This window comes from Natrix helvetica (genome assembly GCF_964273705.1).
Source record: "Natrix helvetica genome assembly, chromosome: 5".
In the NCBI taxonomy this organism is placed as follows: domain Eukaryota; kingdom Metazoa; phylum Chordata; class Lepidosauria; order Squamata; family Natricidae; genus Natrix; species Natrix helvetica.
This window is the reverse complement of record NC_138551.1, coordinates 77,101,800-77,245,978: the sequence shown is the minus strand read 5'-3', so window position 1 is coordinate 77,245,978 and position 144,179 is coordinate 77,101,800. Positions and strand designations below refer to the sequence as shown.

Sequence of the window (144,179 nt, the reverse complement as noted above, 5' to 3'; positions counted from 1 at the left end):
AGAAACCGGCTCCTTCCCCTTGACCAAACCCAGGCCACCGGCTCTTTCCAAGGAGGAGATGCGACGGATCTGAGCTTTAGCAATGCGAAATATCTGTGCGTACATCCCAATCATGACGGAGACGGGAATGTAGAAGCTGACCAGGGAGGAGGCGATGGCATAAGTACGGTTGAGACGAGTGTCACAGTGATAGGGAAGCAAGTCAGGGGTCACCTGGGCGCTGTGCCAATGGAGGTAGACAGGGATGAAAGAAATGAGAACGGAGAGGGTCCACGCCAACATGATCATCGTGAAGGCCAGGGACTGTGTCATCCGCCGCTCATAGCAGAAGGGATTGGCAATGGCCCAGTAGCGATCCAGGCTGATGATGCAGAGGTGGAGGATGGAAGCCGTGGAGCACATGATGTCAAAGGCCACCCAGGTGTCACAGAAGTGGCTGCCAAAGAGCCATGCCCCACCTGCCACTTCTGTGACCGCTTTCCAGGGCATGACCAGCAGTCCTACGCAAAGGTCAGACAAGGCCAGTGAGAGCACAAACCAGTTGGTGGCTCTGGTCCGCAAGTGGGGGAACCGGAGGACGGCCAGGCACACCACACTGTTACCCACCAGGGTGCTTAGCACCAACAGCGACAGCAAGCATCCTGCCAACACCCTCAAGCCACTGAGTGGGTTCCGGGGCTCCCAGGCCTCCCAGCTGTGGTTGGAGGCGTTCTCCATCAGGGAAGGTCTTTTTCTTTCTCCTTTTCTTGGTTTCTTCTTTGGAAAAAAAACTTTGCCTCCACGAGCCAAATCTGGTGGGGACTTGTAGGGAACCTGGGCAGTGTGGGCTCACTAGCAGCTCTACAACGCCAGCATCTTCTAATCAGAATCAGGATCAGGATCAATCAGAATCACAGAATTGGAAGGGACTTGGATATCTTGGATATCTTCTAAGAGCTGTGATGGCGCAGTGGTCAGAGTGCAGTACTGCAGCCTACTTCTGCTGACTGCTGGCTGCCTGCAATTTTGGCAGTTGGAATCTCAACAGCCTCAAGATTGACTTAGCCTTCCATCCTTCCGAGGTGGGTAAAATGAGGACCCAGATTGTTGGGGGCAATAGGCTGACTCTGTAAAACCGCTTAGAGAGGGCTGTAAAAGCACTGTAAAGCGGTATATAAATCTAAGTGCTATTGCTATTCTAGTCCAATCCCCGGCTCAAGTAGGAGACCCTATATATATACACCGTTCCAGACAAATGCTTGTCCAGCCGCTTCTTAAAAACCTCCAGGGAGGTTTTGACTTCTGAGGGCAAGCGGTTGGTTAGGAAGCTTCTCCTCAAGTCCAGCTTGCTTCTGTCCTTGATCAGTTTCAATCTTGTTTTGCCTTCTGATGCTTTGGAAAATAAGTTGCTCTTCTTTGTGCCTCTTCTTTGTGGCAGCAGCTACCTCAAATCCTGGGATAACACTGCTCTCCTACCCCCCTTGATAATGACCACCAGCCAATGAAGACTTCTATGAGCGTCTGCCTTCATCCTTGAGAGTGGTCCAAAGGCAATGCAGACTGGAACAAAGACGGGGAGAGAAGCAAAGTGGACCTCGCGTCTTCTCGCGTTGCCTTTCCTTCCCTTGCCAAACTTTCCTGCCTTCAGTCGGCGAGCGCGGATCCGGCTCCGAGTCGGAAGGTCTGGGAGGAAACGGCCGGCTCCTTCCCCGGCTGGAGCGGTCGGGGCTGCCGGAGCCGCTGGGGATGCTACGAAAGCCAGGCAGCTCTGCCGCTCCCTTGAGGCGGAGGCAAGCCGAGGAGATCAGGTGAAAGAAGGAGCCAGTCCCGGATGCCATCGATGCGCCCACGAACCAGGTTAGCTGTTTGCCGGCGGCGTCTCGTTTGGAGGTGCTCCCCCTAGGCAGCTTTTTTCGCGGTGGAAAGAACGGGGAGATGGCTTCCCTTCGCTGGGTCTAAGAAGCCAACAATAATAAGAATAACATTCTCAGCTCTTTTCTATCCCGAGGCAGCTTTAGACTGAGCTGTTCAGAGTATGGTGGGAAACAGGCAGAGATTCTACAGGTGTAGCGTTCCGCTCTGATGAGTAGGAAGGGGAGGGGGGCGACAAGGTCGCTGCCTAATGCAGGGGTCTCCAACCTTGGCCACTTTAAGCCTGGCGGACTTCAACTCCCAGAATTCCCCACCCAGCTTTGCTTTCCGGGAGTTGAAGTCCTCTAGCTTAAAGTGGCCAAGGTTGGAGACCCCTGTTGTAGAGGGCTGAACCAACAGGACTCTGAAGGTGCATAGGCATGTATCAGTGGTATCAGTATAAAGTCAGCTGGGGAATTCTGGGAGTTGAAGTCCTCCGGGCTTAAAATTGGCTGGGGAGTTCTGTTAGTTGAAGTCCTCCAGGCTTAAAGTTAGCTGGGGAATTCTGGGAGCTGAAGTCTGCCAGGCTTAAAATTGGCTGGGGAATTCTGGGAGTTGAAGTCCTCCAGGATTAAAATTGGCTAGGGAATGCTGGGAGTTGAAGTCCTCCAGAATTAAAATTGGCTGGGGAATTCTGGGAGCTGAAGTCCTCCAGGCTTAAAATTGGCTGGGGAATTATGGGAGTTGAAGTCCTCCAGGATTAAAATTGTCCAGGTTGGAGACCCCTGGAATGCACAATTGTAATACCTTACATTTATTTATTTATTTTAAAAAACCCTACTGGATTGAAATGTCAACTGATGCCAAATGCCAAATGGGTCAACGGAACTTTAAGCCTGTGAGAAAAGGGCAAAACCAGTTTAGAGGACCTTATCCAGTCCAAGCCAGTAATTCCCTTCAACAGGATAATAATGACAGAATTAAAACAGAAGAACAAAGTTGGAAGGGACCTCGGAGGTCTTCTAGTCCAACCCTCTGCTCAAGCAAGGAGACCCTGTGCTATTTTCGAACAAACAGTTGTCCAGTCCGTTGGTGAAATTCAATTTTTTTTTACTACCGGTTCTGTGGGTGTGGCTTGGTGGGTGTGGCAGGAGGACACAACAAAAGCTCCATTCCCTCCCCACTCTGGGGTCAGCCAGAGGTGGTATTTGCCGGTTCTCTGAACCAGTGGCGTAGCGTGGGTTGTCAGCACCCGGGGCAAGTAATTTGCGCCCCCTAACCCGAGGGCGGCCCAACTGCAGCTGCCCCTGGGTCGGCATCAATCAAGTGAGGCTCTCCATGCTGGCCTCCTGCCTTCCTCCCGAGGAGGAGCTCAACAGGGCAGCGGGAAAAGGCTCGACTGAAGGGAAGCAGGTGCCGCGGGGGTGGGAGGCGCACCGGGGGCTTTGGGAAGGCACCGGCTCCCCGGGGCACTCCAGGCGGAGCGGGAGGACACGGTGGCGTTGCAGCGGCGGGCAGACGGAGCGCAGCGCCGCTCTCCTTCGGCTCCCGCGGGGGCGGCGCGGCGGGTCTTGGCGGCTCCGCTGGGAGGTAGGCAGTGCGCAGGAGGGGCCTGGGCGGGCCGGGGCCAGGGAGCTTAGTTCGCGGGCCGAGCCAGGCGCGGAAAGAGGCGGCCACAGTCTGGCAAAGGGCGGCGCGGGGCGAGTCAGGGCGCCCCCCCAGATGTTGCGCCCGGTGCGGCCGCCCCCCCCCTGCACCCCCCACGCTACGCCACTGCTCTGAACTACTCAAAATGTCTGCTAACAGTTCTCCAGAACCTGTTAGAACCTGCTGGATTTCACCCCTGGTCCAGTCCCTTCTTAAGTGACAGGAGTTCAATGTGCAGTTATCTGTCTTGATTGTCAAGAAGGGAGATAAACCACCAACCTCGGGGAAAGAACAAAAAGCAAATCAATCTGTCCCTCCCTCCTTCGCACAAAGCACCCAGTTTATCCGTGGATCTTATCGCAGCCCTGAAATCACCCTGAGGGTTTTTTAATCTGTGCTATTGTGGCTTTTGAAAGGAGAGACATCAGTTAATCTGATTAGAAAAATGGTTTCCTGAATGGTGGTTAGCCATATTCCACTCAGTGGTTCGTTTGTCTTGTGATTCGGAGACTTTATTGCTTCCATCCTTTAGAAGAAAATTATACCAGCCTGACATTTGCCTTCCTGATTGGCCGTCTCTATCCTGATTTTGTTACTCCCGGTCACTGCAAGTTAATAGGTGACAGAGCTAAACACATTTTACATCCCTTCTGGTTGCCCTGAAATGGGGCTGACATGAGAAAATGCTCCTTTAAAACCAAAATAGTCAAGAGTCTCACTTCTGGATTGGACATGAAATGAAGGCAATACAATTCATGTTTAGCATCATTTGCATCTTTTAAAAATTGTGTGTGTGTGTGTGTGTGTGTGTATGTATGTATGTATGTATGTATGTATGTATGTATGTATGTATGTATGTATTTGTGTTAAAAAGGTTCAAATCCCAGTAAGGGTATGGCTAGCTGATGAGAGCTAAATAGCTTGAAATAGACCTATACTAGTCTCCCTTTATTTATTTATCAGCACAAATACAACACACACACACACACACACACACATACATCTACATCTACATCTACATCTACATATAAATACATCTACATCTACATCTACATCTACATCTACATCATATACATCATATACATATACATATACATATACATATACATATACATATACATACATACATACATACATACATACATACATACATATATATATATATATATATATGTTTTCGTAGATATGCTGGTTTTGTTGTATTCGGGTCTTTTCCCATGTAAGGTTGAGATTGTCTTTGCAACGTTTCGGCAGGATCTCACCTGCCATCTTCAAGCTGTGGGCTTAAAATTTTAAGCCCACAGCTTGAAGATGGCAGGTGTGATCCTGCCGAAACGTTGCAAAGACAATCTCAACCTTACACGGGAAAAGACCCGAATACAACAAAACCAGCATATATATATATATATATATATATATATATATATATATGTATGTATGTATGTATGTATGTATGTATGTATGTATGTACCTACACCCGTGAAAATCTACGTATATATATATACACACACACATATATATATATATATATATGATGGCAGGTGTGATCCTGCCGAAACATTGCAAAGACAATCTCAACCTTACACGGGAAAAGACCCGAATACAACAAAACCAGCATATATATGCTGGTTTTGTTGTATTCGGGTCTTTTCCCGTGTAAGGTTGAGATTGTCTTTGCAATGTTTCGGCAGGATCTCACCTGCCATCTTCAAGCTGTGGGCTTAAAATGTGATCGGAGCTGCCGTCTTTCTGTAAGTCTTGGTGGGAGGGGATGGGGTGCTGGCTTTGTTTCAGTAAGTGGAGACCACCTGAAAACTGAATTACACAAACTCACAAATGTATTAATCTCCAATGGATTCCAAAGAAAAACAATCACCAACCTAATCCAAAAGGAGACTCCCCCAAAAAACCAAGACACAGAACAGGACAATGGCATCGCCCTCCTCCCTTATATCAAAGGCACCACAGATAAAATCAGCAAAATTCTCCACAAGCACAATATCAGGACCGCCTTCACCACTGACCAAAAAATAGCCAACATCTTAAGAAACCCCAAAGACAAAATCCAGTTAGAAAACCAAGGAGTCTACAAAATACCATGCTAAATCTGCCCAGCAATATACATAGGACAAACAAACAGAAGAATAAATGCACGCATCACAGAACACAAGAACGCAGTAGAAAAAAAGAAAAAACTTCCTCCCTTTTCCAGCACCTTATTTATTTTTATTTATTTATTATTAGCGTTTATATACCGCCCCCTCTCCCGAAAGGGACTGTACCTTAAAGCTACAGGACATGAAATCAACTTTGAAGGAGCCAGGTTAATCTCCAAAACAGAACACCTCCACAAGAGAATAATCATGGAAGCCATCGAAATAGAGAAACACCCCCACAGCATGAACAAACGTGATGATACCTCTCGCCTACCAAACATCTGGAAACCAGCCCTAGCCAATAAACGAACACCACCCACCACCCAAGCCGTTAAAATAGAAAACAACAATGCACACACAGCCTGCACCAATCAGCACCAATCTACCAATCATGATACAACCACACAACCAATCATTCCACTTACTGAAACAAAGCCAGCACCCCATCCCCTCCCACCAAGACTTACAGAAAGACGGCAGCTCCGATCACATTTTAAGCCCACAGCTTGAAGATGGCAGGTGAGATCCTGCCGAAACGTTGCAAAGACAATCTCCACCTTACACGGGAAAAGACCCGAATACAACAAAACCAGCATACCTACACCCGTGAAAATCTACGAAAACATTATATATATACATACATACATACATACATACATACATACATACATACATACATACATACATACATATATATATATAATATAGCAGAAAATACATAAATATATAAATAGATATTTATATATTTGAAGCATAGTTGCAGGAATTAGATATGTCTACTGAAAAGAAGAAAGGGACGCAGTGGCTCAGTGGCTAAGACACTGAGCTTGTCAATCATAAAGGTTGGCAGTTCAGCAGTTCGAATCCCTAGCGCCGGGTAACGGAGTGAGCTCCCGTTATTTGTCCCAACTTCTGCCAGTTCAAAAGCACTTAAAAAATGGAGGTAAAAACACAGGGACCACTTTGGTGGGAAGGTAACAGTGCTCTGTGTGCCTTCGGCATTTAGTCATGCCGGCCACATGACCACGGAGAACGTCTTTAGACAGCACTGGCTCTTTGGCTTTAGAAATGGAGATGAGCACTGCCCCCTAGAGCCAGAAATGACTAGCACTCATGCGCAGGGGAACTTTTACTTTTACTGAAAAGAAAGACTGACATTATAGCAGTAGTTCAATATTTGAGAGGGTGCCACAAAAAAGAGAAGGTCAAGTTATTCTCCAAAGCACCTGAAGACAAGACAAGAAGCAATGGGTGGAAACTAATCAAGGACTCTAGCAACCTAGAACTAAGGAGAATTTTCCTAACAGTGAACACAATTAACCAGTGGAATGTCTTGCCTTCAGAAGTTGTGGGTGCTGCCTCATTGGAGGCTTTTAAGAAGAGACTGCACAGAATGGAATATATAGGGTCTCCAGCTTGAGCAAACTAGAAGATCTCCAAGGTCCCTTTTATTCTGTTATTCTATTAAATGTTTCTAATATTATATTTGTACACCTTGCAGAGTCCCTCTATAAGAGAGATGGGCGGTTTTAAAAATTTGATAAATAAAGAATTAGCAAATAAATAAATAAATATATTAGGAGGCATGACAGAAAAAAGTAGACTCCCAGGGGATCTTGGTTAGTGGAACAATCAACAAATCATATGCAGAAACTTAGAAACTTGGCCATATGTCTTGTTCACAGCTTAAAATCATGGGCACCTTCTTTATCAGGGCTTGATTTCTGTGGCTCACTTAAACCTTGGTTTACTGAGTGAACCATTGTTGGCTGTGCTAAGCCACAAATCTCAGCATAAAATGATAATTATTGGCTGACAAATTCCAAGTCAAGTCCAAGCCAACCATGTCACAAGAGTGCATGATAGGTGAATGAGGCAACATGTTAAAGCAATTCAAGGAGTTTGGTTTTTCCGTTAAAGCTTGTTTGTTCATTATCTAGTTTCATATTAGATTTATAGAAAGAGACTATCATACTCCACAATCACTCAGGGAACTTCTGTGATTGAGGCCGGTCTCAAACATCCCATCCCCATGTTCCTACCACTATGTGTGTGCGGTGTTAATTACCTTTCGTTTATTGTGACATATATAGGTAGTCCTTGGCTTATAACCACAATTGAGACCAACATTTATGTTGGTGAGTGAGAATTTGTTAAGCGAGCTTTGCTCCATTTTACGACATCTCTTGCCACAGTTGTTAAATGAATCACTGCAGTTGATAAGTTAGTAACATGGTTGTGAAGTGAATCTGGAATCCCCGTTGACTTTGCTGATCAAGATGTCTTAAAAGGGGATCACTGCAACAGTCATAAATATGAGTCCGTTCCAAGAGTCTGAATTTTGATCACATGGCCATGGGGATGCTGCAACGGTTGTAAGTATGAAAAACAGTCATAAGAAGTGGTATGCTGCTGCTGGTTCGGACCGCTTCAGGCGAACCAGTAGTTCCAACCAGCGGGTGGTCCCACCCACCCGCCTTGACGCTATCCCATCCTACCTCACCATGTCTTTGAAGCTGCACGCAAGTGCGGAAGGCACACACATGCTCACATTTTCGGTGCTGGATGAACCGGTTGTTATGTTATGTCAGTGGTGGGTTCCGTACCGGTTGGAACGGGCCCGGTGACGTCCACATGGATGCGCACAGCACGCGCATGCATCTTAGTGTCTCTGCGAGCCTCCACGATGCTCCAGCTGCTCAGCGGAGTGTCACGCAGGCGCTGTATGTCCCATGCGCGGAAGCGGCGAAGACTTAAAAGACCAGTGAGGAGCTCATGTGGGTGGTTAGACCCTCCAGAGCACCATACTGGAACGGTATCCGGTGCTCCGGGCAGGCTCCGGTACGCCTGTACTGGTGCGTACTGCGTGCAACCCACCACTGCGTTATGTGACGGCCACCTCTGGTCATAAGTTATTTTTTTCAGTGCCATTGTAACTTTGAAAGGTCACTAGTGAACCGCTGTAAGTCGAGGACTACCTGTACTGAATATGATAGTGTAATCTTTTCCAAATCTTCTTGAATAACATATTCAGAAAGCCTGTATTAAAGTTTTCTTCCATGAAATATTGTTTTATGTGATATAGGGAGGCTTTCCTTTGCTGGAGATGATTGAGAGAATCAGGTCTTAGAGATTCTTTTGCAATTATCTTTGCTGAATAGAACCTCTCTAATTAAGATGTTTTATACAGATGCTGTTTTTATTCCAGACACTACCAGTATTAACAACTGATGTTCCATTTAAACAATGACAAAAGCATATTTCTAAACTTATCTGGCAAGGGAAAAAAAGTGAGAAGATTAAATATAAATTGTTGCAATATGCTAAAAGAAAGAGGTGGTTTTGAGTTATCAGATTTAACACTGTAAAGGTAGTCCTCGACTTAAAGCAGTTCATTTACCATGTTTCCCCGAAAATAAGACAGGGTCTTTTTCTCTTTTGACCCCCAAAATAAGTGCTTGGCCTTATTTTCAGGGAGGTCTTATTATTTTTGAAGTGCAGGAGGGGGCAAGCGTGGTCGCCTCATGGCTGCTGTTGTGTTGCAATATTTTCGGGGAGGGCTTATTTTCGAGGGAGGGCTTATTTTAGCGCATGCGCTTAAAAGCCCGGTTGGGCTTATTATTTGGGGAGGTCTTATTTTCAGGGAAACTCAGGGTAGTGACCGTTCAGAGTTACAATGGCGCTGAAAAAAGTGACTTGTGACTGCTTTTCACAGTTACAACCTTTGCAGCAAAACTCCACATGTGATCAAAATTGGCAACTGGTTCATACTTATGACTGTTGCAGCATCCCTGGGTCATTTTTTGCAATCTTCTGACAAGCAAAGCCAATGGGAAAGCCAGCTTCACTTAATAGCCAGGTTACTAACTTATCAGCTGCAGTGATTCACTTCACAACTGTGCCAAGAAATGTCATAGAATGGGGCAAAACCCAACTTAACAAATTCTCACTTAACAATAGAAATGTTGGGCTCCATGACCCTTAAAAATAAGTGGTTATTAGATTTGGAGGGCCAAGAATTAAGCTGTGGGCACCAGTGGCGTAGCGTGGGGGGTGCAGGGGGTGCCGGCCGCACCGGGCGCAACATCGGGGGGGGCGCCCTGACTCGGCCTGCGCCGCCCTTTGCCGGACTGTGGCCGCCTCTTTCCGCACCCGGCTTGGCCCGCGAACTAAGCTCCCCGGCCCGCCCAGGCCCCTCCTGCGCACCGCCTACCTCCCAGCGGAGCCACCAAGACCCGCCGCGCCGCCCCCGTGGGAGCCGAAGGAGAGCAGCGCTGCACTCCGTCTGCCCGCGGCTGCAACGCCACCGCGTCCTCCCGCTCCGCCTGGAGCGCCCCGGGGAGCCGGCGCCTTCCCGAAGCCCCCGGTGCGCCTCCCACCCCCGCGACACCTGCTTCCCTTCAGTCGAGCCTTTTCCCGCTGCCCTGTCAAGCTCCTCCTCGGGAGGAAGGCAGGAGGCCAGCATGGAGAGCCTCACTTGACTGATGTTGACCAAGGGGCAGCTGCAGTCGGGCCGCCCTCGGGTTAGGGGGCGCAAATTACTTGCCCCGGGTGCTGACAACCCACGCTACGCCACTGGTGGGCACACCTAGCTACGGTTTGACAAACTTACAATAAAGGCTGATTTCAAGAATTGCTTTCTTAGTCCTAAGAGTTTGGGATTAATATAAAATAAGGCTCTTATACAAGGTACATCTGTGGGTGTTACCTTCTTCTTCTTGTGCCATATCTGTCATTGGATGTTGGCAATCAAGCCGGCGATCCTATTTTTATCAACAGCCTCACGAAAAAGTGCTGCCAAGTTTTGTCCAAACCACTTCCTTAGATTTTTGAAGCCATGATGTTCTTCATCTGCCTGGGCCTCGTTTGCCTTCAATCTTTCCTTGGAGGATTAAGTGAAATATGCTGTATTTTTCCGGGTGTCACATCACATGTCCAAAATATTCTAACTTTTGCTTTTGATGGCTTCCCTTGGCTTTCCCAAGCGGCCTATCACTTATCACTATCTTTAGGGTATCTCAAACAACAATTTGGCTTTGGATTTCTCCATTAGTAATGCAGTAAACATTACAGGCTACAGCTGTTGGGGTTTTTTTTGTTTTAGAGCACTCCCCTTTTTGCTGAACTCACAGATGCTTGCCATCTTCACCCTTTTTAATGTTAGAGCTGTGAAAATTATATGTTGTTCTGTGAAAGCTCTTGGCTCTAAATGAAGAAACCAGCTGGCATTCAGGTTGGTAATAACATGTTTATTTAAAAAAAAAAAGTACTCCACGTTGAAGTTTTAACGTTGCAAATCTAAGCAATCATTTAAAATGCTAAATAAGATTTGCAAAGGACAACCTCCTTTTGGGCTTCTAAGGACACCAAACATTTGCCTATTTAAAAAACGAACCCCATTTTGTTCAATAATTGGAAAAAACCCTTCAAGGCAATCCTTTCTTTTCTTTCTTCGTGTGATTTATATATTCCTTTATTGTATCCAGGCAAGGTAGACGGTGAGTAAGCAGAATCCCAAAAATGATAATATAAGCTAACTTTAATGCTTAAACCAATGAACAATGAAATGCAGGCAAACAGATGTATTTCATCTTTACATGTTTTTCTTAAGAATTGGGTTTGATGGACTCAAATGCCTTCAGATCAGTGGTGAAATCTAATTTTTTTTACTACCGGTTCTGTGGGCGTGGCTTGGTGGCATGGCTTGGTGGGGGGGTCATGTGACTGGGTGGGTGTGGTTATGTAGTCACGTAATTGGGGGATCAAAAGACAGAAACTCACTTTAACAATGTCCTGCTGGAGCAGGGTTGGACTAGTGCCAGGTTTGTAGTCCTTCCTTCCTCTCCTTTTTCTCTCCCTCCCTATTTTCCTCCCTTTCTTTCTTTCTCCCTTCTCTCTCTCTCTCTTTTCTTTCTTTCTTTCTTTCTTTCTTTCTTTCTTTCTTTCTTTCTTTCTTTCTTTCTTTCTTTCTCAGCACCCCCACCCCCCGTTTTTGGTCTAGCAGGCCTCAGGGATGGCTGCTGGGAGCAAAAACAGACCCCCACCCCACGCTCACGCTTCCGGAGAACCTGTAGTAAAAAAATGCTTAAAAAGTTTTTTTTTTAAGTTCCAAAGATCAGCTGTGCGATGTGCGATCATCAGAACTTTTTTAAAAAACTTTTTTTTTGTATTTTTTACTACTGGTTCTGTGAACCAGTAGCATTTTTTACTACCGGTTTGGGCGAACCGGCCCAAACCGGTAGCATTTCCTGTTTCAGGAAGTTCTTTGGAAGTAACTGTTTTGTGGTCTCAGAGATGAAATTACAGATAGTCCTCGACTTACAATAGTTCATTTAGTGACCATTTGAAGTTAAAACGGCACTGGAAAAAGTGTCTTACGATCATTTTGCACACTTACAAACTGTTGCAGCGTCCCCAGGGTTACGTGATCAAAATTCAGATGCTTCGCGGCCGACTCATATTTATGACAGTTGCAGTGTCCTGGGGTCATGAGATCACCTTCTGTGAACTTTTGACAAGCAAAGTCCATGGGGAATCCAGATCCACTTAACAACGGTGTTACTAATTTAAGAACCGCAGGGATTCGCTTAACAACTGTGACAAGAGAGGTTGTAAAATGTGGCAAAGTAACTTTATGATCTCTCCGCACATTTACGACCCTAACAAGTCTGTAGAGTAAAAGAAAGCTGAAGTAAGATCATAAGTTCATATGTTGCTTCACTTAGTGAAGACTTCAATTAATCACTGGGTTGCCTAATCTCAGTTAATCTATTTTGTTCTGTTTTGTTCTGTTCTATTCTAAATTTCCATTCCATTCCATTCCATTCTATTCTATTCTATTCTTGTTATGGGGAAAATGTAGTCTTCTGAAGGTTTTAAAGAAACAACTCCATTCTGTATTTAAGAATATATCTTGGCAAAAATAATTATTCTACATACACGTAAAAAAATTAACACTGCAGATGTTAAGAAATGGCTTTAAAAGATGTGTTCCTTATGGTTTATTAAATAGTTTTATTTTGTACGAATAAGAAAATAGAACACCTACCTTTCTTACAGTCTAGATTTCACAGGACTGGCTTAATTTGATATTAATAGTATGTGGATTTTGTTAGTTTTGGTACATTATGCATTAATTTCACTTTTGATCTTCAGCGCTAGATTATTATTACTGTCTTTATTGTTTATTATATTTGGTTCTCAACATGTTGCCATCAAAATAATTTTAAAAAATTTAAAAAGCAGCAGCTCTTTTATCCTATATGCCTGCCATTAGAAAACCACACATACAGTTCATCCCCACTGTAAATGAGATACTAGATTAGTTGGTAATTGAAATATTAGAGCAGTATGGCTGAACAATATAGCTATATATTGTATGTTCATGTTGCTGACTCAATGACATTTAAATATATATAACCCCAAAAGGAGGGAATTGTGGGAAGCCTCTGCTCCTTTCTAGAGAATGAAACATCTTGGGAAATATTAAGAGAGGTAGAATATTTTATTATCCCAACAGGGGGAAATGGAGAAAAATCTCAACAAAGGCAGCAAGCAACTCTGGTCTTAATAGCCTAATGCAGAAGCCTTAAGTCTTTAGAGATGGATATTTTTGCCTATTAAGAAAGATTGGGCCAACCTATTCATAAGCAAAACACCTTCAGCCACAGGAGGTTGGAGTTGATGGGATTAAGAATTTGCATTCCCCCACCCAAATTCTAAGGACAGGACAGGACCTTTACAGGACATAATAGGAATAACCTACCATCATTAGACATTACACAACCCCCTGGAGCATCTCAATCAGAACCCTATAAAGATCCATCCACTCATCAAGCTAATTTGTCAGCTGTCCGAGAACAACATGTTGCTGTTGGTTTTGCTCATCAATAAACAAGAGTCCTTCTTTCCAATCAGCTTCCATTTTATTTCCAGCACCTTTCTCCTGACTTGGAACCGGACCGGATTTTCTTCCTACATATGTACTATGTATGTTCCATGTCATTCTTTAGAGTTGGGAACCTTCCAGATATTACTGGGCTACAAATTCCAGCATCCAAGGCCAGTATGAGAGATGTTGGAAATTGTAGTACAACCACCAGTGGAAGGACTGAGTGCTTCAGATGCCTTTCTGTGATAACTGGCCAAAACTACAGACATGTCAGTGTAATAAAGAGACCATCGTTAAATGAGGTGTCCTGATATTTTTAATTGGGCCCTCAAGCAGTGTGCTTATTCTATGAAGTTCAGATGTTCTCCTCCTTTTCCTCCTCCTCTCTTTCTTGCCATCAGAATCAAACATGATATCAAAGAATCAAACATGATATCAAAGAAGGAGGAGAAATCACCAAACATTTTTATTATTGCTCAAGGAACTAAGACGTCGAAAGGAAGTGATAAGGCGTATGATGTGTTGGAAGAAATGTCCTTCTGGGTTCGGCTCCAAGTGGGGAAAAGGACACTGGAGACATGGAGGCTGCTTGGAAAGATGGTTTTTAATGGTGGACAGGACCACATGGCCTGAGCCCTGAACAGCAAAGGTGATCACATGCTTCAATGTTGGTGGAGAAGAGAAGAGAAGGGAAGAGAAGGACTGAAGAAGGGCTTGCAGGGATTTTTATAATCTGTTCGGCCCCACCTATCTGTTTCCTGTTCCTGTGTAAGAAATGTATTCTGATTGGTTGCCAGACTCCCATGGGCCCGTGCAAGGGCAACCCTCTATAGGCTGTTTTGAATTCAGGTTTGATTGAGTTCAGATGCCATGTGGTCAGTTGAGTAAAGGCTTATTATCCTGCCTTAATCCCATCACAGCTGAAGAGGAGAACTCTTTATTATGTAAAGTGGACTAGCTTGGCCTTCTTAATGGCCCATTGACAAAGTGGGGATGGGCAGGAAGCTTAATCCCATCACAGCTGAAGAGGAGAACTCTTTATTATGTAAAGTGGACTAGCTTGGCCTTCTTAATGGCCCATTGACAAAAGTGGGGATGGGCAGGAAGCTGTAGGAATTTAGTGTTTAAAATGTGTTTCTCCCTTTTTCACATCCAGGAAAATATAATATTCTGCCTTATCAATATTTCCTAGGATATTTCATTTTTCTGGGAGAGGGCTAGGTGATAATTAAATTTTAGAGAATTAAAATTTAGAGGTACTCACCTTCTTTCCAGGCAGCCTTTGAGCTCAAACTCAAAACCCCTTTAAAGCCTAGATCCAAATGGCTAAGGCCAAGATAAAGTCCACCCACAGACTCAATGGGGTCTGTGCCGGCATGGGAGGCTTACCTGGGCCATATCCATTTGTTAGGCTAGCTTGGAGTCCCATCTGGGGGGTGCCAATTGTTGGGAGAAATGTCCTTCTGGGTTCGGCTCCAAGTGGGGAAAAAGACACTGGAGACATGGAGGCTGCTTGGAAAGATGGTTTTTAATGGTGGACAGGACCACATGGCCTGAGCCCTGAACAGCAAAGGTGATCACATGCTTCAATGTTGGTGGAGAAGAGAAGAGAAGGGAAGAGAAGGACTGAAGAAGGGCTTGCAGGGATTTTTATAATCTGTTCTGCCCCACCTATCTGTTTCCTGTTCCTGTGTAAGAAATGTATTCTGATTGGTTGCCAGACTCACATGGGCCCATGCAGGGGCAACCTTCTAGGCTGTTTTGAATTCAGGTTTGATTGAGTTCAGATGCCATGTGGTCAGTTGAGTAAAGGCTTATTATCCTGCCTTAATCCCATCACAGTTGAAGAGGAGAACTCTTTATTATGTAAAGTGGACTAGCTTGGCCTTCTTAATGGCCCATTGACAAAGTGGGGATGGGCAGGAAGCTGTAGGAATTTAGTGTTTAAAATGTGTTTCTCCCTTTTTCACATCCAGGAAAATATAATATTCTGCCTTATCAATATTTCCTAGGATATTTCATTTTTCTGGGAGAGGGCTGGGTGATAACTTCCTACAGATGTTTAGACATATATGCTGTGCCTAAAGATTTCATTTCCATTCCTTCTTCTTTAGTATCTCACTGCTGGCTGTTGTTGAAATTTTAATTTCCAAAGATTGAGAAAAGGATGTTGAGAACATGTTTGAGTAAGGCCAGCATATTTACTGTGACTTAAAATCATGTTTATTGTTAGACTTCGTTAGGCTGTAGGTATATTGTGCCATCTTAAAAATGTGTAACATAAAATCTATGAAATATACCGGTAGGAAAAGGTTTTGCAAATAATATTGTAATATATACATATAGCTTGCTGCTGGGAAAATGTAATCTCCGAGGATTTGCTTTGCAAAGTAATATTTTTTAATGTGGTCCAATTAAACCTGTGTTCAGGGTTGGTGTTTTTTAAAAAAAGCTTTGCTATTTTACTGATCATAAAGGCAGGACGTTTGCAAAAGTCCTGAACAATCTTCTAAGTCTTTTTGAGAATAAGAAATTGCCTCATTAAAACTAAACAAATGAATCTAGGCCACAGGGGTGACTAAACCTAAACACCCCAGTGTGGTCATTGCTTGCTAATGACAAGACATTTGGTGTGACTTATGACCCCTGTCTCTATTTTCTCTGTGAGGGACTAGGGGAATGGAGCGGGCATCAATGGAATAGGAGCCAGTAAAAGTAGTTTATTTCTTTAATAGTTAAACCTTGAGCTTCAGATGGAAAACAGAGATGATTAAGAACAGAATACCTTTGAGCACATGGCCTCTCAGGGGAAAAAAAACAAGTTATAGATTTGCCAATCAAACCTTTTTCATTACAGTAATCTGTAACGGATGGAAATATATGTAAAGGATGTGTTCTTCTCCACCCCCACCCCCCCACACACATGTTGGCTGGAAAGATTTTTAGGTACAGATAATTCAATGATAAAATGTCCCTTGCGTTCTGAAGTAGTTTAGTTAGTTTAGTTAGTTTATTAGACTTCTAGACCGCCCCCTCTCCCCGAAGGGACTCGGGGCGGTGTACAGGTACAAAATTAAAACCATACAATCGATAATAAATATAATTAACATAGTATAAGTAACATAGGTAGTATAAAATAAATAAATAAATATAATTATAAATAAATATAATTAACATAACATAAGTAACATAGGTAGTCCTCAATTTATGACTATAACTGAGTCCAGAACTATGGTTGTAGGTTGAGGCGATTGTGGGGGATTATGCCCACATAATTGTCTCGCCTAATGGCCACAATCCCTGTTCTGCCCGTTGGGTGATCATTAAGTGATCTCACAGGTTGTTAAGTGGAACAGGGATAGCTCATGGAATCACCTTTGGGAAAAAGACGCAACGAATCTGCTGTGTGACTTTCCTCTACAGAGACTGAGTGGCGCCGTCCCAGAAGCAGGTGCCATTTGGGGAGATTCAGACGTGCTTCGTGCAGTCCCAGAGCAGGCGCCACCCCGCACATCGCAGAGGTGGCTGCCATACAGACAGTGTCATGGTCCCCTCAGAACCTAGTTCGGAGGAGATGGAACTAGGACCATGTGACTGAGAAGACATGCCAGGGGATGAGGACGATGCTGTCCCAGGCCCCTCAGGCATTGGGGAGGTGGCCCACCAGAAAGAGAGCTGGCTGCCTTCACAGACACAGGGAAGGATCAGCTGCTGATCGGCAGTGGTGCTGATAGGCAGCCGATCTCTGATGAGGAAGAGTTGTCTACTCCACTCGATCTAAGGGCAAGGAGAGTGGAACATAGGCAAGGCCAGAGAAAGGCTGCAAGGTACTCAGGAGGAGGTCACCCTCTCTCTTCACAAGGAATGCCTGAAGGGAAGTAACTTAAGGAGAAGCAATGGGGAGTTAGTCTTTGCCAGAAACAATTGTTTGCTTTGGCTTACACTCCCCCAGCGTCGACTCATGCCTGTTGCTGTTTGCCTTGCCTCACTTGGAAAATTGTTCTTCATCTTTTGTTTGGACTATCTGTTATGACCCACCAGCGGCCAGCAGAGCTGGCAGCGGATTCAGAGCGGATTCCATGAGGATTCCATGAGGAGGTTGGGGAGGAACCTGGGCCAGTCCTGGAGTCTGGGGAAGGCTCTGATGAGGGCTCTGTGTTGGAGGCAGAGAGGGGGCCAGGGCTGTCTGCCAGTTATCAGCTGCCTTCAGAGTCAGACATCAGTGAGGTAGATGAACAGCTGGAGCCTGTTCCCAGTTTGCACATGCGCAGAGTTGCCAGATGAAGGGAAGCTAAAGAACAGGGGTTGACTTGGAGTAAGGCCACAGGTGGATGATGAATGGCCCCTTTCAGAGGAAATAAAAGAGGAGCGAAAGGAGAGTGGAGTTTGCAGGAGACAATTAGTTTGCTTAATTAGTTTGTGACTCTCCAAGACTCCTTGCCACATTTTGCAGTGTCAGCTCTCCAAGCCAGAGAAGGTCTGTGACTGGAAATCCTCCCTTGAAAGACTTTGCTGGATGTGAATGAGCAGAATTCACAGTAAATTAATAAAAGGGGGTTTTGTCAGGACAAGGAGTTTGCTTCATGCTCTTGGGAAGCCTCGATCAGAACACTAGCCCGTCTCTTTTTTTTTTTTTTATAAACAAAGTTTTATTGGTTTTTTTTAAATTTGCAAGGAAAAAGGTAGTGGAAAAAGTATACAAATTTTGGCAGTTGCAAAGTGTGGTAGGCGCCCCCTCCCTCCAAACTCATAGTATACATCTGGGTAAAAGTCATTAATACATAGTCATATATAGTCAGCATATTAATTCTGTTGGTACTTTCAATCAATTTAATACATAGTAGTATATAATCCACATATTAATTCCATTGGTACTTTCGATCAGTTTATGTCAAAAAGATTTTCTTATTCATTTTTGTGATCTGAGCTTTCTTGGTATTGCCCCATCTCCCTCCGCCGGCAGAGCTCCAGCCCCTCCCGTGTCCTGCATATCTGTTGTAGGATCTTCTGTTTTTTCTAGGTGTGTTTTGTTTTTTTCCATAAAGGCCTGTGCCTCTATGGGTGTGTTAATTCTAATTCTTGTCTCCTCCCAGAATATTAACATACCTTCAGGCATCAACCATCTGAACCACACCCCCTTCTGGTATAATTTATTCGCTAATTGCGAATAATTTTTTCTTTTTCCCCTCACTTTCTTGGGGATCTGCTTCAGAATGGTTATCATGGTATGTCAGGGCTTGTCCCCTTTGTGCACCCAGAATTTCGTCTCTTGTGCTTTTTCTGAGGAATTTAATATGTACCTCCCTGGGTACGTTGTGTGTTCTAGCATAGGCTGAGTTCACTCTATAAACCAGATCTATCTCCCATTCCATCTGTTGTTTTTCTTTATGGATATATTCGGCCAATATATTTATCATGATGTCCCTTATGTTTTCATCATCTGCTTCCATCACATTTTGAAATCTAAGATAAAAGGACATTCTCTCAAATTCTGTTTTCATTTGTTGGGTATCAAGTTCTTTCTTTCCCTTCTGCACTGCTTCCACCCCCTTCCTCATCTCAGCCGCCCCACCCTCCAAAAGGTCCAGTCTCTGTGAGTTCTTATAAACTTATATACAGCTTGCCTCCAGAAGTTGTGAATGCTCCAACACTGGAAGTCTTTAAGAAGATGTTAGATAGCTATTTGTCTGAAACGGTATAGGGTTTCCTGCCTAGGCAGGGGGTTGGACTAGAAGACCTCCAAGGTCCCTTCCAACTCTACTATTGTATTATATTGTATTATATTGTATTGTATTATATTGTATTAAATTTGGGCTTGATTCTCTTTAATTTCTTCTTTCATTTCCTTTAATTGTTTCTTAATTTCCTCTTGTCCCTGTAAAAGTTGCTGAAGCATTTGTTGCAAATCCATCTCTGTACTTTTAGGTTGCATCAGGTCTGTTATCTTTGATTGTGTAGCAGGACTGGAAGTTGCTGATGTTGGGGCAGAGGTGGCAAAGCCAGGCTTTCCAGGAGGTGGTCTTTTAGGAGACATTGTTTATAGAATAAAGAGCTCAGTCAGTATAGAGAATGGACAGTTAGAGCAGCAGAGCAGCCAGATGAGTCCAGGAGGCAGAAGGTCCAGGCAGAAGAGAGTTTCTCTAATCACCCTGGCAGTAGAGCAAAGTTTTTCACCCCAGGGGGTTCAAAGAGTAGGAATCCACAAGAGATTTATCTGAGTAGCACGGAGACAAAGACCGGAAGCCTGAATTTTTAAAGGTGGAGTCAGGTTTCACAGTTCATGAAGACAACGGAAGTGTGCCATCTTGCCCTGCCAGCTTCGGGTTTAGAGGCATAACAAAGTTTTCAAAGTTCCCAAAGTTTTCAGATCATCAGTATATTATGGGGTTAAGTTCAAAGAAAGTCACTTTAAGCAGGAATGTGGCGTCATTGGTTGGCTCTCCCCCCTCCTCCTTCCCCTGGGGCTGAGAGCAGAATTGTTCCAAGTCGCCTGTCCGAGGGGGGGGGGAAATCCCCCTCCCTCCAGCCACGCCTCCCAAGTTAGCCGAAAGAAAAAGTTTTAAACTGCTGAAAAGTTCTTCAATTCAATAAAGGGATTGGAGGGGGGTATGCGCCTCACCGCACCACCGCTGCTTCCTTCTGCTTTTTCATTCTCCGCACAGCATTCAGCGAAGACGCCCACACGTCCTCCGATCTGCTCCCCGGTGCCTTGGACGAAGCGGGGGACCTCCCGCCGGCCGTCGCCGATCCAGGGATCCCCTGCGGTGCCGCCCCTCCGGCAGGACGCCTCTGCGGGGCGTCCTGTGCCCCCCAAGGAGTGGGGAAGCCCACCGAGGAGCCGGAGCGAGCAAACACTTGCTCGTCGCTGGTGGCCGCCGGAACCGGAAGCCCCTCACTAACCCTTCTCTTGTGGTCTGCTTTTGGCCCTTTCCTTCACGGGGCCTTTGGAACTGCTTCTTGCCTGGGACCTGTTCCTTCTCCTGAGGACTGCCCTTGTCTTGTGTCTGGAGCCTGCCTTGTGGATTGAACTTGGAACCCTGGACCTTGCCCTGTGAGTTCTCCTATTCTGTGGGTTTTCTTTTTACTACTGGATGTCAGGGTTCCAATTAATGCATCCAAGGAAATTGAAACTCCAAGGCAGGAACATTTCTCAGAGAACATGTTTATTGAACACAACATATTGGCACAGCTAGTGAAAACCAACTGTAAAAGTTTCCCGCGGTTACTATGTAATTAAAAGAGCAAACATTTGGGAGGAGCCAACGTCGCAACAATACGGACGTGTGGTCTCGATGCTCCGAGACCACAGCTGAATGAAATTGTAACATCCCACTAAGGTGCTTCTATTAAGAATCCACCGGCTGTGACTTTTCCCCCCAGATTATACCATTCGGTTTCAGTGTAGAGGTTAGACAAAGGTTACGTACAGGCATAGATCCAACAGGTTCCTAACAAACCTAGCAGACAACTTTGTTTTCCAAAAAGTAGAGAAGGAAACAAGGGGATCAGCCATACTGGACTTAATTCTCACTAACAGAGAGGAAATGGTAGAAGGTGTTGAAGCCATAGGAACCCTGGGGGCAAGTGACCATGCAATATTGGAATTCAACATTATCCAAACACAAGTAGTAGAACAAAGTCAAACTAGAGTCTTGGACTTTAAGAAAGCTAATTTCAATAAACTTAGAGAGAGCTTGGGAAAAATTCCATGGATGAGAATCCTCGAGGGGAAAACAACTCAAGAAGCTTGGGAAATTTTGAAAAATGAGATTAGAAAAGCCCAGTCTAACACAATACCAATGAAGAAGAAAAACAACAGCTCCCAAAAGAAACCAGCATGGCTGCATAAACAACTATCTGACAAACTGAAAGACAAAAAAAGTAAGTATAAAAAGTGGAAGGAGGGGGACATAACTAAGGCAGAATATCAGCAAATAGCCCGAGCCTGTAAAGATGAAGTGAGGAAAGCTAAGGCTCACAATGAAGAAAGGCTTGCCACAAAAGTAAAAATTAACAAAAAAAGCTTCTTCCAACATGTTAAAAACAAGAAAAAAGTTAAGGAAACAATTGGTCCATTGCTAGGAGAAAGTGGCAAGAAGGTGACAAGCAACAGGGAGAAAGCAGAACTATTTAACTCATGTTTTGCATCTGTCTTTACACAAAGGGATAAAACAGTCCAACCTATCAAAAGCAGCACCACAAAATTAGGAACACAAATTGAAATAGGGAAGAAAATGGTAAGTGAGCACCTGTCTACCCTAGATGAGTTCAAATCACCAGGACCGGATGGATTACACCCCAGAGTTCTGAAGGAACTAGCAGACGAGATCTCAGAACCACTGAATTATATCTTTCAGAGATCCTGGAACACTGGGGAACTACCAGAGGACTGGAAAAGAGCTGATGTGGTTCCCATCTTCAAAAAAGGGAAAAAATTAGATCCAGGAAACTACAGACCTATCAGCCTAACCTCAATACCAGGAAAGATTCTGGAAAAAATAATCAAGCAACGAATTTGCGAACACCTAGAAGCAAACAAAGTAATAGCCAAAAGCCAACATGGATTTGTCAAAAACAGATCATGCCAGACTAATCTTATTGCATTCTTTGATAATGTGACAAAATTAGTGGACCAGAGGAATGCCGTTGATATAGTTTACTTGGACTTCAGTAAGGCTTTTGATAAGGTAGACCATAACCTACTACTAGATAAAGTAGAAGAATGTGGGTTAGACAGCATCACCACCAGATGGATTGGTAACTGGCTGACCAACCGCACTCAACGTGTAGTTCTCAATGGAACTGCATCTACATGGAGGGAAGTATGCAGTGGAGTACCCCAAGGCTCTGTTTTAGGCCCAGTACTCTTCAACATCTTCATCAATGATTTGGATGAGGGAATAAATGGGGAACTCATCAAATTTGCAGATGATACCAAGCTGGCAGGAATAGCCAACACTCCAGAAGATAGGCTTAAGATACAGAAGGATCTTGACAAACTTGAACATTGGGCACTATCTAATAAAATGAAATTCAATGGTGAAAAGAGTAAGGTTCTACATTTAGGCAACAAAAACGGAATGCACAGGTACAGTATAGGTGATACCATACTCAGTAGTAGTAACTGTGAAAGGGATCTTGGAGTCCTAGTGGACAACCATTTAAATATGAGCCAGCAGTGTGCAGCAGCTGCCAAAAAAGCCAACACAGTTCTAGGCTGCATCAACAGAGGGATAGAATCAAGATCACGTGAAGTGTTAATACCACTTTATAATGCCTTGGTAAGGCCACACTTGGAATACTGCATTCAGTTCTGGTCGCCACGATGTAAAAAAGATGTGGAGACTCTAGAAAGAGTGCAGAGAAGAGCAACAAAGATGATTAGGGGACTGGAGACTAAAACATATGAAGAACGGTTGCAGGAACTGGGTATGTTTAGCTTAAGAGAAAGAAGGACTAGGGGAGACATGATAGCATTATTCCAATATCTCAGAGGTTGCCACAAAGAAGAGGGAGTCAAACTATTCTCCAAAGCACCTGAGGGTAGAACAAGAAGCAATGGGTGGAAACTAATCAAGGAGAGAAGCAATTTAGAACTGAGGAGGAATTTCCTGACAGTGAGAACAATTAATCAGTGGAACAGCTTGCCTCCAGAAGTTGTGAATGCCCCAACACTGGAAGTCTTTAAGAAGATGTTGGATAGCTATTTGTCTGAAACGGTATAGGGTTTCCTGCCTAGGCAGGGGGTTGGACTAGAAGACCTCCAAGGTCCCTTCCAACTCTACTATTGTATTGTATTAAACCAGCAGTGGTAATTCCAGTGGTAATCGGCACACTGGGTGCTATTCCAAAAGCACTGGAATTACATTTAAAACAGTTAAAACTTGACAAAATCACCATCAGTCAAATGCAAAAAGCTGCACTGCTTGGATCTGCACGTATATTACGAAAATACGTTACGACGTCCTAGGCCCCTGGGTGGGGCCCGACTAGTAATCAATGCCAAATCCGGCGAATCAACTGGCCGCTGTGATACAATCGTATAATAATAATAATAATAACTTTTATTTCTAGACCGCACCCTTTCCTAGGCAGGACTCGGGGCGGTGTACAGTCATGTTTTAAAAAAACCATATACAAATACATAGACATGAACATAGACATAGACATAGACATAGACATAGACATAGACGTGGACATAGACGGAGGAGGTAAAAAATATACTGTACAATTCTTAGTTAAAATACAAATATTAAAATACCCTTAAAAATTCCCCAATAAAATGTTTGCCAGGAGGTGGAAGATGGAACTGTCAATCAGCTAAGCCAGCTAGTCGGAACAGGTGAGTCTTGAGCTTCTGTCGGAAGGAGCGGAGGTCATTGGTAATTCTAATATCGGGAGGGAGGTCATTCCAGAGGGTTGGGCCCATCACAGAGAAGGCTCTACTCCTAGGCGTCACCCGCTGGCACTGCTTGACGGATGGCACCTGGAGGAGTCCCTCCCTGTGAGAGCGGATAGGTCGTAGGGATGTATGAGGTGAGATGCGGTCCCGCAGGTAACTAGGTCCCATGCCATGGAGCGCTTTGAAGATAGTAACCAACACCTTGAAACGCACCCGAAAAACCACAGGCAGCCTCGTTGGGGTGGTTTGGGGTGGAAATGTACAGCTGTGTATCATCAGCGTACAGATGGTATCCAACCCCAAAACCACGGATGATCTCACCCAGCAGCTTCATATATGTGTTGAACAGGAGGGGTGAGAGGACCGAACCCTGAGGCACCCCACAAGTGAGTGGCCTCAGGGTCGACCTCTGCTCCCCTGCCAACACACACTGCATCCGGTCGGAGAGATAGGAGCGGAACCACTGCAAAACGGTGCCCCCCACGCCCATCTCTTCCAGCCAGCGCAATAAGATACCATGGTCGATGGTATCGAAAGCCGCTGATAGATCTAATAGGACCAGGATAGAGGAACAACCCCTATCTCTGGCCCTCCATAGATCATCTACCAACGCGACCAAGGCCGTCTCCGTGCTGTGACCGGGTCGAAAGCCGGACTGGCGCGGGTCAAGATAGACTGCTTCCTCTAGGTGACGTGGGTACTGTTGCGCCACCACACTCTCTACAACCTTCGCTAAAAAGGGAAGGTTGGAGACAGGACGGTAATTAGCTAGTTCCTCCGGATCCAGGGAAGGCCTCTTGAGCAGGGGCCTCACCACCGCCTCTTTCAAGGCGGTCGGCAAGGACCCCTCCTCCAGTGAAGCGTTCACCAGACCCAGGAGCCAGCCTCGTGTAACTTCCCAGGATGCCAGTACAAGCCAGGAGGGACACGGGTCCAGTAAACATGAGGTGGCTCGCAGTCGCCCACGTAACCTGTCCAAGTCCTCGGGGGCAACAGAGTCAAACTCCTCCCAGCATGGTGTCTCAAGATTTGCTTCCGACGTCTCTCCTGGTCCACTGAAGGGGGCCCATCCACTCTGGATCTGATCGATTTTGTCCTGCAGATATTCCCCAAACTCCTCTGCTCTACCCTGCAAAGGGACTTCCCACGACCTCTGAAATAAGAGAGAGCGGGTCACCCGAAACAGGGCGGCAGGGCGGTTATCCGCGGACGCAATAAGAGCGGCACAGTGTCTACGTTTGGCCGCTCTTAGAGCCACAAGGTAGGTCCGTAAATAGGCTCTTACCTGTGTTCGGTCAAATTCGGAGTGTGAGGACCTCCACCTGCTTTCTAGGCGTCTCTTGTGGCGTTTCATCACCCTCAGCTCCTCGGTAAACCAAGGAGCCAGGGTGGTTCGTTGCCGCAAGAGAGGCCGCAAAGGCGCTACCCGGTCCAAGGCCCCCGCAGCCGCCTTATTCCAAGCGGCCACTAGGTCCTCCAACCGGGAGCGGGTCAGGGCTACAGGAAATGGCCCAAGCTCCGTCTGGAACCTATCCGGTTCCATCAGTTGCTTGGGGCGGAACCATCTGGGACAATCAGGTTCCGCCTCCCCGCGGTGGGGAGTAGCGCCGGGGAAGTCGAGCTGGAGAGAAGAGTGGTCTGACCATGACAGGGGTGTGATAACTAGATCCCCTATTCCCAGATCACTCGTCCACTGTCCAGATACAAAAACAAGGTCCAGTGTGTGTCCACCCTCGTGTGTGGGGCCCTGAATTAATTGGGACAGGTCCATGGCTGTCATGGTAGCCATGAACTCCCGAGCCACTTCGGATGCTTCATCCGTCGACGGCAGATTGAAATCCCCCATAACCACAAGTTTGGGGGTATCAACTGCCGTCTCCGCGATCAGCTCGAGGAGCTCGGGCAGGGCCGCTGATGCATAGCGAGGAGCCAAGTATACAATCAGCAAGCCCAACTGCCTCCCTGGGCCCCATTTCACACCAAGGGACTCACACCCGGAGATCTGTGGCCCAGTGAACTCCCTCGGTTCAAGACTCTCCCATATAATTACCGCCACCCCACCACCCTTACCCTGGGCCCGCGGCTGATGAAATGCACAGTAGCCTGGCGGGCACATCTCCACGAGGGGTAAACCACCCTCGTGGCCCAGCCAGGTCTCCGTTATCCCTGCAAGGTCCAGCTCCCCCTCTGAGATCAACTCATTAATGAGGGGGGCCTTGTTAACAACGGACCTTGCATTGCAAAGCATCAGCCTCAGGCCCTGGCTCTGTAGGTCCTGACCACCTAGGCTGTGAGGGTTGGTACAAGCGACCGGGCGTGTCCAACAGCCACGGTCTCCCAACCGACTACGAGATTTTATTCGGTCATCGCATCCACCTCTCCCCACGACCGTTGGAATAAAACAACCCTCTGTAGGAATGTCATTTCCCCTCCCCCTCCACACTCCGCTCACTTCCTCCTTGACCTCACCTGTTCGCCTGGCTACAGTCCTCCTCCTGGCCTGATCCCTCCCACCCACCCTGGAACCCCCTAAAAAGGATAAAAAGCATTTAGTTAAAAAACCCCTGAGTCTTCGCTTCCTCCACCTCTCGGGGTTAACAAACCCGTCATTAATTGATAATGATAATGTAAACAATGTGTAGTGTTATGATAAGTAATAATTGGATATGAATATTGAATGGTACTCATGAAAGGAAGATTAGAAATCATTTTGGATTATATATAAAGGTTAATAAAAAAGAACTAAGTTAGATACAATTAAGTCTTGATTATTAGGGGGAAAATGTTATGATACAGGATACAGTCAAATAAAGGAGGGATAATGATAACAACGTATATATATGTATGGGTGCAACATAAGGAAACTGGATGTAAATTGTAAACAGTGATTTGGAAAGGAGCATTAGAAAATTTTGTTATTGAATATTATGGATGTTTAGCTAGAATAGGACATAAGGATTCAGTGTTATTGAAGGATTTTAGAAATAGTAAATGAAATGCCAGTATGTGGTTATGTATTAAATCTTGGTATATTTTATGATGGACATTTAAACAATTATAGTCAAATGAAAATGGAGGTACGATGATGGTAACATGTATAAATATCTGAGTTAAAATACTTGAGTTAATATGAATTATGCTTGATGACTGTGGAAGAGATGCACGAAAGCCTTTTGTAACCAACTGATACACTTTCTACAGTATGTAAAGAAGGAAGTTTTTATGTGTTGCGTTTGTTTTGAAAATAAAAAAAAACTATTTAAAAAAAAGAGCAAACATTTCTCTCTCAAAGTGACACAGGTCACGCTGTCCAATCAAAGCAGGTGGTGGGCTCCCTCGAACACTTTGGCTCCTCCTCCAAGTGTCACCTGTTGGGACGACCTTGGTTCCCACAGGAGAGGTCTTTATTTTGTCTAGATATTTCACCCTCATCCTCCCCCCCAGAGTGTGTTGCAACTGCGAAGCAGCATAAGATGGCTTCAGCCAGATTTAATTCAGAGTTGACACTGGGACTGCGTTTGGGAGACAGAGGGTGGCTGCCTTCAGGGTAGCATGGGGGTGAAGTCTTACCTAGGCGGCGCCTAGGAGTAGAGCCTTCTCTGTAGCGGGCCCAGCCCTGTGGAATGACCTCCCTCCGGATATTAGGACCACCTCTGACCTCCACTCCTTCCGTGTAATGCTCAAGACCCACCTATTTCAAGTAGCTGGCCTGGCTTAACTATAGTCTGAACATATCGCTCCTGATGGGTTTTTATTTTTGTAATTTTATTTAATTTATTTAGGGGATTTTAATATTGTGATTTTAACTGTTTCCATCTATTTGTCCACCTCCTCTTTGTATACGTCTTTGTATATGTCTTTGTATATGTCTATATTATATGTATGTTTGTCCATACTTGTATTTTTATGTTTTTATTGTACGCCGCCCCGAGTCCTTCGGGAGAGGGTGCGGCTAAGAAATTATTATTATTATTATTATTATTATTATTATTATTATTATTATTATTATTATTATTATTATTATTATTATTATTACCTGCTGTTGGAGGGTTGTTGGCTGGAACACTTGTTAAGAGAAAGAAAGAACTCTCTAGAGGCCTGCCTTGCCTTGATCATCTGGGTCATAACAGACTTATCCTGCCTGCCACTTTGCAGAGTATGACAAGCAACCTTATGCAAAGGTCAGACAAGGCCAGCGAGAGCACAAAGCAGTTGGTGATCTGGCTCGCAGATGGGGAAACCAGAGGAACCACCTGCTGTGTGGCCTGCAGCCACCTCAGGCTGATGCCCACCAGGGTACCTGACACTGACAGTAACAGCAAGTCCCCTGCCAACATCCTAAAGTCAGAATATAAGATCAACATAAGGAAGCAAATTGCATACCTGTTCTGACTTAGGCTTCACAAAATCGCGAAGCAGACTCCTTGTCCCGACAAAACCTCTTTTTATTAAGCTAATGCAAATTCCTCTCATTCACATCCAGCAAAGTCCCGGCAAACAGTCTTTCAAGGGTGAATTTATAACCACAGACCTTCTCAGGCTTGGAGAGCTGCTAGGCCAATATCTTCCAAACGCAATGCTGTACAAGAAAATGCTTGGCAAGGAGTCTCTGAGGGTCACGAACAAATCTTCACACTAATTAAACAAACAAATTGTCTCCTGCAAACTCCACTCGCCTTTTGCTCCTCTTTATTCCCTCTGGGAGGGGCCATTCACCATCCACCTGGGCATTTACTCCCGAGTTGGCCTTTAACTGGCAGCTCTTCGAATGCACATATCGGGAGCAGGCTCCAGATGTTCTTCTGCCCCACTGATCTCCGACTCCAAAGGCAGGTGATAACTGCTGGACGGTCTTGGCCCCATTTCTGCCTCTGAAGTAGAGCACTCATCAGAGCCTTCTCCAGACTCCAGGACTGGCCATGTTCCTCCCCAATCTCCTCACTGGCCGTTGGTGGGCCACAACAATATCTTTAATTTATTGCAAAATGAAAAACTGAGAAGCTATGGAAATTACTAAGAGACTTGGCGCTGTAGCAGATTGATGTTGAGAAGTTGTAAGCTGCTGTTTAAGAAGGGCAACCATATTAATATTTTAAAGAAGTAAAAGTTGCTAAATTGGAGGGAAGTGTGGTAGACTAAACACTTAGTAGGGCATAAGAGGGCTGAAGAAGAAAGATCCTACACCCATGGGGGTGCATTTGTGATGGGATATGAGTTGTCAAGGAGAGTGCTGTTTACAGAGATTAACAGAGTTGGAAGGGACTTTGTAGGTCATCTAGTCCAACCCCCCGCCCATGCTGATGAAGCTTACATTCTACAAATGATGTGTGGTCCTCACTGGCTCCTGGACAAGGAGAAACTGCAGATCCAGCCACTGTCAAAGCAACAAAAAACATTCCAAAATTTCAAAGGAGAAAAGATCCAAGCAACTGTCAGGACAAGCTATCATGATAGACAGAGAATGACAGGTAGTGAAAGCCTAGGGTAATAAGCAAGATGTACAACAACTGGATGCACATTTTAAAAGGAAAGAATAAGAGAAAAAGATGTCAAAAAGTAAAAAAAAAGAGAGAGAGATATTTTTAAGAACAGAAAATCACAGAATCATTTGCACCTAAGTTAAGATTACTCCAAACTAATCATGGATGATTTATAGTATAATAGAGACAAATGAGAATGTTGATATTGACATTCTGCAAAGAAGATTATAAAATGACAGAAACATTAAATCAGAAACCTAGCCCCCTAGAAAATTAGTTAGAAGACATAATAACCACCTGTCAGCAAGAAAACCATCAGAGGCAGAAGAAATACACAGTGGATTATTTAAAGGTTGAGAGGTGGTTAAAGTGTGAAATAAGACTTTCAAGCCTAGAAAAGATAATAGATTCATAATTATATCTATACCAAAGAACAGGAATGCAAATGTTGGTGTACTAAATCTTCAAACAATTATTTTTTTTTAATAAGAAGATAGCCATGCTTGGAAGGAGATCTATTAAAAAACAGAGAGCCGTATGTGGAAGTAGATACGATAACTAATTTTTTTTTAAAAAAGGCAAAGGAATGTAAAATCAGATAGCTAGCATAAAATGAATGATAGAGTGAATAAATATAAAAAGAAGGTTAACCTTTCCTGTACTGAGAGTATAACAAGATGCTTGATTATGTAGATCATATCTGATGATGGAAAAATATGAAAGCTAGTACCGTAAGCAGTGGTGGGTTCCTAGCGGTTCGGCTGAACCGGTAGTGGTTTGGCGGCCTGGGTGGCTGGAACTGGCAGCATTCCAGGCCAGCCACGCCCCTGAACCGTTTTCTTGTTCCGCGCATGCGCAGAACAATTTAAATAGTACTAAAATTGATAAAATAAAATAAAACCAAGAGGCACTATTACAGACACGCTCCGGCTGCACCAGCTGCAGCCCCCCCCCCATTTAAATAGTACAGTGCATGCATATACAGCACGCATCAAGCGCATGCATGCGCAGTGCTCACACGAGCAAACCGGCAGTAGTGCCCACCAGAACTCACCCCTGACTGTAAGTATACCAGAATAGCTGATTATTCTTTTGAAGAACATTCACAATGAACAAGAAGCTATTGTAAAAACAGAAGTAAAAGTAACCATTGTTCAAAATTGGAAAGGAAATGAGGCAAGGATGCCCATTGCCCCATATATTTATTTTAGATGTTTCTATTGCTTTAATTACACTATATTTTTTTGGATTGAATGCACACAGTCGTTGATTGAGATGGGTGGTTATCGAAAATAAATAAAATAAAATAAATAAATAAATATCTGTTTAGCTTGTATAGAAGATTTGGTAACTGGAATCAAAATACTGTAAATATGAAACCCTTAACCCCTATTGACATTGAGATGACACTTGCTGTGTTAGATGAATTAGCTGAAGGTAAAAAAAAGAAGACTTGAAACAGTTTATTAGGAAATATTTTCAAAAAGCAAAGAAAAAAAAATCAGGGTCAGGATTAAACAGTAAGAGAGGTGACGTCAACCAGCATGTTTAATGAAAGCGCAGTTGATGAAAAAAAGATTAAGTTAATTTTGTATTCTGATGCTCAAGGACAGATAAACATGAATAGACTACGAGAGAAGAAAAGTAGAGATTTATCCTGGCAAGAAGGCAGTGGAAAACTTTCACAAGAATGAAGGTATTATTACGCTATGTTGTAAAATAATCCTCATTTAGCAACTGCTTTGTTTGCAACCTTTCACAGTTACAACCATAATGAAAAAAATAATTGCAACCAATCCATGCAGATCTGAAAAGCAAAGGAAAACTGAAATAAAATCATAAGCACAGTTGCAGCTTCAATAAGCGAATATGTTGCTTAACAAGTAAACTGCCAATCCCAATTGTGGTTATTAAATGAGAGCTACTTATGTAATAACAAATATCAGAATTGTTAAAACAATGTTTCTTTTGTTGGTGGTGCACAGTTATGAATGAAAGGAAGAAACAGATTTGAAGATGTTTATTGTGGACTGCCAGAAGTAGCTACCAATTGGTTCTGGAAGAAATAAAGACTGACTCTTCCCTTGAACTGATAACTGGCAAGGAGAAATCACATACTTTGGTGATGTGAGCAGGTAACATACTAATAAAAACAATTGCCATACATTTGGTAAGACGGAGGGAAGTCGAAAGGCAAGTCGAGAGATAAATTGGATGTACAAGATCAGAGATACCTTTGGGATGTTCCAAAAAGAACAGCAGGTTGTCACCAAGAAAAAATAAAGATGGAAGATACTTGTTCATGCTCATCAGGATTAATATATATACCACAACGGTTGTAAGATCTTTTTAGAATTTGTACTTTGTTCTTCTTGGGGGGGAAAAGTAGCCAAAATGTTTCGGAAAATAAACACAAGGATCCAGTACAGGAGACTTTCCTTACTGTAACAGGGTATGATAAAGATTCCTCTCGTATATATGTGCTAGTCGTTCCCGACTCTAGAGGGTGGTGCTCATCTCTGTTTCTAAGCCGAAGAGCGAGCGCTGTCTGAAGACGGCTCCATGGTCATGTGGTTGGCATGACTAAACGCCAAAGGCGCACGGAAGAGTTACCTTCCTACCAAAGGTGGTTCCTATTTTTCTACTTGCATTTTTACTTGCTTTCGAACTATTAGGTGGCAGAAGCTAGGACAAGTAATAGGAGCTCACTCTGTTAAGTGGCGCTAGGGATTCGAACTGCCAAACTGCCGACCTTTCTGATCAACAAGCTCAGCATCTGAGCCACCGCATCCCCTTTACTGTAACAAAGTACCACCAAATAGGAAGGCCACGTGCAAGTGACTTCCTCACTGCTTAATTGACAGCAGCTGCAGATACTTGAAGGTTAACATTTTAGATTTCTCATAGTGCATTACAGCCAGGTTTATGTGGATTGTGGAGAAATTTGAAATGGCACTCCTGTAGATGTCAGATGTTGGAGCAAAGTCATAAGAGGCGGAATGGGACATTCCATTCAACCCACAGAATGCCTGGAGAAGCAGATTTTAAAAAATGGAAGATTGATTTTTATGTCCTGCTATTTAACAATGTTAATATAATCATCTACCCCAGGGGTTCCCAACCTTTTCTACCCCACACCCCTAGAATGCTTCTGATATATTCTCACACCCCTTAACAAATTAAATAATCATATGCATATAATTATACATATAAGGGACGCAGTGGCTTGGTGGCTAAGACGCTGAGCTTGTCGATCAGAAAGGTCGGCAGTTTGGCAGTTCAAATCCCTAGCACCGCTAAACGGAGTGAGCTCCCATTACGTGTGCCAGCTTCTGCCAACCTAGCAGTTTGAAAGCATGTAGAAATGCAAGTAGAAAAATAGGAACCACCTTTGCTGGGAAGGTAACAGCATTCCATGTGCCTTCAGTGTTTAGTCATGCTGGCCACTCTTCTGCTTTGAAACAGAGATGAGCACCACCCCCTAGAGTCGGGAACGACTAGCACATATGTGCGAGGGGAACCTTTACCTTAATTATACATAAACACTACATTTTTTTGAACTTCTAAAACCCAAGTTTTTGAACCTCCTGGAATATGGTCTCCCACCCCCAGCGGGCACCCCCAGTTGCGAATCCCTGCTCTATTGCTTTCGATGCAGATAACCTTGAAAACACAAACAAGCAAACAAAAAGAAAGGGACAGATTTCAAACAGTACCACTAGAGGGCAAACCTGACATTATGAAAAAGTCCTTTTTTCCTGATTGCAGTTGGCTGTCCGTTGACAGTCCCTCTTGCTCAATGATTCATACTGTCTGTTAACACATGTGAAAAATATGTCTCTTTCATTCTTTAAGTGTTAGAAGTTCTCAGTTTTAAACTGTTAGGAGACGAAGTGAGAGACCGTTTGGGACAAATACGAATTGCACGGAGAAATGTTGCTTGGGAAGTAATCAGTGCTGCTCAGAAAAGTAAAAATGCTAAAAATGATTGCATTCTGCAACAAGACAGCAAGGAAAGTCCTTGACTTACAGTGGATTATTTAATGACTGTCTGAAGTTACAATGGCACCGAAAAAAGTGATCTGTGACTATTTTTTCACACTTATGACCAGGGGTGGGTTCTTGCCAGTTCTAACCTCTTCTATAGAAGAGGTTCCACAAATCTACAGTGCCGTTTAGAACCTGTTCCAGCTCCCTCCCCCTGCCTGTCCACACCACACTTGCCCCGCCCACCGCTCACTGATTGGCTGGCTCACCAATTGCCCAGCCCGCCTCTAAGAGTGCTATCTAAATCTTAAAGTCTTAAAGCTGTCAAGTTTGAACACCCCTGGGTTTTTTTTTCTAAAGGGTTAGGGGTGCAAGGGTCTTGTAACTTGAAAGCTTTAAGACTTGTGTGCTTCAAATGCCAGAGTTTCTGAGCCAACATTTGGGTTGCTAAGCAAGAGCGTTGTTAAGTGGGTTTCACCACATTTTGCAAGTTGGCCATGTCCACCCAGTCACATGACTGCCAAGCCACTCCCACTCGGTCACATGGCCGGCAAGGCACTCCCACAAAGCAGGCCACACCTACAGAAGAGGTTCTAAAAAATTTTGAAACCCACCACTGCTTATGATCGTTGTAGCATCCCCATGATCATGTGATCAAAATTCAGACGCTTGGCAATTGAATGTATGATAGCTGCAGTGTCCTGAGGTCATGTGATCACCTCTCATGACCTTCTGACAAGCAACGTCAATGGGGAAGTCAGATTCACTTAACAACCATATTACTAACTTAAGAATTGCAGTGACTCATTTAACAATTGTGTCAAGAAAAGTCATAAAATGGGGAAAAACTCACTTAGCAAGGGCTCAATTGTGGTCGTAAGTCAAGGACTATCCATAGCTTTGCAATTACAAATATCATTGCATTCTGCAGCACTCAGCTCAGCACAGAGGGAATTGTAACCTATGCTGGGAGAGCAGTTTTGAATATTTCTTGGAATGCTCAACTGCAGAATCTTATCTAGAAAAAAAATATCTTGAAATAATTATGCTTTTCCTCCATATTACAAACCAATTAATTCCCCTGTTCTGTACTATAAACATTTTATTGAAAATAAATTCCACATTTTAGCAACTGAAAGGTTGGCATCAGGGGTGAGTTCCGGATTCTTTTATTGCCGGTTCTCTCAGGGATGCGCTTCAGATGCACGCACGTTTGATGCGCGCATGTGCAGAAGTTAAAAAATTGCTTCTGCACAGGTGCAAAAGCAAAAAACAAGATGGCAGCGCCTACAGCGCCATCGATAGAACTAGTTCAGGCGCATGCATGGCCGAGTTACTACCTACTCGGCCGAATCGGTCCAAACTGGTAGGAATCCACCTCTGGTTGGCATTGATAACAATACAATATATAAATCGGAAGGTATCTCATAAGTCATCTAGTCCAACCCCTTCTTATGATGACTTCTTATGATAAGAACAGGAATCAACTAAACTATCCACAATAAGTGGCCCTCCAACCCCAATTTGAAAGCATCCAATGAAATTCTTACTGTGTCAACATGGATTCCTCTGGTGGAAGAACATAGCATTGTTTAATCGCCTAAATATGGTCTTGATTTTTCTCCCTATTTTGTTATATCAGTTCTACAGTTCTGGGTTCGGTTGGTTGGAAGGCCACCAGAGAATTCTAGGGCTGCAGGCTAGATTTGAAAGTCAAAAAGTCCTGGAAGAAACCAGTAGAAACCACTTTGATACTGGTATCAAAGAAACTGAATGGTTATGCCCATGAAGACCCCGAGAGGTGACTTCAACTCAAAATAGTTGCCATGTTTTTAACATGCTTTTCTTCCTTCTCCTGGTGAAATTTCTAAATTCTTAGATAAATTAATAAATGGAGTATTATCTAGGGGCCTCCTGTTCAAGAAGTGGGTTGGACTAGAAGTCCTCTGAGGTCCTTCCAATTCTTTTATTATGTGTTCCATATTCTAAGTCAGTGGTAAGCAGTGGTGAAATTCAATTTTTTTTACTACCGGTTCTTTGGGCATGGCTTGGTGGGCGTGGCAGGGCAAGGATACTGCAAAATCTCCATTCCCACCCTACTCTGGGGCGAGCCAGAGGTGGTATTTACCGGTTCTCTGAACTACTCAAAATGTCCGCTACCGGTTCTCCAGAACCGGTCAGAACCTGCTGAATTTCAGCCCTGGTGGTAAGATCCTTTGGCAAATTCCTTTCTCCTTCTTTTTCATCATCTATATCCTCTGTCTCTCTCTCAAGGGTAAGCTATTCTGTTTGGCATTTATTGTTACAATTGTTTTATTACCAATAATAAAATGGTGTGTGAACTCATTCCTGATTAAAAAACCATCTCAATATTTAATACAGAGCTGGGAAATAGATGTTTTGTTTCAGAGACTCAACATAATATGGATATCACAGCCAAGTTTCTTGAAGACATTTTTAATAGCATCTTTTCTGTTCATTACGTCGGCCTTCTCCACATAAATGCTCACCAATTTTGGTTTATTTAGTTATCCATAAGTCACACAGTCCTGTGTTTTCTAACCCATACATTGCATCTCAGTAGCAAAAATGTCAAGTTTTGATGGGTGCGCTTTTTCCTTCTCTTTTTTCAGAAAGAAGGCATAAAATAGATACACTAAGCCTACTACAAATTTTGATGAATTGATTTTATGGAAAACACTCAACCCTTGAGTTTATGTTATACCCTTTCCTGGCAAGTAATTTTAAAATCAGGGGGGGAATTTCAACTCTCTCCTCCCCTCTGACGGCATAATATAGCCACTTGACCTTGGAGGTTAAAAACCTTGCAATAGGTAGAGAACAAAATTGTTATTCTCTGCAAGAGAATATGCTTCAAATAGAATAGAATAGAATAGAATAGAATTCTTTATTGGCCTAGTGATTGGACACACAAGGAATTTGTCTTTGGTGCCTATGCTCTCAGTGTACATAAGGAGAATAAAATACATTCATCAAGAATAAAAGATACAACACTTAGTGATAGACAAGGTTACTAATAAGCTATCAAATTGTACTAGGAAACAAATACAAACAATATAAATTAAAAGATACAAGCAACCTGGTTATAGTCATAAGTGGGAAGAGATAGGTACTATGAAGGAAGAGAATAATAATAGTAATACAGTCTTAGTAAATTATTTGACAATGTTGTGGGAATTAATTGCTAAGCAGAGTGATGGCATTCGGGGGGGAAACTGTCCTTGTGTCTTGTTGTTCTGTTGTGCAATGCCCTAAATAGTCATTCTGAGGGTAGAAGTTGAAACAATTTATGTCCAGGATGTGAGCCAACATCATGAAGCCAATCTCTCTCTAGGTGGCTTCTTCACATGGTTCCTCCCTCACCAAGTAGCTTGATCCATTGCCTTGTGAACTGCATAGTGTAGCTGACTCATCTGATGAGGCAGTAGGCACAGATTGTGCCCAGCATGCCCTCACTGCTGTGTGGAAATAGATGAGGGAAGCCACAACATGTTTCAGGGCTCGTGAACAAAGGAAGTTCTTCTGGTAACTCAATGAAGCCGCAAAGTTCCTCTCTGTTTGCAGATTCTTTAGACTTTCAAGCTGATTGTAGAATACAAGGTCATGTTTGCCCTTTCCTATGGGCTGTGAGTTCTGCTTCAGAGTTCTCTCTAACAAAGGAATTCGAGGTTATCCAATCATTTCATAAAGGGCAGCTGTGGCTCAGTGGCTAAGGCGCTGAGCTTGTCGATAGAAATATCGGCAGTTTGGCAGTTCGAATCCCCAGCGCCACATAACGGAGTGAGTTCCCATAACTTGTCCCAGCTTCTGCAACCTAGGAGTTTGAAAGCATGTAAAATTGCAAGTAGAAAAATAGGAACCACCTTTGGTGGGAAGGTAAAAGTGTTCCGTGCGCCTTCGGTGTTTAGTCATGCCGGCCACATGACCACGGAGACATCTTCGGACAGCGCTGGCTCTTCTGCTTTGAAACAGAGATGAGCACCACCCCCTAGAGCCGGGAACGACTAGCACATATGCATGAGGGGAATCTTTACCTTAATCATTTCAGGTGAAGGAAAAACAATGGAAGGCAAAGAAAAAATATGTTCATGAAAACCTAGATGTGCAAAAGTTCTACAATCCGGCGAATCGGTAAAGAAGGGACAATTAAATGTATTAGGCATTAATGACTTTTATAAACAGAGAATACTAATAGCAATGTGATCTCTATGTATAACTAAAATTATTACAAGCCGAACATACGAGACCATGTGGAGCTCAAAATACCTGCTTGTCAGTGCCTTCTAACTGATGTGGATTATAAGACCTATACCCCTTCTCTTGAACCTGGCCAGAATGACTTTGCAATCTAACATATAGCCGTGGTGGCATAGTAGTTAGAATGCAGTATTGCAGGTTAACTCATTACTCATTGTCATCAGTTTGATCCTGACCGGCTCAAGGTTGACTCAGCCTTTTCATCCTTCTGAGTCGGTAAAATGAGGACCCAGATTGTTGGGAGACACTATAAACTGCTTAGAGAGGGCTGTAAAGCACTGTGAAGCGGTATATAAGTCTAAGTGCTACAGCTAAGTGCTATTGCTATATTTGTAAAGCATCTGATTGGAGAAGGCTAGCCATATTTATTGTGCTCAGAGGCTTTGGACTTCAAACAGCCATCTTCATTTCTAGTTATGTAAAACAATGTTTTTATCATTCCAGGTAATTCAGTGAAAATTAGTAGAAACAATCTAACGGTCAGGTTCAACCTCTTGGATGCACCTAAAGTAGATCTTCAGATTGCTGAACCATGTATTTTATCACATGAGAAGGTTCAGTTCCTCAGTTTTTCAAGAAGTGTGCTTGATTGACTATTATTGCCTTCTTCCAACATATTTTGGCCAACTTCCCTGTCTAGCCTTCAACCGTGGTAGCATATTTTAAGTTGCATGGAGAGAAAATGGCAAAAATTTGGACAGCAATACATTTCTCTTTTCTGAGGAAAATGAGCAGCTTTTTAAATTTTATTTTATTTGTATCCCACCTTTATTATTCTTATAAATAACTCAAGGTGGTGAACCTATCCAACACACCTTCCTGTTTTCTCCACAACAACAACTCTATGAGGTTGTCTGACTAAGACAGAGTGACTGGCCCAAGGACATCTAGTTGATTTTCATGGCTAAGGTGAGATTTGAACTCATGGCCTCCTGCTTTCTAGCCTGGAGTCTTAACCACTAGACCAAACTGACTTTACTGCATTAAGAGCAAGAAGATCAAGGAATTCTTGCCGTAACCAGCTTGGAGTTTTACTTAAGAAAACTGAACAAAGGAAAGCAATACAGAATAAAAATTACATACTTAAGGGGCCTGTGCATATGTGCACACAGGTAAGCCTATACAAAAAACAGAATAACAGAGTTGCAAGGGACTTTGGAGGCCTTCTAGTCCAGGTGTCCCCAACCTGTGGGCCATGGTCCACTAGTGGGCTGTGAGGGGTTTTGCAACTGGGTCATGGAAATGACCAGGAAGCATGCATGCAATAGATCCTCACTTGCAAGAGCAGTGAGCAAGCACACACATATGCTCCATTTAAATGAGAACAGGTGTGCGTGCATGGCACTCATGCAAATGGAGCTGCTTGTTGACTGCTTGCACAGAACCATCCCCTCTCCCTCTCCCGCCAGTCCACAAAGCCGGAAACATTGGGGAACTCTGTTTTAGTCCATCCCCCTGCTTAAGCAGAAGACCCTAATATATCATTTTAGACAAATCATCTCTATTCCCTTCTTAAAAGCCCCCAATGTTGGAGCAACCACAATTTCTGAAGAAATGCTGTTCCACTGGTTGATTGTTCTTACTGTCAGGAAATGTCTCCTTAGTTTTAAGTTGCTTCTTTCTTGGTTCAGTTTCCATTCCTTGCTTCTTGTCTTGCTTTCTGGTGGAAAACAGGTTAACCCCCTCTTCTTTGTTGTAACCCCTAAAATATTGGAACTTAGTACTTAGATACAAGGGTAGAGAAAAATGGGGTGCTAACTAAATCTATCCATTTGCCAAGATTTTTATAGTCTAAACCTACCTACCTACCTACCTACCTACCTACCTACCTACCTTCCTTCCTTCCTTCCTTCCTTCCTTCCTTCCTTCCTTCCTTCCTTCCTTTCCTGATACCAGCCCAGAAAGAGCTTTATCTCTTATCATTGCTTGGATAGGCAGTGAGGTTGGTGTACAAAAAGCATCTTAAGCCTGAAGGTAAATAGGGGGAATTGGCAAAATTGGGCAGATTTTAGTCAATTTTTTTTGACTTCAGCTTGATTGACAAGACATAAATCAGAGGGTTGGATGTAACATGTTTAGGACAGTGCCATTTGATGTCTAAATCACAGGCTACAGTTTAGCATGGTGTGAACACAAAGACTGTGTTTTCTTCAGCAAATCATAGGAGATGCAAATATGGCTTAGCATACCCATCCTGGCATATGAACCCGGTTTTGGCCTGATTTAAAAGGAAATGAAAACAAAACATACTGTAATTGAGGCAATTTTGACCACTATTATAGCTTAAGAAACACATGAACAAAAATTATAGTCCATGATAGAAAACCCTGACAAAGAAATCAACTCCGCTGCAACCAAATAAAAGATTTAGACAAATTAATTTCTTTTCCTAAGTGAAGATATTTTCCCCCATTGCTGTAGCTAGCTTAAGACTACCAAGTGCATTCAGCAGGCTACAAACAGAGGCCTGGTTATTAGACATAAGGCTTTGATGTGATATAAGCTTGTTGAATAAGCAATTGTAGACAATTAGCTGCAATACTCTCAGGTTATATTAATCCGTTCACTTGAGAACAGTTACCGAGTTGACCAAATCATTGTATCTATCTAAGCATCACTTTAAAGAACGCAGTTAGCAGTAGCAACCAGAAATAGAAGGGTGTAATCTGGAATAGTTGTAGGGGCATGTACAATGGTAGGGATGAACTATATTTGTACAGCAATGTATCAGTGTTACGGAATGCAATATAAAATCATTAGTCACTGGGGGGGAAATAACAAATAAAAAAACCTCAATCTCTAGTAAGAAAAAATATAAATGTCATTCTCCTGGCTGTTTTTTCATTAGTGGAAACTCACAGTCTAAGCATTTTCTCTTCTAATAGTTAATGTGGTGGTTGCTGCTATTAACTACAATTCTTGACCATATGCTTTGCATACAGATTCAGTTCTTGGCAATTTCCAAATACAAAAAGAAAGTCTCTTGACTCTGATTCTAGAAAGCCATCATCAATCAATGTCAACCCACATTAGCAGTAGTTGATTCAATGGATCTGGTTTATGAGAAGGCAGTTTCCTATGTTTCTTTTTCAAATATGTGTTGGTGGGATGCCTTAAATTGCAAAATACTCCATTAACATAGTTGTTCAGCCCATGGGGGGAAAATCACAGATGGGCAACCTGACAGATTGTAGGGGGTGCTTTGCTATCATATCCTGTGGTCCCCTACATGCTTGTGGCACATACTTTATCCCTTTCATATTAATTTTATAAGATAAGCCATACAATCATCGCCACCCATTTTAACTTACAAAGCCAACTCTTGTCACAGTTACCATAGTTTAAGCGATAATACCTGGATTAGTTGTTAAGAGTACCACAGCACATTTGGTCATTTTTGCCAGAACTATCTTTCACAGGAATTTCTCTGGAAAGCAAAGATCCAGCTGCCAGGCAAATTATGAGGTTTCCTCTTTTTTTTCCCCAGAGGGAGCTGCCAATTTGAAAAAAAAAAACCCTCTAGAATCAACTTCAAGCAAAATGGCTAAGATACTTACCTAAACAATATTTGGTTTCCTTTTTGATTCATCATAATTTAATGGGCGTATGAGGGGAAATATTCCCATCAGACAGATCAGACCTGGTCCTTTAGCTATCCTTGCCCAGCCTGTGTGAGGTTAATCGGAAATTATAAATCAAATGGAAATAAGTGTGCCATAGGCACACAAGAAGAAGTCGAGTCAGATTTGGGTCTCTGTCCAGTTGTCACGTGTTCCATCTGTCGGCTGGAAGACGAGGGAGGGGGAGAAGAAGAATTGCTTTTTTGTACCTATGCAGTGCTCGCCCCTCACCTGGAGCAGCCTGAGAAGTTGAGGTGATAAGAGTCTAAGGACATCAAATTAGTTTGGCCTCTACAACAATCCCAGTTTCTTATGTGGCACCTTGGGAAAATTAATTGCCCACCCCTAGCGTAGGAGAACACTAGCATGAAAATATAAGTGAGTAGGGAAGTAAAATGTAATTAATATCTTTGTTTTACCAGTCTTGAAATAGGAACTGGACCTATCTTGTATTCTCATAACAGAAAAAAAAGACTAGATTAGATACAAAGGCCTTGTTGTAATTAGAACAATGAATAATGAATGGATTGAACAAGGAAGAGTAATTCAGGGGGTGCTATCTCCCTTGATTTTGCTGAAATGACATTCTGTAGACTTAAATAAGATTGATAAACGTAAGTTCCTTTCTGGTGATTTGAAAAAGAAGGCTTTGTGAAAGGAGGTTTGGTCCAGCATTAGTCACCAATGGTTCTTTGTATACAGTCATTAGCGGCCTTTAGTCCAGATGTAAATACTGTACAAAGCTCTCTTTGCATCAGTCCAGTATGATCCATATTGACTAAGTTGTACAATAGCAATTGTACAATCCAGTGTGAAAGAGGCGCCCAACAGGGACATTTGCTGCAGAGATTAACAGGACACTGTAATCCTTAGCATGTTTGTTCAGAGATTGAGATTTATTTTTTATTTTTACAACCCTATAATTCCTTGCTTCGGGGTGGGGTCAGGGTGACTGAATGGAACTGAGCGTTTACTGCCTGGATGCCCTTCCTGATGCCTACATGGAGTTGGCAGCAGATATTTTCTCTTTGCGCCCTGATAGAGAAACATATTGCTGTCTAGGATTGAACTCTCAACCTGCCCCTCCCTATTGAGATTTATTTATTAGATTTTGTATCCTTTATTTTTCTTCTTGTTGTTAGGGAGCTTGAGGCACCATATACATTTTTCTTCCTCCTATTTTTCTTCTCCGGAAGAGTCATCCTGTGAGACAAGTTGAGCTGAGAAAGTGATTCTTCCAAATTCACTCAATAAGCTTCCGCAGCTCAGACTGGAACTCCCGTCTCCCTGGCCCTAGGCCATGCTACCATTCAGTGGATAATTCTCCCAAGATAACCTATAGTCTGAATATGTGGTCTTCCCACTATTTTTTAAAAAAATAATTGCTAATTATTATATTGCACAAGCTCTAAATAATTAGGGTAGGGATGCATTTTACTGGAATTTGGGGTAAAATATGATGACCTTGGAAACTTGTATTTCACCCTCTAACTTAGATGCTGACTTCATTATATTCAACCCCAATATTTCATAGAAGAAAATGGAAACATACAGTATATGTTCTTCTCGAACCTTGTTTTCAAAGTTACAGTCTAATTCTCCTACCTACCCCTCTCAAATTTCATTTGAGGTGGGTAAACTGTCACCTTCCCAATGTGGAGGAGCTAACGTTTCCAACAGCCTCAGTCATTGTGGCTAATGTGAGACATCATAGATCTCGGAATGGTGAAGACATTAAACCCGAAAGAAACTGGTTATCTTCCATCCTCCTTTGAAGGCTGTCTTCAGAGAGTCAAAGGGGCAGAACTGGAAATCTTCTTCTGCATAAAATAAAGCTGACCTTGCTTAGACTGGAGAAGTCAACCTCCTAAATAATTCAGGCCTTTCTATGCTTGTTGTGCTAAGAGTAAAGGAAGAAGTTGTTATTGTTTTTACCTAGAATGTCTGATCCATTGGTGTTATTCAGCCAGTTCTATCCGGTTTGGACGAACTGGTAACAGTGGCAGTGGAAGGCTCCACCCATCCGCCTGGATGTCGTCACATCCTGTTTTTTACGCTCTGTGCATGTGCGGAAAGTTCTGCACATGCGCAGGGGTGGCGCGCGCACGCTCACATTTGCGAACTGGGAGCAATTTCACCCCTGGTCTGATCGATCCTAAGAATTCACAGCCCTCAGGACTCAGTACTTATATCATGTACACTTTGCTTTGTACACAAACAACTTGACCATCTCTTCCATGCCTGAAATAGTTCATAGGCAAATCATTTTGCATGTCCTTCTTTTCTCTGCAACACAAAGGTAATAGTGAGCAACATAAATGTTTTTTTCCCCTTTTCAGAAACCGTTACCTACTACAAGTTACAACAGTTCATTTAGTGACTGCTCAAAGTTACAACGGCAGTGAAAAAAAGTGACTTCTAATTATTATTCACTTATGACTGTGGCAGCATCCCCATGGTCACGTAATTTACATTTTGATGCCTGACAACTGGTTCATATTTATGACAGTTGCAGTGTCCTGGGGTCATGCGATTCACCTTTTGCGACCTTCCGACAAGCAAAGAAAATAGGGAAGCCAGATTCACTTAAAAACCATGTTATTAATTTAACAACTTCAGTCATTCATTTAACAAATGTGGCAAGAAAAACCATAAAATGGGCAAAACTCACAACTTTATCACGTATGACCTATTGCTGCTTATATGTAGACTATGCGCATATGCACTGGAAACAAATGACTTGTATGTGTGTGATCACACTTGGCCAATAAAGAACTATTTCTATTCTATTCTATTTTATTCTGTTCTATTCTATTCTATTCCAGCAAATTTCTCTCTTAACCACATAAAGTTTGGGCTCAATTGGCGTTATACATTGAGGATTACCTGTATAGCATCTCTTCAGATTAACATGGGTCAGTGGGAAAGAGTAATGATGGAGACAGTCATTAATCTCTTCTTCTATTGAGTGGGGTAAAGGAATGTTTGATTCCAAGATTTACATCAGCCCAGAGATTGGTACTAATTGAATAAACGTTGTATGCTCCATTGCAGAGATGGGTTGCTAATGTTTTTACTACTGGTTTGGGTGTGCTCCCATGTGCTCTTGCGCGCAACGTTTCTGCACATGCGCAGAAGCATCCGGGTGGGAGGGCAGAGCCTCCCAATGCTGCTACTACCGGTTCAGCCAAAGTGGGCTGAACCGGCAGCAATCCACCTCTGCTTCATTGGTCAACCATAGAGTCCAGGACTGACAGTAATTTCAGCACATTTCCCATATTTCTAGATTGGTAGCAATTTCCAACAGTTAGAGGACTTAGAGAGAGGAAACTGATGGTGTAGAAGTGTCCTTACATTAGAAGATTCACTCTTTCTTCCCCCTCAGCCTTGTTCCCTTCAACTTTGAGGCACCTTCTTCTATCAGCTGGCAATCAGCCACCAGCTGAATTCTTCCTTTTCAGTTTTTAAACTTCCAGCGTGAAATCTCTGCATAAGGTCAAGTGAAACCAAAACAGCCACCACTATCTTTTGTCTGGATTTGGCCTAGTTATATAATAACTCATGCAAGGACTTGCAAACTATAAACATCACAGAGTATACAAACAAATTGATAAAAATATAGTGTTCTTTCACACAACCTCAAATGTGGCTAAGGAAGGGAATGCACTTGTTTGAAGAATGTCCCCCCCCCCCCTCTTTGTTCTACATTAGATTAATCAGTGGCTTATGTTACTGAGGTTGTCTTGCTCTTTCGCTCTGAATACAGACTTGGAATAATCCCAAGTGTTGAACTTTGATAGCTATGTAACTAATGAGTTTGTTTAACAGAGCTGTAGAAAGTTTCTTAGGACGCTTTATAAACATGGGCCACATAATGGGTTTCTTTGAGCTCAAAATAGGAGACATCTGGAAGCCGTATGTATTTAGGAGAGCACGAATGGAAGGGTACAAAAAGGATAAAACGGCCTGCCTTAGTTAGTCATATCTGATTGTGCTAGTAGTGACCCTTTCTGCACCACTCCACATGCCTTTCCAATAACTCTCATACCAGCAACATGAGCGATCACTGTAGTTGGTTAAATATTTCTATCCACTGCAACCTCAGTGGATAGGAAGAGAGTTATTTTTGTGTTTGTCTGATTAGTGAGAGTGAAAGTTTCATAGGCAGATGACAGGCAAAACATTGAACCGTGGTTGCCATTGGTGGGGTAAGTTGAGGAGAAGAGATGAGCCAGTCAGTGGGTTCAGGCATATTCATCATTGTTTATAAGCAAATTTGTCATATTACCTACAATGCACCCATGCATCTTCTCTTCTTCCCCAGCCATGTATTTATCCTCTTCCTCTTTTCTAAGAACCATTCTCTTATGCTTCTTTTGAAGCAGAAGGGAAGTAAAAAAAATGAAAACCACTTTTGTAATCAATCTATTCCCTTCCATGATCATTCCCAGATTGTGTGATTGTGTAATTCAGACGCTGTTTTGGAAGCTAAACATAGCTACAAAGCCCTGCCTTGTTGGTTATGAACAAACATAATAGAAACGAAATAGGAAGGTATTCCTGTTGTTTAAATGAAGATCTTTCAGGAGTCATTCCTCCCGAGGTGAGTCTCATAGCTATTAGAAACATAGCTTTCTTAATGATTAAGGAAATATATGTAGTATATATTCCTTAATCTTTATATTTCATTAATCATTAAGTATATATCTGCTGCTATCAAGTGTATTTTAGTTCCATCTTTATTATTCCATTGTGTTAATTCTACTAATTTTATTTTGGTCTACTCTATTGAGTTTTCAAACACTTGAAATATTTGTTAAAAATAATTGCTTTCAAGTCAATATCAACTCTTAGTGACAATATTGATAGATTTTCACTATATATCTATCTCCAAACTTCAGCATTCCTAGTAGTGCGTCCATAGCTGCTACCATGCTGGTGGCCATCCTCTTCTTCTTTTATACCTTTTCCATTATTATGGATTTCACAGGGGAGCTAGGTCTTCACATAATGGACTAAAATGTGATCATTTAAGCCAGGTCATTTTGATCTCAAATAAGAACTCTGGATTGATAGAATAGAATAGAATAGAATTCTTTATTGGCCAAGTGTGATTGGACACACAAAGAATTTGTCTTCGGTGCATATGCTCTCAGTGTACATAAAAAGACAAGATACATTTGTCAAGAATCATAAGATACAACACTTAATGATAGTCATAGGTTACAAATAAGCAATCAAGAAACAATCAATATCAATATAAATTGTAAGGATATAAGCAACAAAGTTACAGTCCTGCAGTCATAAGTGGGAGGAGATGGGCAATAGGAACGATGAGAAGACTAATAGTAATAGTAATGTAGCCTTAGTGTATAGTTTGACAGTGGTGAGGGAATTATTTGTTTAGCAGAGTGATGGCGTTCGGGAAAAAACTGTTCCAGGGTGTTGGATTGGGCAATGAGAAGGCAGACACTGGCTTTACGCAACAACAGCTCTTTATTCAGACAGACAAGTATGTACAATCCAGCAACTGTTTGGTCTGACAGCTCTCCTTTTATAGGGAGCTGTCAGACCTCTTGGCCAATCAGATTAAAGAACCAGAGTGGAAACCATGGTAGCTAGTGTTAATATCTAACACAGGGTATTCTGCAGGATTCTTCTCGAACACCAAACTTCAAAAGAATCAACACTCTTTCTAGCCTGCTTCTTCGACATTCGGTTTTTGCTTTCTCAGGAGAAAACATTGGTTTCATGATTGTGACCTTTGTAGCTACAGACACATCATGGTGCCCGAATATTTTTTTTCCAAGTCCTGCATTTCAACCCTACCAGATGCTGGTCTGCAGTTTCTTTTTACTTGTTAAAAGTACTAGAATAATTAATTAAGAAATTCAGTATCCCTGAAGTTCCAAGCTAGGGCAGAAAATCTTAAGCAAGTCTCTACATGAGAAAAAGTTCAAGAACAACAAGAAAACTTTGGTTTTACTTTCCACATACTGATATTGGCTGCCTGAAGCCACTACCTCATTCTGCAAGTAGTGTGGAAGCTGGTAACCATCATAAATTAGACTGCACGTGCATCTTCTCACCACCACCTTGGAAATTACACTAACGGAAATGTAGACCTTTTACATGTGAACCCAGAAGCTCTATTGCTGTGTGCTGGTTCCACTTACAGATCTTTTCAGACTCCTAAAGTACCTGGTTTAATGCTACATCTTCTAACAAGGACCTCCAGAAATAAATCACAGTGAGTTATGGAAGGCACAATAGTGGAACAAAAACATAAATCTTGAAACCTCTAAGCATTATCCTGTAAGCAACCGAATGTTTCCAAATTTGCTTTGAAATATTTAACTTCCAGATGGAGATACTGTATGCCAAGTTTCTGGACTGTACTTTTATAGTTGAGTTATAAACCTGTGGAAAAAGAACTTTGTAATATTAAACCAAACAGATCCAATGACAAGGTAAATGCAGGACAAAAAGAAAATTTGACGAAGGATAAACAAAATAATAAGGGTGACATTGAGTTTGTCACACAATATTGGCTTAGGACAGGACAAACGTGTTTTGATCTCCACATTGGGATACACCCTGCAATGTAAAATATTATGAGGAAGTGTTTGGTCTCATATCTTGAATATAGTAATACATGTGCATATTCAAATAATGTGCATTCTGTAGAAAATTGCCTTAAGGAAATTCTGATAAAAGTTTGAAGCTATACTTTAACAAATTCAGCAACTCAAATTCTGTCATGTTTCTGTGAGGGAAAAGGGTAACATTTATTTTTTGCTGGATTTTAAATAAACGTAAACTTGAAACTTTGAGCTGATCTAATATCCTTTCCTCTGAAATCTTTGCCTCATATAATACTATTTTCAAATGTTTCCAAGGGTTATTTTATGAAGTAACAGGCCAGATGTCGTGCTTGTATGTACTTGAATTAGACGTTTCAATGTTTTAGTGTTTTATTTTATTTTTTACTATTTTTATTGTTTTAAAATGTTTTAAAGATTTTAATGGTAATATTTGTTTCTGAATTGTGAGTCGCCCAGAGTTGTTTGCTGAGATGGGAGGCTATAAAAAATAATTAAATAAATAAATGTCCTGCATACAGGTAGTTCATTTAGTGACCGCTCAAAGTTATAACAGCACTGAATTTTTCACAGTGAGAACTTTCTGTAGCATCTCCATAGTCTCGCGTAATGAAAATTCAGATACTGGGCAACTGGTTCATATTTATGACGGTTGGGGTGGTCATGTGATCCCCTTTTGCGACCTCTGATAAGCAAAGTCAATGGGGAAGCCAGATTCACTTAACAACCGGGTGAGTAACTGAACACCTTCAGTGATTCACTTAACAACTGTGGCACGGAATGCCGTAAAAATGAGACAAAACTCACTTTAAAAAAATGTCTCACTTAACAACAGAAATTCTCAATTGTGATTGTAAGCCGAGGGCTACCTATATTGATTTTCACTCTTGACACTTGATAATCTAACAATATCAGCACCGTTACCATGACTAAGGACAGGGTAGAAAAGAATGAACGTAATTGGCTGGAGAGCATTTTAGCACTGGTAAAGTGCCTCTTCTCGGAACAATGAAAGCAACTGCATCATTTAACATATGCTTGTTCCCATATCTGTTTCAAAGTCTAACCCTGACTGTTTCTGAGTCTGCATATGCAGCTGGATTTTTTCGAAGTCTCATTTTTAGCCAGGGGTGGGATTCAGCTGATTCGGACCGGTTTGGGTGAACTGAATGCTAATGTTCTGACCCAGGCTTCCTTAAACAGCAAGAAGCAGAGTCTTGGTCCTGGCCAAACCCCTTTTATTTACACGACTGTGAATTCCTTTCATTCATAGTCCTCAAGGCTTAGCAAGCAGTCTTTCAGAGGAATGTTTATCAAATACGAACTTTATCTTGTTTGGCGAGCTGCCAAATACAACTCGTTTCCAAATGCAGGGCAAGGCCAAACTTGGCACAGAGTCTCTTACAGAACTTTCCACTCTTGACACAACCGAATGAATGACACTCCCTGTTCACTCCTCTTTTGTTTCCTATGGGAGGGGCCAATCACCTCCAAGTTGTGGCTTTATTCTTAAGTTGACCCTTTCTTAGTTGTTGTTGTCTTCTGGCGCATGCACACACTGGGAGCAGGATCCAGCTGTTCCTCTGCCTCGCTGCTGCCTAGCTCCCTCTCTGCCTCTGATGCAGAGGGCTCATCTGAGCTTTCTTCAGCCCTCAGGACTGGCCTATGTTCCTCTCTAACCTCATCACTGTCCGACTCTACTGCCAGCTCCACTGGCCACCAGCAGGCCACAACAATTTTAATCTGGTTCACCGAACCAATCGTTGCAAGGACTGGCTCCCAGGAGTCTTCATGCAGCCTGTTTTGGATGCCAGGTAAGTGTAGGGCCCGCACAGAGGCTCTGGGAGGGCAAAAAACGGGCCTTCTGGAAGGACTGGAAGTCTGGAAATGGACCCCTTTCCGGCCTCCAAAGGGCCTCTGTAGCCTGGCGGGTGCCATTTTTGCCCTCCCAGAGGCTCAAGGAAAGCCTCTGGAGCCTGGGGAGGACCCCCCCCCCCACTCGGCCGCCTTGGTGCAGGAGGCTGAGTAGGACACACCCAGTGACGTGCAGTCAGGGGAGGCAGGGGAGGCGGAGCCTCACCACTCTCATCATGAAAATAAAAAAGAATTACTCCAGGAAGCCGTGAAAGTGGCTGGGAGAGTCGCGCGGCTTGGTTTAGCCTCCCTGGACATCTCAGCAGCAGCCCCAAGTGTGCCGATCTCGCCATTTTTTACATCGGGCGAGCCCAGGATCCTTGCAAGGGGAATGGGACGTGTGCAGGAGGCTCCTCAGCTCCAGCCTCAATCAGCGCAGCCGCGGTCCCCTTCATCTTGCCTCAGGAAGGAGGGGAATGGGACCACGTGTGCAGGGGAAGGGGATCGCGGCTCTGCTAATCTGAGGCTGTGCGCTGAGGAGCCTCCTGCACACGTGGTCCCATTCCCCTTGCAAGGATCCCGGGCTCGCCCGATGCAAAAAATGCCTAGGTACCGTGTTTCCCCCAAAATACAACCTGTCCCGCACTCACTGACCTAGCGTTATCCTGAAAGTGCCAAGTTACAGGAGCCGGGGGTGGGGGGAGCGCTCACGTTGCTTGTCGCCTTCGGTATACCGCTAGGTTGGGGAGTGCCTGTTGCCACCCCGCGCTGCCGGCGCCCGCTGCCGCCCCGTGCCACTGCCGCCCCGTGCCGCCGCCGCCCCACCCCGCGCCGCCGCCGCCCCGCGCTGCCCCGCGCCACCGCCGCCCCGCTCCGCGCCACCCTGCGCCGCCGCCGCTGCCCCGCTCCGCTCCGTGCATAACATCCAAACTCCAAAACTTCCAGCATCGGCCGCCGGACAGAGAGTTTTCCGGACAGAGTCTTCCAGCAGCCGGCCCACCATAGAGAGCACTCCTAGAGCGGCCGATGCTGGAAGTTTTGGAGTTTGGAAGTTATGCACGGAGCGGAGTGGGGCAGCGGCGGTGGCGGCGGCGCGGGGCGGCGGTGGCGGCGGGGCGGGGCGGCGGCGCGGGGCGGCGGGGCGGGGCGGCGGGGCGGGGCGGCGGTGCGGGGCGGCGGCGCGGGGCGGCAGCAGGCACTCCACAACCAAAACTTCCAGCATCGGCCGCTCTAGGAGTGCTCTCTATGGTGGGCCGGCTGCTGGAAGACTCTGTCCGGAAAACTCTCTGTCCGGCGGCCGATGCTGGAAGTTTTGGAGTTTGGATGTTATGCACGGAGCGGAGCGGGGCAGCGGCGGCGGCGCAGGGTGGCGCGGAGCGGGGCGGTGGTGGCACGGGGCAGCGCAGAGCGGCACGGAGCGGGGCGGCGGTGGCGCGGGGCAGAGCGGGGCGGGGCGGCGGTGGCGCGGGGCGGGGGCGGCGTGGCGGCGGTGCGGGGTGGAGCGGCGGCGGCACGGGGTGGCAGCGCGGGGCGGCAGCGCGGGGCGGCAGCGCGGGGTGGCAGCAGGCACTCCCCAACCTAGCGGTATACCGAAGGCGGCAAGCAACGTGAGCGCTCCCCCCACCCCCGGCTCCTGTAACTTGCCGCTTTCAGGATAACGCTACGTCAGTGAGCGCGGGACAGGTTGTATTTTTGGGGAAACACGGTACCTAGGCATTTTTTACATCGGGCGAGCCCGGGATCCTTGCAAGGGGAATGGGACTATGTGTGCAGGCGGCTCCTCAGCGCACAGCCTCAGATTAGCAGAGCCGCGATCCCCTTCCCCTGCACACATGGTCCCATTCCCCTCCTTCCTGAGGCAAGATGAAGGGGACCGCGGCTGCGCTGATTGAGGCTGGAGCTGAAGAAACGTCTCCGTTTGGGCTGCGCCACTGCGATCGGAGCAACCACGTGGTTTGATGACGTCACCAGCCTCACCAGTCATAAACGTCACCGCACGTCACTGGACACACCCACCATAGCCACGCCCACCCAGCAACCAGGCAGAGAACTGGTTACTAAAATTTTTGAATCCCACCTCTGGTTATAGCCTTTATGAGACAGGAGTGTGAACCTTCCAAATAATGTAGCCTCTTTTACACTTTAGGAAAGGCATTTTTCATGCAAACGCAGAGTGTGGAGTACAGGGTTAGTCCCCGACTTACAACAGTTCATTTAGTGACTGTTCAAACTTACAACAGCGCTGAAAAAAGTGACTTATGACCGTTTTTTACACTTACAACCTTTGTAGCAACCCCATGATCATGTGATCAACATTCAGATGCCTGGCAACTGACTCATACTTAAGACCATTGCTGTGTCCTAAGGTCATGGGATCACCTTTTGCGACCTTCTCACAAGCAAAGTCAATGGGGTAGCCAGAGTCACTTAACAACCGGGTGACTAATTTAACACCTTCAGTGATTCCTTTAACAACTGTGGCAAGAAAGGTCATAAAATGAGGCAAAACTCACTTTAAAATGTCTCACTTAACAGAGGTTGTAAGTCAAGGACCTATATCGTTTTAAAGCTTTATAGAGCCCTATTATGGGCAGGTTCATAGAGTGTTGCTAGATAAAGCAATACTGTAGTAGCTTTAAAAGTCCTTGAACAGCAAGCATGCACTCGCTAATGTGAAAGATTCGGTTTTTAATCAGATTAGCAGGGGAAACTTTTACTAGGAGAGTCCTTGACTGCACAGACAAGAAGATAAATCTTAACTCCATCACTGGCATCAAACAGTTGATAATCTCTTTTATATTGTCCCCTTTTTTATTTTCTAACACACAGACCCAAAAAAAGAATTGAAGATGATTTTCAATCAGTTGGCTCAAAAACTCTGATCATTAGCTTACCTTGACCTTGCATTACATTTCTTTGCTTGGCATCGTAACTATGCCTGGGGATGAGGGACAGGGGAAGCTGAAAGGAAATCATGATACCTTTTTCCCCTGGAAAGGTTTAACATCTTAGCTATGGGAAATGGTATACCTCCTCAAACAAAGTTTCACAGCAGTAGCAAGTACACGGTGAGAATCAGAGGGGTGTGTGGTGTAGAGTTGATCCTGAAATAAGTAAGCTATTTGTACTTAATCTTCAAGGCAATATTCTGTTCTGCTTTGGCATTACATATGTGTTAACTATTTGACTTCTGATATACAAAACCAGATTAAATTCAATTAGAGACTGAACTACTATTCGTTCAGTGCCATTGTAACGCTTTCAACAATTGCTGAACAAATGGTTGTTAAACAATGGCCTGCCACCATTTAGTTATATATGTGTGTAGTTGCTGGGGTTTGGGTGTGTGTTATTATTTTATTATTTTTCTTTTTATTATTTTGATTTCTTTTATATGGTGTTTTTTTCCTTTTGTTTTGGAAATAGAAAATTGGAATATCAGTGGAAAGGTTACTCAAGAGTTTTTCCCCCTCCAGTTTTGATATTTTTTAAAAAATATTTAGCACGGTGTTAGATACTTGTTCTAACTACAGTGGTTTCCACCAAGTTCCTCTGTTCCGGCAGGAACAGAGGTTTAATCCTATTGGTCGAAGGGTCTGACAGCTCCCTATAAAAGGGCTACTGTCAGACTCAACCTTCGCTGGATTGAATTTGAATTGAATTTAATTTGAATTTATTAGCGCTTATAGACCGCCCCCTCTCCCGAAAGGGACTCGGGGCGGTGTACAGTCCATGTCAAAGAACAAAATTAAAACAATTAAAATTACTAAATGGACAATATATATATACAAATATAAAATAGATGGATAAGAGGAGGATAAAAGATGTGCAGGACTGTATTGCTAATAAATAATTAAAATAAACAGACATTAAAATCCCAATACCCAATAAAATTAAGTCTACAGAATAATCCCCTTAAAAACCAGTAAAAATATAAATGCCAGGAGATAGGCGTTGAAATTATGCCAGGCCAGCCAGTCGGAACAGGTGAGTCTTTAGTTTCTGCCGGAAGGAGCGGAAGTCGGTGGTGGTTCTAATGTCGGGGGGGAGGTCATTCCAGAGGGTTGGGCCCATCACAGAGAAGGCCCTACTCCTTGGCGTCGCCCGCTGGCATTGCCTAGCGGACGGCACCAGGAGAAGCCCCTCCCTGTTAGAGTGAATTGGCCGCTGGGATGTATGTGGGAGGACGTGATCCCGCAGGTAACTGGGCCCTATGCCATGGAGCGCTTTAAAGATGGTGGTCAAAACCTTGAAACGCACCCGAAAGACCACAGGCAGCCAGTGCAGCTCGCGCAGGAGCGGTGTTACATGGGAGTACCTGGTACTCCCCATGACTGCCCGCGCGGCTGCGTTCTGGACTAGCTGCAGTCTTCGGGCGCGTCCCAAGGGCGCGTCCCAAGATTGTTCTCACTTGTTGCATTTAATAGAGCTGTTGTTACCGTTAAGCCTTTGTGTGCCTATCCATTACCCAGTCTAACACACATTGTGTTGTTTAATGAGAAATACTGAAATGTCATTTGCCCATGAGGATGGTCAGCAGTCTGAAGTAATAGACCCATGATACAGTGAATATTAGCATTAATATATTAATATTAGTCCTTTTTATATGTTGGAAGAAATGTATCAGTGAGCTGGAGACATGTCATACTAAATCTAAATTATATCTAAATTATATATTTTGGCTGGTGGGCTTTTGAAATCATAAGTGAAAAAAGCCCAAGGAAAGGTGTGCATCTCTGACTCAAAATCAAATCACGTTTCGTCAAAGGGTGGGATATATGCAACCTTTCAATTCAAACTAACTTAAGAGGTTTAGGTATGCCTATTCACAAGATAATGTCATGTTTAATGAAGCTTAATCTGAGGAATGCAGTGCACACAGAAACCTAAGTCGAAAATACATCGGACGACGTTCAGTGTTTTCAAACGGGACAACTTCAGAATTGGTGGACTTCAACTCCCAAAATTCCCCAGTTCAGCATGGGAAGGTTGGGAAAGAGGCAAAAAGAGGTGGTGATATCTCAAAACAAGAGCACCCCCCCACCCCGCCCCACGAGACGCTTCTTCCAAACAAGCCAAAGGAGACGCGCTGTTTCAGCCGCCGTAACGCCTTCGTAGAACTCCCGTTTCCTAGGCTGCGCTCTTAGAGAATATACTGTAAACCGAAGGCTTCCGTCAATCTCACTCGGGGCGGCCCCAGACCGCACCGGATGTTTACAAGCTGCATTTCCGCACCAACGAAATCGTCTCTATGATCGGCCGCCCCTGGGACCGCTGAGGGGGCCGGATGCGCCTGCGCGAGCCGGGCCCCTTTAGGCCGCTCCCGCCGCCACGACCATCCACAAAACTGTATGCGTTGAGCGGAGACGCGCGCGGGCTCGGCGGCAAGAGCAGCAGCAGCCGCCGCCCTCTCCCCTCCGGTGGGCGCCGTGAGGAGCCGCCTCTCCTCCCCGCGTCCTCTCGCTCTCGGCCGGGCCGCTGGCTCCCCTGGAGTCCCTCGACAGCAAATGGTGGGGCCGGAGGATGCCGGAGCTCAGGGCGGCGCAGCTTTGCTTGCCTCGGGCCGGGACAAGGAGGCGGAGGAGGCGGCGGAGGAGGAGGAGGCGGACGGGGAGGAGGCGGAAGCGGACGGCAAGCGGGATGGGAGCCGAGAGGGCTCCCGGGACCGACTGCATCGCTACCTGGCCGGCAAGAGGCCGCCCAACGGGGACGCCTGCGGCGGAGGGAGGATGACCAACGGGGACGCCGGCTTCCTGCTCCTCTCGCCGGCGGCCTCCGAGGCGCCCACGGCCCCGCAGGGCGGCGAGGAGAAGCAGCAGCAGCTCCACAACGGCGGCTGCGCCTTGTTCCTGAGCGGCGTGGCCGGGGCTGAGCCGCCCATCGGGGCTGCCGTGGCGTCGGCCCCGTCTCCCTCGCCCACCTCCTCCGCCTCGGCCTCCTCTTCCTCCTCCTCCTCCAGCTCCTCGGGGACCCCCGAGGAGCCGGAGGGCAGCCTGTCTTCCCCGGCCAGGGCTCTCCCTTGCCTCCCCGCCTTGGCCTTCATGGACATCAGCCTCAACTCCCGAAACACCTTCGAGGTCAACCGTCGCCGCAGCGCCCTGGAGCACTTGCCGCCTCCGGAGCCTCCCGACGACCCTGCCGGCGGCGGCCTTCACGCGGCAGGGCCGTGCTCGGAGCAAGGGGATCGGGCCAAACGGTTGAGTGGGATCGCCGGATCCAGTTTTGCGGAATTTTTCACAAGGTAAAACACATACGCACATTCACACACACTATGACTCATGAGGGCCCCTCCCTTGCGCGGGCAGAAGGTACGGGGAGCGCCGGTGCCGCAGACCCGAGTTGTGCAATTGCCGCAAGGAAAGCGAGTGGAACGAATAGACGGTGTCCCGGGACGATGGTGCAGGATCCGAGCTGGGAGCCATGGGCTCCAAGGGAAAAACCAAAGCCCTGGTCTCCGGTGACCGATCCAGATCGGATCCTGCGAGATTCTGGGCTTTCCCTCTTCCCCAGCCGCCCCATTCTTGCTGGCCTTCCTTCCCCTGGTTAGATAGGCTTGCAGTGGAAGGAGTGTCTTCACTTCACTTCAAAGCCTTGGCTTTGCAAGAGCTGAATAAGGCTCTGAATTATGGATGGTGTGAAGTTGCTTATTTGCACCTTTCCCTCCCTCCCCCAAGCAGGTATTGCTTTCTTGTATTGTACAGGTATTGTACCCTGATGTATTGCAAAGGATATAGATCTGGAATGAGGGGATGGCCTGCTAAAGACCTTATGCTAAGAAATTCCTTGTGAAAGGAAGAAAAAAGAAAAGAAATCTAAGCAGGCAATGTTTAGGGATGTCTTAAGCATGGCCCTTTCATTACTGATGAACCAGTTCTGAAGGCAAAGACAATTACACGTACGGGATGTGTGTGTAACCTTCAGAGAGGCGTCCTTAACTTTTATTGAGTATGCCATTCATTTAAAGCCCGCTCGACTCCAATGCATTCATTGCTTCATTTAATACTTAACATAGGGTACATTTTAAAAATATTTTAGCTCTGTTCCACTCAAAGAGATTTCTACCTGTAAATGAGGTGCAGTCATACTTTATGCTTTGGATAGCACTTTTTCTACTTCTGCACCAAATGCCATATTGATGGAGAATGGGGATAATGCTTTGTATGAGATGTCTTGTTACAATAGCTGCATCTTGCCTTACTACACCTTTGGTTACTTTTGAAAGCATAAGGTGCTTCCCTACATTCATAGGGAATTTGACCTCTACATTTCCTTAGAAGCCTATACCAGGAAATATTGGCAGACCTTTTAAGCAGAAATATCTATTATCTCTCAGTGATACATCCTTTTTGAAGCAGGGAGCTGTTTTTTGTGACATGTGGAAGAACATACCTTGATAAATCATTAGCTTCTGAAATAGCTGCACAAGCACCTTAGAATATCTGTTAGAATGAGACCTACTGTTTATAACACTAATGTTTCCTAATCATTCTCCTCTTGCATGTTTCACTGTACTACAAAATAACATTTTCATATTCTTTACTACAAGTAATTAAAGGCTTTACAATGGTTCAGCTAATAGGAAAGAAAAATAATTCTATTATAGGTTTGTGTTGCAATTGTTCTTTAGGTACGAATGACATACTCCAAATTGAGCAGTTTTCAAGAATGAAACCTTACGTCATTATTCGACTGTGTTTTCAGTTTTGTGAAGGACCAGTGCATTCTTATTTGTTCTTAGCTTCAATTATGCTAGAAGTCTTAATGAGTACTGGAAATGGTGGAGTAAAAATTTGCCTCTTTAAGTCATTTTTCTAAAGGGATTTTATTCTATAACACACTGATACAGTATTCAGTGTTCTGGACATTGAAGCCATTTATGTTATGTTACACTACATTAAGTTATGTTTGTTATGTTAGCTGTGTAGAGTAGCCCTATAGTAAATAAGTAAATAAATGTAACAAATATATAAATTTATGCTCCCAAGCTTATGGGAAAAAACAGTACAAATAGGTAGTTTTTGAGTCTCTACCTTGATGTTTACAATCTATAAGGCATGAAGACCCAGCTTTTCATCCACACCTTCAGGGAGGGAGAGTAAAACTCTTCATTATGCTTGCCATTTGTTATCATTATGTTTTATTAATTTTATTGTAATGTAATTATGAACCACCCAGAGTTATTGAGAGTGAGTTAAATAAATTATTATTATGAAGTTATGATACAAAAGAAAAACAAGATGGAGCTTGTAAAAGAAAACAAGACCATTATAGCATCAGTTCTTAATGTTACAGGGATTCTAATCTCACCTGTAATAGCTCACTGGAGAGGCTCTTAGGTCACTAGTGTGGGAGAATCAAAGAAGAAAAAAAATATTTTTTGAAGAATATAGATGGTGGCCTTGCTTTCCTTCTCTCCCTCTGACACAGTGCAGTGGAATGGCTTCTGGATTATGGCAGTTATTTAGAAGAGGAACTTTAATGCTGACTGGCCTTTTTGTGCTAAGAGGTAGGATGTTAGGGTGTTTTAAGTTTTTCCACTATGTTGTTGATATATGTTTTAGCATACCCAATAAACTTAAAATCATCTATTTCTTCAACTTTTGCCTGGTGAAGGTGGGAAGAGAAGAGGGAAAAGGGAAATAACAGTGGACAGATCCTTTTGAAATAGCCAACTGATATTTTGCTAAATATCCTGCTGAAACATCTGATGTAATTTACAATACTTGCCGGAATTGCGATTCTTGTATTGAGGAAGTATTTCATGTCTCGGTATTCATGAATAGCTGATTTGTTGCCAGTTGCTCCTTTAACAATTATCCAGAAACACTTCTCCATCTGAAATGCTCATTACCTCATAATATAGCTTAATCTAGAAAATGTATCAATAGAGAAGTATTAATCCTATTTACAGAAATGTGCCATTTATCCTGAGTGATATAAGAGACTTTTATAAGAGTCATATAAGAGAATTAGACCAGTGCTTTTTCTAGCATCCAATTTCAAAATCATCTGGGTTTTTTCTAACTGCATTTCCTAAACATCAACATATGATGAGTAGAGTAATAAAATTATTTAATTATAATATATGTAAAAGTTGAGCTCCTAAGCTTTTAAGATTGAGATAATCATGTGCAAGTTGTTTGATTTCCGATTTTCTTTCTTGTTTACCCAACAGCAACTTTGTGAAGTAGATTAGGCTGAGAGAGAATGAATGGCCAAAGTCACCCAAGGATGAAGATGGCATAGACTATGGGTCATTTAACCATGGCACCATCCTGGCTCTGTGTCTTCTGAAGTTCATAGTATGATAGCAGAGACTAAAGCCTGAATTACTTAGTGTATCCCCTATGTTCATATGAAAAGTATTTTGAAATTGTGCTTGATCATTGATCAAATATGAGTCAGTAATATGACTTGGCTTTAAAAAGACAAAATGCAAATTTGAATTGCCTCAATAGATGTATAAGTTTCAATCACAGGAAGTAAATAGTTCCATTTTCTTTTTCATTAATCAGAGTCCAGGTAGAACATGTCCAGTTACAAATGTGACATTTTAAGAAAGGTTCAGACAACTGGGCACAAGTGCACAAAATGGGGCGGGGTGGGGTGGGTAGTACGGATGATGAAGGCACTGCAAAACTAAATTCTACGACGAGATAAAGAATAAATGTATAGGTTTTGGGGAAAGAGAACTGGTAGGAAACTGTCAGCAATCTTTTTCTAAGTATCTGAAGGGGGATCACAAAAGTCAAGGTTCGTTTTCTATTGCCACAAAGAGAAAATACAGGCTAACACAGATTTTGGCTGAAATGTGAGGTTAGACTTAAAATTTAAGATGGTAGAAATGAATGCTTCAGGCAGCCATCTGTTTTGGTGCTTACATTCGTGTTCCTGCACTGTGAACGTAGTTTGCTTTAAGGGTGTAAGGAAACCTTTCCAATTTTATGATTCTATGATAATTGTCTCAATTCATCACTTCTTGCTTTGGCAAGCTGCAAGTAAAAAACAACAACAATGCCAGTGGTATCTGGTATAATACCTTCTGAGAGGAAAATTGGTTCGGTATCCCTTCTAGAGTCATTTAGGAAATTCAGAAGGTATGTGAAATTGCCCCCACAATATTGTTAAAGGGGCATGTAACCTGTGGACTTTGCTGACAGTGCATCCTAAGGATCTAATCTGATCCCATTGTTCATTCTGAGAACTGATAAAATCACATCTTGGCATGTTTGCTTGGCTTATCACTTTTCTTTTGCACAATTATACATTTTAAAGTTCTGCAAAATCTGTAATCTGTGTTTGTTGTTACTTGTTGCTGTATCTGGTAGTAACATGAACTGTCAATTTCATATTGCACAGCAAGGGCTTAACTTCTGCTAAGGCTACAGTTTAGAATTTCTTTTGAAGATTGTATCTCTGAGCAGTATTAATAAGGGGTTAGAATGTTAATCATTTCACAGTAACACTATGTCTGAAAATTGAAACTGTATTTAAGTACTTATAACACCCTGCTACATAAATACCCATTGGAAGTAATGTATTTGATGTAGCAGTGTCCGAATTATGGAGTCCTAGATGCTTTTTGAGCTTGGTTGTTTGCTTGCTGACATTTCGTTACTGGACTATGCAATTGCTTCAGTGTAAGCTGCATGTGAAATTTGGACAAAAATGACCAATGCGTAAAGGAAATCAAATAGCTGAATGCAATTTATATACATATACAGACACACATTTCATACATGGTTATCCTCTTTATTACATGTATTACTGTATATGCAATATTGTAAATTATGCTGCTAAAACTGCAAAATTAAATTCATTTACCAAGGAGAATTTATTTCTGAGTTAATGCAATTCAGTAATATAATTCAGTCTTTCAGATGTTTTATACATACAATACTTTCATTATTGGTACTATAAGAGAAAAGCGTTTTAGGAATTACTTACCTAAAAATGAATAGAGATGAAATGCTATAAGGACACACCTCCATTCTACTCTTAAGTTTATACTGAGATAAGACTTTTAAGTAACCTGCTTAAAAAGTTGATAAACCTGAATGTTGCAGGGCTGCAATGTGCTGTGGCATGTTTTATTCCAGCTGTGATGTTTCAGAAATCCAATATTTTAATAAACACAAATTGAAACTGGAACAAATATAGGCAAAGAGTGCCTGCTAGCTGTCATTTTAATTTAAGTTCTCCTAGTAACTGAGCTGAAACTGAATGTTACACTTTGATTATAAACTTGTTTTTCTGGTTGTGATTTCATTCTTTTTTCTTTTTCATATTTATGTGGGTAATATTTACCAGTGTACTGAATGACTTTCACGGGTATCAGTTTCACCTTTGTCTCAATCTACAGTGTTTACAAAACTGCTGTTAAGAGATTTAGTTTATGCATATTTAATTGAATACAGGTGCAGCCCTTGACATAAAACCATTCGTTTAGTGACTATTACAGTGGCACCGACACAAATGACTTATGGCCGTTTTTTTTATACCTATGATTGTTGCAGCATCTCTGTGGGCATGAGATCAAAATTCAGAAGCTTGGCAACCGGTATGTATTTATGAGGGTTGCAGTGTCCCGAGGTCATGTAATCACCTTTTGCAGCTTTCTGACAAACGGAGTCAACGGGGAAGCCAGATTCCCTTAACAACTGTGTTACTACCTTAACAACTGCAGTGATTCACTTAACTGTGAGAAGGTAGATTGTAAAATGGGGCAAAACTCACTTAACAACAGGCTTGCTTAGCAAACCTTTGGGCTTAATTGTGGTTTTAAGTTGAGGACTACCTATGTCTTAGATGAAAAGCATGATGAAAGATGAAAATGCTTTTCATCTAAGTCAGCTACTATTTCCTAATTTGATATTAATTACAAAAAAACTAAACTGATTTTCTGGATATATGTCAAATATATCATACAGTTCACTGATAGATAAATTGTATTGTAGAACTGTAGAATGTTGCATATTGCTGCTCATAATGCTTGTATCCCCTTTTTATTTGTTTGATGATGATTACATGACATCAAGTCATTGTTGACTTTTAGCAATCACATAGATTTACCCATGATGATCTGTCTGTAACCTGGGCCTTCAGGTCTTTCAATGGGTATGCTTATCACTACTGTAATTTAATCACCTTGCTGCTGATTGTCCTCTTTATTTTCCTTCCATTTTCCCAGCATTACAGTAGTCCTTGACTCAAGATCATAAAAGAGCCATAAAGCAGGTCATTGCATGATCAACCCGATTTTACGACCTTTATTTCCCTGGTGCTTGTTAAATGAATTGCCATAGTCGTTAAGTGGATTGCAGTCATGAGGTAAACACTGCAGTCTTTAAGCGAACTCATTTTCTTGACAGTTATAACAATTATCCCGTGGAACAACTTGCCTCCAGAAGTTGTGATTTCTCCAACACTGGAAGTTTTTAAGAAGAGATTGGACAACCATTTGTTCAAAATGGTATAGGATTTCCTGCCTGAGCAGGAAGTTCGACTAGAAGACTTCCAAGGTCCCTTCCAATTCTGCAATTCTGTTCTGTTCCGTTTTGTTCCATTGCATTCCATTCATTGTTCACTAGAGCGCGTTTTGCTGAAAACCAGAAGTAAACCTGTTTTTGGCAAAAACGTAAATCACAGTTGTGTGATCACACAATCTACTAATGCAGATTGGGTACAGCATGCCTCAAATGTGGTCATGTGACCATGGAGGGGACCCAGCCATCAGAACATCAGAACTGAGTCATAAGTACATTTTGGGGGTGGGATCCATCGTAACTTTGAATGGTTGCTAAGTAACTGGTCATCAGTCAAGGACTGCCAGTAGGTCTTTTCATAATGTGTCCTAAGTAGGATAATTTCACTTGTGCCTAAAGGAGATTTGCTTGATGTTCCATTTATTTGTTTTCTTGACTCTCCACAATATTCTCAGGACTCTTCTGCAACACCAAAGTTCAAAAGCATCAGTACTTTGCTTCCAGAGTGTCACAGGGAATACCATGTTTTGCACATTTTTTAAATCTTCGTAGGCATTTACAAACAGTAAAAAGAAAATAAAGATTGTTATAAAAAAAGAGAGAGCAATACGCTATTGATTAAACTCTTACAAATAAAATATATATGTTGTAGCTCTGTTATATATGTAGAACATGGGAAAAAACCTCTTTTGCTTTGTGAGTAAAAGCCTGTTTTATATCCCATTATATGTCATTAGAATTCTATTTTTTGTTGGTAGGATTGGGATTTTATTTCCAAAGTTAAGTGACCCAAATTTCAACTCAGAATTTCTTTTTACCTCTTTCTTCAATAATCATAAGACATTAACATTTAAGTTGAAAAATGGATTCTAAAAGGGCAAGTTCTGCATTATAGTGCCCATTTCTATATAATTTAACCACATGAGTTACATTACAGACAGTAAATGGGTATAGTCACATTCATCACCTAGAGAGATTGTATAATAATATGGTGGAATATGTATTTATTAATAGTTAAAATTGCTCAACAACCCCCCACCCCATAAATTGGATTCTTACACCTTTAAAAGTTTTTTTTTCTGGTTTATATGCTGTTCTAGCTTTAAAAAAATCACGTTTTGCACTTCTCATTCCAGTCAGAAGGTTAAAATATTTAATTATAAGAATATTTCATTTTTCTGTTAAATTACCGGTAGATATAAACAGACTTCCAAAGGAAAATATCAAATAGTTACAAGTAAAAGTTAAAATGTAATACAGGTAGTCCTCAACACACAACAGTTCATTTAGTGACTTTTCAAAGTTACAAGGGCACTGAAAAAAGTAACTTATGACCGTTTTTCATGGTTACAACCTTTGCAGCATCCCCATCATCATGACAAAAATTCAGATTCTTGGCAACCAGTTATATTTATGACCGTTGCTGTGTCCCAGGATCACGTGATCCCCTTTTGCGACCATCTGACCAGCAAAGTCAAATGGGGAAGCCAGATTCACTTAACAACCATGTTGCTGCAGTGATTTGCTTAACAACTGTGGTAGTTGTAAAATGGGGCAAAACTCGCTTAACAAATGTCTCACTTAACAGCAGAAATGTTGGGCTCAGTTGTGGTCGTAAGTCGAGGACTGCCTGTACAATTAGACCTTGGTTAATGACCATTCATTCAGCAACTGTTCAAAGTTACAACAGTACTGAACAAGGAGACTTGCAGCCAGTCCTCACAATTGCAGCTGTTGCAGCATTCCCACAGTCACATGATCACCATTCAAGCACTTGGCAACCAGTTTGTAATTATGACGGGCTAATTGAACTTACACAATTAGACTGCTAGATCAACCCATTTAAAATTGCTTTCCTACTTAAAACTTGTTAAATGTTGAAAGATTTATTCCCGCAAATCCTTCATGAGAATGCAATGTGACTGGAGGATAAAGTATCTTCTTTCAGGGGTGTGTGAGTGAACGAGGGGGGGGGGGGAGGGCTCCTGTATTCCATTTAAAATAAAGGTGTGTCAAGAGGGTTTGCAAAAGAAACACATTTGTTTCTAAAACAGAATTGTAAGGTAGTGCACAGTGTGTTCGTCAGAAAATACGATTCTGCACAATGCACCATTTTTTTTATGCCAGGGGTGTCCAAACTTGGGAACTTTTAAGACTTGTGGAATTCTGGGAGTTGAAATCCACAAGTCTTAAAAGTTCACAAATTTGGACACCCCTGTGTTATGCCTTTGCTCTGTTTAATCATGATGGCTCCTGCAAATCTGTCTTCTCACAAACCTAGGGTAAAGAAGAAGAAAAACTAAATGACTTAGTCCATTGCGCCTCAAGTACGTTCTGAAACTGGCGATCAGAATTCACATTAGAAGCTGTATTCATATGAAAGGACTTAAAGCTTTTGTCACCTTTTCTGGAGCAAGGCTTTGTTTTGATGGTATTCTGAGAGGATTCCTCCCACACGGAATCACTATTTATACTTTTTGCTTGTATCCATGTTGATAGAAGGATACAGGTATATACAGGTTCGGCTGTTTGACTATAATCCATCTTTTTGGGAGAGCGGTCACCTCCCTGGGAGGAACACCGTACTAGTTGTTACCAGTAGGTGAGATACACACTTGTGTTAGGATCCTCTGATTATTCATCTGTTACTTACAAAGTAATAAAGGTGGAATTAAAAAAAACAACCAACCTAATATTTCCAAAGTTGCTGGATGCAACATAAGCATTGACAATCCTCAGTTTTTCTGGATGCCTTGTTACTGTAAAAATGTAGTCATTTAGATGTGATGCATCTGGCTGCAGTTGGATATGCCACATGAATGACTGTATGTCCCTCCAAGCAAAACGAAAATAAGGTGTCAATAAAGATGTCCAGGCAACAACCTTTTCTCCCTTCCCCTATGAGATTAGAGTGTATTTAGGGAGTGTATACATTCATATGATATCATACTTGCAATTTGTTCTTAGTAGGAATTAAGAACTTGGGAAAAGACTCCAAAGTGCAAATACAAAATAGTTCTGTGATGTGAATTAGTGGTGGGTTGCAATTTATTTTACTACTGGTTCGCACATGTGCGCCCGCAGATGCGCGACGCTTCTGCGCATGTGCAGAAGCGACGGTGGGTGGGCGGGGCCTCCGACCACCGCCACTACCGGTTCACCCGTGGTAGTGGTGAACCGGCAGTAACCCACCTCTGATGTGAATGCTTCAACATTGGAAGGTTTTAATAAAAGATTGGACAACCATTTGTCTGAAATGGTATATAGAGTTCCTGTCTGAGTAGGATCTTGGACTAGAAGACCTCCAAGGTCCCTTCCAACTCTGTTATCCTATTACTATTGCTATTCCATTCCATTATATTCTATTTTATTCTTGTATAAAGTACAAAGAAAGTAGAATGCATGTCCCTCATATAGCACTTTCTTTTCTTTAAAAAAATACTCCATTTTCATTATTTTTTCAGCACAGGAACAGGGAGCTGGAAATGGTTACAACGATATATGAAGGTGTAGGTATTTCTACTCAGACAATAGATTTCATTGAATGTTTAAGTGAACAAAAACTAGCACAATCACCCCACAATAGTGTTCCTTGCAGAACTCTTCTAACTCAGAAATGTTCTTGGGCTTCCTTGACTACACTACATGTTTGAAATCTGCTCATAGATTTTTCAGTAATATTCAAGTCTGAGGAATGCAAAGTCTATTCCAAGATTTTTGTCTTTTTTGTTCCTGGAAGTATTTCACGGCCACTTTGGAGGGATGTTTTGGATTGTTGCCTTGCTAAAATATCAAGCTTGTGTTCAATTCCCACTTATTCACTGACTGGGACATCAGCCTCAAGGCCGAGAAAAATCTCTGTTACAACTGTCTCCAAAGCTGGTTAGATCTGTAAAACAGAACCCCTGATCATTCCAGACAAAAACTGAACCCCTGGTGACTCCAGATAACTGCTGAAAAGTTTAGCCAACACTGGAGCAGTTCTCTGCATTCTTATAGTATAGGATTGCTTATATAACAGTGATCTTCATGTGAGAGTTATCAGAACTTTTTTTTTATGGATCTCAACAACAAAAGCCAGTTGTATAGTACATGTAGTCCTCAGCTTATAACCAAAATTGAGCTTGGAATCTTCCATCATTGAACGAAGCAGTTGTTAAGCAAGGGGTCACATGACAGCTTCATTCGATGATCACAATCCTCGCTCTCCCAGTGTGGTCATTAAGTAATCATATGGGCTGTTAAGCAAAGCATGGTGGGCACTGGAGTAGAGGAGACTCTGCAGACTACAGGGCCCACCAGCATGTGGAAAGTTGTCACAGGTCAGGAGGCCCAGGCCAGCTGCTAAAGAGGCCACTAGCACACGGAGCCTTCCGAACAATTGTGAGAATGGCATCTGCTTGTTGAATGGTATGAGGCAGTCTCTGTAGGAAGGCCATGCCTCACATTGATTAGATGTGCCCGTCAGCAGCTGCAGAAAAATACAAAGATAAGTGGAGCAATTGATGTCCATTGCTAGGCCATATAGCTGTCCTGGCCCTCCCAGCCTGTGGTGGCTTTCTATATATACCAGTGGGGGCTGCAGTAGCTGGCCCAGGCTACCTAGTCCATGGCAACTTTACATGCACCGCTGAGTCCTGTAAGTGGCTGTGGCCTCCCAGGCATGGTAGGGTGGGGAGTAGGTGAGGATTAAGCAAGGATTATTTGTATACAAAAGAAAACCTTGAGTAGCCTGAGATATTTTGGATTAAGATCAAAGGGGGGGAAACTGTTTGGCTGAAACTATGCAAGATACATTCAGAGAAAAGGAGTGTAGCAGGAGTTTCAAGAAAAGAGCCCTCTGGGCAGCAGAATTAGAATTAACACAGTCGTGGAGGCGGAGGCTTTCCCTAAAAAAGATAATGCTCTCCTAGATGAAATGGGGGATGCTACACAAGAGATGAAGGAGGGAGGGGCTGAGGCTCTGCCAGTAGGCGGGGGGCGGGCAGCGGGCGGGGAGGATGCAACAACCAGAAGACTCAGGTCACAAAAGTGATTTGAAACATTATTGCAATTGTTGTTATAATGTACCTTTACGGAAGTGATATGAAAAAAAATGATTGAAATATATTGATGACCTAGTTTAAATCCAAAACTGCTCATCTCTATTCAAATGTTGATGTTTTTCTATTTTTTTCTGTAAAAGTTGCGAGATTTGGGGGGGACTGCTCTCCCCCCGTACGATGTAGCTGTCAAAATTTTCTACACCCTTTTTAACCCTTTTTCCTTGAAAAAATTGTAAAAACCAATAAAACTTGTTAATAAAAAAGAAAAGAAAAAAAGAAAAGAGCCCTCTGACAACCATTGAGCACAGGAGTGGCTCTATTATGCTCTGGGGTTGTGTGACTGCCAGCAGCACAGGAACTACTATGTGGCCAAGCCAAAGTATAGATTCAACTAAACAGCAATATATCTGAGAATATTTCTGGACTTGCAGAGTTTTGCAAGGAAGAGTGGGAAGTATTCTAAACAGACAGGAAGACTCTTTAACTGCCAATAGGAAATATTTGGAAGCTATTGTTTTTCCAAAAGAAATCTTAATTAATGAGCAAAAGGCAGTCTGAATTTCTAAAAAGACTTATTCATTCGTTTTTCATATTTTAATCTGTAAACAACTGCACATAAATATTCCCTAATGTGTCATTAAACTATATTCCAAAGATTGAATTTCTTAGTTGGATTGTATTGTAGATATATACAGGTAGTTCTTGATCAGTTAGGATCAGAAAATTTGTGGTTAAGCTGTGCAGTCGTTAAACAAGGCATCATGTATAGAGGTGGTATTCAGCTGGTTCGGACCGGTTCGCCTGAACTGGTAGTGGAAATCGTGGGTGGAGCAACCCACCCACCCACCCCAGTTCTGTGCGGTTCTGCCTCTATGCCATCCTATTTATGCATGTTTTTGAGGCTGTGAACATGCACAGAAGGCGGATGTTCGAGCAGGCACCCCCAAGGTGGGTCCCTACTGGTTCGGACCAATTCTCCCGAACCAGTAGTGCTGCCTTCAAACAGAGTGAACTGGTTCTCTGTTTTTTTTTTTAAAGTGGGCCCGCCCATCCACCCCGGTTACACTTACCTTTATTCCAACTTACGAAGCCCAGCTGATCCAGGGCAGCAGCTTGAATTGCCGCTCTTCAGCTGTTTCCCTTTTTTTTCGGAGTAATTTTCGTTCAATTGTGCACGCTCGCACAGCATGCATCTGACTCACACACGCTCAGCGAACTGGTAGTAAACCAGTTAGGAATCCACCATTGGGGCACGGGCAGGGCGAAACAATGGTAACAAAATGTGAAGCCCACCTCTGATCATGTAACTGAAATTTTCAACCTTCCCTTCTGGCTTCGCCATTGACTATGCTTGTCGGGAACTGACTGGGAAGTTACAAATGGTGACTCACACACAGTGTGAGGACTTGTCATAAGTCACTTTTTAAGGTTGGAACAGGCACTAAATGAATTGTGGTAATCCATTTGTTCTCCTGCAGTGCCATAACATATGGCTTAAGTATTAGGATGTGTGTGTTGTCTTCCCAGAGGAGAGCCATACCATGAAATGGTGTGTTTTCCATAGAATTGTGTGCATCCAGTAGTATTGCTTGCTATACTTGAATATATGTTCAATCGACAATACAAAATATTCATTTTCAGTTGGATGCAGTACATCCACAAAAATGTCTGGGTTTTTTTTGGGGGGGGGGGGTGTTAAATCTTTGCTGACTCTTCAACAACATTTGAAAGAACTTCCATTTTAAATCTTCATGCTGCAATACAGAAGACAAGAGAGATTGTTATTTCTTCCTAGAAGTAGCAAAAACTGGATAGGACAGGGACAGTGCCACTATTCAACAAAGAAGAATGGTGACTTTCACAAATGATTTCAGTGCTTGCTATATAAACCATGTAGCTAATTTCTCTGAATAACCACACCTATTGATTATGCGGGTCAAGCTTCTTGTTATTTCGAAGTCAACATGGTAATATATTGTAGGTACCAAACACTTCCCAAAATTAGATTTCTGCTTTCTCCTAAAGCCTGTTTTCCTTCCCATGTAGGAAGTCCCATGTGTCAGTCTAGTTTCTTGTCATGCATGCATATTTGAAACTGATAAAACACTATCAGTTGATTCTATCTTGTCACACACAAATAATTATATTTATAGATAACCTGTGCAAAATGTCATTTGCTTTTTCCTTACGATATTCCATGAAGATAGGGGTGGGGGAATCATTTATTTCATAGATTTCACAGAAGAAAACAATAATGCTATGTTCAACAGGGAGAATGGATCTTTGGATCAGAAGTATATAACTGATCGTTATACAACAATGTAATTATAACACAAAGCAAGTGATTTCCTCTAAACATCTAAGTTAATTTTGTTTACTGTTATAACTACCTTTTGTATTTTATATTATCTATTGTGAGTAATTTAGGACTCTATATTACAAAACAAAACATCAAGGAAAATTTTTTTACTGGGATATTAAGTGTTTCTTTTACTTGATTTCAGTGATGGTTGTACTCTGGCGCATCTGAAAGTCTTAACATTTAATGTCAGTGATACATCTGCATTCATTTAATCCTTGATCTTTTAAATATTGAGACTGGGAAAACAGGTTTATTTCATTCCATTCTAGTCCGAATAAATGAAAGATTATCCAATTGCTATAAAATTAGTAATATGTGATGCTCACGTTTAGATGAAACAGCTTTCTGTTTCAGTCTGCTAAAATAGTGAAAGCATCTACATTTAGATTTTATTTTTTTGCAGGAACTTCTTTACCAAAAGGACAAAGGAACTGAAGCCTGGCATCCATAGTGCTCCTGGCTGGAAGTTATTTGGGAAAGTTCCACCAAAAGAGAACCTGCAGAAAGACTCCAAAATCATTCAACAGGTTAGCATTCTAGAGTGTTATCATAAGCTTTTTAATCTTCATTTTTAAACTGTTCTTCCATTTCAAGTATTTCTCAAGAGTGATTAACCCTTTAAATACAACGCACATACAACACACGTTTGCTTTAACGACCTTCAGTTCAACTAAACTCCTATTGACTTCAGTGACAGGTCCAGTCCTCCATTCACTTTCCTTAGCGCTTTCCTTAGCAAGATCAGGCTGGCTGATCTTGTCTAAGCTAGGAAGCTAAGTGGGTCTGGAGCTACTTACTACCTCGGTGGGAGACTACCAGGGAAATTGAAAGATGCGCTGGAAGAAGAGATGGGCAAACTGACTTCCTACTGTAAGTGCTAAGGAACCTGGATGGTTGTGTTCATGTAGTCATCAGGAGTGAGCCCAATTCAAAGGAGATGTAACCTTTAACTTTACTATAGTGATAAAGATGATGGACCAGGAAAAGAAAGACCCAGAACTGCCATTTCCACTGTTATCCCTGCCTATCTTGCCTACCTGGTCAGTCTTCCCAGTAGCTTCCCTCCCTCCCCACTTAGCCACTGCTCTTACACATTACATGTTCATGTTTCCAATCTTTCCAACAATTTTCCAGCCTTCCTTTCTCAACTCTGTCCCAGCATATCAACCTTTCTTCTCTCACCTGGGACTCAAGCCTGATCCATGTACAGAAGAAACCTATTTTTTTAGGGGAAGCAGAAACCACTTTCCAGATTGTTTCCCCACAATAATGGACAAGTCCATTATTTCAGGGCATTATACCTGAACCCCTAATGTCCCCTATGTAGTAAACAATTAAACTGAAGGCTTATGCACAGACATAAATAGGGTAGTTAGAATTCTAAAGATCCAGTAGCTTAAAGTCATATGGAATGTTTCCAGTAACAGTATAAATTTCAACCTTCAAATTTGGAGGTGGGAAATCCCCATTGCGTCTTGTCTGCTTTGCTTATTTTAGGAGGTCTGCTAACTCTAGAACAGATTTAAGAATGCATTTGGCATTTTTTCCTATGGGAAGAGGGTAAAAAGAAACAAAAATACTTTCACAGACACTATATTAGAGATGATAGCACTGATACAGGTCTGGAATAAAATTAAAGAAAAACATTACATGAAAATACCGACATGGCTTTCCACTATGGAAGCCATGACACATCCCAATACGCTAGATCTATCGAAAATGGTTAGATATAGTGAAATTTTAGGCAGCCAAGGGAATTTGAAAACAAATCAAGAATTAAAGGAGCAAAATATAAATATAGATTGGTGGCCATATCTCCAACTACAATCAAGATACAAAAAAGATGTAAAAGAATATAGAATATACACAGAATTACAACAAATAGATAAAATTTTAATTGGCCCAAAAAATAAACTCATAACGAAAATTTACAAATATTTATTAGAAGTAACATTAGAAGAAGAAAAAGTTAAAGGTTGCATGATAGAGTGGGCCAAAAACTTTGGTTACAACATAGATCTAGTGGATTGGGAAAGAATTTGGAACACAAATTATAAACTAACACGATCAGCAGCACTTAAAGAAAATACGTACAAAATGTTTTATCATTGGCATTTACCACCACCATTTTAGATTGGCTAAAATGTATCCAAACATGAAGCCGACCTGCTGGAAGTGTAAAAAGTACAAGGGACTTTTTATCACATATGGTGGACCTGCCCGGAAACACAAAAATATTGGACAAAAATCTGGAAATGGGTGCAAGAAATTACAAGAGAACATAAAATACAAACCCGAAATCTTTCTGCTGGGAATAATCAAAGGGAAATATACAAAGAAAATTAAATACATATTAACACATCTGCTAACTACAGCTAGAATAGCATTTGCCCAATGCTGGAAACAAAATAATGCCCCCTGAGACGAATTAGTGATAAAAAAAACTTTGGATTGTGCAGAGATGGATAAATTAACACTGAAATTAAAAGATAAAGAAGAATCAGAATATTATGAAATTTGGAACAATTGGTACAAATGGCTGCAAAACAAGAAAATTAATGAAGCCGAAAAACAATATATATATAAATATATATAGAACTGTGTATAAAGATGTAGATGTAAATATAGAAGCGAAATGTTATATACATGTACAGATATGATGATATAGCAATGTTGATATAATGACTGTAATGTGTTGTAGAAGGGGGAAAAAATCTGCTAAAAAATGCATTTGGACTACAGAGAAGAAAGAATCTTGTTAGGATAAGAAGACCATTTCTGCATTTCTGAGTTTCACCCAGTTTTATGAACAGGAATAATCAAATTTTAATAACAATACGAATAAAAATACTTAATCACAAGACAGAAACAGATTATTTTAGTATTATTTACTAAACTACATTTGTTGCCAAGCTCTTCAGCATTTTTCAGTAAAAACATAAAACTACAATTAAAGGTGAAATTACGAAAAACAATTAAAAATCCATTTGAGAAGGCTAGGTTTTAGGAGCTTATAAAAAGGCCAGCAAAAGATTAAGCCCTTCAACCTAGCTGAGTACATTTCAAAGAACTGACTACTTCTCCATTTAAAATTTCAGATTAAGAACCAAATTGGCTATGTGCCTGTAACTGATTCAGATAGGCACAATATTGTTATGGCTGCCAGAAATTTCTGTTATCAGAAAAAACAAACCACAAAATAGATCATGAAGTTATTTAACACTATGAACCTGAGGGATTTCAACACCAGCTTAGTCACCGATTTCATTAAGCAGTGCACAGAGCAGCAGAATCCTCAACCTATCCCTACTTCCAAAACTAAGGTACAAACCAGTGGTGGGTTGCAGACGGTACGCCCCGGTATGAGCGTACCGGTGCCTGCCGGGAGCACTGGATACTGTTCTGGTACGGTGCTCCGGAGGGCCTGCCCACCCACCCGTCCTCCTTACCTGTATTAGAGCTCTTCGGCGCTTCTGTGCACGTGCAGGGCGCACACGACACTTGCACAATGTTCCGGTGAGCAGCTGGAGGGTTGCGGAGGCATCGCGGAGCGTTGCAGGAGGTAAGGATGCATGCGCGCGCTGCACGCGTTCATGTGGACACCGGGCCCCGTTGCACCGTACCGTTTGCAAGGGGATCCAGAAACCCCCCCACACACACACACTCAGTATAAACCCATTGGCTTTCAGCTGTTCTTGTAGATGTTAGCAATACCATTTCCCATGCTTTACCATCAGTTGGAATAAGCTGAATCCATACTGGTCCATCTGTTTCCATCAGTCATTCCTCTGTTATACAAAGCCAATTAGCTTCCTCATCTTTGATTTATGTTGAGCTCATCTGCTACTACAAAAGATCAAGTTTTTACTGGGCTCAAAGCCTAGAAGATAAAAGGAGGAAATAGCACTTCCATTTTTAATCTCTTTTCCCCTGTAACAGATTGCTAACTTGTTCAACACCAAGAATGCTGCTCCTCATTACTACTGTAATTGCTGCTCTGGATTAAATAGATACACAATACATATACTCCCCACCCCCAATGAAATGCTGAAGGAATAGTACCAATAGCTATTTAATAGGGGACACCAATTATTGAAAGAGGATACTTTTAAAAAATGGTGAATCTTTCAAATCAGAATCATATTGGGGCTATCAGTAAAATCCAGTACATTGTAACTCACCCCAAAGATTGAGTATATTCCCTACAATATCAACCAAGCTTTTATCACTCCCAGTGAGTTCCTTCTCTTAGCACCAGTTGAGCTGGTTGGACTTAATCAACCATGTTTCAGCTGATCTTGGTTATTTCCCACGGACAGCTTCAGGCTTTTTATATTTTTACACAAACACCCACACCACAAGAGTAAGATTACAGCCCTCATTTTTATGTTATTCCAAAGTGGCATTTACCAAAGGGATAACTCCCATTGCTATCCATGCTAACCAGCCTTAAATGCAACAATCCCAAAGAGATTCAGCCAGTAGCTGGTTGCTTGATTCTTCCAGGACAGGTCCTTTCTTGAGTCACAGGTGACAAGCAGTGTAGTCTCTTCCTCCATGCACGGCAGATGGTTGACCTAAGCAGTACAGAAATGCAACAATGGATCATATGTTTCCAAGAAATTTGTCTCATGTGCTCCTTGGTTGTCTTCTACTTTTGTAGTACTGCTTTACTGGCTGTTGAAAACTATGGCTGTAACATACATTTGCTATGTTTTTCTACTTACTGTTGTATAATTGGCAACCTTGCTTTAAACTTTTTACATTGGTTTTCAAGCAATACTTTTCAAGGCGAGCATTCTATCTTTAAGGTTAATCAGTTCAAACAGAGAAAAAATATTTTACATTCAACTTGCTATTTTGAGATGGGTATATAAAAATATTAGTAGTAAAATATATTAATACAACTAGAGCCATTAACATTTGTGCGCTGAACTAGATAAAGGCACATAATTCTACTTTCCATACACAGATATCAAACAAAGCTATTTATTTGAATGCTGCAGAAATTCTGTAGAACAAAGTAGACTGAAAGACATGTTTCCTGAACATGTGGGAAAACTATGATTGTCAGATTTTTTCCCTTTCATCCCACACAAGCAGTTAATTTGAAGAATATATTAGTATCGGGGGTTTTTTCTTAATTCAGAATGCTGCAATGGGGCATTTTGATAAAAGTAAATCAAAATTGGATAGGAAAAGTGTAATTCTCATCCTTCTATACTTATGCCTCTTTCCTGCCCCCAAATTTCTGACATTCCTGCAATTGGATTTAGGAAAAAAGATCCCATTTATATTAATGAGAATTTTTCTGAAAATCGTACTAGGAGGAGGGGTTGGTAAGGATTGTAAGGAGCAATAATATAAAGGGGGAAGTAGAGGTAATAGAACAGGCGTGTCTAGAGTAGATGGTTTGAATATATGAGAATTTTAATGGAGGTATGCAGGATGAATGAAGGTTAGGAGCCATGGTGATGCAGTGATTAGAATGCAGAATGCAGGCTAACTCAGCCCACTGGCAGGAGTTCGATCCTGACCAATTCAAGGTTGACTCAGAATTCTGAGGTTGGTAAAAGGAGAACCCAGATTATTGGGGCAATATGCTGATTTTGTAAACATCTCAGAGAGGGCTGTGAAGCAGTATGGAGCGGTATATAAGTCTTAAGTGCTACCGTTATTGCTAATATATAGCTAGCACCAAGATACACACAAACACTTCTTGAAATTCATAACAGCAGTTAGAAGAACTAATACAAAGTAAAATAGAATGATAAAAAGAAAAAAAGGAAAGAGAACTGAAAGGAAAAAAAGTATAAAAAGAAGAAACCATAAAGTGGCTTGCTATATATATATAGCAAGGTAGGGCAGGTTGAAGAGAGGAGGAGCTGTCAATGATCAACAGGTTAGCTTTTTTTCTAACTGGAGGGAGCTCTTGGAGACACATGCTGGAATGGGAAACAGGGATGCAGCATGGGAATATATATATCCATCCCTGTTTCCCATTCCAGCATGTGTCTCCAAGAGCTCCCTCCAGTTAGAAAAAAAGCTAACCTGTTGATCATTGACAGCTCCTCCTCTCTTCAACCTGCCCTACCTTGCTAGTAGGCATCGTAGTCACTCCCTCTTTCTTCCAAGCTGTACCCATTTGTACTTCCAGAACTATAGGATCACACTGCTGAAATTCAGAGGCAGTTTTCAGATGTGCATTTTTTTGTGCGCTTCCCCCTGCCCCAAAGGATAGTGATGCCAATCAAAGTCTTGGGGGGCCACTTCAATTTCTTAAACTTGCACACCTGAAATTTAATCATTTCATCACTAAATTTTAGTGATATAATTTGGAACTGATTTTCAAGATTTACAGAGATTTTAGTGATGAAAATAGATTGTAGGGCTGTCTTGCAACCTCTGAAATCTCAAATTATCCACCCTGGTATAAGATAAAAACTCCACTCAGTGTAGATCTAGAGCAGCTTAATTGTAAGCAAAAGGCTTACAAGGAGACAAAAGATTTCCACTAAAAAGGATGGGAAAAAACTACACACACAGTTGTATTGTACAATCCTGATTGGTTTATTGTATAGTGAAACATAAAACTTGTTTTGTACACCTCTGTACTAAAAATAAAATAAAGAATGAAGAGTGTTTTCGACTTAAATGGATTGAGGTTCTTCTTGTCGCTTTTGGACTCATAAAATTATAGTCTAATTCTGGTTTTGGTGATTAAACAAACCTGTAGTTATTTAGTAAATATGCACAATCTGATAATGCAAAGATAAAAGCTGAGGGACTGTGGTTTATCATGAAATCAACTTAGATGGGTTTTATGCATTGTTCCAGGAACCGAAATTAGTTTGCTATTTATTATGAACTTGTTAAAATATTTAGCAAACTGATTTTTTTTTTTGGGGGGGGGGGGGGAGGAGGTAGATCACCAATGTTCACTAGAGCAGGGAAGGAAAATAATTTCTGCTGATTCTATGCTGTCCTGCTTCCTTAAGCTATTGGAACAATGGGCTTGCTGCAGCATGACGTTGCTTTACTTGACTGTATTTTGAGGGACCTGTCATGATATTGTTGACTTCATGTTTATACCCAGCTTGCTGCCGAGGCAGCCTAAAGCCATCTTTAAGTTGTTTGCATTTTGAAGTAGTTTGCTTTCCCATGCCAACACTCTGGGTTTGCTCTGGAAGAGCAGTCCGTTGCACAAACAAACACCCATTTCTGACAAGTCCCAGGTCACTGCTTCCCATGGCCGTTTTGTCTTTTATTCTTTTCATTGCATTATTGATCTCCCAGGAGACTGAAGGATTTGTCAGCCAGGAATCTTTTGGTTTGATTTGTGCACGAATAACAGGTCTACATTGGAAAACACGTTTGTTTATCATTTAATTTGTACGCTGCCTGATTCCCACTGATTGGACAGTTTACAAATGATCTAAAATGTGAAAAACAAGACAAAAATAAGGAAGAGCAAAAGTGGGACACCGAAGATGGAAGCAAAGGAAGCAACTGAGATTAAAAGGAATCATCCTCACCAAAGGCCTAGGTGAAGAACTACATTTTCAGGGCCCTGCAAAATGCCAGTAGCATAGGAGCCATTCAGATCTTGGAGAAAAACTCATTCCATAGGGCAGGTATGCTTCCATGGTTCCAGTAGATAACATTGTTTAATGGAAGGAACCTGCCATGTACCTTTAAATGATATAGGAAACAGATGCTCCCTCAAACAACCAGACTCTGTGCTTTGTAGGGCTTTATAAGTAACAATTAGCACCTTGAATCACACCCAGATGCAAACCGGCAACCAGTGCAGGTTTTAAACACTGAGGTGTTATATGCGCATACTGAGGCATTCTGAACCAGTTGAAGTTTCTGGGTGGTCTTCAAGGACAGTCCCATGTGGAGCACCTTGCAAAAGTCAAGCCATGAGGTGATCAGAACATGAACGCCCCTCATCTAGGAAAGGATGCAATTGGTACATCAGATGAAGCTGCGCAAAAGCCTCCTTAGCAATAACAGCCACCTAATCATTGAACAACTCTGAGTTCAGGGAGACTTTCAGGTTGTTAAGCAAATAGGGAAGGGCATAATACATTCACAAACCCAAAATACAGAGTAAAGAAAGCCTGATCTGCCTGATCAAAACCAATTTGTGGAGGGAATTTTGGCTTTGGGCTGAGAAAGGATGAATGATGTAGATCCTAAAAAATCTGAAAATGATTTCCTTTCTTTAAGTGTTGTTAGGCCATTGTCAGACTGGCCCTAGCTTTTTTCCTAGGAAAGAATGACCCTTGAGTCCATTCGTGTTAGGGAAATGATAGTTTTACTAGAGAGGCTGAGTGCAGCGTGAGCGAGGCAAGCTCTGAAGAAAAACGGCGTGAAAATCATATATTGACATCAATCCCCAATGTCCAAAACCCTGCCCCCCTGGGAGAATAGTCCAATCAGGTCTTGTTCCAATGTTTTGGGAACCTGGAGCCTCAGGGCACAGTAAATTCTCTTCCCAGGGCCGGGGTGTCCTTGAGGGTAGGAAGATACAACGGTTTGGCTCCTCTGGTTCCTGTCAGTCTCCATACTCCCCAATTTCCCATAGCTTTCCTTTCACACTTCCAACACTCTTCCCCTCCCAAATGTGCCCTCTCCCCTGGCTATGGCAGTTGCTAGAGAGCTTCAAAGAAAGCAAAGATGGCAGCTGACAGCCATACTGACTCTTGATCGCTTTGATCACCCAGTAAGCCTGGGTCCAACCTGTTAAGAGTCTTTGATCACCCCATGTGGATGTTACCTTTGGACTCATTGATGCAGTAGTTAAAATACTGTAAAATGTAACTTTTCACAAAGTCTAGACTTGGATTTTGCATAGTTAAATGTTGTGGCACAGCAGCGGCCGGCTAGCTGTTGGTGGACCCTGACAGCGATGACCATTATGGGACTGCTCTGGAGGATGAGGAAAACTCTGGAGGGTGTTTGGAGTCAAAGCAGGAACTAGAGAGGCCTGTTGGCCACCAGGTGGCATCTGAGTCAGGGAGCAGTGAGGAGGAACAGAGGGAGGTTGTCTCTGATGTGCGTGTGCGTAAAGCTGAGAGGAGAAGGGAGCAGCTGAGGAGAAGACGTCATAGAAGGAAATAGGGACAGCTGGATATGGTTGTGGCCCCTCCCAAAGAGTTTATAGGTGGAGCGACGGGAGGGGAATCTTTGCAGGAAACCACAGTCCATTTTACTAGCCATTGAGAAAGCATTCCGTAAGTCTAATCTTGGTTTCTTGAAGATAGCGTTCTAGGCTCCTAGCCAAGGGGTGGCTTTATCTCCGTAATTAGTCGTGGCAGACAGGCAAGCCTGTGTCTGCATATTCATTAGAATCACGGGACAGAACAGTTTCCTGCCTTAAAACAAAAGCTGTAAATATCATCACCATGGAGCAGCTATGTGCCGAGAATGCGCAACTTTCGCAACAGGTGGCTATGTTGGCTGCCCAGGTGGCACAGCTCCAAGCTCACCCTGCTCCACCCCCACCTCGTAGGAAATGCCCGGTTGCAGTGCCTGATAATTCGATGGCAACCAAGCCATGTTTCCAGCTTTCTTGGTACAATGCCAGCTATTTATCAGCTTGAGAGCAGATGATTTTCCCACTGACCGAGATAAAGTGGGGTTTATGATTAGCTTACTCTTCAGCTCCGCAGCTTGTTGGGCAACACCACTGCTGGTCCAGGCTAGCCCTTTGCTGGATGACTTCAGGGGGTTCTGTGACCACCTCTAGTTAATGTATGAGGATCCCATTAAGACGGAGATGGCTACCCGACGTCTGAAGACTCGGAAGCAGGGCCGGAGTTCCTTGCAGGACTACATCAGTGAATTTAGGCTACTAAGCCAGGATTCGGCTTGGAATGAGGCAGCCCTCATGGATACATTTGAGGATGAGTTGTTGGAAGAATTGCAGGATGAGCTGGTGCATGTGGATAGGCCACCGAATTTCAATGCATTGGTCCACCTGTATCTCCGGATTGATGCTCGGTTGCAGAGGCAGGGAATTCGCCGCATGTCCCAGGAGAACAGGGTGGTTCCGGCCATGTGTGAGACTCCAACTCCATGGGAGGAGCCCATGGAACTAGGTGCAGCCAAATCCCGCTCGTCAATAACGGAGAAAGACAGATGACACTTAGGAGGGTTGTGTTTTTATTATGGGGAACCCGGGCATATGGCAGCCTTTTGCCCCAAGAAGAGATGAGAGGCGTCAGTTACGGGACCTACAACCCAGACCCAGAACAATTTGTTGGGAAAGGCCCCCAAGCCCAATCCAAAGGAGACCTTGGGTCGGGCACGCATCAATTCAGAGCCATGTTCAGAGTCAGTGACTTGCAGGCCTCCCCATCACCTGATCCTGGCATCCTGAATAGCGTTTCCTGTTGAAGCAGTCATCAATCCGGTCGCCCATCGCCTGACTTTACCATGTTTGATACGAGTCCATCCGGTCTTTCATCGATCTCTTCTTGTTCCTGAACGGCCGGCTTGTCCTCTTCGCCAACCTGATCATCCCCAGCCAGTACCCCGTGCCGATGAGGCGCCAGCCGAGTACGAAGTTGCCAGGATCCGGGATTCCCCATGGCTGAAAGGACGGTTCCAATATCTGGTGGAATGGAAAGGCCGAGAGCCGGAGGATGTTACCTGGGAGGATTCGATCTCCGTGCACGCACCTGCTTTGGTGCAGGCCTTTCATGAACAATTCCCAGCTAAGCCACACCCTGAGCGTCAGACCTGGGGGAAGGGCCCTGCGGTGAGGGATAGTGTTGTGGCCCACCAGCAGCCGGCTGAGCTGTTAGTGGACTCTGACAGTCATGACCATTATGGGACTGCTCTGGAGGATGAGGAAGACTCTGGAGGGTGTTTGGAGTCAGAGCAGGAACTAGAGAAGCCTGTTGGCCACCAGGTGGCATCTGAGTCAGGGAGCAGTGAGGAGGAACAGAAGGAGGTTGTTCCTGATGTGCGTGTGCGTAGAGCTGAGAGGAGAAGGAAGCAGCTGAGGAGAAGACGTCATAGAAGGAAATAGGGACAGCTGGTTACGGTTATGGCCCCTCCCAAAGAGTTTATAGGTGAAGCGACGGGAGGGGAATCTTTGCAGGAAACAACAGTCCATTTTACTAGCCTTTGAGAAAACATTCCGTAAGTCTAATCTTGGTTTCTTGACGATAGCGTTCTAGGCTCCTAGCCAAGGGGTGGCTTTATCTCCGTAATTAGTCGTGGCAGACAGCCAAGCCTGGGTCTGCATATTCATTAGAATCACAGGACAGAACAGTTAAACAACAACACTTTATTTATATTAGTCTTCTACATCTGTTTTGTGCTAGTTTCACGTTTATCTTTAAATCCTGTGTCTTCTAATGTGTGACCTCGTAGCATGTGGGTATTTTTTGAACTGCATTCATTCCAAGCTCACACAGTTCTGATGTTTAAAGTCAGAGAAATTGTTCTTAGCAACTTTTTTCTTTCAGTGTAGGCTTAATGAGAAGTAGAAAGGTTCAATAGACTACAGGTAGCCTCAACTGATGACCATAACTGGGACTGAAATTTCTATCGTAAGTCAGTGCACTCTAACTGCACTCTGCACTCTGACTGCGCTGACTTGCGATGGCAACCCTGGCTCTCTTTTATGCTGTCATTAATTGAGAATCATAGGTTGTTAAGTACTACCCATCCCAATCAAGCCATCCAGGTTTGGTCCTGCCCATCCCAAGCCTCAGAATGGCCAGGGACAGTCTCCAACTTCCCCCATCCCTGTCTATCTCCCTCCCCGCCTCTGTTCTTTTGGTCACCCTGCACTCTCCCTTGCAGAGCGGCAAGCTGGATCCAGCAAGCAAAGCAGCAAACATCCCTTCGATTCTCAGCAAGGCATGCATGCACCCAGCTACCTTCTCTCCCAGTTCTCTGCACCAACCTTTAGCCTTTTGCACCCAGCCATTCTTCACTGCCTTTGCTGTGTCTTTTTCAGTCCCAGCTTCTCCAGTAAGCTCCCTCCCCATTTCCAAAATGACTAAAGCTGCACCCTGTGTTTTCAAGCCTTTCCAAAGACCGTGCAGCTTTGGCTGGAACAGAAGTCTGTCCGTAAAGGAAACAGCAAAGACAACAAGGAAGGTGCTCAATGTAAAAGAGAAAGGTTGGTATGGAGACATGGGAGAGAAGACAGAATGCTTGTTGGCATTTACTGAAGCTCTTTGGGGGCATGGCCAGGCAGTTCTGGAGACTGGCCCACAAGTCAGGGTACAAGGTGGCCAAAAGGGCAGAGATGTGGGGTGTGGGGGATAGGTGGGTGAGAGGAGTTGAAGTACACACACACACACACACACACACACACACACACACACACACACCATGGTCATAAATGCAGGTGGGATGCCAAGTGCCTAAATGTTGATTACTTGACTGCAGGGATGCTGCAATGGCCATGCCTTCAGGCACAGACCATAAGTTCATTTTTTCAACACCATTATAATTTTAAACAATCACTGACCGAATGGTTGAAAGTCAAGGACTGTATACAGCCAGGATTATATTCAGTGTTGTCTGCAAATAGGGTGAAGTTTTTTTGTGCTGTTTTGGACAAATAATCAGAAAACAAGAAGTCTCTTTAAAAATACAAATTATTTCTAAATAGTGTGCTTATCAGTAGAGTAGAAAGCAGACCAGATGTATGTATATCAGTTAGAAATGAAGCGAGCAATTCGGCAGTGCTAATAGGGCAGTTTTTGATCATGTTGTGTCAGGATAATGGGCCGAATCCAAACAGTTGCAAAAATAGTTTTTGTGATCATCAGCACACTTGAGGCTTTCTTCTTTAACAGTGAAGCTTTGTTCCATATTTCTCGTCTTGCCTGTTCTGTGTTAAAAACTGGGCAAGGCTTGTCAATATGGAAGTTGCTCTGGAGGAAAAGAAAAATCCCCGGACTCAAGCTTTTTGCATGAGTCAGGAAGTATCATGTGTGTGAAAGTGGGTGGGGTAGAAGGTAAGATTATTCCTGCTGGGAAGAGGTATTTCTAACTCTCCCTCCCTTTCTGATAACTCTTGTTATTACAAAAGTTGTTTGGAAAAGTCTTTGGATAGAAACGAAGTGTTTTGGCTTGAGATTTCTGATCTGTCATCTCTTCTGTCCTACTATTAGCAAGAACATAAACAACAGAATTGTTTTCTTATAATCTTCACGAATGTTCTTTTTTTAATCTAGCAGTGAAGGTCTTGTATACCAGAACAGAGATATTTTCTTTTAATTTCTCCTATAGACAGGAAGCAAACATTCCATACGTATTAACTGCATTAAAATACAGTCACCTCTGAGCACCAAAGCATGATTGAAAAGAAACATTTTTTTAAAGGGTCCTAGAATTACAATCAATATGGTATATTTTCCAGAGCTTCTAAGTTTTTCTTGAGTGGATGAAACTGAAAATCCCTGGTATCAGCTTTTCTGCTTCCCTTTTAAATATGTCTACTTGTCTCCTTTGTCACAATTTTATTTCTCTTAATTCACTGTATACAGTTTGATATAGTTTGGTGACTTTTAAACAGGGTTTTCTCCTTAATTTTGGGAAAGTAACATTTGAACAGCTGAGAAGTGCTCTAATATGGGACAGTATAATATAATTTGGGGGCTCAAGGTTTTTGGGAGTAACTTTCTAGGTTCATGGACAATCATTTCGGAAACCAAGACATTTTCAAAACCAGTATGTTAAGGTCACTGTGGCTGTCCATGGAAAACAATGTAAAATAAAAGCTGTCTTTTGTATACCCAAGTTTTGGATTTTAAAATACCTCAGTTAAATTGGAATTAATAAGTACATTTTGGTCAGGTTATTTTTAATACCAAAAGGGATTCTGTGTAGTGATGTTACTTATAAATAAGCGAAGCTTTTTTCCTAATTTGCAAATATATTGATGCAGTACAGAAGAAATGCTTAGTCCCACATAAGGGGCTTTCAGAGCTTTGAGCAAATAATCCATAGAAGTGGGTATTTGCTATCAAGTTTCCTGGTATCTCAGTTTAACCAGCCTTCTAGGGTTTTGGGGATTATTTCTCAGTTTTTGAGAAGTAAAAAAATAATAATTGTTGACTTCTGCATGTCTTGTGATGTCTAGAAATATGCCAGCATTTTGATTGGAAGGGGCTGTACAGGAGAGGGGGAGAGTCCTTAATTAGAGTTGGTTAGAAAATGGGGAGCTAGAAAAAACGTTTTAAATGAATAAAAATTGTGTCTCATACTTCCATTGTCAGCATATCAATATATCCTGCTGCATCATATACAGGTTTGGACAGTTTGAACAGTTTGTTACGCCTATTCCATGATGAACTCTGCATAAAGTAATCATACCACTAAAGCAATTTAATAATTACTTAATAAATATTTAGTGTACATTTTATCTACTCATTAACCAAAAGAAATGTCCCAACAACACATAATAAAACCAACCAGTAACACAGGAAGTAGGAGAACAGTTTGAATTTTTCCATAAAATGCAAGTGTGCATGTATAAAACGGTTGGGAGAAGTAAGATGGCACAAACAGATAACTGGTGGTATCAGACACTTTCTTTGAGGCGATATTTTATAAATGAGGGTACTTTAGCTGAGAAGGCCTCTTTCTTCCCAACTCTCAAATTTCAATTATAAATCTTAGAGAAAACGTAATATAGATTTAACAAATGTAAATATTTTAGAGTGAACTTTTAAATTTGATAAGAGTTTTTTTTTAAAAAGACCATGAAATGGCATTTCATAATTATGTATCCCCGTTGAACCTCTCTACATAGATTAAATATTCGTGATTTACAGAAAATCATTTTGGTAGAGCCTATGATATGGGAAATAAAGGTAATTAATGATAAGAGACTTTTAAACAATGGCGAGTGGCTGTTATTTTAGACTGGAATGACTTTTTAGTTTTGGAGAATGAAAATGGGATAGCTGCATGACCAAATGCCAGATATCTTTGAGACTGCCTCTGAATGTTTTCCTATATTTTGAAGTAATTGAAATGTTCAAAATTGTAAGACATATATATATATATATATATATATATATATATATATATATATATATATATATATATATATATATATATATATATATATATATATATATATATATATATATATATATATTTTAAAAAACCATAAATCCTACTGGCTCCTAAATGTATAGTATGATTAAACAAGAAAGGTTTAACTGTGCAATAGCAAAAGCCAAATCCCTGAAAGAGTTAAAGATAATAGTTGGGTTTGGTAAATCTTCAGCATTCAAAAATAAAATTCTGTATCTAACTAGAACTTAGAATTCTAGTATAGTATGGCTCTTCCTTTGACATACATGTCTCTTTGCATAAACTCTTGAAACAGCTTGAACTTTTTATAATAACTGTTAGTGTTAAGAGTTCAATTGTTTTTTTTACTTCAGAATTTAGACTGGTGTCTGGCCTGTGTGTGTGTGTGTGTGTGTGTAACTTCATCTCTCTCTCTCTCTCTCTCTCTCTCTCTCTCTCTCTCTCTCTCTCTCATCCATCCATATCTATCTATCTATCTATCTATCTATCTATCTATCTATCTATCTATCTATCTATCTATCTGTATATCTATCTATCTGTATATCTATCTATCTGTATATCTATCTATCTATATCTATCTATCTATATGTATATCTATCTATCTATCTATCTATCTATCTATCTATCTATCTATCTATATATATATATATATATATATATATATACATATATATAAGCAGGCAACTTCAGCTAGCTAAATGTGAGCCATTAATCTGATTTACCACTACCTAGGTTATAAAGGAAAAGCTAAAATTTGCATGCGTAATGCTGTATATTAATGATTGTCAAATGTTTCTCTAAGGATCTACTTCTGTTTTTCTCATTAGGAAGAAAGTTCTGGCACTGTTGCATCAGTATCTACACTCAGTCTATTAAACACTGGGGTATGAAATTTAATATTTTTCTTTCACATTCTATACCATTTAGGATCTTCGTAGCATTCATTGAAATACAAGATATATTACATAATTGTAGTATGAGTGAACAGTACTAACACATCAAGTCATTGAATGCCATTAACAAAAAGGGGGAATTAAATTAACTGCTTTTGTTTAATATTAAATATTGATATTAACTGCCTTGTTTCTTTTAAGTTTACATAATTTTACTGTTCACTTGAAATATGCTTTAATATATAAATTTCATTTATATTCAGTTGATTCTGTTGCATAATACATTTGGCCAACTTATTTTGTTGGTGTAAATGTATAGACATTTTCAGTAGCTTTAATATCTCATTGTTTTATGAAAGTTGTTACTTTAAATACAATTGAGTGCTGAAATCTTCTGGCAACAAATTTAAATGAGTTGCTGAAAAAAAAAGAATGTTAGATTTGAACTTGTTAAAGATTTCGGTTATATTCTTGTAATTTGAAGGGAAATGCTAAAATAATAGTTGCTTCTTTGATCATCTGGGCTCATACAAAATACTCCTATATAAACTGTTTACTCCTTCCAGCTCAGCTCTATAATTGTTCTCTCCTTAAGGTTCAGAAGAAAGTGATTTATTTGTTTAAAAAAATCATATAGTAACTAATTGCAAAATAAATCTTTTAATTACAAAGAATGAATGACAAATAATAACCTGATGTGTGGTGCACACATGGCAGTTGCGGATGTGATGAGAAATGAGATGGTGAATAACTAGATTTAGCTTTTTATTTAGAAACCTGATCCTGCCCTCTTCAGAGGCAGTTAAAGCTTTCAGTGTGACTATTTTATTAGGCAGCAAATGAAGCAAATTTTTCCTACTGTCTTAATTTTTACTAGTGACCTTAACATGTTACTAACGTCTTAAACCACACACCAGTCTAGCCTATTGAAGACTTTTGTTTTGAATTCTCAGTGAATTCAATATTTAGATCTTCTCAAGTGCTGTTTAATATCTTTTGCCCCTTTCTGTTGTTGTCAGTGGTTTTAATAGAAAGTCACATCATGTAAGAGTTACTGGCACCTCATTGCGTTTGAGAAAAAAAGATTATATATTCTGTTCCATTTAATATATATCAGAATTAGAAATAAATTGGGTCGATTTCAACATATGTTTCCAAATGGAAGAGAGTCCAGGTTTCCCATGATATTTTCCTTTCCTCACTCTCTGCTTTGCCTCTGTTGAGCTGCTATTCCAATCCTGTATATATTTGAATGGCTTTTTTAATTTTGTGACTCTCCGTGAAGCCAAAATAATAATCTTGGTAACAAGCATTTAGTTGAAGCCCTAATACTTGAGTTTTTGGTTTTTAAAAAAAACATCTTTATAAGAGACCTGACTTGAATTGGAGACTATGTAGAAGTCATAGAGGGTAGATTAGATTGGAAAGTTAAAAAAAAAACCAGAAGATGACAAACCTTTTATGTACATATGCTGTGTAGCTTCCAAGAACTGAATTTGACTTGAGGGCATCTCTCTTTTATCAGATGTTTTAAAATGATGCTTCTTCTTAGGACTGTTTATTGCTTTGGATTCAAAGGAATAAAGTTATTTTGCATGCACATTGCAAAGAAAGATGTGGCTGCACGATTTGAAGACCTCAGTGCATCTGAAACATTCTGTTGTTTACCAAAAAAGAGACATGCTGATTGATTTGTTACTCCATTTAGTTACCTTCACTTCCTCTTTTTAGAAGTATGTTGCCATATCCACGCAGTCTGCTTTTGTTCTGATTATTTTTTTATGAGGCTTCCTGTTTAATATCCACCGATGTCCCTTTGCTAATGCCAGCATTTTCTCTCTGAAGTGCAAATTTTGAAATTAAGTACCTCGTTTTTTAGGAAGATCTGATTTTGGTTTTGATTATTCATTTAAGTTCAGACAGAAATTTTCTTGTGTTCTATTCTGAGAAGAATGACATATTGTGATTTGGTATATAAAACAGAATACGTAATACATTTAGAATTCCTCATTTGAACTCAAACTCAAGTTTCAATTTTTCAAGAAAGGGTCATACAGAACAGGGTCTATGGTAGAAGAAATTAGATTAGTATCCGACTCAGAATTCCTCTAGACTGGTTTTGGGTTTTTTTTGTATTTTGGCTTACATAACAAAAACTTTTGGGCTTCCATCAGTTCTCCTGAACATGTCTGTTTTCAGCAGGTAATGGATGGAAGAAAAGCTTTTGATGAAACAAGACAGAATTAGCAAACTGTCCATTCTGAGTATTAATGTAAGCCAGGGCTGTCAACCTGATTTCATTGACGGCTGCATCAGGGTTGTGTTTGACCTTGGGAGGCTCAGATAGGTGTGGCCAGCTCGACATCACTCATGTCGGGGGCACCTGTGATGGCCCAGGTGGGGCTGGAGAGATCCTTCCTTCCTTCCTTCTTTCCTTCCTTCCTCTCTTCCTTGCTATCTTCCCATCTTTTTCTTTGTCATTCCCTTTCTCCTTGCCTGTCCCTTCTTGGATGCTCAAATGTGAAAGGGGAAACATTTCTTCCCTTTTTTTTTGTTTTTGTTTTGCTAGCCCTCTGCCAGTGAAAACAGACCCCAAGGGCTCCATTTTTGCTGGCAGAGTCATTGTGGGCTGGTCCTTCGCTGTTTTTAGGATGGCCCCACAGTGCAAATCTAAGCACCCAGCCCGTGAGCCTTGAGTTTGACACCCCTGATTTAAGGAATGTAGTTGAGCGATGTGGTGGCCTAGTAGTGAAGACGCTAGCCTCCCATTTGAAAGGTTGAGAGTTCAATCGTGGCTAGCGACAGATATTTCTCCTAGGGAACAAAGAAAAGATATCTGCTGCGAACTCCATGTGGCATCAGGAAGGGCCTTCCGCCAGTAAACGCTCAGCTCCATCAAGTCGACTCTACCCCAATTAAGGGATTACAGGGTCGTAAAATAGAGGGTTTTTTTTCTAAAATCTAAGGAATCCAATATCCAGTTTAAGGACTAACAGCTTTAAGAATTCTAAGAGCGTAAAAAACATACAGAGATTAAAAACCCAAGATATTTCCTGCCTGAATACTTATAGTATAGTATAGTTTTCTGCCCAAGTAGAAAAGGCAATGGGAGAAAACACATTGCCAAGTTTCTTTGAGCAAAAACTCCAAACTAAGTAAATGTCACTTGCATTAGGAGGACTTTAGTTGCTGCTACATATCTACATCAATGGTGCTTGCTGAGGCTGTGCAGCTGTTACCCTTGGCAGTAGACACGAAGCGTATGAACTGAAATGCTTACAGTGTACAAATTAAAAACTGCAGCAAATGTTCAGCTGTGATGTGCAAACATGATTCTCTGCAGCATATCTTGCCGACTAAGTACCTTCAGGAAATGGATGGCTTCCCATCCTGGTCATAGCATCTTCATGGACAGTTGAGGAATCAACCTCATTTCAAAGATCTGACTGACACAATGCAGCAGAATTTAAGGAATATAATGTAGACTACTTTTATTATTTTAATCTAGATTTATTAGAAATGTTTAAGAGAGCTTACCAAATGTGAAATCTGAATTCAATGGGCAAAACATGATTTGGAGTATAGGTGGCAGGTGTGGGTTCCTGCCAGTTCTAACCTCTTCTATAGAAGAGGTTCCACAAATCTACCATGCCGTTTAGAACCGTTTCCTCCCTCCCGTCTGCACCACGCTTGCCCCGCCCACCGCTCACTGATTGGCTGGCTCACCAATCACCCCGCCCACCTCTAAGAGTCCTATCTAAGCCTTAAAGTCTTAAAGCTGTCAAGTTTGAACACCCCTGGGTTTTTTTTTCTAAAGGGTTAGGGGTGTAAGGGTCTTGTAACTTGACAGCTTTAAGACTTGCACACTTCAGTGCCAGAGTTCCTGAGCCAACATGACTGGAGGAGGAATTCTGGGAGTTGAAGTCCACAAGTCTTAAAGCTGTCACGTTTGAACACCCCTGGGTTTTTATTTTTCTAAAGAGTTAGGAGTGCAAGTGTCTTGTAACTTGACAGCTTTAAGACTTGCATGCTTCAAATGCCAGAGTTTCTGAGCCAACATTTTGGTTGCTAAGCAAGAGCGTTGTTAAGTGAGTCTTATCATATTTTATAAGTTGGCCACGCCCACCCAGTCACATGGCTTCCAAGCCATGCCCACCCGGTCACATGGCCGGCAAGCCACTCCCACAAAGCAGGCCACACCTACAGAAGAGGTTCTAAAAAAATTTGAAATCCATCACTGATAGGTGGGTACACCCATAACATTTTCTGGGGATTCTAGATGAGTTGAAGAGGATGGTTGTGCAAACTCAGATAAAGTTGCAACTACTTTAATGTATTCCCAGCAGGTCCTTTTATGCATCTATAGTGCTTCACCTTATATTTTGCCTTTCAGATTGGGAGTTCTTTACGGCTCTACTATGTATATCATCTTGTATTAGTCATAGACCTGATTTATATAAAGGGCCAAGTTTATTTACCTGTGGTTTCCTTGGTTTGGATTTATGTGCTATGCACCCTTAGCTACTGTGGTTTGAAAATGATGGTGTATACTTTAGTATAATCTGTATAATTCCAAGCTTCTGCAGCTTTTTATGGAAAATTATCATTTAAACCTGGATTATACAATGTATGAGTGCAACCATTGCTTTGTAACTGCTTGATTTTTCTTCTTGAAAACAAAATATCAAATAAAAAAACCAATATGTCACAGTCTGGGGCAATATTATATATTGTATATTTTTCCTCTTGGTTCATATATTCGAATACCTTGAGACTGTGCTGGGTATATAGCTGAAGTTCGTGAACATCACTTTGTCTGTTTTTAGCTGGTGTTACAGTTAAAAGAAGTCATGAGATAACAATATTAGCTTAAAGCATTATTTTATCTAAAATATACAGCACTATTTTATTGCAAAGTATATAGTGCATTGTTTTTCATTTTGTCACATGTACCAAAGTCTACATAAGGAGTTCAGGTTTTATAATTTTTTCCCTCCTTTGATCCCACAGAAAAGAGAGCCCAAACTACATTTTTTTATTTTCAGTTTTTTAATCAAGAAATTGTTATTTACCTTAACTGTCCTTAAAAATCTATTTAAACATCGATTGATTTATTTAAAGATATAAATCACCAGTAGTTTCACTGTACAGCATAGAATTTGCATTGGTACAGAATTCAGTAATTTAATAATTTCAGCATTCATATTTTTATGTTATTTCGAAGAGTAATTTTCTAATTCTTAAATTTTGAAGGCTAGTATAAAAGTACTTATAGACAACACCTGGGTAATTATTTTGTTCACTTTCTGTCTATATCCTAGATTAATAGATAGGTTTCAACAGGATAAGCAAATTAAGTATGTGCAGGAAGCTGAAGAATTACATTACATTAGCACAACAGGTTTTGAGTAATCTTTTGAGTGTGCTGCCTTCTAATAAGCCATGAAAGCCTCTGCATCCATGTGTTCACTTTTTCTGTTGCATTTTGTTGCACCATTTGCACAAGTGTGCTGATTCTGCTGATTTGTTCTTTGACGTATATTTGTGTATATTCTATGTCCGTTATCTAAGCTGCTGATTCTTCCCAGTGGACCCATGAGGTGGAAATAAATTTAAACTTAGAATTGGAGGGAGGTACAATAATTTGGACTTTTATTGACAGTTATTTAAGATGAAAAATATTAGGATATTAATAAAGATTTGAAATGTATTAGTCAAACAGTATTGTGTAAGGGTCAGTTCAAACTTGTTTAATAAAAAGAAATTGCTGATTCCACCAGATAGGTATAAGTAATGAATATATTTTCCATGGCTGATATACATAAATTATAAAACAAGTACAAGTAGTCGTCGACTTACAACCAGAGGTGGAATTAAGCCAGTTCTGACAGGTTCTGGAGAACCGGTAGCAGAAATTTTGAGTAGTTTGGAGAACCGGCAAATAGGCTAACTCCCGCAGCTGATCCCAGCTGATCTTCTTTTCTTGCCCTGAACAGGAGAACGGAGCTGGAAAGCAGGTTAGTGGGGTGGAGAGGGAATGGGGATTTTGCAGTAATCTTCCCCCAGGAGTGGGGAGGGAGTGGGGATTTAGCATTATCTTTCCCTTGCCACACCCACCAAGCCATGCCCACGGAACCAGCAGTAAGAACAATTGAATCCCACCACTGCTTAAAACCACACTTGAGCCCAAAATTTCTGTCAAGTGAGTTCTGCTCCATTTTATGACCTTTCTTGCTCTAGTTAAGTGAATCACCGCATTTGATTCTGACAAGCAGTCACCCCATTGGCTTTGCTTGTCAGAAGGTCACAAAGGGTGATCACTTGATCTTGGGACACAGCAATGGTCATAAGTATGAACCAGTTGCCAAGCTTATGAATTTTGATCGTATGATTATGGGGATGCTGCAGAGGTCGTAACAGTGAAAAATGGTCATAAATCACATTTTTCAGTACCACTGTAACTTGAACAATCAGTAAATGAACTCTTTGTAAATTGAGCACTAGCTGTGTTTATTTTAGATTGAAGTATCATGTAACATTGCATACAAAATATAGAAGAGATACAGACAGTCTTCGACTTATTACCACAATAGGACTGGAATTTTGGTCGCGAAGCAATACAGTTGTTAAGTCTGTCATTATGTGACCGGACTTGATTCTACGACCACTTTTACAATGGTTTTTAAGCGACTCCGTGGTGGTTAAGTAAATCCAGCTTCCCTGATTGTCAGAAGCCAGTTGAGAAGGTTGCAATCACATGACCACAAGGCACTGCAACTGTCATAAATGTGAGCTGGTTACCAAGTGTCCAAATTGCAATTATGTGACCACAGAGGGTAGCACAGCGGTCATAACTTCAAGGATGGGTCTTAAGTTACTTTTTCCAAGGCTATTGTAACTTGGAATTGTAGTTAAAATGGTTGTAAGTCAACAACTACCTGTAGCAATATAACCTTATTCAGAAGACCTTTTTGGTGGATCATTGTTTATGGTATAGCATTTTCTAGTAATACTGTTCTGGCATGCAACTTGATTGTTATCTTATTTAATCCAAACTTAAGATCAGATATTATATTTCAGTCCAATTGCTTTAAAATGGAAGGAAAAGATTCTTGCTCCATCCTCAGTGAAGCTGGAGGAGGACAATGGTGCAAATGTGAATCCAAGGTCCTTGTACTCTTATTTCATTTGAACTAGGAAAGTATTATTCCCCTGGCGTCTTTCCTTCTCTTTGCTTGTAACTTTCAGCTTGTATAATATTGTTGTAGGTTGTAAGTCTCAGAAACTACATTTCTCTGTGGCACTGATGCAATGTTTCTCTTTTAAACTTAAATTAGCCCTGCTTCGTGGCAACAGCTGTTTATCTAAAACGAACCTGACACAACTTTAAATCCCTTGATCTCAATAGGTAGATGGTAGAATCTGAACTGTGCAGGTTATTATATTTACAAATCTGTAAAAGTATATTATTTAATTTTGTTTAGGAATATGAAGCACGGATAGGAAAATTGTGTAAACCTGCACCCCAAGCAACAAGGCGTAGACATTTTGAATTTGAGCCACTTTCAACCACTGCTCTTATTCTGGAGGATCGACCATCGTAAGTCCCTGTGGATTCTTTTTACAAGTGTTTCACTGTCAGATCAAAAAGTAAGCTGAGGTAGATACTCAGGTATATTAGGTTTGGAATGTAGCACACAGTGCCTCCCCTTTCCAAAAATAATAACACTTATTTTTTTAATGAATATAATATAAAGGTTTATGCAATGGGAATAATTACATACATAAAATGAAATAAAATTAAGCCATTCCGTAGTTCACATTAAGAAAACCTAAAACCTATCTTAGTAGGAACTGCAAAAAAGTATCTTAACTTTAAATAAGTATCAATTGAAAAAAAAACCTTTTTAGCTAACTATCACGTTCTAATCTGTAGTCTGTTTGAGTAAAATCTAATACTGCTTTACTTTTAAACGTAAACCATTTAAAAATGTAAGTGGGTACAACTTTTCCACGTAAGAATTTCGGCTTTAATTTTAGCATATATCTGAGGAACTGTACTTTATACAATTGATCATGCTGCTGAAAATAATCCTGTTTCTAAAGCAACTGGTAATGGTTTCTTTGGAACTCTGATTTCGAAGCAAAGCTTTGAAATATAATATTAAGATTAAATAATAAAACCGGCTTTTTTATCACTATGAAATAATTAGCGTCTACTTTGCATGGAGTTGATAATTAAAACTGATTCAGTGAAGTAACTTGTTTCTTGTTTATTTTTAATTTATTTAGAAAGTTTACATGTCGAAGATCTATATGTTATGGATTCAGATATTTTGTATATATCAAGAGTCCTTTTGGCTAAAGTCAAGTGTGAAGGTTAGACTACTTGGGTTGATAAAGAAGTAAACAATGAAACGTTTATAGAATAGATGTAGTAGAAATAGACACTTTTATACCGTGCTCTTTCAACATTAATGCGGGCAACATTCTTGGAAAGATTTTTTTAGAGACCAGACCATGAAAATATGCAGCTACCTATTTGCACGACGCAAGTACTCCTTGTCCACATATATAATGCTGTCACATTCCCCCCTCCCCCTGTAGAAAGCTTTTTAAATCCTCTAATCAGTTTTTTTTCTCAAATCATTCCTATCGCTAATTAGAGTAGCAACAGAACACTTTCTAAAATCCTTGAACATTTCTTTTAAGTTTGGTCTGGGCGGATATTTTGACTTCAGGGAAGGAGTAAATTATTTGAGTGATTGAAGTAGGAGTTAGATGAAAAGCAAATTATTAGAGCTGGGTTGTCTATTATTTTATAGCAAGGAAGGAGAGAAGGATGTCAGAATGGATATATATAAAGTTTGTGTGGAAGAGGTATGGCCCTATTTTTTTTAATGCTTTGGAATAGGCACCATTCTCAAATATAGATGAACAGTTGAATAATGAAAACAGTGACGTTGCACAGTACACTGGAGACTAATTATATTATATCTTAGGGGTCTATTCCTTTGGGTTTCATGGAACCATTATATTTTTGGTCTTATATCTGCACATACTTGCATTGGTATATTTTTCCCATGTTCTCCTCAGAACCAATGATGGGATATGTTTATACTTTAAACAACTTTCAGCACCCTTATTCAGTAATTTCAGGTCTCTTTCAGATAGAGCAATAATAATCCTGTATCATTTCAGATTATCCTTCAAATACCCTTGGTCCTTGGTTTGACGTGCGTGCGCCTTGCACTGAATCTAGAAACTGAACTGTTTTAGCGTAAAACCATTTAGTTCAGATTATAATTTGTTCCATTGTTTGTAATTAGACTTGCTCCTAAAACATTAGTTATATGTTCTTGTGTAAATTATTTCCGATAACCTGGAAAATGAAGGATCCGTTGGGAAAATATACCATTCAAACATTCCTTTTTTTTTTTTACGTATGGAACATTTAGTAAGACTTTAACTTGATTAATCTATACAGTACTTAAAATTATTTTCAGGAACCTTCCTGCAAAATCTACAGAGGAGGCTTTACGTCATAGACAAGAATATGATGAAATGGTGGCAGAAGCAAAAAAGAGAGGTATGTCTGATCTAACACATTTAGTCCATTATGTAATTTATCAGATTTAACCAAATTATAAAAACTGGCTTGTTACAGAGGCACTACCATGTTTATATTCTTCAGATAAAGTTAAAACAGAATTCTTCCAAGTCTTTACTACTTCAGGACTATATGTATGCTATAAGGGAAAATTTATAAACCAGAAAATTTAATTTGCATGATTGATTGTTTCATATTTAAACTGAAACTTGAATTATAATTACTGTTAGTGAGAGTAAATATTCATAAACTATAGGTAAAGCTTTTAAAAAACATGTGTTTCCTCATATGTGCATACATGGACACAATACATCATTATTTATTTGCATCCTACCTTTATTGTTTTTACAAATAACTCAAGAGAGGGAACATATTCAGTATACCTCCTTCTTCCTGTTTTCCCCACAACAAACCTATATGGCATGGGTGTCCAAACTTGGGAACTTTAAGACTTGTGGACTTCAACTCCCAGAATTCCCTAGCCAGCTGGCTGGGGGATTCTGGGAGTTGAAGTCCACAAGTCTTAAAGTTCCCAAGTTTGGACACCCCTGCTATATGGTGAATTGGGCTGGTCCAAGATCACACAAATAACTAGATAAATCATATCTATTTGCAAATTATCTTGGGAGAATTTGTAGCATGGCTTTTAAAAATTTATACACACAAACACATACACAGGGGACGTGGTGGCTCAATGACTAAGACACCAAGCTTGTCGATCAGAAAGGTCAGCAGTTCGGCGGTTTGAATCCCTAGCGCTGTGTGAACTCCCATTACTTGTCCTTGCTTCTGCCAACCTAGCACTTCGAAAGCATGTAAAAATGCAAGTAGAAAAATAGGAACCACCTTTGGGGGAAGGTAACAGCGTTCCGTGAGCCTTCGGCGTCTAGTCATGCCGGCCACGTGACCACGGAGAACATCTTCAGACAGCTCTTTGGCTTTGAAATGGAGATGAACACCGCCCCCTAGCGTCGGGAATGACTAACACATATGTGCGAGGGGAACCTTTACCTTTTACAAACACACACTCACACACAAATACATTGAACAAGTAAATTATGCAGTGTATGAAGATGGACATGAAGAAGTCCCCTTTTTTCTATTCACAATAATCTTTCTCAGAATAGGATTCAATAGATCCTTTTTGAAGCCAAAAAATAGCCCATCTCCCCCCAAAGTTCGAACCATATTTATATCTTTTGCAGTGTTTATTGTTTGTGTATCTGAAATATTTGTTGTTTGATGTATTATAAATGTAAGTATTAAATTACTTCATGATTTGATCTTTGATTTTCTTTGTCAAGCTGATCGTCTTTGATGACAAACCAAAGGTGCTACTAAAAACACACACACACACACATACACACACACCTTTATATATATATGAAAGAGATTGTTTGTTATATATGCTTTCCAGAACCGCTCAGACTCATTTGGCTGAAATGGAAAAACTGTAGAAATTAAATGAATGAGTGAGTGAATGAATGAATGAATGAATGAATGAATGCTTTCTAGCAGCAAGATGTTTGCTACTTGAAAGAAGCATAAACTTATACAAAATATAGCACATTTGGCACATGCTATTATATTAAACACCTATAATTAGCATTTCCAGTATTTCAGTCCCAAGTATGCTACTAAACCAGATTCATTCCATCCCTTATTTTAGTGGGCTTGATCTGTAGAAAATTATACTGTATTTAATCATACAGAGAACTCTTATCTTTAATACCACAAATATTTCAACAATTGTAAAACAACATAAAACAACTACTGTATTTAATCATACAGAGAACTCTTATCTTTAATACCACAAATATTTCAACAATTGTAAAACAACATAAAACTATTGTTGTTTGCCATATATTTTCAGGTGGAAGCTTCCCAGATTGCGATTGTTCAATTTCATCTTTTTATTTAAGTACAATTGTGGTTCAGAGTATAGTAATATCCTGATGGGTCAAGAAACAAAGTTGTAAATTATTTTTTAATGTACCTTTGAGGGCATTTTTAAGATTCTGAGAGACCAAGAGGCAGTATTTTATTTTGATGTTTTTTTTGTCCGTTGCAGTCATGGCTGGGAGAATATGGGAAACTATTAAAATAATTGTTTCCATTATATTTTAACAGATTATTTTTACTAATTTGAAGAAATAATATTGATCCACTCATTTTGAAATACTAAATTAAGTTACGGATGAGCGATGGGAACCCCATCTTTGCTGGAACCTATGGCAATTGTCCCATTCTTTAAAAATCATTAGATCCTTCTATGTTTTTTTCTTTTTTTGTAACCCTATACTTACATACAATTATTTTGTTAGGACAATGCCTCATGATATGAAGTAGATTCTAATCTAATCTAAGAAAACGTATTTTAAATAAAAGCAGTATTGCTGTCCAGGGGCACCAGTGCACCCATATCAGTTTTCCTTGACATCTGCCAGACTTTGTGTCTTGATGCGTAAAAAAGTGACATCAGAATATACAATGACTATGTAGATTTTCAAAGTCGCAAAATGGTGACTGTACGATAGAGTAAAACACTTCCTCCTTAGAAATGTAGCATTCTTGGAAATGTTCTCATTTTATTCCAGATCATGCCACCTGACCATTCCAGGTGTTATGGGGCTATTCCCCCCACTCAAATCTTCCAAAATAAGGGGGGTGATTTATAGTGTTCCAAATCTACTTCTAGAAAACATCTGGACACCACTCTTGGGACTGCCCAATAGGAAAAAAACATAACATTCTAGAATTCCTCAGAATGTTCCTTTTCTGGAGATGGAAGACTTTGCACATACCTGTTGACTTTTTCTGATGTTGAAAAACAAAAACTGCAACAGTGTTAACATACATTCATTCCTGTAATCAGAATTATCTTTGCTATGAGCTGCTTTACATAGCAGATATATATTTTATAAGCATTTATATTTAAGGGACCCGTATCCTTTAATTATCTAATATTAGTTTTAAACATGGCTTTTTGATATCACATTGCAATTAAAATTCTGAATTTAATAGAAATTAAAGAAGCTCACCGAAGGAAGAAAATAATGAAAGAACGCTTCAAACAAGAGGAGAATATTGCTAGCGCTATGGTGATTTGGGTCAATGAAATTCTGCCTAATTGGGAGAGCATGTAAGTGTAGAATACTTGGTCATACAAGATTGATGCAAACTTCTGTGTGTTTTCCTTTCTGTTCTCCGCTGTACTTTTAATTCATCACAACATAGAATTACTTTCTCTTGTATCTGCTATTCTATTTTTTAAAAAATTCAGAAATCACATTTTTTTAAAAAAATTCAGAAATCACATATTAAGAGAGCAGTCTTGTAAGATCAGGCAATATAACATTCGCAGGAAGCACTACTAGTAAATTCCAACAGAAGATCTCTGGCTTCTCATACGAAGCTAGGTTTACTGCTGTATTTGATGCTAGGATATTTCTAGCAGTGCCCAAACGATTACATTTACCCTATTTTTACTTCTCTGTCTTTATAGGCGTTCTACAAGGCGAGTGCGAGAATTATGGTGGCAAGGATTACCACCAAGCGTTCGTGGAAGGGTTTGGAGTCTTGCTGTAGGAAATGAATTGAATATCACTCCTGGTATGTTTGAAGCATATAATAGTTTCAAGTGATATTCTGCAACGTAACTCAGTCTTTTGTTGTCTTGAGTGTATGATGGTGTGCATTTTGCCCAGGAATAATTGCATTATTATAGAAACACTGTGACTCAGTGGCTAAGATGCTGAGCTTGTCAATCAGAAAGGTTGGCAGTTCGGCAGTTCGAATCCCTAGCGTCGCATAATGGAGTGAGCTCTCTTTATTTGTCCCAGCTTCTGCCAACCTAGTTCAAAAGCATGTAAAAATGTAAGTAGAAAAATAGGAACCACCTTTGGTGGGAAGGTAACAGCGTTCCATACACCTTCGGTGTTTAGTCATGCCGTCCACATGACCATGGAGACATCTTCGGACAGCGCTGGCTCTTTGGCTTTGAAACGGAGATGAACACCGCCCCCTAGAGTCGGGAACGACTAACACATATGTGTGAGGAGAACCTTTACCTTCAATTGCATTATTAGGTATCACACTTCAGTAACCTAGTGCTTCCCTTATAAATGAAGAGATTATGCGCCCCTCAGATCTCTATCTTAAATTGAAGCCCTTTCTTTAAAGATAATAAAGGTGAATGGAAAAAAAACAAGAGTTTTTGAACTATTCTACAAGTTAAACTTACATGGTGCTGACTAACATATCTTATGATATATATTTAGCTAGTAATAATCTATAATATTTTAAATGTTAGCTCTAAACAACTTAGAAATAATGCAAGGTTAATAGAAGTGTGAATTCATTTATGAAGCCTTAACAAATGAATTTTCTTTTTAGTTTGGTTAATTTCTGAACAGATTATCAAGGGTTTTTCCTATATTAGCGCTCCCTCCCACCACTTCTGGTTTAGGATATTGCTGACCTAATCAATGTTATTGTAATTTAGTAAATATAGACATATTTTCCCTAGAAGGAAGAAACGACTAAAAGGACATTAAATGCTGTGTATGAGAGGGGGAGAGAAGCTTATTTTCAATAGCTGCAGTTGTGATTCCGTGACTAGAAAGGTGATGACCAGGTTGTGTGACTCAAACAATGATAATCAACAGTTTCTCATCAAACTTTAATTAGGTGTCAAATGGTGTACCATTGAATTAGATCCTGAGTTTTCTACTCTTCATTTTTATTAATGACTTAGATATATCACATTTGCAACTAATACAAAATTTGATGGTAAAGTTAATACTGTAGTTTGCAAGAGCAAAATTCAAAATGTTCTTGACTGATCAGAAAGATGAACTAGAAGTAAAAGAATAATATTTAATGGAGATATATGCAAAGTTTTCCAGTTAGGAAATAGAATCGAATGGGTAAGAAATAAGGATTATCTGACATGATAAATGAGAACAGAATATTTGAATTGTAGTTGATTGTAAAATTAATGTGAATCAGCAATGTAACAATACTTCTAAGAAGGCAAATTCAATTTTAGGGTCTACAAATCTACTTTCAAAATCATGGGAAGCAATAATTCCATTTAGTTTTGTTTGTTCAATCCTTTCTGTTGACATGAGTAGGATAGGCTTGTCCTAGGAGGACACAATGGTTCATCAGGTACCCTGGACCTAGGCCATAAGGGCTTTAACAGTCATAACCAACACCTTAAAGCAGACCAGACCAGCAGACTGGAGGGTAAAGGTGTAATATGTGTCAATTTCAAATTTCAAATTTTTATTTGATTAGCCGCACCCTCTCCAGAAGGACTCGGGGCGGCGTACAATTAAAACACATAAAAATATACAAATATAACAATACATAAACATATACATATGCATGTGCAAGGAGGAGGTAAACAAATGAATAAAATAGCATTAAAATTTCAATTTAAAATCCCTCAATTACAGTACAAAATACACAATTAAAAAACCCGTCAGGAGCGATATGATAAAACTATGGTTGAGCCAGGCCAGCTACTTGGAAGAGGTGGGTCTTAAGCTTTACGCGGAAGGAGCGGAGGTCAGAGGTGGTCCTGATATCAGGGGAGAGGTCATTCCACAGGGCTGGGCCCATCACAGAGAAGGCTCTGCTCCTAGGCGTCGCCCCCCGACATTGTCTGGTGGACGGCACCTGGAGAAGTCCCTCTCTGTGTGAGCGAATTGGTCGTAGGGATGTATGGGGCAAGATACGATCCCGCAGATAACTAGGTCCTGAGCCAGGTGCAAGAAACCAGGAATCAAGGTTGTTTAAATGAGTACAACGTTATTCCATGCTAGCTCTCTTCAAGAATCTGAAATAGTAACAATCAAGGCAAATTGGCAGATTTGAATGGAATTGACTTAGATCTTCTATGGTTGCAGAGGAACTCCAAATTGCATACTTGACCCCTTCTGCAGGCTCAGCCTGGTCATTTTCTACGTCACTGGCCATCCTAGGGGGCCTCAAAGACTGCTCTCAGTGCCGCACTTTGTACCACCTGAAGCTTCTGAATGGACGTTAAGGATATCCTCCTGTAGACTCCAATCCAGTAGTCCAGGTGAAAAATGACCAGGACTTGAGTAACTGAGCACAGGGAGTCATGATCCAGGAAACCGGAGCACTGCAAAAGCTCTCCGGGTCATGCCTGTTCTTCTGGCAGGAGATGTGAATCGAGGAGAACCCTTAGGTTGAGAACTAGGGTCTGAATGGGATAATGCAATCCCATCTCAGTATGAGGTCGTTGCCTAACAAGTGCAACTGGGACTACCAGAACTGCCATCACTAAGTGGTACAAACAGGTGACGTTTTGCTTAACCATCTTTTTGCTTAGGGATAGAAATTTCAGACCCAGTTAGGGTTGTTAAGCATGTACCACCTATACGTATATGGACATTCGTGGTAATAAAAGCATGTATTTCTCACTCTGTATTCTCTTTTTACCCTTTGGTGAGTACAGCTGGAATCTGATTACTGAGGTTAGAAGTTCCTAAGTCAATAAACTGAGATTTCCACTACTCAATTTATAACAATTCTGATTTTTTTTTAATCAGTAAACTAATACTGGAATGGAAATTACAGAGTTCAGTTTGCAAAATCATAAATTTAATTTTTGCCTACATTTTGCTGTGTTTTGCAGAACTCTATGAAATCTTCTTATCTAGAGCCAAGGAACGATGGAAGATTTTTGGAGAGACTGGCACTGAAAATGATACAGAAGGTATTTTGAAATGGCTGCTCATATCATTTCACAACACATGATATACTGTTCGTAGTGTTTATTATAATGTAAAGACACTTTCGGGGATTTTAAGAATATAATTTCCCAACAGAACCATTTAGACAATTGTGTGTTTCGTACTTATTTAAAGGGAAAGTCGGAGAGAAAAAAATCTAGAAATGTTATGTAGAAAACCACATTTCGCACTCTAGTCTCTGTAGTACTACAATTCTGAATTATCAGTGCCATGTGACACTGGATGTGCTCAACCCTGAGTTAGAAGAACTTTCTTTTACATTACAACTTCATAGCTATTGTTGTTATAAGCTTCATAATGCCCTTTTCTTCTGAAATAACAGTCTGACTAAGTAACTTAGTAGGATTCTGGTTTTACAAGTCATGCTAATTTTTTCTGCTAAGTTCACTTTTTATTTGCTCCTTTCTTCTTCTGACTATTACAAGATTGAGGGAAAAGATGATACTCTTTTGATAGAGGATCCTAACTAACCCTGTAATCCACTAAATGGCTGTATGGTATACATATTTCTAAAACACTTATGAATCCTTATTACATATAGTCCTCATTCAGCAGCTATTCAAGGTTATTACACTGCTGAATGAGGAAGTTTGTGGCAGGTCCTCATAGTTGCAGCATTCCCGCAGCTCACAATTTGGATGCTTGGCAGCTGGCTTGCAATTATAGCATAGCAGCATCCTTCAGTCACATAATCCATCATCTGCAATCTTCATTGTTGACTTCCAAAGAGCAGAGTCAATGGGAAACTAGCAGCAGTCACAAATGGCAATCACCTGATGTTACTCCTAATAGCCCTACAAGCTAAATCTAACAATAGGAACCGTAACTGCCATCGTAAGTCGGTGCAGCCATATCACATTGCACTTTCTAGTCATGTCAATCAGCAACGGTGTTCCAATTAACCGTCGTTAATCGAGGATCACCTGAAGATATTTTTCATAAACAGTGTCGGAGTAGGAAAATTAAGTGTGCTGTTATGAAAAAACTCATAATGGAACAGCATGCATATTTGGTGTAGGGAGAAGAGTCCATATTAAAAAGCAACAGAGCTGAGTCATAGCTGGTTATGCCAAAAAAAAAAAAAAAAATTAAAGGCTTAATTAATTAAAGTAAAATGCCTCCCTGGTGTCGTGCTAAAGTCTAGTCTGGAGAAGGAAGGAAGAGTGGGGAACAGTCAAGAAGGCGAAAAGACAAAAAATAAACACAGGGAAAAAAACATTGAGCCCAAAATTCAGATAGAGGAAAGCTGTTGAAAATGACAAATGTGTATAATGCAGCATTTCACAAACGCAAGAATGTGGATTCATAAGAACATGAATGAAACTAGGGGAAGTTCAGGCCTGCTCTTAGAAAATACACCTAATGCAGAGTTCCAAAATTTAATGTTAGAAAAAGTTTAAAAAGTGTCAGTTTAAAAATATACTCACAGCGGGAAAATAAGTTTTTGGTTTTTTTTAAAGGCTCCCTTCAGATGGAAAGCAAAAATGGCTGAATTTGGTTCTAGATGGGACATAAAAAATTCAAGATGTTTGGTTTTGTCAGCAGAGGAGAGGCAAGCTGTAGTCCTAACTAAATTATGTCGTGGAGAAGTTTGAATAAGCAAGTCCACGATTTATGGAGCCTCCGGGAATTCAGGTTTAGGACAGCATTCTCCATGTTAGGAAAGGGTGACTGCTGCTTATTGTAGAATGGGAAGAAGGGAGTCACACAAAATGGAGATTTAGAGGAAGCGGGGAAATGGGGGAACTCTGATAATAGCATTCCTTGTATTTTGCTGTGGAAATCATTTTCTTCTGTACGATGGTATGTCAATCATTACAAAATTTTAAAGCAGATGCAACAGAAATATTGAAAAAGTTGAAATGCTGTAAATGCTTTTACTTGAATATTTAAAGTAGCTTGTGATGAAATTGCTGCCCTGTTTCTTCTTTTGTTTTTTTAATTAGCATTCCCTTTGGAATACAGGTAGTCCTCAACTTGTGACAAGTCACTTAGCGATCAGAATTACAACAGATGTCTCCCTGGATATAGTTATGACCTGGATTTGAAGTTCTGACAATTGGGGGGGGGGGGTGGACTGCAGTCACATGACCACTTTATGGACTTGGCAACTGGCCATATTTATGACTGTTAGCAGCATCCCAGTCACATGACTGTACATTTTACAATGGATTTGCTGAAAACCAGCATCAATGTCCAGTTTTTGGCCAAACCACAACCCTATAGTGAACCATTGAGCCAAGAGCTGTGGTGGTGCAGTAGTTAGAATGCAGTATTGCAGGCTAACTCTACCAACTGCCAGCAGTTCAATCCTGACTGGCTCAAGGTTGACTCAGCCCTCCATCCTTCCGAGTTCGGTAAAATGAGGACCCAGATTGTTGGGGGCAATATGCTGACTCTGTAAACAGCTTAGAGAGCTGTAACCGTAAAGCACTGTGAAGTGGTATATAAGTCTTAAGTGCTATTGCTATTGATTTATTTTAACGACCATGGTGATTCACTTCATGACCACAGTAAAAATATTTTTAACATGGATTAAATATGTGAAAGACTCAGTTTATGACAATTACAACTTCCAACTGTATGGTGGGACCCCTTACATAGCCCAAGTATATTACCTGTATGTCTGTGATCAATTTAAGGAAACTTGCAAACTGTGTATCAAAGTAACATAATCTTGTATTATTACTGGGAATCAGTCTACAGACATGTATAAATCTGCAGGTTTACTCTCTCTAGATGCTGGAACATCACTTGCTGATCGAGAAGCTAGCTTGGAGCTAATAAAATTGGATATATCCCGCACATTTCCATCCCTTTATATTTTTCAGAAGGTAACATTTATCGATTATGCTTTGAGATTAGACTGCTTTTAAAATAATGGTTGCTAAAAGCAAGAATTCTGTCATTGGAAGACTTTTCTATTATGGTTTAATGCAGTCGATAAGTTCCATCTCCATTAAGAGGGTCTTAACTAAGATAGTTATAAAATGTGCACACTTTGTATATATTATAAACACTCTTGCAAGCTGAAGTATGGCAGAAAGGTTGATGTTTGCATTTCTGTAGAACTCTAGCTGTTATGTATTGAGTGTTTAAAAAGCCCATACAAAAAGAATAACGCAAGCAGATTACAAATTGTTTGGGAGTACAACATCTGGGTTGTATTTTTGAATCAAAATACTTAGGGAGAGGAGGAAAATTTACATTTTCATTTTCAAACTTGTGTGCAGGAAAGAATTCAACTCCAGTGTGTACATGTTATAAAGCCATTTTTCAAAAGCATATTTCTCTTTTGTTTGTACATAACTTAGTGTTCCTGGTACTGGTATTATGCTCCTCAAAATGTTGATATTAACAGTTCCACCTCTTTATTCCAGAGTAATAAATAAAATAGTAGGTTCCTCTGATTAGTGTCTCATTGTGAAATTGAAGCTGCTCAATGTCTTACAATAGTGTTTCCCAACCTCGACAACTTTAAAATGCGTGTGGGCTTCAGCTCAACAAAATCCTTAGCAATGACTGTCAACCGTCCCGTTGGCATATGCAGCAACATTATTTTACTGATAGATCCATATGGGCACAGGAGAAGTGAAGGTAATTCTGAGGTTTTGGTGCGAAAATCAGCATAGTTAATTTCCCCTCTTCCCCATTTGGGCCACCCATTGTCCAATACAGTGACGTGCGGTGAGGTTTATGGCTAATGAGACACTGACCCAGTGGTGGGTTTCACATTTTTTTAGACTTGTGGACTTCAACTCCCAGAATTCCACAGCCAGGCATGCTCAGTTCCGATTTAAAGCGACAGCATTTGTTTTTCTCCTTTGCGAAAGAATTTTCCTCCTTTCTTTTTCTTCTCCCTTCCCCTCCTTCCTCCCTCTCTCCCTCCCTCCCCCCTCTCTCAAACACACACACACACACACACACACACACACACACACACACATTGAATTGGACTACACACACGTTCCCCCAGCCCTGGAAGGATCCAGCCCAGCTTCACTGATTACAGGTTTGAAAAGGCAACGTGGCTCTGCCTGCAATCAAACCCTAACCCTTCCCTCCAGCCTTTGCCCAAAGCCCCACAACAGGAGGTTGAAGTTTGAATTCCTCCCCCTCCCTCCGACCCACACGTACCTTTTCCAGCTGTTTCAGAGAGGATTTCAACTCTGCTCTTGCCTCGGGTCCTCTGAAGAAGCCCTGCCCAAACGAGCACCCTCTACTATGAAGCAGGAGAACTGCGTGCCTCACCTACATCAGGAATTTTTAGGCTTTTAACCTTTGCTTAACTCGGCTCGAGTGATCATAAAACGCCTAAAGTCAGACTAGATGAGGCACGCAGTTCTCCTGCTTCATAGTAGAGGGCGCTTTTTTAGAGGCTTTTTTAAACAGTTAAGCAGAGTCATCCACGGTGAGGCAGCAACTAGCTCAGCCTGACCTCAGCTCTCGCCTTTTTCCTTTTACATTTTTCTTTTCTTTTCATGATGACAGTGGTGAGGCTGTGCCTCCCCTGCCTCCCCTGACTGCACGTCACTGGTCCAATATTGCCCACCAATCCAACACATTCTTTTTATTTTGGGAAAACAGGCTACGCTTTTGGAAGGTTCCCATCACACGGCCTTGAAGTATCGGTATTTTATGAGGTTACAAACGGCTCACATACATTCCTTACCTTTCTCCCAGCTCCCAATACATTCCAAGCATTCTTTCCCCACTCCCTTCATTTCTGTTGTCTAGTTGCGAGTAGAGGTGCATTATGAGTCAGCCTTGACAATGGCTGTTTTGAACGAAGAAATTTTGATAATTGAAGACCACACACTTTAAAGTTGCTGATGTTGGGAAACAGTTTTGCAGTGAAGTCCTACGACTAGGTATATCTTGCTCAGGCAGAAGACAGTTCTGATCCTCAGTATTTCCCTTCATGTTCAGTCAACCTGTACTTTGAAATGAACATTTATCAATATGAAAGCTCATTTCCCCTTCCTGTTTGGATGACAAAATGCTAAAACATAACCTTTGGATTCAAAGTCGCCTTTGTTCCATCATTACCATATGACTGCATCACTTTTATTAAATTGCAAATTATTTCAATCATGTTTATTGCTTGGAATTATCATTGCCTTGTCCCTAAATTAAGTATGTCATAAAGTGAATGGACATATTGGATTTCTTCTTTTTAATAAAACTGCTTTTTAAATGCAGTAGCTTTCCAGTGAAAATGATGAGAGGAGAACAGATTATTGAATGTATTATCCTGGACCAATAGCTCTAATGACCTAATGTGATTCATAGTATTGATTACAATTATTTTCTGTATTAATATTTGTAAAGTACCTGAAGTTTTACTAGGATTGAGGAGGTGGATAAATTGCACAAATTAATGGGTAAAGTGCCTCCATAAGGAATACATTTTGTTATCATACAAAACAATAATATAGATACTATATTGGCTTCTGGCTTCACATAGATACTAATCTGGCTTCACATAGATACTAATCTGGCTTCTGGCAGTGGATAGCTTTTTCAGACATACCTTACATATAATCTACTTTGCACTGATTAGCATCCTGACTGCCACATTTATATTAATTGAAATTTTTGAACGTTTTCATATAGAACATATTATATTCATAGATCTGCCTAGGCAGGAATACCAGCTGTACAATACAAAATTTAGAAAATGGAATGTCCTGTCACAAAAGTAGAGTATATTCCTGTCTTTGCTGAAGTTGTATCTAGTATGTATTTTTCTTGAAAAATAACAGCAAACAACATTCAAGATCATTAATTCATACACATAAAGAGTTATAATGAGGAGATTTTAGAAGTAAATTTGATGACATGATTCCTGGATGATAAAAAGTTGGTATTAACGGTTATATAATATATACTGTCTATATGTGCGTGTGTGTGCGCGCGTGTGTGTGTGTATAAATAAAATAATGTATGGTCTTGTTGTATTCGGGTATATATATATATAAACTTCAGTGTGATTATTCTATGCAGGGATTTTTTTCTTGATGTAAAATAACCTTTATCATATATCTCCATTTTGAAATTTCAATTTTTAACCTTTTCTTTTTGGATGTACTGTTTCTATTTTAGGGTGGCCCTTATCATGATCTCTTGCACAGTGTCCTGGGAGCATATACATGTTACAGACCTGATGTAGGATATGTAAGTATTTGTACAGTGTTGTCACTCTTTCAACAACAATGACAATAATAAAGTAGAATGACTGTGGAAAAGAAAGCAAAGGTACTATTAATAATCATCAAAGTTCTTGATGCAATCCCAAACTATCTGGAGCACAACTTAAGTATCAGGAGCATTGACAAAAATCACCATCAGTCAGTTGCAAAAGGCAACTATACTTGGATCACTTTACGTCTTGTGATTAAACTTTTAACACCATCAAACAACATCTTCCTATCTCAAATCCCTAGTAAGGGTTTGATAGGTGGATAAAAATGCCAAAACCAGCCTAAACATTTGGCTAACTGTGCAACCAACCATAATAATGATGATAAGGTATTAAATTTGTATGCCTTCCAACCAAGGGTGGGTTCCATCAGGCACTACTGCCATTTCCTCGTGTGCGTGCCATGCACGCACTTGGTACACGCTGTGCTCACATGCGCAATGCCATTAAAATTGTTCTGCACATGCGCAGAACTGAAAAATAAGGTGGCGGCACGTATGGCGCTGCCCGGGGAACCATTTTGGGGGCATGGCAGGCCTTAGTCACTGTCGTTTCCAGCGACCCAGGCCACCAAATCACTACCGGTTCGTCGGAACCAGTAGGAACCCACCACTGCTTCCAACTCTCAACAACCTGGGTATTTCACAACAATAAAATAGAAATTACAATAAATTCAAAGCTCCCCTAATTTATTATATTGATATATATGATCATTGATATGATTATAACCATATGCTTTATAAACGGAGTCAACTATCACAAACTTAGCCTTTTGACCCCAAAAGGGAAAACATGTTCTGCTACACTTTGTTTCCATAGTTGAAATTCAATTCTGTTGCTGTCTAGGGGATTCTGGGAGTTGAAGTCTACTCCTCTTAAAGTTGCTGAATTTGAGAAACGGGTGTAACTATTCTGCTGTAAGGTACTTCATATCAAAGGATGATCTTCCTAATACTGTAATTAGTTGTTTAGTCACTAGGAGTACAGAAGAGATATCCCTAGCAAATATAAATATCTCAAGATATCTAGAGATATCCTAGATAACTCGAGATACTTCTCGGTAAACATACACAGGATTGCATTACTTTAAAGTGACACTCTAGACCAGGGGTGTCAAACTCACGTTGTCATGGTGGCATCACATGGACGTATCGGGACTTTTCTCCCCTTCGCTAAACCGGCTGTGGCCAGTACATGACGCATCTGGCACGTGGGCCGGGAGTTTGACAGGCCTGCTCTAGACCAGGGGTGTCAAATTCGATTTCATTGAGGGCCACATCAGGGTTGTGTTTGACTTCGAGGGGGGCCTCATGGGCATGGCCATGATTTTGCAGCTCTCTGCCAGTAAAAATGCAGCCCTCATGAGCTCCATTTTTGTTGGCAGAGGCACCACAGGCCAGTCCTTCACTGTTTCCAGGGAGGCCCCGTGGGCCAGATCTAAGAACCCTGAGTTTGACAACCCTGCTCTAGACAAACGGAAATAGAAAGAAATTGCTGAGAATCATTGTATTCATTCACCCACATCTATTTTCTTTCCATCCTTCTTATATTTGCTTAGAAACATGCACCAAATTTTAGCTATCTAAAGTAAAATATTGAGCATCATTAACTCCCGATGGGCATGTTTTTTTCTATATGCATAATCACGGTTATTTTTAGACTAAAGTATAATTCAGCAAGTAAATGTATGAAAAAAGGAGCATCTGGTTCAGAATAAGCTGCCCATCTTAGTGTCATAATTTGGTTGCATCCTAATTTTCAAAAATACTAAAGCTTCAGCCGTAGCATAAAATCCAGCCTTTTACTTGGTGGACTCAAAACTTTTTTGTTTGTCTGTTTGTATGTTAAAGGTCCAGGGAATGTCTTTCATTGCTGCGGTTCTCATACTTAATCTGGAGGAGGCAGATGCTTTTATTGCCTTTGCAAACCTTTTGAACAAGCCATGCCAGCTAGCCTTTTTTCGGGTGGATCATAGCATGGTATGTGCCCATATTACGACTTTCTATTATTATTTGACTTGATTTCTTCTTACCGTAAAATGTTCCTGGACAAGTAAGTAGATGTTCCTATTGAAGTCAGTGCCATTCCTAGTTTTCGAAACATCAAAGCTTTGTATTCATCCTTACAGCTAACAGGCACCGTATTTTTCGGAGTATAAGACGCACCTTTTTCACCTCAAAAAAGAGGCTGAAAATCTGGGTACGTCTTATACACTGAATACAGCATTTTTTGCCTCTCAAAACCCCCTTACCAAAGTGGCCACGCAGAGCCTGTAGGAGGCTTTCAGAGTGCTTTTGGGGGCTGGGGAGGGAAGAAATGAGCAAAAAAAGGGCTGTTTTTTGCTCAATTTTGTGCTCCTGTCCCCAGGAACACTCCATAAGCGTCCTAAAGGCTATTCATGCCTTTTTTGTGGGGGGAAACGGGGTCATTTTCACAAAAAAATGGGCCGTTTTGGGGAGTTCTGCAGAGTGCAAAACCTTTTTTTTTTTTTATTTGCCTCTTCAAAACCTTGGTGCGTCTTATACTCCAGTGCGTCTTATACTCCGTGAAATGCGGTATTTGCACCCAAGGAACTGTGCCCGCAGCAAATGCAAGAGTAGAATATGTTTTCCCTTTACAGAAGTGTTGCCTTTTTTCAGAATGTGCACATTCTATTTTCAGTTCCTCTAGTTTTCTGTGACATAATCCCTGCAGGGTTTTTTTTGCCTTTTGGACAAAGAGATAGCAAGAAGAAAATAATACTCTGATTACTTATGCCTGGTAACACATGCCTTAGATAAACTAGGGTTGGATTACTATAACAACGTCCTCATTGGGTTACCTTTCAGAAAAAAACACTTCAGAAGCTGCAGTTCTTTGAGAATGTTGCTGCCAGGAAAATATTGGGCAAAATATTGGGCATATTCTTGCATTGTTCCACTAGTTGCCAATGTGTTTGATCCAGAATATCTAATGTTTCCTTCTATACCAAAAAGGGTGGGGGAGGTGTACTTGTGCCTTTCCAGTTGTTACTGAATTACATGCTGGTGGGGAATTCAGGGGGTTGAAGTCCACTCATTGCCAAGGGTGAGAAACACTGTCTTAGAACCTTCTCTGTTTACCTACCATATAGAATGGAAAGGGTGAGGAGATTAGAGTGTTTTTGGTGTTTGAACCTGTATTGCACCTGGTGAAACACTGGTGGCCTGGGCTCCGGTTATGTTTTGCCCTTAGTGAAGATAGTGTTGTCTGGGGAGAGGCTTCATTTGATTGGTTGTGCTAAAGCAGGGTTGTTCAAACTTGGGAACTTTAAGACTTGTGGACTTCAACTCCCAGAATTCCCCAGCTGGCTGGGGAATTCTGGGAATTGAAGTCCACAAGTCTTAAAGTTCCCAAGTTTGGACATCCTGTGCTAAAGTTTATTGCTAAGTCATCTTTGTGTATTTTTATAATGTTACTCTATTTTTAATGTAGTGCATGTTATACAGAGTTTAAATTGTTTTAAAGGGTATGCCGCCAGATTTATTGTTTATTCTTTTTCTCCCTAAAAGATTTCAGTTTGTTTTTCAATTGAATTGTACAGCTGTTACAATGTTAGATTAAAGATGGAGAAAATTCCGAAGTGATTTGTCTTGATCTGATTTCTTTACAGCTCAGAAACCTGGCAATTTTAACAGGGGTGCATAGACTTTCTATATTCACTGTATCTATGAACAGTGTTTACCAGTACAGGTAGTCCTTGATTTACAACAGTTTAGTGACCATTCAGAATTATAACGGCACTGAAAAAAAGGATTTATGACAATTTTTCACACTTATGACCGTTGCAGCATCCCCAGGGTCAGATGATTTACGTTCGGATGCCTGACAACTGGTTCATATTTAAGATGGTTGCAGCGTCCCGGGGTCATGTGATCACCTTTTGCGACCTTCTGACAAGGAAAGTCCATGGAGAAGCCAGATCTACTTAACAACTGGGTTACTAATTTAACAACCGCAGTGATTCGCTTAACAAATGTCATAAACAACAGGAAAAGTCATAAAATGGGGTAAAACTGACTTAACAAATTTCTCACCTAGCAACATAAATTCTGGACTCCGTTGTGGTCGTAAGTTGAGGACTGCCTGCATCTGTATAAGTGTTTCTCAACTTTGGCAATTTTAAGATGTGGACTTCAACTCCCAGAATTCCCCAGCGAGCAATCTTGTCAAGTTGTCAAGGATGAGAAACACTTGCCTACATTGCAAGGGTAATTAAAAGCTGGAATCATGAACTCTGAGTGTTTGAATATTAGCTAAATTATTTCTCAACTGCATAATCTGTTGTATAGCAACCGCAATCTCACTTTAAGATTTACTGTTTAAATAAGGCATACTCTATTCTGTAAGCGAATGTATAATTCGGCAGAAGTTTCAAAGTTTGTGACGTTTTGTATGTTTTCCTGAATGATATATTTTTCTCCCCTTCCTTTCTTTTCAGATGCTGAAGTACTTTGCAGCATTTGAAGTATTTTTTGAGGAAAACTTGCCTAAACTGTTTCATCATTTTAAATCCTATAATCTTACCCCCGACATATACTTGATAGATTGGTACGTTGAAAAACTTAATAGTCACATCCTGCCACAGCGATAAACTTTCAGGCGAAGTTCAATGCTAGCCAGAGTTTAACAGGCATTCTAGGGTTCCTTGTGATTGAGGGCGAAGGCTCATTCTCCAAGTTGTGAGTTGGTTTCCAAACATTTTGCTACCAGGCTAGGTAGCATCTTCAGTGGAGTTTAAGGGATGTCAGTGTTCCCCTGAAGATATCACCTATCCTGGTTATGAAACATTCGGAAACCAACCCATAAGTTTGGAGAACGAACCTTCACCCTCATCCTACACCTGAGCTACAGATATTTGCCACTATTGCAATCCTTGTGATTGGTTAAGGAAATCTGGTTAGGAGAACAGACGTAACTGTGACATGTATGCATAAGGCACAGAGGAGTAAACAAGAGAATGGGATTTAACTGGCAGATGGCTTATTGAAGGCTATCCCATGGGTTTAACCTTCAATTGCTTATTAAAACAAAATTAGTTTTCTCCCTGGCCAAATAAGGTTGGTAAAATATGAGAAAAGGAGAATAAACAGTGTTTCACTTAACTAGCTTCTGAGCTAAATTTTGCCTCTTAAAAACAAATTCCTGGATGCTTGAACTGCCATCCCAGAGAAAAATCTGCTTCTTATAATATTATATGTTCACATTCTGTTGTCCCCATGAACACTACTGTAGCACCAAACACAGCAGGCAGATTTTTTTAAATGCAATAACTGAAATGTAGTCATTGTATACAGTGGGTTATTATCTAAATATACTGTATTTTTCGGAGTATAAGATTTTGAAGAGGTAAATTTTAAAAAAGGCCTTGCACTCTGCAGACCTCCCAAGCCCTCTGCACGCCTCATTTCTTTGTGAAAAACAGGGCATGCAGAGAGTTTAAGAGGCCTGCAAAGTGCTCCTGGGGGCTGGGGGATGGCAAAAACGAGCAAAAAACAGCCCGCTTTTTTTGCCCTCCAAAAAGGGCACACATAGCCTTTAGGAGACTTGTAGAGTGCTTTTGGGGGCTGGGGGAGGGGCAAAAATGAGCAAAAAATGGCCCATTTTTTGCTAGTTTTTGCCTTCCCTAGCCCTCAGAAGTACTTTGCAGGCCTCCCAAAGCCTATGCGCATCCGTTTTTATAAAGGAGGAGGGGTTTCAGGAGGCCAAAAATGCTGTATTCTACCCTCTTTTGGGGGGGGGGTGCGTCTTATACTCTGAAAAACACGGTAACTACATATCCACTTATTAAATTAGCTTTTCTTTTTGAAATCTGAGCCATTGTTGACTTTAGGCAACTGGATAAGTCCCTGCTGTTTCCTTGACGAGATTTCAGAAGTAGTTTGTCAGTGCCTTTTTCCCAGGGCTGTGAGGGACTGACCCACAGTCACTCGGTTGGCTTTGTCCAAACGACAGGACTAGAACTATTTCCTGCTTTCTAGCCTGGTATCTTAACCGCTACACCAGGGGTGTCCAAACTTGGGAACTTTAAGACTTGTGGGCTTCAACTCCCAGAATTCCCCAGCCAGCCATGCTGGCTGGGGAATTCTGGGAGTTGAAGTCCACAAGTCTTAAAGTTCCCAAGTTTGGACACCCCTGCGCTACACCAAACTGGCTTTCGAATCTCCATATTGCAGCTCTTCGCTTGGGATGTAGGAGGTACACTTGGAAGTGGAGAGAGAGCTGTTGCAAATGAAACATTTACCGGTGTTTCGTTCCTTAAGCCAAAGCGTGATTGTTTCTCTAGATTAAATAATCACGGGTAGTGCGAGAGAAATTGGAGGGTGTGGTGTTTTGTTTGTGCCCTGACGTGCCTGATTCTTTTTAATTTCAAAATGCAGGATCTTCACCCTGTACAGCAAGTCACTCCCCCTTGATTTGGCCTGTCGAGTTTGGGATGTCTTTTGTAGAGATGGAGAAGAATTTTTGTTCAGAACTGGATTAGGAATCCTTAGGTTATATGAAGACATTCTCCTGCAGATGGACTTTATTCATATAGCACAGTTTCTAACAAAGCTACCAGAAGATATCACGTCGGAGAAGCTCTTCTCGTGCATTACATCTATTCAGATGCAGAACAGTAACAAAAAATGGGCTCAGGTAAGTACTAACTGAACGCGACGGATAAACGTTTAATTTTACCAGAGATCAACCCTCAGTTTAAGAGAGAGGGGCAGCCACGGGCAGAGATGGAGCTTAACCTTGCCTAGGAAAACAAGGCTTTACCTGTTGCTAAATGAAGGTGGTTGCCTTGGGAATAGCATTCTTGGAATGGACGCCACCACTGACAAGGCCTCGAACGCTCTGGCCATCTGCCACATACATGTAGTCCTTGATTTACAACTACAATTGGGACCGGAATTTCTGTTGCTAAGCAGGGCAATTGTTAAGGGAGTCATGGCCAATTTTATGACTTTTTTTTTTTTGCTATGGTTAACCCAGGGGTGTCCAAACTTGGCAACTTTAAGACTTGTGGACTTCAACTCTGGGGAATTCTGGGAGTTGAAGTCCACAAGTCTTCAAGTTGCCAAGTTTGGACACCCCTGGGTTAACTGAACGACAGCGGTTGTTAAGTGAATCATGCAGTCGTTAAGAGAATCCAGCTCCCCCCCACCAATTGACTTTGCTTGTCAGAAGCCAGCTGGGAAGGGCACACCCGGGGATAACCCTGGCATGCTACAACCATCCTAAGTGCCTACCACGTGCCCGAATTTTGATCACTTGTCTGTGGGAATGGTGCAGTGGTTGTAAGTGGGAGAAGTGGTTGTAAGTAAGGTTTTTTTTCAGCACCGTTGTAACTTTGAAGAGTTGCTAAATGACTGTTTGTAAATCGAGGTTTAGCTGTACTAGATTGCATCTGACATCTGACAAGCATTTATTGAAAAGATTGCCTGTAGACAGGAACATGCCAATGGCGTTTTAAGAACTGCTGAAACCATGAAGGACTTTGATTAAAACCTGCACTGTGAGTTCAATTGCTGTAGTTGAGGCAACACGATGTTATATAGTCCCAGATAGTTTCATAGTTGTCATTTGGAAAACAGTTTGTATACGTCGCATCTCCTTAATCTGAAAATGATCAGCAAATTGGTGAAAATGGGCTTTCATTATCCATGCAATTCCTTTCTCTTAGAAAGAAGTGTGTAAGAGATGACTTATGTCTTGGGTGATACAGTGAACCCTCAACAGGCTGTGTACTTCAGTTAAGGGAGCTGCAGTCCTGGATAAGAAGTGCCAATGAACCATCTCCCAAGAATCATTTCTCTAAACCTTGGGCCATGGTCTACTGCCGGGCCACGGCCTGTTCAAAACCAGGCTGCCCAAGTGGTGGGCAAGTGCATGCACACCTCCACTTCCATGAGTAGCAGGCACTCACCTGCGAAGCTCCCCTTGTGCTCATAGTAGGCACTTGGGCAGAGCCATCCCTTCTGTCAACCTGCAGCTAGGAGAGAGTCAGGGGTAGATTCCTGCTCCCTCCCCCTACCCATCCGCACATCATCAAGATGAAGAGCGAGAGGAGGAATTCTGGGAGTTGAAGTCCACAAGTCTTAAAGCTGTCAAGTTTGAACACACCTGGGGTTTTTTTTCTAAAGGGTTAGGGGTGCAAGGGTCTTGTAACTTGACAGCTTTAAGACTTGTGTGCTTCAAATGCCAGAGTTTCTGAGCCAACATTTTGGTTGCTAAGCAAGAGCTTTGTTAAGTGAGTTTCACCACATTTTACAAGTTGGCCGCTCCCACCCAGTCACATGCTGGCAAGCCACTCCCACCCGGTTACATGGCTGGGAAGCCACTCCCACCCAGTCATATGGCCAGCAAGCCACTCCCACAAAGCAGGCCACACCTACAGAAGAGGTTCTAAAAAAAATTTAAACCCACCACTGGAGAGAGTGTGTGTGCGCGGGGGGACTTTACATGTGCAAATGGCGAGCACTCATGCACAAAGCTCCATTTGTGCAAGTGTAAATAGAGCTGTGTGTGCATTGCGTGCTCTGGCCACTCACACAAAACCCATCCCTCAGGGTGCCTATACAGAAGGTTTGGGGACCACTGGTCTAGATTGATGGTTTCTCATTGTTGATTGATCTATTACCATGATGGCAAACCTATGGCAGAGGTGGCACACAGAGCCCTCTCTGTGGGCACATGCACCGTCACCAGATGCTCTTCCAGGTTCCATCATGTGCATATGCACCGGCCAGCTGCTCCCTTCTGGGCTTCCGGCACGCCAACTGGTGTTCTGGCAGGCATGCGCGCGCTGGCACCCAGATGAGAGCAGCTGGCCAGTGCGCATGCACGCACCGGAACCTGGAAGAGCAGCTGGCTGCCATGCACATGCGCACTAGCCATACTCTCCCGGGTATGAAAATTATTTCAACACAGAGATACCGAAATAAATATGTTAGAGGCAGTTCCTGCATCTCTGCTGTCTGGGATTTTCTAACTAACTTTCAGAAATTTAACAATTTACCATACTTGCATTTTTCCAAAGAATATGCTATGATGATGATACTGTTGATTATAAAGCTTCCTAGATGGCATACTGAAATTTAATTGAGATTGTGATTACTTTGGATACATTAGCATTGATTATTCTTATATTAGGGTATACGCCTTAAACCTTCTTTCTACTACTATATGTTGAAATGAGTTGGGTTTGGGTCTTCAGTTACTCATGATTAAACTGGGTGAGCGGGTTCCTTAATCCATCACATAAAGGCTTGTTATTTAGTTCTCTGTTTATAATTAATTATTATAAAACTTAATATTGAGCTGTTGAAAAATAGCGGTTAAGGGACTGATGGAATGATCCATGACAGGTGAGAAAACCTTGCAGAAATGACTAGTTTTTATAAATGTTAAAAAGGAGTGAAGTTTTGGCCCATTTTTAAGTTTTATTTTAAAAACTGGTGTGTTTCAGGTGTTTGCCTCATTAATGAAGGATAGCAAAGAAGGAGACAGGAACCATAGTCCAGCACTAAAAAGCTAACTTCCAAGTTCAATTGGAAAAACCACTTGGTTGTGAAAGAATTCTTCTAAAACATCTTCTCAGTGAAAACCACTAAAAACGGCCTCCGAGACCGAAGAAGAAACCGTATTGACTGAACGCAGTGGTGGAATTTGACGGTCCTTATCCTGCTGCCAGTATTACAAGACCTCGTCTGCTAGAAGATTCCTTTTCGCAGGAAGCAGAACAATAAAGTATGAAACTGAGAAAGTGGCTACCGCATATTTAATATTTAAAGTTGAACGCAATAACATTTGTAATAACTTTTGTTGGTACTTAAAATTTTTGAGGGATACCTTTTTTATGATTACCACAAAGGCACTTTTGGTGGGGCAGGGCTGGTGTTTTAAAGGAAGACCCCGGAAACTGCTACCTGAACCAAACGTTTTGGTACAAATACCTCCAAAATTACAGATGAAATCCTTAGGACCAAATCAGGGTTTGTTTTGGTATACAGGCTTGCCCGGAACAGGAGGCTTTTACGGGCGTCTGACGAAACTCCTTGTAAACGGCAGTTTCGCTTTCCAACTAAGGGAATGCATGTAAGCGAATAGAGAGGAAATTGCATTTAATTTTGCTACGGAGCCCTTGGCAAAAGTCTTTTGGCTGAAGGTGGCAGTAACTGGGGGCTTAGGTAAGCAGCCAAGCGGGTGTTCAGCGTTTTACATTTTGAAGTACTTTGCTTACAGGAAAATTGGTTTCTAATCCATAAAAAAATCATATGAATTTTTTTTTAATCAAAGTGACTTATACTTGATAAACACTAGTATAATTAATAAGCTAGTGATAACCCTTTTGCACATTTTACGCAATGTTAATGTTGAAAGTTTTGAGTCCCCTGTATATTGAAGTGTTTTCTCGTTTAAATTTAAAGTTGATTACTGCAGTGTGTACAATAACGAGTACCCAAAACGCATATTGTTAGTCCATATATTCTCTTTTAACGTCAGCATCGATACTGTAAAGACAACCCGTGGAAGGCTGAACTTCTTTCACACTCCAAAATGTTTTAAAATGGCTTTTGAACTGAGGGGGATGGAAAGGATACCTCTTAATCTCTCTGAGCAGCTAATGCTTGTTCTTTCTAAGTCCGTTTTGATAGTATTAATGTAAATAAAATTGCCTTTCCTTTTTTTCTTTTCTTTGTACCTGGTCCTTGTATGTGCAAATGAAGTCAAAAATTTATCATTGCATTAAAAAGTAAGTGAGACTGCTTCGGTTGTCGAGTGTTTAAAAAAGTTGCAGAGCCTATTTTAAAGATTTGGTTACAGTATATTGTAATATTTATGTTGCTATCAAATGTAAACCACACTTCAATATTACTTATTACAACATTCAACTTGAAGTTCAAATGTCTGCTTTTTTCCCCCTCTTATGTATTTACTTGCTCCGGTGTATGTCATTTACTTGGGTTCTCTTGTACAGTTTTCTTACTTTTCAAGTACAGTATACACATGTATATAAATTGTAAATAGAAGGAATTTAGCCTTCATTCACCACTACTAATAACAATTCCTGTGTAAATAAACTTGTAAGCAGAATGAATACTGTCTTCATTTCAGTTTGTTCAGCCTTCATCTATAAAGGAGAATCTTCTGTAGCTTCACCAATGATCTGCTTCAGTAGTCACTCCTAGGCCCATCCAGACATGAGCGCAAAAGTCTTTTTCAAAGTTGGGGATCCTATGCTGTTATACAGATTACTGAACTGCAGCCACTGGCTATACTGGTTGAGGCAATGGGAGTTGTGGTTTTGCAGCAACTTCACATATAATCCCCATTCCTTTGTATACGAAACAGAGCCAGATACGAAGAATTCAGAATACCAATCTTAGCTGTCCCTTAAGCGGATTATAAACCTAAGGGGGAGGTCCGCAACCCACGGCTCTGGAGTCACATGTGGTTCTTTCATCCCTCTGCTGCGGCCCCCTGTCACTGGTCAGCACCACAATTTTCATAGGAGCTTCCGGTTTGGGCGGGGGGAAGCATCATGTGCCAGGAGTAGACTCTATGGCAAGGGTTGGGTTTTCCGGTCAGCTCCACAATTGATAGGGCTTTTGGTTAGGGCAGGTAGAGAAAAAAGGATGCCGTACTAGGAGGAGACTCTATGGTGAGGGAACTGGACATCCGGTCAGCTCCAGAATTGAACTAACTGGCTTCCAGTTAGGACCTTTGTGGCTCTGAGTGTTTAAGGTTGCTGACCCCTGACCTAAGGGATGGAGAACAATTGACCGGCATACTTGCAATGCCCTTATCACAGAAAATGAACAGAAGTTCCTACATCAGTAGATGCTGTCTTCTGTTTTTACCTAATGGTAAAATCATTTTGCAGCGTCAAACAAGAGCAGAGTTTGGGTTTCTTAGATAAGGCGGCCTTAACAGAACCACTTCAGAGATGGGTACAAATTATTCAGTTCAATGCAAGGGAATAGTGCCCAAAGTGTTACCCGACCCCATTGCCACTGCACTTCAGCATAATGAAGCAAAAAGCTTTACTTCTTTTAAACACTACACTGCATTTTAAAGAGTTGCAAGTCGCAGACTACCTACATTGTCGGAGCTGTGCTGTCATTAAATGAGCTCTGGTAACTTGAGGACCATCTGTATTGTCTGAACCATGCTAAAGCTTGTATCGTTAAGCTCAGAAATTGTGCACATGTCAGCATTTTTTGCACATGTCAGATTGTGCATGAGGAAATAATTTCTTTGGAAGCTTCTGTGGTTTGGAGAAGACCAGCATCAGAATTGGTTATAAGATAGACAGCTATACAGGTAATACGCAACTTATGACCACAACAGATCCCCAAATTTCTATTGGTAAGTGAGGTAGTGGTGAGTTTTGCCTTCATTTTACAATCTTTCGTGCCACAGTTATTAAGTGAATCACCACAGTTGGTTAAGTTAGTAACATGGTTGTTAAGTGAATATTGTTTCCCCATTGATTGCTTGTCAGAAAGTCACAAAAGGTGATCACATGACCCCAGGACACTGCAACTGTCATAAATATGAATCAGTTTCCACGCATCCAAATTTTGATCACACAACCATGCAACAATCTTGCTCATAAGTCAATTTTTAAAGTGCCATAGTAATACAATACAATACAATACAATAGTAGAGTTGGAAGGGACCTTGGAGGTCTTCTAGTCCAACCCCCTGCCTCGGCAGGAAACCCTATACCGTTTCAGACAGATGGCTATCCAACATCTTCTTGAAGACTTCCAGTGTTGAGGCATTCACAACTTCTGGAGGCAAGCTGTTCCACTGATTAATTGTTCTGTCAGGAAATTTCTCCTCAGTTCTAAGTTGCTTCTCTCCTTGATTAGTTTCCACCCATTGCTTCTTGTTCTACCCTCAGGTGCCTTGGAGAATAGTTTGACTCCCTCTTCTTTGTGGCAACCGCTGAGATATTGGAGCACGGCTATCATGTCTCCCCTAGTCCTTCTTTCTCTTAGCTAAACATACCCAGTTCCTGCAACCGTTCTTCATATGTTTTAGTCTCCAGTCCCCTAATCATCTTTGTTGCTCTTCTCTGCACTCTTTCTAGAGTCTCCACATCTTTTGTACATCGTGGCGACCAAAACTGAATGCAGTATTCCAAGTGTGGCCTTACCAAGGCATTATAAAGTGGTATTAACACTTCACATGATCTTGATTCTATCCCTCTATTTATGCAGCCTAGAACTGTGTTGGCTTTTTTGGCTGCTGCTGCACAGTGCTGGCTCATATTTAAATGGTCATCCACTAGTAACTTTGAATAGTCACTAAATAAATAGTACATTGAGATCTATCCATATAAATATTTTAAATAAATCATTGCAATCATCATAAACATAAGTTTCTAAGCATCCCAATTTTGATCATGTGATCATGTGGACACCGCAACAATCATAAGTGTGAAAAACGCTCCTAAGGTTTTTTTTTTAATGCCGTTGTAACTTTGAATAGTCAATAAATAGTTGTGAGTTGAGGATTACCCATATAAACGTTTTAGGTAAATCTTGTGGTCTGTCTGGTGCACTTGATTATGATTCCCCTTTCACATCTGTTCGTCTTGAACAGCTGTGTGTTTACCTCGGTCAGCACAGGCTGGCATTTCGAGATTGGAAACTTTCAATAATTACTATTCTTCCTCTGTGATTTTTTTTGGCTTCCAGAAAAAGATGGAAAGAGATAGCATTCCAAGTCTATTCTGGTTGATTGATTGAGGGTTTTCCTCCTCCGTTTTTATATTTTAATTGTCAGAAAGGGGGGGGGGGGCGCCTGGTCTTGCCACGCCAGCATCCCCAAAGAAGGATGCGAAGAGCCAAAGGCTTCTCGGGGCCCCCAGCCTTCCACCCACCCCACGAGCTCAGCTATCGGCTGCCTGGACCCTTCGTCGGTCCCGGTTTCTTCGCAGGCTAGGGAGCTGACATCGGATCCTCCTTTCCGCCAGAGGGCGCTGTGGACATAGCATTTCCGGCCCGACTAGCGCCGAGATCCCACTTCCGCTGCTCCTCGCGTGCCTGAAATCAAGGGCTGGGGGAACCGAGTGTGAGAGAGTGTCGGTTTTCCCTGCTTGGCAGCTGCCATGAAGCCGGTAAGAGGACGAGGGAGTCGCTGCCGGGATAAATAGCGTGGCGTGAGCCCAGCCGGAAGTCGGCTGGGGAGAGGATAGGCCGTGATAGTGGGAGCGTAGCCCTGAGAGCCAGGTGCTGTGCGCGAGTTTTCAGGGCGTTTAAGTAAAGCCCCCTCTCGTCCAGGAACGCCGAACTTCCCTTCCCAGAATCCCTAGATGCAGCCGCAAAGGTTTATGGGAAGGAGAGTCCAGCGCGCTTGGAGGGCACCAGGTTGGGGAAGAAGAAAAATACAGATAGACAGATCAACAGAGTTGGAAGGGATCTTTCAGGTCATCTAGTCCAACCCCACCCCACGCCGCTCAAGCAGGAGACCCTACACCATTTCTGACAAATGGCAGCCTAATCTCTTCTTGAAAGTCTCAAGTGATGAAGCCCCCACAACTTCCGAAGGCAACTTCTGTTCCATGGGTTGATTGTTCTCACTGTCAGAAAGTTCCTCCTTGTTTCTAGGTTGAATCTCTCCTTGGTCAATTTCCATCCATTATTCCTTGTCTGGCCTTCAGGGGCTTTGGAAAAATAACTTGACCCTCTCCTCTCTGTGGCAGCCCCTCAAATATTGGAAGACTGCTATCATGTCTCCCCTGGACCTTCTCTTCACTAGACTAGCCATGCCCAGTTCCTGCAACCATTCCTTGTATGTTTTAGCCTCCAGTCCCCTAATCATCTTGGTTGCTGTCCTCTGCACTCTTTCTAGAGTCTCCACATCTTTTTAATAGTGTGGTGACCAAAACTGGATGCAGTATTCTAGGTGTGGCCTTACTAGGACTTTATAGAGTGGTATTAGTATCAGACATAGTAAAAAATCATCTGGCCCTTAGTAGTTCTTAAACGTAGGTACATACAATCCAGTGGTGGGTTCCGGATCAGTTGGAACGGGCCTGGCAGTGTCCACGGCCAGCATGTGTACATACATGTGCAGCGCGCGCATGCGTCTTAGCGCCTCAGCGAACCTCCGCAACGCCCCAGCTACTCAGCAAAGTGTCGCGCAGTGGCTGGAGAATTCTGGGAATTGAAGTCCACAAGTCCACAAACAGCCATCGCCTTCAAAAAACATGGGTAGTTCTCGACTTACGACCACCAATCAAGCGTCCAGGTCCAGGTGAGGTGAAACCTGGCTCAACCATTGTCGTAACTGCGAGAGGGAACAGATGTTGCCTTCGGAAATCGTGGGAGCTTCATCCCTGGAGGTTTTCAAGAAGAGACTGGACTGCCATCGGTCAGAAAGGGTGTAGGCTCACCTGCTTGGGCAAAGGGCTGGACTAGATGACCTCCAAGGTTCCTTCCAACTCTGTTAAATATGTAAAAACAAAAGTCTTAAAGTTGCCAAATTTGGGGATTCCTGCCATATAGTATTTGTTATACAGCCAGGGGATTTCATTTCATTGCCACAAAAGTGTCCCTACGACTGCATTCCAGCACTGAAATACTTGAGAATGCCCACAAGAGTTGGCCCCATATTTTAATTTTGAATGTAATAAAAGGGGATAATTTTTGTATGCAGGATGAATAACATTGTTAACTGCAGTTGATTAATTCAATGTAATCTTAATTAGACAAAGATATTTAGCCCAACTAGCATTTTATCCCACTAATGTATAGAGAGCCACCATTGCCACTCCAAAACCAAGGGTACATCTCAATTCAAGAGATTTTTAAAGTCAAATAACCCTGTGTCAATACTGTAAAACATTTTTGAAATAATGCTACACTCCAGCATACCGCTGTAGGAGTAAGTCTCCAAAACATACGTTGAATGGACACAACAGAAAGTTGGGAAATGGATGTATAAAATTTGCCTTTTTTTTCACTTATATTAGATAATTGCATTGTTAAAATATTTCTAGTAAGAATTTTCCATTTGTATAATCTTAACTTAATGTTGCTATTGAATTGGTTTTATTATTTCAAAAATGTGTTGCCGTGAATAAGATGTCAGCTTAGGAGCAGGTTCAGGTTCGCCCATAGCCATGGTTATTGTGGAGAAACTCAGATAAAAAGCTAAATATAAGTTCATGGAAGAAAAGCAAGATATAAATATAACAAATAATCTGTCATTATACATATTCCTTCATGTTTCGAGGCATTCATGCGTTATATATAACATTATAAGCTTATATAAGCCACAGATTGGTTTAAAAGGCATACTAATTTGTTTCTTATTGTCTCCAGAGGAGAAATAAAAAGAGAGTTCCAAGTTTTCGGAAGTTATTGAAAACAAGTAAAATAAAACTTGAAAACAAGTTAAAAAATAAGCAGTTCAAACAAGAAAGTGCTGTCAAGAAATATCGAAAAGAACAAAGGAAACTCAGACAAGCTGTGAAAGATGTTGTATCTCGGAGGCCAGTGCCTTTGGAAGATCACAGAAAACCTCCAAGTAAGCTCTGTGTGTGTGTGTGTGTGTGTGTGTGTGTGTGTGTGTGTGTGTAAATACGGGTGAAACTTGAAAAATTAGAATATCGTGCAAAAGTTCATTTATTTCAGTAATGCAACTTAAAAGGTGAAACTAACATATGAGATAAGACTCATTACATGCAAAGCAAGATAGTTCAAGCAGTGATTTATCATAATTGTGATGATTATGGCTTACAACTCATGAAAACCCCAAATCCACAATCTCAGAAAATTAGAATATTGTGGAAAGGTCCAATATTCTAAGCTCAAAGTGTCCCACTCTAATCAGCTAATTAAGCCATAACACCTGCAAAGGGTTCCTGAGCCTTTAAATGGTCTCTCATCTGGTTCAGTAGGAATCACAATCATGGGAAAGACTGCTGACCTGACAGTTGTGCAGAAAACCATCATTGACATCCTCCATAAGGAGGGAAAGCCTCAAAAGGTAATTGGAAAAGAAGTTGGATGTTCCCAAAGTGCTGTATGTAAGCACATTAACAGAAAGTTATGTGGAAGGGAAAAGTGTGGAAGAAAAAGGTGCACAAGCAGCAGGGATGGCCGCAGCCTGGAGAGGATTGTCAGGAAAACGCAATTTAAAAGTGTTGGGGACTTTCACAAGGAGTGGACTGAGGCTGGAGTCAGTGCATCAAGAGCGACCACACACAGACGGATCCTGGACATGGGCTTCAAATGTCATATTCCTCTTGTCAAGCCGCTCCTGAACAACAAACAACGTCAGAAGCGTCTTACCTGGGCTAAAGAAAAATAGACCTGGTCTGTTGCTCAGTGGTCCAAAGTCCTCTTTTCTGATGAGAGCAACGTTTGCATCTTATTTGGAAACCAAGGATCCAGAGTATGGAGGAAGAATGGAGAGGCACACACTGCAAGATGCTTGAAGTCCAGTGTGAAGTTTCCACAGTCTGTGTTGATTTGGGGATCCATGTCATCTGCTGATGTTGGTCCACTGTGCTTCATTAAGTCCAGGGTCAACACAGCTGTCTACCAGGAGATTTTGGAGCCCTTCATGCTTCCTTCCGCAGACAAGCTTTATGGGGATGCTGTCTTCATTTTCCAGCAGGACTTGGCACCTACCCACACTGCCAAAAGCACCAAAACCTGGTTCAATGACCGTGGGGTTACTGTGCTTGATTGGCCAGCAAACTCTCCTGACCTGAACCCCATAGAGAATCTATTGGGCATTGCCAAGAGAAAGATGAGAGACATGAGACCAAACAATGCAGAAGAGCTGAAGGCCGCTATTGAAGCATCCTGGTCTTCCATAACACCTCAGCAGTGCCACAGGCTGATAGCTTCCATGCCACGCCGCATTGAGGCAGGAATTGCTGCAAAAGGGGCCCAAACCAAGTACTGAGTACATACGCATGCTTATACTTTTCAGAGGTCCAATATTGTTCTATGTACAACCCATGTTTTATTGATTGCATGTAATATTCTAATTTTCTGAGATTGTGGATTTGGGGTTTTCATGAGTTGTAAGCCATAATCATCACAATTATGACAAATCACGGCTTGAACTATCTTGCTTTGCATGTAATGAGTCTATCTCATATATTAGTTTCACCTTTTAAGTTGCATTACTGGAATAAATGAACTTTTGCACGATATTCTAATTTTTTGAGTTTCACCTGTATGTAAGCTATAGAGAACTTGTTAAATGTCACTATTTTATATTATTGACTCTAAGGATTGTTTAATAATCAGATTGTTGATTAACATGGGGGTGACCTATTTGCAGGCTATTTGATCTTTTATGTCACCTACAAAGAGGCAACTTGGAGGTTGTCTCTGTAGGTGACATAAAAGCTTCTAGGGATCAAATAACTCCTGTCCCAGAGGTGTTTTTCAGTTCAAACTGAATAAGCTGCTTAGATGAGAAGCAAAACATTTTCAAGGAAAAAGACTAAGAAAGTCCAGCTGCCTTTTGGAAAAGCATCTTTGGGACAACCATGACTTGACAATTGAGAATCTTTATAGACATTTAGTCCATTCCTATCTTAATGGGATCTTAGTATAGATTATAAAAAAGAAAGCCCAGCTTCTTTAGAGCATGGGTGAAACTCAAGACCCAGACTCCGGATCTGGCCCACAGGACTGCCTTGGAAACAGCGAAGGACTGGCGCACAGGGCCTCTGCGCGTGGCCCTCCCGAGCTCCGTTTTTGCTGGCAGAGGGTTGCAGGAGGCCGTCCCAGCCAAAAACAGTTCAGGAGCCCATATTTGCTGGCAGAGCACTCAGGCCACTACAGGTGCCCCCTAACATGAATGACATCATGCTGCCCATGCCCCCCCCCCTGGCCGGCCAGCCCCTCCCGAGGTCAAACACAACCGTGATTCGGCCCTCAATGAAATCGAGTTTGACACCCCTGCTTTAGAGGATAAAAGTATCTAAATTCAAGTTTAATTTTGCATGCTCTCGTTCTGCTTTATAGATATAACAACGTGCAAACAGAGACCAAATGCAGCGTAACAAATGATGTTCATTCTATTATTGATACTAATTTCTCCTTTTGTTGTCAAATGGAGTCTTATTGTTGAATTATTTGTTCATGTTCTCAGACAGGTATACCAATGGAAAATCAATATATTTTCACTTATCTATAGCAGACATATGTACTGTACTTTTCGGAGTATAAGACACACCTTTTTCTCCCAAAAAAGAGGATGGAAATCTGGGTGCGTCTTATACACTGAATACAGCATTTTGGGCCTCCAGGAACCATGCCCCCTTCACAAAAATGGACATGCAGAGGGTTTGGGAGACTTGCAAAGTGCTCCTGGGGGCTGGGGAGTGCAAAAACGAGTGAAAAAAGGGCTGTTTTTTGTTCATTTTGCCCCCCCCCCAGCCCCCAGGAGCACTTTGTAGGCCTCTCAAACTCTGCGTGCCCCATTTATGACAAAAAATGAGGTGTGCAGAAGGTTTGGGAGGTCTTCAGAGTGCAAACACTTTTTTTTTTTTAATTTACCTTTTCAAAATCTTGGTGCATCTCATACTCCGAAAAATACGATATGTATCTTTCTGTGCCTCTGTTTTTTTTTTCACTTGTCTCAATAGAGAGGATGGAGAAAAAAGAAGAGGAAGAGGAAGAAGCACTCCCTCTAGATATGATGGATGAAGATGATCTGAAATTAATGGAAGAGTTGGCTCAAAAGGCATCTTTTATAACAAGGGACTTATCTTCCAAGTGAGTGCTGGCAAAACCAAAACTTAATAGAAAACCTTTCAACAGTTTCTTGTTTATTAAGCTTTCATTCCACATTCACTGATATATAAATATATATATATCTATATAGATCCTTTATTGTCATTGTACAAAATGCAATTGGTTACCAAGGTCTAAAATATAACTAATGTTTTATGTGTTGACCTTTCTAATTTAGGTCTCAAGGGTTAAGAGCATGACCGCATTTTGCGTCTGAAATAACGGAAACTATTAGAAAATGTCAGTGAAGCATTAATTATAATAATTGCTTGGTCCTCATGAATACATCACACAATTTGGCAAAGCTGTCACTGACAGGGGGCCCTTGGCCGTTTTAATTTTTAAGGGTAGCATGATGTCGATGGTCCTTCCTAGTCAAATTAATGACCCAAGTCGTTTGAATAGATAAAAATGATTCATATGCGAATTTCATTCCCTAGTGAACCAGTTCACGCCAGGAAACGCAAAAATGAAAGTGTGATTGACAAATATGAGAAGATGCCAAGGCGCCTGCAGTCTGAACCTGAAAAGGAACTGATTCATCTGCTTCCAATCAAAGATAAGCATGGGATTATTCCACAGACCATGGAGAAGCCAGGTTAGATACACTTAGGATTGCCTTGCAAACCGTCAATAATAAAATGTGGAATCTTAGGGTGTGTGTGTGTTTTTTAAAGGGCATGCTCTTTCTTGCAGTTATAAGTGTTGAAGAGGAAACAGAAGAGAAAGAAGAAGTAGTTGAAGAAAAGGAAGTGACAGAAGGTAATTCATGCTTGGAAAATGATAATTTGAACAATTGAAGTATTGAAAAAAAAAATCTTCAAATGCTGTGAATATTACTGGGATGGTGGTATAAGCAGTTTAATTGGCATTTCTTGGAAAGGAAGCTAAACACAAGTGGTCCTTGCTTAACAACAGTAATTACAAGCAGCAACTCTCTCCCAAACAATATGGTTATAAGGCTTTGACATCGTGTGACTGCCGACTTACGATAACACTTTACAGCAGTTCTGGTTATTTCATTAAGCAAATCCTGCTTAGCACAATCCCGTTTGCGACCCTCCTGCCAGCTTTCCCATTGACTTCAGTTGTTGGAAGCTGGCAGTGAAGTCACAAGTAGCAACCACATAGCCGTAAGATGCTGTGTTCCTAACAAGCACCTGGATTGCAATCACGTGACCAAGGGAACACTGTAATGGGTGCAATTACCAGCACCGGTTGTAAATGTCCATGTTCAGCACCGTCGTGGTCACTGAACCCATTGTCATTCAGTGAGGACTACCTGTAGCTGGATTTTAGCCAAGCAATAGACTGCTGTTCAACTGCTCTAAATGTCAGGCCAGCTCCAATCAGAAAATTGATGTTTTCAAAATGAGGCAGGTATCTGAGCCATAGTTTGAAAGTGGATATGATGCAAAAAGAGCCCAACCAAGTTATAAATTTATCTTTACTAGAGGCACTGAGCCTGGGGCACAACATTCCAGAAAACCATAAGAGGGAAGCAGAGCAATCAAAAAGGTCTAAATATGAATCCTCAGATTAACAGTTCAATAACAGTTTGAATGTTTCTTCCAAATGCTGCCTTTGCCATTTCTAAGTTAAATGTTTCCACTCTGGCTCGCTTGCGTATGTTTTTTAAACAGTTAGTTGTTTTCTTTATTACCAGCTCTTGAAGACCCCTTATCTGGTCTTACTGTTGAAGAATTATTAGTCCATAGGGAAAAAAAGCTACAGGAGAAGAAGATGCAAATAGCTTCTTTAGCATCTGCAATTTTGTCTGATCCAGAAAATGCTGTAAGTAATCCTGGTTTTGGAAATAAGTTAAAATAATGGGCATATCAAAGTTAAGGCAGAGAGAAGTTTTGGGTTTAATGCTTGGTACAATCAGGTCTCCCAATGATTTACATTCAGTTTTCCATGTTACCATCATCCTAAACTTTGTGGAAGTTACCTTTTAAATGAAAGGACCGTTTTCTTTCTCTAAACCAGGGGTGTATGACCTTGGCAATTTTAAGATATGTGGACTTCAACTCCTTTAAGAACTGTGGAATTATGGGAGTTGAAGTCCACACATCTTAAAATCCTGGGATTAGGACACCCCTGCTCAAACTGTATTCATGGATCTTATTCTTGGTCACACTTGCACTTTTTAAATTAATACTATTAATTTTGATTTAAAATTATTTAAAAATATATTTTTAAAAAATACAGTCCTCTTTTCAAAAGATGCTTAATAAAAAATGAAATATTTTTAGCTACCAATCAGAGATTTTTAAAAAGCTTTATAGCAGGGGGTATAGAACTGACGAGCAGAGTTGAAAGATTCTGGGAAATTTTAGAGAGTAGATTCTATGACAAAAGATAATTCCTGGCTACTTGTCTGAAATGCCACCTGGAATATATTCTGAACATTTGCACTTTAGCTTACATAGTGACAGATATGTACTCAAAGGTGTGTTATTCTTGAGCAGATAAAGAAACTTAAAGAGCTGCGTGCAATGTTGATGGAACAGGATCCCAATGTGGCTGTGATTGTGCGAAAATTGGTGATGATTTCTTTGATGGAGCTCTTCAAAGATATTACTCCATCCTACAAAATCAGGCCGTTGACAGAAAGAGAGAAAAACACGAAGGTGAGGTTATACAATGACAGAGGCTTACTATTAAAATTGAGAAGGTTTAAAAATACTTGGGGGAAAAAACATCTGGATTTTGTTAGAACTTTGCAATTTGTGTTTTAACAGTCATTTGAATAATTTTATCTTGATCTTGATATCATCACTCGTCCCTGCTGATTTATTGAAAGAAAGTTAACTTAAATGTTTGTCCAATACAAAATGTGAAGAGATTGCATAGTTTCCTAGTGAAGAAGAATCTGGAGTTCTACAAATAGTCCTCGACTTACAACCCCAATTGAGCCCTCAAATTTCTGTTGTTAAGTGAGGCATTCATTAAGTGAGTTTTGCCCCATTTTATGACCTTTCCAGCCACAGTTATTAAGTGAATCACTGCAGTTGTTAAATTAGTAACAAAGTTGCTAAGTGAATTTGGCTTCCGCATCGACTTTGCTTGTCAGAAGATCGCAAAAGGTGATCACATGACCTTGGGTCAGCAATGGTCATAAGTATGAACCATTGTCAAGTGCCTAATTTTGATCACATGATCATGGGGACGCTACAAATGTCATAAGTGTGAAAAAATGGTCCTAAGTCACTTTTTAGTGCTGTTGTAACTTTGAACAGTCACTAAATGAACTGTTGTCGAGGACTAGTTGTACTTATTGATGAAGATGGAATTTAAATTTAATCCTGATGTTTTAAGAATTTGCCCCATGAATTATCTTCTTGACTTAGAAATCCTATTGTATGATGCTCTTACAATAAATCGGATTTAAGCTCAGAATGTCCCAACGTTGCTTTTTCAAGAGGCAACTGGACTTTCTGTTTTCTTTGAAAACATTTTGCTTCTCATCCAAGAAGCTTTTTCAGCTCTAATTGGATGGTGGGGAAGTCAGAGCTGAAGAGAAGGAATGAGAAGCAAAAAGTCTTCAAAGAAAAATAAGAAAGTCCAGTTGCCTCTTGCAAAAAGCATGACCTGGAGGGCTGAGAATCTCCATAGACATTAAGCTCAGTTGTTGTTTTTTATTGGAACTTTTAAAGTTGTACAACATATGAAAAAAGGGAATCTAGTTGCTAAGCTTTAGAGAGCTCTTCAGCATAGAATTTAGTATTTTTAATACTAATGTTTTATATTTGATATAGTTCCAGTGAAATAAATGCTTGTCTGAAATCTTATACATTAATCCCTTCAGATATGTGCATTACACTAAGTAGAATACCTACTGCTGAGGAATGTTTTTAAAATGTAAATGATTGAGTAAAAAAGTGGATACATGGCAAAATATTTTTACAAAGTTTCCTTTTTTTTATCTGCAGGTTAAAAAAGAAACACAGAAATTGAGAGAATTTGAAGAAGGCCTTGTGAGCCAATACAAGTTTTATTTAGAAAATCTGGAACAATGTATAAAAGGTATAACCTACAGTGTGTATTTTTTTAATAGAATGTCATACCGATTCTTATAAAAGATTAGTCTCACTAAAGCCAGTGAATAAATAGTATAAAATTATATTTGAATGAGTCTTCTCCCCACTACAATACTGGGTATTCCATCACAGGGAAGGAAAAGGAATCACTCTTTCTGTAAATTATAAACCATAATACTTAATGGAATCTAATTTTAGAATTGTTGCCTATGTGCTCCTGATTCTTTTCCATTTTTAGTCTGTCACTTCTTTTTCTGCATTTCAAGTCTTGGTTTTATTCAAGATTTTACTGTTAAATATGTTAAATATGCATTTTCAGAGGACTATATGGGAAAAGAGAGATTTTTTTTCAGAAGAATATAATAATAACAACGTACAGGTCAATTTACATTCAAGATTTCGATCTGCTTTGCATTTCTGATGTCTGTGAAGAAAATTGGGGAAAAAACCCTGCATGAAATATGCACTAGCTTCAGGAATGGCCTCGCCTTTGATCTTAAGTTAATACAAATTACCGTATCTTTTGGACTATAAGACGCACCAGAGTATAAGACGCACCATGATTTTAAAGAGGTAAATTTTAAAAAAAGGTTTTTGCACTCTGCAGGCCTCATTTTTTTTTAAAGAAAAAAAAAGCATGCAGAGCTTTGGGGGGCTTGTAGAGTGCTCCTGGGGGCTGGGGGGGCAAAAACGAGCACAAACTGCCCATTTTTTTCTCATTTTTGCCTTCCCTAGCCCTCAGGAGCACTTTGCAAGCCTCCCAAACCCTCTGCACGTCCATTTTTGCAAAGGGGGCTGGGTTTCGGTAGGCCACAAATGCTGTATTCAGCGTATAAGACGTACCCGGATTTTCACCCTCTTTTTTGAGGAAAAAAGGTGCGTCTTATGCTCCAGAAAATACGGTAGATATAAGAACAAAAATATTCTTACCATTACATGAAAAGCCACAGTCCTTTTTTTGATCTTTTGCAGTATGCTGTTAGCGAGTACAATTGGGATTGGAAATTTGGTAGTTAACAAAGTGGTCACTAAGTGAAACACCACAATTGTGTATGTGGGCGAGTGCGTGCACACAGACTGAGGGGAAAGGCTTCAAAGTAGTCACGCCAACTGTTCAAGAGGATGCAGCTGCTTTAATGCTCGGAGGAGAAATTATTTGCAATCACTCTCTTCAAAATTTTTGCGCAGCCCTAATTTTTCTCAATTTCCCCCTGTGCTTGTGCAGATTTGGTAGCGTTAGAAAGTATCATTATTCACGCTTAAGGAACTTGCTCAGTTGAAAGAGCTAAAATGTTTCAAGGAAATTTTTGAAGATTAATAATTTTAGCAGAGCAAAGCTCCGTCTTTCCAATATTCCAGTTAGATCCTCTCAGGACAATTATCATCCAGGGATGCAGTTCGGTGCCTGATTTCCCCTCTACATTACAAACTCTTCCATTCAGATTTTGAAATCGTACTATTAGTAACCAAGGAATCTGGAAATATTGAAGCTTTGTGTAACGTTTCCTTTAGATTGGAAGCAAAGGAAGCTGAAGAAAAGCAACGTGATTTCAGTGAAGGCATACAAAGGCCTTGCCGAGATTGCCGTGAAGTGCCTTTGTGAGCTCCTGGTAGCCCTGCCTCACTTCAACTTCCACAATAACATCATTGCCCTGCTTGTACCACTTATGAACGATGATTCGAAAAAGGTAGGCCTTCCAGGACCTCCTGCTTGGCTTAATTTTATACTAAACATGTTGATTTCCAAAGTGAATCTTCTAAACTGGTTTTTTTTAAACCTCACAGATTTCTGAACCGTGTTGTGATGCGATAAAGAGCCTCTTCAAGCAAGATAAATTAGGTGTTGCTTCACTTGGTGTGGTGAAGGTCATTTCTGGCCTGGTGAAAAGTCGGAATTATGACGTGAGACCTGAGGTGAGTTTGTTGGTATGTCTGTTTGTTTTTGAGAAAGCATTGAAGATGGATTCTTCTGTTTCTATTGAAATGGCATAAAACCTTCAATTCAGTGCTTCTATTAAAGGTTTGATATACTTATTTCTGTCCTTCATAAACGAACGACTGGCGAGAAGGATAGCTGGGAATCTCTGTCTCACCGATGTCTAACCTTGACAGCTTTTGTCAGGGGTAAATTAAGCCCCGTAAATTAACGAGGTATGAAATCGTGGCATTTCCTTGAAGCATACTTTTTAAATAAGCAAAATAAACCCGAGGTATATTATAAGAAAAACATTTTATTGTAAAGAAAGTAAAAATACAAACTTACTAGCTAAATGATTACATCTTGGCAAAGTTTCCTGTCTGCCTTGGCAGACGGACAAAAGAAAAGGTAAAGAATGAATGTGGAATGTGTGACATGCGCAGTGAAGTTTAGAGATAAGAAGTCAATTCATTCTACCGTATAACTCAGAATGTAGGCACAGCTGGCAAACCAAAAAAACGCAGTGACAGCTTTAATACTTGTGGACTTCAACTCCCAGAATTCCCCACCCAGCCATCCATGCCAGTACTTCAAGGTTGGACACCCTTGCTCTATCTGAGGGGAGTCAAACTCACGTCACGGCGGTGTCACATCAGGACTTTTTTCTCCTTCGCTAAACCGGGCATGGGCGTGGCCAGCGCATGACGCATCCGGCCCTTGGGCTGGGAGTTTGACAGCCTTGCTCTACCGGAAAGAAATTGTTTTAATTTTTCATATATCTATATTTTTTGTAAAGTCGTGACTCATCCACAATTTGGACCAGAATTTTGGTCACCAAGTGATGCCGTCATTAAGCAAGTCATCATGTGACTAAACCCAACTTCACAGCCATTGTTTACTGTGGTCATTAATCAAATCATATGGTCATTAAGTGAATCAGACAATAGTTAAATGCATGTGGGTTTCTCCCATTCAGAAGCCAACCGAGGTCCCAAAATACATGATTGCAAGATGATGTTGTCTATCATAAATGTGATCCTAGTTGCCAAGTGCCCGAATTACAATCTTATGAACATGGGAGTGGTGCAATCATAATTTTTAATCATAATTTTTGTGGCAGCGTCATAACTTTTGAACTATTATTAAACAAGTATTTGTAAGTCCAGGACTTCCTGTACTTTTTTGATGAGAAATAAATCAATGCATGTGGATTCTACTTAGGTTTTAATGGCGCTCCTTCATCTAAGAATTAAAGAAGTGGAAGTAAAAAAAGATGCAGAAGACCTTACGCCAATGAACAAATTCATGACCTACAAAGACAAAAGGAAAAATCTCTCCAGGATGCAAAGAAAGGTATTTTGTTTTTCACAGTAAGCAAAAATGTGAAATAGAATTCTTAACGAATAATATGTCCAAAGCCAAATTCCACTGGGTACCAATGGGACAGTGGCTGATTGAGAAGACAGAGCATGTTTACATGTACTATAATTCTTTGAAACCTGTTTTGCATCTGATGATATTGTTGACCAAAATCTATAAAATGTAGAGAACTCAACCATTGGTGGGTTAGCCTTGCACATTTGTAGTAACATCACCCTGCCCTTATTTTTTTTCCCCAAAAAATATTCTTATCTATTTTCTCGTATATATTGTAAATTCTGTGTGGGGAGTCTCCAGATCAGGAGTGGGTAGAAAGTAGATCCGAATCTACTGGTGATTGGAAAAGCTCAGCAAGAGATTCTGATTCTCAGTTGTTCAAGAATATAAGCACAAAATGCATGTATACACACACACACACACACACACACACACACACACACACACACACACACACACAAACCATGAATTACCATGGGCCAATATTTACATGGAGGCCCCATTGGCATGTTTGGTACTAAAACCGCAAACAGGTCAGAGTTCTTTCATTCTGACTCAAACACGCGCATAACAATTTCACATCTAAGGGCAACGTGCAGCCTTAAGCACTTCTGCCGTTTCTACAAATCATGACAGAAGAGAAACCTGTCAGATATTTGGGGAGTAATCTGCTAACTTCTTTGTTTATATCGATAGCCATTCAGCTTTAGAAGCTCTGGCTGGGTAGCATTCAATAAAACCTTACCAGAGAATAATAATAATAATTACATGGATAAAACTATCATAATGCAACCCAAGAATTCAGGGAAAGACTCACTCAGGGTCTTTGATATAGACACTCTCATCCAGTCACCTCTGACACTATGGCTGCCTGATGATAGCCATAGCGTTCCTGCCTACCTGTGTGGGTGGGTGTTTGGGGAGGAGGGAATGAAAACCCCAACAGGCAAATTTCAAGTACAGGAGGGCCTTTATTCTCTCCCAGCCAAGCGTTGGCTGACTTGGTCATGGACAAAATCAGTGTTGTTACGAATAATTCAGGGGGGAAATGCCATTACGGATTGGAAGTTCAAGGATGCAAAATCATTTGTGTTCCAATTCCCAAATCTGGTTAGCTTCTAAATCAGGGGTGTCCAAACTTGGGAACTTTAAGACTTGTGGACTTCAACTCCCAGAATTCCCCAGCCAGCCATGGCTGGCTGGGGAATTCTGGGAGTTGAAGTCCACAAGTCTTAAAGTTCCCAAGTTTGGACACCCCTGTTCTAAATCACTTGTTCCTTTTCAGTGGAAGAAAGCAGAAGAAAAACTGGAGCGAGAACTGTTGGAAGCCGAAGCCTCTGAAAATACAGAGAAAAAACTGAAACTGGTATCTACATTCTTCGCACATTTTATATTTTCTGGGAGTCCTTTTGCGTTGCACATGACGTAGGACTGGATCATGTGACGTATTTCTTCCAAATTCTTTTTATGCTGTGGCTCATAAATAGCAGATTCAGGTAGAAGTGGGGGCCATGAACAAAGACTTAAAACCTGATATTATACAGGTAGTCCTCATTTAATGACCACAATTGGGGCCCACAACACTACTAAAGCTCATGGTCACTAAGTGGAAAATCGTGTGATCGTGACAGGTTTACCACATAACTTCCCATTCAGGCGTTAATGACCACAATTTGCTATTTTGCTTCCCTATTTTCTGATAATTCTGCTGGTTGGAAGCCAGTTGCAAAATGCTGAATGGTGATTATGTGACTATTGGGCACTGCAGTGGTGATAAATGTGAAAACTGCTCACAAAACTGTTGAATAGTCACTAAATGAAGCGGTCGGTAAGCGAGAGCTACCTATAGTCATAGGTCCATATCTCATTGTGCCATTGATGTTCTTCAGAAGTTTAGCAAATGCAAGAATACAGTAACAGACTGTCACTTATGTTTGAGCTAATAAATAGTTTTTTGTTTTCTAACATGATTACCTTAATAGAGGTTGTGTCATAGTTACAATTGCTGCTAACTCAGAATGGTATAAAGCTTTCTGGCTGCCAAAATTAGGTCGTTTATCGTAAAGGCAGAATTTTTTAAGAGTAATTTAGGATTAATAGCTTTTTAAAGCAGGGGTCGCCAACCTTTCAGACCTCAAGGACCACTAAATTCATAATTTTAAATTCTGCGGACCACTATGACACATTTTTTTAAAAGATAAATAGTATTTAGTGCAATATAAAAAATGCAAATAATTTTTCTGTGGACCACTGGTTGGTGATCACTGTTCTAAAGTGTTGCATGAAGAAAAAAATATTTGATTAAAAGGAAATTATTTAGGTTCATGTATTATTTTATGCCTCTTTTACTATAGCATACAGAAACGTTGAATATCGTATTTTTGACTTACTTCCGAATCTTGAAAAAAGCCCAGAAATCTCCTCTTGTGCCTGCTGTGCTAGAAGGTCTTGCAAAGTAAGTATTTTAGAATCATTTTGATATTTCTTTAAAAGAAAAAAAGAAATTCAGGGACTATATGCTAAGGTCTATGCTTACAATATAAACATATGAGCAGTTGTTTACAGCATTCTTCAAAATTAAATATCATGATATAAAAAGCATTTGAAATATTTTGTTGACTAGCAGTTCTGTATCTGCTTTTATACTTTATCTTTCATTATTAGTATGAATTTGGAGGTTTTCAAAATTCCTCCTAGTAAGTGAAATGGAGCCTTGTTCCTTGCTATATGCATTTATTTAAAAATGAATGCAATGCTACAAAAACAAGACTAAGCTATGACCTCTCCAAATAAAATATCAAAAGAAACAAACAACATAAGAGTTTTGTGGATGAATCCTGCGTAAAATCAAGTTTCTTTCATTTAGATTCGCCCATCTCATAAACTTGGAATTTTTTGATGATCTTCTGATGGTTCTCCATTCCCTTATTGTGTCTGGGGTAAGTTTACTGCTTTCTGATTAAACGAGGGCCCCTTATTCTGTGTCAGAAGTAATGAATCTGCAACTTGCCTCTTGTCATGGCCTGCTTGAGCCCACGTTTGATTTATAAGGCTCCATCCTCAGATTTCCTCTTTTCCCACAAAACAAATGTTCAGAGTAAGATTTTTCTCTCCTCTCCTTTTTTTTTAAATTTACTGTTTCATCAAAGGAAAGTAAAAGCAACAAACGAAAAGGAAACAAAACATTCATTCAACCCCAACAGCAACAACAAAAAAGAAAAAAAATAGTGTACAAAAAAGGAAGAAAAAGCGGTAAATCGGAGTTAACATTTAACATGTAGGATCTACCCTGGCTGATGGCGGAAAACGGAAAAAGGAAAAGCAAAAAATTATCCTCCCCTTTTAAAAGTCAAAAGCTAAACATTATACTAATCTAAGATTAGGGATTTTCTCTCCTCTTAACTCATAGGGGGAAAAAATGGATGTGTAGATCACCGTGTGTGTGTGTGTGTGTGTGTGTGTGTGTGTGTAACATAGAAAAATTGTGTGTTCTTATGCATGTGGATGGATGAAACCAGTTACATAAATGGAAAATAAATGACTGCAGTTTGGCTGTTAAGAGTCCCCCACCCCACTCCTCACGGTCATAGAACCTTGAAGTCTCTGCCCTTACAATTCACCTTTGACCTTTTTAGGTGTTAAGCCATAGAGAGAGCCTGCACTGTATCCTCTCAGCGTTTCACATTTTGTCTGGGCAAGGTAAGGAATTTGATTTGATATTGTGTCTGGTTTGGCTCTGTATGATCAGCTTAAAGTGATACAATTCCATAATCCAGGCTGAGAAATTAGAGAGTTGTTAATTTTGCGTCGAAAGTCTCCTTAAGACAATTTGTAAGAAGACAGCAAGGAGACTGTTTTCATCTGGAACTAAGCTAGGATCACTGATTTTTGTTTTTGGTTCCTGTGGGTTCCCCCCGCTCCCCCATCTGCTTTTATATTTGCAACTAAAACAATATAACAAGAGTTCGACCTATTTCCAAGATGCATGTAGAGGTACTTCTCAATTAAAACTACCATAATTGGAACAGGCAACTCTGTCTCTAAGTGCCACAGTTGTAAACCAAAAATATCACATAACGTGGCCAACTTAACAGTGGCAGCTCAAGTTGTGGTTATTCAAATCACACATGGTCCTCTGCACTTTGATATGGCCCAATGGCTAATCAATAAAATAAACAAACGAACATCACGTCAGTGCAACTTGTGACTTCCTACCAGTTTCCCCATTGATCTTGTGGGAAGCCCGCAGTAAAGATGACAAATAGCCTTCAAGTGATCGTCGTAATTGTGCACCAATCGCCAAACACCCAAATTGTGATCACATGACTACAGGGGACACTGTGGTAGCCATAATTACAGGGACCCGTCATAAGCTCCCCTCATTCATTGCCATCATAATTTCAAATAGTTTAGTGACATACAGGTAGTAAATGAGATAAATGAAATTAATTCTCATGGATATAGAAGGTAAGGCTTTCAATCTTAGCACCTGAGAATCCAAATGCATTATTGGATTTTCAGATATAGAAACCTACTTAACTAGAATTCTTTCCATAGGTGATGTCCTTAACATTGATCCCTTGAAGTTCTACACTCATCTTTACAAGACATTATTTAAAATACATGCAGGTAATTCCTGATTTCGATGTATTGAATATTAACATATAATATTATCTGAATATATAGAAATTGATGCTTTCTAACTGTCCAGATTTGTTTCACTGATTGTCCTGTAATATTGAAAGCTCTTTGAGTGACATCTGCCCCCTTTTACAGTAGATGGCTTGCGTGTCTCAATAGCTTTGATTGCAGCTCATCAACAAAGAAACTAAATCTCAGTGTAAATCCACTGTATATCTTTAGCCAAGTGATCCTTAAGTGATTAAAAAGAGGGTAGTAGAACTGTGGCTTTTCAACTTTTGGGGGCTGTTACTGGGGTTTTCGTTTTGTGTTTAAGGAGCTACAAATGAAGATGCAGCAATAGTGTTGCAATGTCTGGATATAATGCTTGCCAAGCGTAGAAAGCAGGTGACACAGCAGAGGGCGCTTGCTTTCATTAAGCGTCTTTCCACCATGGCGCTCCAGGTCCTTCCGAACTCCAGTATTGGAATCTTGGCAACCAACAGGACATTAATGCATGTAAGTTTGTAATAGCCTGGCTGATACCTCTCAAGTTATGAGTGCATACTGCTGTTTCATCCACTTTCTTGCCAAGAGACACAATCTCACTATTAGGAGTTATGGTGGATCAATGGTTAGAATGCAGTATTGCAGGCTGACTCTGCTCACTGCCAGGAGTTCAATCCTGGCCGGCTCAAGGTTGACTCAGTCTTCCATCCTTCCAAGGTCGGTAAACTATGAGGACCCAGATTGTTGGGGGCAATATGCTGCCTCTAAACTTCTTAGAGAAGGCGGTAAGGCACTATGAAAGTTGTATATAACTCTTAAGTGCTATTGCTGTTGTGTTATTCTCCCAGCTTCCCTATTTATGTCTTCAGTTTTTCTTAACCCATCTGAACTATGTTTACACCTTAAGTATTAATTATATGTGATTTAAATGTGTAGAGAAAATATACTCATTGGATCACTTTCTTATTTAAGGGAGCAGGCTGTATCTTCCCAATGAAGAAAGTATATATATATTTTAATTTAGTTATTTATTAATCAAATTTATATAGCCACCCATGTCACTAAAAGGCAAAATACATTACCAGTTATAAACCAGTATGTTTGGTATATTTTAATAGCTGCAGTTGATAGATGGTGGTTCTGCTTTAAATTGTCCTTGTAATTTCATGTTCTTATTTGTTTCCTCTTCATAGGTGCACAATGTTTTGTATTGATAAACTATAAATAAATATCCCTGCAATATACAAAGCTATTTTAGTCTTTATGAAGTAGAAGAATCTATTTCAATAGCTAACATACTGTAGACCAGCGGCCATCAACTGGTGGTCTGTGGACCACTGGTGGTCTGTGAGAAAATTTTGGTGATCCGCAGAAAAAATATTTGCATTTTTTATATTGCACTAAATAGTATTTATCTTTTAAAAAAAATCATATTAGTAGTCCGCAGAATTTAAAATTATGAATTTAGTGGTCCCTGAGGTCCAAAAGTTTGGTGACCCTTGCTGTAGACCAGGGGTATCCAATCTGGACAACATTAAGACCTGTGGACTTCAACTCCCAGAATTCATGGTTGTCTGGGGAATTCTGGGAGTTGAAGTCCCCAAGTCTTAAAGTTGCCAAGGTTGGTTAAAGTTGCTGTGGACCATATGTACACTAGAGATTCCATATTAAGAATTAAGTACTCGCTTGGAGGAGAGATTGTTTTATCCTTTTAGATGAACGTGGCATCTTGTAATTTTTTTTTTTTTTTGTGGGACTCTTCCCCCCCCCCCCTTCCCAAACAAACTTCATTACAGGTTTTCCCAAAGACAGACCTTCTTTTAGACAATGAATCGCAGGGGAGTGGTCTTTACCTGCCCGAACTGGATCAGCCAGAGTACTGTAATGCTCAGAACTCGGCCCTCTGGGAGTTGCATTCCCTCTTGGTAAGAACCACAGAGGCTTACCTTTTGTAGCTTTGTTCTTGATTTCTGGTGTAGTAATCCTGTTTTCTTCCCTTCTGAAGAGTTTTATTTTCCTCTGGAGCTAGAACGTCTGGGAATGAGTTTTGGAATTTTATGGGCTATTTTCAACCTGTAATATGAATACTCATCTAATAATGTGTTGTTGTTTTTTTAGTTTTCATAATCCTGATTAGCTCACGTACATGTTTACTCCATCCCACCAGTCTTTTTTAAATTAAAACTGGTTGCTTTGTTATTTTTCAACCATTGCCTATTTTCTGGTTATCTTGGGCAAGTAATTTGTTTAGGTTGAACAGAGGTTTAAGATTACCTAGCCTTATTGTTTTAATCAGTTGCTTTTAACAGTTAGATAATGTTTATGATGAACTCTTCAAAGGAGTGAATCAGAGTTAAGTGCATTGATCCAAGCAAATGCCAGAAAATGTTTCATTCTGCCGTGGCTTCTCCTGTTTTCAGAGACACTATCATCCAGTTGTTCAGAAATTCGCAGCTCATCTCTTGGCAGGAGCTCCCGCTGAAGGTTCAGAAGCTCTGGGGCATGACCTTGGCCGGAGGTGAGAGAACATTCTATCTATCCAGTGCAGGGTGCGTTGATTTAAATCTAGTTGATTTAAATGACAATTTAAATCATGATTTAAAACAGTAGTAAAAAGGCTTGATTTAAACCGACAGTCCCAGTATTGCAGAATATACAGCCTCATGCTACATAACTAAGCTCCATTTCATGCTGAATAAACTAAATTATTAATGTATCTTAAATAGAAAACTATCTTTAGATTCTTACTACCAAAATATTTTATGAAAATAAATTTGATAAAAATAAAAAAAATCTGATTTAAAATTTAAAAATCTGATTTTTTAATTTTTTTATTTAAAAATCATCGATTTTTATCTACCCTGGTGCAGTGTCCACAAATAAGCCAGAATCACTTTTATCATCAAATTACATTCAGTGAGATAACTACCTCTAATCCCGTAGGTTTTATGTAATTGTTGTGACCAATGGCTGGTCATCAAAAGATGTTTTATATATTAAGTTCAAGAAGAAAATAATCTCTTAATTCATTCTCACCCTTAGTGGAAAATAAAAGATTTTCAGAAATTACCTTATATCTCAGTCCCCAGAATTGTACTTTTGCAGTTATCTGAACATTCCTTCTGGCTTAATTCTAGAGAGCTCCGTACATTTGTGGCCTAGATTCTTTCATTATTAAGACCTGTTTATTGCTCTGCTTTTCCAAGACTTATTTGGATTTTAAGAAATTGTTTGGAAATAATGGAAATTAAATATTGATATGTATCATAGGTCGCCTGGTGAACTTTTTGAGGCCTACAGTATGAAAGATATGGCTTTTGATCCTTCTATTCCATCAGTTCCACGTAGGAAAAAGGTACTTCTTTATAAATTTGTTCCTTAAAATATGGAACTTTACCATAAGGTTTATAATTGTTTACTTTATGTTTTATGATTGTATGCTTCTTTGTTTCAGGGTAAATTCTTCCCAGGTGATTTATTTCTGAATGAGGACGTGACTAAATTGGTTAAGTTTCATCTTGAAAAGCCTGGTTTGCAAGCACCCCTGGATTTTGCTGAAGACGTAAAGACATTTCCGGCATCATAACTATATTGCAAGCTCATTCAGCCTGTTTGAAAATACCAGACCTATGAAAAAGAGACTTATTCCATTGAAGCCTAAATTGTCCAGACTGCAGAAACATGCTAGAAGAGTGTTTTTGTAATTCCTAGAATATTTGAGATAAATTCTTTAAAACTTCAGAAATGATGACTTCACACTGATGGCTAAAGTTTAGAATTTCTAACTTATTCAAACTTGCATTTGTAAAAACCAATTGTACAGTATTCTCAGTGCAAAATGATGCCTTTTTCCATATCTGTATAAACATGGTTGATTCCTATAATTTTTTAATTCTAAATATAAATACAGAACTTCCTTTTTTTTAAAAAATGATTCTAGACTGGTTTGTTCTAACTCATAATTTGAGTGGTGTAAGCAGAGCTTGAACAGATGTTTAAAAACAAAAATGTAGAGGTCTCCCCTCATACACACTATTCGTTCTTTCCATCATTACATTCATTTAGATAGATGCACATCATCTATTAAGAAAAATATTTATCTGAAATAAATTATTATCTGGCCAGGTACTTGATTTGGCACAAGACCTAGTCAAACCTAGTATTCATGTGTCAGGATACATTGACGGTTAAAAGCACATTTTGGGT

At 41.0% G+C, this 144,179-nt stretch overlaps 3 protein-coding genes across 3 annotated transcripts in view; 2 read left to right on the top strand and 1 right to left on the bottom strand.

Annotated features, from left to right (window-relative positions):
- LOC309392651 (D(1) dopamine receptor-like) overlaps positions 1–717 on the bottom strand; it is a gene marked incomplete at both ends in the record, with an annotated part of 1,320 nt that extends 603 nt beyond the window's left edge. Inside the window, one exon of the mRNA XM_081954081.1 lies at positions 1–717. This exon is cut by the window's left edge and continues 603 nt beyond it. Coding sequence (XP_081810207.1) covers positions 1–717 — 717 coding nt within the window.
- Positions 718–54,920: 54,203 nt separating this feature from the next.
- Positions 54,921–119,323, top strand: TBC1D12 (TBC1 domain family member 12). The gene is given in 16 exon segments (XM_081953925.1): positions 54,921–55,113; positions 55,116–55,160; positions 55,163–55,988; positions 70,043–70,166; positions 85,551–85,607; positions 93,101–93,216; positions 95,123–95,205; positions 98,251–98,368; positions 98,732–98,838; positions 101,897–101,977; positions 104,754–104,848; positions 108,120–108,191; positions 110,067–110,195; positions 112,676–112,785; positions 114,615–114,873; positions 117,692–119,323. Coding segments are annotated over 16 exon segments (2,370 nt in total). The 5' UTR covers positions 54,921–55,034; the 3' UTR covers positions 117,761–119,323.
- A 2,914-nt stretch (positions 119,324–122,237) lies between these two features.
- NOC3L (NOC3 like DNA replication regulator) lies at positions 122,238–143,901 on the top strand. Its single transcript, XM_081955828.1, has 21 exons — positions 122,238–122,356; positions 124,566–124,770; positions 127,859–127,988; positions 128,447–128,604; positions 128,703–128,768; positions 129,673–129,800; positions 130,478–130,639; positions 131,942–132,035; positions 133,562–133,737; positions 133,835–133,963; positions 135,189–135,320; positions 136,630–136,710; positions 137,699–137,799; positions 138,211–138,283; positions 138,980–139,043; positions 139,902–139,973; positions 140,302–140,483; positions 141,770–141,898; positions 142,394–142,491; positions 143,244–143,328; positions 143,428–143,901. The coding sequence occupies exons 1-21, from the start codon at positions 122,348–122,350 to the stop codon at positions 143,557–143,559; spliced, it is 2,406 nt and encodes an 801-aa protein (XP_081811954.1). The 5' UTR covers positions 122,238–122,347; the 3' UTR covers positions 143,560–143,901.
- The last annotated feature ends 278 nt before the right edge of the window (positions 143,902–144,179 follow it).

Bases quoted from the DNA above. Each gene is read 5' to 3' on its own strand.
- NOC3L (XM_081955828.1), top strand. The intron at 124,771-127,858 runs GTAAGCTCTGTG...TTGTCTCAATAG, and splicing joins AGATCACAGAAAACCTCCAA to AGAGGATGGAGAAAAAAGAA. The intron at 136,711-137,698 runs GTATCTACATTC...CTTTTACTATAG, and splicing joins CAGAGAAAAAACTGAAACTG to CATACAGAAACGTTGAATAT.